Source organism: Oppia nitens, unplaced genomic scaffold (assembly GCF_028296485.1).
Source record: "Oppia nitens isolate AA-2021 unplaced genomic scaffold, nextdenovo-longstitch-racon4-pilon3 scaffold35_pilon_pilon_pilon, whole genome shotgun sequence".
Classification (NCBI taxonomy): domain Eukaryota; kingdom Metazoa; phylum Arthropoda; class Arachnida; order Sarcoptiformes; family Oppiidae; genus Oppia; species Oppia nitens.
In genome coordinates this window covers 391321-525000 of record NW_026533216.1, presented here as the reverse complement: position 1 = coordinate 525000, position 133680 = coordinate 391321, and the positions used below count along the sequence as shown (strand labels likewise).

Sequence of the window (133680 nt, the reverse complement as noted above, 5' to 3'; positions counted from 1 at the left end):
AAATTAAACTAAAATTTTTAAGAAATAAATTATTAAAAAATATCTATAAATAATAGTATAATAACTAAACTAAATATTTTTCAAGTGTAAAGATTAGATTCATAGATATTTTTAACTATTTATCATTATTATTATTATTATTTTATTAATTAAATGTTATAAATATATTATTGTTTTTATTATTAACTATATATATATATTTAAGTGAAAATAATTAATTAGCTATTTATCAAAGTAACAAATATATATATATATTGATATATATAACACAAAGTTTAATATAAAAAAATTTAAAATCGATAATTATTAATAATTATAATACCAAATAAACAAGTAATTATATAATAATAATATATCTATTATCAGATAATTAATAGAAATATTTTTGATAACATATCACACACACACACACACACATACATAACAAAACCAAAAAAAACAAATAAAAAACAATGACATTAATAAAACGGTTCATTTGGTTAACTAAACAACACAAACATATATATAAACTATATTTGAAAATAAAATAACATTTTTTATTATTAGTGCCAAACAAAACAAAAAAAATAAATAAAATCAAAAAATCATTATTTTATGTGTGTGTATGTAATTGACATAATTAAATGTCACTCAACAACACTTATAACCAACAAACAAACAAAAAACATAAAAAAACAAATGTAGTACAGGTGCACACAAATAATTTTTTTTCTCAATAGTTATATTAGGATATATATTAGTTAAAAAAAACATACCGGGCCTCCTGAAACAGTATCTCATCCGACCAATGTGGATTAACTTTGGACAGGGCACCGGCATGTTGATTATGTCGCCGATGCATAGCTATATGCAAGGAGTTGACCAGCGGGTTCTGGTTACTGCGGACACCGTCACCGCTATGAAAACATTGTTGCCACGGCCGCTCGGCTGGGGGTGTACACTGGGTCAGGTCGACAGTGTCCTGATCGCGGGGCAGCTGAGCTACTGGCAATATGATACCGCCTTTTTGATCCCTTTGGCCGCGTAGTCGACCTACAAGTGTGTGTGTGTGTGAGATATATAGTTAATTATAATGTCATGTATGGGTGGGTGGGTTGGTTGGGTGGACAGGTAGCTAATTGCTAACAACTTACCGCCTTTGAATTCGCGCAATACAAATGAATTGTTGATAAGATTGCCGCCGTAGACATGGGATAAGTCCAGTGTCGGTGTCGCAGCGTTTAACTGATTGCGCGGACCTATCAAACAAAATAAATAATAAAAAAATTAATTAATTAATTTAAAATTAAATTATTATTATTATTATTGATTTATAATATCTAAAAATATTGCAATAATTTCGTACACAAATATCTATATATATATATTAATAATTAATTAATAATAAATATAAATTTTATAAAAAAAATTATTTTGTTTTAATAAAAATTATATATTAAAAATAATTAATTTTTGTTGTTGTTGTTGTTGAATAAACTAAATTATTTTTAACTTAACTTTTAACTAATTTGTAAATAATTTAGTAAACCAAAAAACTATTTCTAATAAAAAACTTAAATAATTAAAATATTTTTGCATAAAAAATTTACTAAAAAAAATTTCATGTAATTCCTTATTTAGATTATAATCATATTTTTTTCAAACCAAAAAAAAATGTATTATATTTTTTAATTTTTTAATAATTTATCTAAAAGTTTATCTGACTGAATAAAATAAATAATTAAATAATTAAATTAAGATTATATCAACAACAACAAAAATATGTAATAATTATATTTCTGGTTATAGATTATTGAAATAAATAATAAAAATTAAGATAAGTTAGTAATTAAGTCAAAAAAAAACTAAATTAATTAATTATAACAATAATAACAAATAATTTTCAAAAAAAAATCGTTACCTAAATGACAGGTATTACATGAAGCCGATCGGACAAAATTGATACACCGCTGATTGAAACGGGCGGTCAACTTATCGGTAGGTATGTTATCAATCGGGAAACATTCGGGATGTGGACGACGTGAGCCGCCGCCGCCACGTGGGTTACAACAGTTGATGGCCAACCCGAGGGATTGTATGGTTTTGAACGTGTCGTGTACGACAAACTGTCCCCAAATCATATGCATTGACGTACGTTTCGGATCGTCCAACGGCAGGTCGGGCATCAATATGTTGGTCAACAGTCGCGGATTGGGTAGCTCTTTGCCGTCGATGGCCCGACGCGGTGCTTGTATACCGTCGGCGTAGTCGGGCGGCAACAATCGCCGATGACAGTGAAAATTTGATCCCCAATTGGCGTGCATCGGGTTATTGCAGCGGCCGTCCAGTCGCCGATATTTATCATTTGGATGACAATCAACGTAATCGCTGTCCGATCGTTGAATATCGCAGTATTTGTTGTCCGACCAGCCATTGGATGGTATGTCCATCTTAGACATGCCTACCGTTGACTTGTATTTGTCGTAACATTTTCTGTATAAATGATTAAAAAAACAAAATTATTTTTACATAAAATATACAACAAAAAAAAATATTAACCAAAAAAAATCAATTTTAGTTTTGATTTATTTTTGAATAATTTTTTTTAGAATTTTAATCAATTATACTATTTTGTTGTTATTTTTTGTAAAAATAGATAATTTAAAAGTTATTATTATTATTATTATTATTGTAAAATAGTAAATACTTTCTTAACTAATTGAGTCAAAAAAAAAAAAAAAATAAAATGCATTTTCCGATAAACAAAAAATTAATAATAATTTTCCCATAAAAAACAGTGAAAACAGCAAAAAATAACAAAAATTGCTTATAAAGCGGAAAAATTTTCAAAACTAAAAAAAATAAATTTATGGATAACAACATCAATAGTTTTAACTATTTCACAAAATATATATATATATTTAACTAAAATATAATAATAACTATAACTATTACCGTATTATTACTTATCTAATTAGCATATGTTTAATACCCCCAAAAAATAAGTCTATTATTATTATTACTGTATTTTATTGGCAATAAACAGTTATTGTGTTATAAGTTATAACTCAAAATAACTTTTTGTTAAAAAAAAATTACTAACTATTAGTTTACTATTATTTTAAACTAAAAAAGTTGTATTTTTTATTGTTGTTGTTATTTAGTTTTTTTTAAGGAAACCCTTATTTAAAAAAAATTGTTATTATTTATTATCAATTAACTGCTTAATGTGTGAGATTTTTTTGTAGTTTTCAATAAATAAATAAATTTACATTAATATTGAAATAAATTATTAACAAACAAACAAAAATCTCTCACAAATTGAATATACAGTATAATACTATACATATATATAAATTACTAAATTAATTAATTAAAATTTAACTCATTATATATTTATAAATTAAAATAAAATAAATAGAAAATAAATTAATTAATCAATCAATCAATTAAATAGGAAACACAAAATATTGTAATAAATAAATAAATAAATAAATATTTTGAATATACTTACGATTTGCTAATATAATCGGTTAGAAATTCATTATATTTAGCGTGAAGTGTGGCCACATAGATATAGGCACTGAAATTAAGGCCACGACTATCGCGGGCCAGGTATTCCTGGTTTGCCCGCTCGTAGTCCTTGATTTGGTCGTCGGCCACACGAAAAGCCGAATCAAAATCACCGAAACCGCTGCTAAATCCGTGTCGATGATGGTGGTCGTCATCATCATCGTCAACGGGACCATCATTAGAAAAGTGGTCACCGCCGCTGGTGGCCGACTCATCACAATGTTTACCGCCCGCACCGCCGCCGCCCTTGAGATACTGGGAATAGATATGATTGACTTTTGGCGACAATTCCCGCTGGTATTTAAATCGGCCGCCATCGGGTATGTCCGATAGTAGTTCGGGTGCTATACCGCCAAATGGCAACGATGATGATGATGATGGTGGCGATGACTTGGCTACAGGTGCCGCGTGTGTATAGCCTAAATGAGATGGTTTTAGCACTGAATGTAATGGGGAATATGGTGGTGGGGGGCTATGATGATCATGGATAATGGTATTATGATGGTTATGATGGATGTATGAGTGTGGGTGGTGTTGATGATGATGGTGTGGGTGCGGGTGCTGATGATCATGTGTAGGGTTATGATGATGGGTTGTTAGTATGGGCTCATTATTAGCTATTAGATTATAAAATGGATGAGCACCACCACCACTGGACATAGATTTCCAGTGTGCAGTCAATGGCTCAGCACTGGGACCTGGACCTGGATCAGGTCTATAGTGGTCGGGCACATATGATACAATTTTTGTTGTTGTTTGGCAATTGATTATCGATAATATTGATATCAATAATAATACTAATAATTGTTGACTAAAATTTCCAATATATACTAATAATAAAACTTTTGGATACTTTTTGCTAAAATTATTATTATTATTAGTCATTTTGTTGTGATTTTTTTTTTACTTTCAATCACTTTTATTTTAAAAACTTAAAATCATCAAAAAATAGTATAACATTTGAAAATGATATCACATTTACTATTATTATTGGTATTATAATAATAATAGTTTTAATAAATATTTTGAATTTAATATATAATTATCGAAATACATAATATTATATAATAATTTTTTTCAGAAATATTATTATTATTTTAATATTAAATGTTTTTTTTAAAGTTTAAACAATGTTTACCATCTGATCCAACATTTAGATAAAATTTTTTCAAATAAGTAAATATAATAATAATAATAATAATAATAACACAAAATAGTTTAGCTAAATGAATCAATTTTGGCAAATAAATTACTATTGTACTGATTGTTACCTATTATTTAAGGCACTATTAGTTTATTAGTAGTACATTAGTAGCGAAAGCTACCTGTGCTCACAATATAACAACAACAACATTATGACAAAAATGAAACGACAAATATTTTTTTCTGTATATCGTTTAAAAAAAAGTTTAGATAAAAAAATGTATTTTTTTTGATCGTTTAGTTTATTATGTGTGACATACAAAAACAATTGATAATAATTACTTAACTGTATTATAGATAATATGACACTTTCTATTGAGTCATATTATTTGGGAGGGAGTGTGTGATGGGGGCGAGAGGAGACACACACACACACACATACATACACACAGTCATGTTAAATGGAAAGGTAGGTTTGGGTAGGTTTTTTTTAAGGGGGGGGGAAGGGATAGGCATACAAAAAAAGTAGACCATATGCTTATTATATGCTACTAATAGGACTAGTAGTACTAATAGACAGATAATATAGTTTTATTTTTATTTTATTTTTTTTTGAAAAAAATAAAAGATGTTAAACATATATAAATATTTTTCCTAAAAATATCTCATAAATTGGTTTATCATTTTTTTATTTTGAAAAAAACTAAAACAACAACAACAACATTAAGTTAAAAAACTATTTGTTAATTGTCTACAAAAAAATATCTCTAATATGTTTCAAAAAAAACAATATTATTATTATTATTATGTTTTTTTTCTGAAATTTTTTTGTGAAACTCTTTTCGAGAAATATCACACTTTTCTTTGCAAATTCATTCATGTGTTATATATTTAGGAAAAATATTGGCAAACATTTTCTCTCACTTTTTTTAACAACAAAAAAATATTTATACATATTTGACGACAAAATTTTTTGTATATAATTATTGATTCATTAGTATTCATAATTATATGCCTCTCTCTCTCTCTCTCTCTCTCTCTCTCTCTCTCTCTCTCTCTCTCTCTCTCTCTCTCTCTCTCTCTCTCTCTMTCTCAACAATAAGGTTAATACAGTACATTAGCAAACTATATATATATATATATATATATCTTTATATGAGGTTTATTATACATATAATTTCACAACAACAAAAAAGTTATTAAGTTTATATATATATTTACAATAAAAAAAAGTTATTATTATTATTATATTGATATAACAATAATAATAAGTTTAATGTCTCTCTCTCTCTCTCTCTCTCTCTCTCTCTCTCTCTCTTTCTCTCTAAACTATAGGATAGTTCATGTCATACAAACAAACAAACAAAACAATTAAATGTTTTTAATATAATAATAATAATATTTTTAATATTATACAAAAAAGTGTCAAATAATTGTCTTTCCTGTTGTTGTTATTATTATTATTATTGTTGTCTAAGTAAGCAAAATGTTTATAAATATGTAAAGCAAATAATAATCAAATATACATAAATAAATATTTTATTATATTATTATTATTTTATTATATATATTAGTATATCACTGGGTTTACGGTTGAGTGTCAATGACACAGAAAAAAACACAAAGTTTTATATCAAATAATAATTTGTTTTTTATTTTTCACACTTTTTTCAAGTAATATTCAGACACTGTAAGAGACCCTGAACTTTGGTTTTTTATTTTTATTATTTTATTTTATATAAAATTTAAAAAAAAATCAAACTATAAAAGTGAAAACTATTTGTTATTTTTTTGTTGTTTAATATAAAATAATTTCACACAATATATATACTGTATATCTATTACACTAATAACAAGCAATTATAAGTGTCATTATTATTATTATTTCTAATTTATTTGTCAACTATTGTATACATCTATAATATATTATTATTATCATTATTATTGCTATTCAAAAATACAGACAAAAAAATATATGGGCTTTTTGTGTGTTATTTTATATATATATTTTTGTTGTTAATAATTATTATTATTTGACAAATAATAATAAATTGTTTGAAAACCACTTTTTTTGTCTCGAATTAATTTATTCAACAAAAAAACTTTTTATTTTTTTTTGGTTATTTCTAATTCAATTGAAATAAAATAATAATAATAATAATAATAATAATACAATAATAGGAGGAAACACATGGTTTCACATATAATATTTAAAATACATTTGTTTTTTTGTCTCAATTTTTTTTGCTAAATGTAAGGGATGTAAGGGTTGTCACGTTTTTTTTCTTTAGAGGAAAGGTAGCAATAGATAGACAGATATTTTTGCTGATGAAAAGCACCCATAGATTTATATCTGCTATTATTGTCATCGGGACAGGAATCAGACTATCGGTTCAATGGTTTTAATAAAAAATACATTTTCAAGCAAATAGAGGAGTGATATCTCAAATAATTTTATTATAATAATAATAATAATAGCAATTATTTCATAAAATAAATTCTGACAATCATTTCAATARAGAGAGAGAGAGAGAGAGAGAGAGAGAGAGAGAGAGAGAGAGAGAGAGAGAGATTATTATTATTATTATTATTAAGAAATTATATTTTATATATAAATTAATTTAGTATTTTTTATTTTAAAAAATCACTGAGCATTTAATAAGTCATCAAATAATAATAATAATGTATATTAAATAAAAAATTGCTACCAATTGTTGTTACAATTTTTTYCCTATAATCTATTGTCAAACAATGTTAATGTGTCACACATAGTGTGTGTGTGTGTGTGTGTGTGTGTGTGTGTGTGTGTGTGTGTGTGTGTGTGTGTGAAATACAATTATAAAATCATTAATGATATTTAATTATGGATAATAATAATAATAATAATGATAATAAAATAGATATTTAATAATAATAAAGTTTAGTAGTATTATAATAGTTAAATAAATAGTTTATCAGTTTAAACTATAGATATATTATTATATTCATTAGTACTGTATTATTATTATTAATAATGTTCAATAAATATAATGAAAAACCAATTTATTTCAATAATAATAGTAATAATAATAATTTTAACTATAGATTAGTTTTTTTATTTGAGGCAATAGTTTTTATTTTTTTAAAGTTGAATTTCCTAAACAAATATATACAGTTTATATTATAAATAATATCTATTATTATTATTATTATACATTATTATCGTTATTGTCATTAATAAATATCATTATTGAGATATATCTTTAAATATTTAATTTGGTTTACCTTTTAATAAAAATTATAAATTTTGTATATAATTTTTTTTCTTAACTACATTAACTGAAATAATTAATTAATTAAATATTTATTATTTTTAAATAAATATATAACATAAACGAAACGTAGACATTGAAAAAAATAGTTTTTAATTTTTATTATTTATTAAATATTGTTTGCTATCTAAATATTTAGCATAATTAGTATTTATTAGGGGGTAATAAAAATAATTATACAAAAAAACAATTACAGGATATAATTTACATTTTTTAAGATAAAAATTTAAATTATTATTACTATTAACATTGTAAATGATTATTTTAAAACATTGAATATGTAAACTAAATATAATTACTCTATATTTATATTAAAAATTATTTGCTATTTTTTAATATAATATAAAAATAATTGATAGTTTAATAAACTACTTTAATAGAAATAATTTATTTAATCTAATTTTGAAAATCTAATTTTAATTAATCAGTATTTTAATTTTTTTGTTGTTGATTTAAATGTTAAAATGTTAATTATAGTGTTGCGCAACAAATAATTAATAATACAATACCAGTAATTAAAACAATATATTATTATTAGTATTAGTACAGGTATTATAATTGACTAAACAAAAACAAAACATAAAAAAAAGTTTTATTTTTAAATCTATATATATATATATATACTATCTTTTTTTAAAACAAAATAAATGATTCATATCTTAACCAATAATATCTAATAATATAATAGTAATGAAAGTATATATTATACAGTAATAACTTATGCATTAGTATAATATAATAGCAATTATACAATAGTTAGCAATTAATATATTTTAAAAATAACTAAAGTGTATATAATGTATATATATATATATAATATTATTGTGTGAAATACATAACTAATAATGTATTGTTTTTTGTGTGTTGAATATAAGTTTAACATAATTAGCATTAATTAGATTTTGTTTTGTGTTTTAAAACAAAAGCTAATAAATAATAATAATAAAAAAATCCCATTTCAATTGACATATTATATTAGTAAACATATATATATATATATTGTAATAATGCACTGAAAAATAATTTATAAATATTTATGAATATTTTTTTTAATTTAAATATTTAAATTATTATCTAAACAAACGCGACATAACTATTGTATTAATTTATAAACGTTTTTAAAAAAAAAATTATATTAAGCTATTTTAATAATAAATAATAGAGCAATTAATTTTTGATACAATTGTATCTATTATTATTATTATTAATCATAATTTTAATTTATAATTATAACTATATTTTAATAACTTTTTTTTGCTGCCGCACCCGATACACAAACAAACAAACATTTATTAAAGATCTAAATTTAAATTAATAATAATTATTAAAATATATATATAATTAAACACTAAATTGTTTAATCATTTGTTGTTGAAAACATTTGTCTACATGTTATATAAAGATTATGTAAAAAAAAATAATTAATTAATAATTATTTACAAATTAAATTTTCAATAATTATTTTATATTTATATACATATACTGTATATATATATATATATATATATATATATATAAATTGACATTTCTCTTTTCATATAATATAATTATAATTATTATTATTTAAAAATAAAATAAAATTGTTTTCAAAATAATAGAGCAGTAAATTACTATAAATAATTTTATTTTTAAAAAAACTATATTAAAATTTAATAATTATTACAAACCTTAAAATAATTTTTTTAATGTTAAAATTATGCAATATTATACAACTCATTTAATAAAAACAATAATATACCGAAATAATTATAAATTGTTTTTTTGATAATAAAAAATTATATATATATATATTTAAAAGGGTTATTAATAAATTTAAAAATAATATATATATATATATATATATATATAGTTATAATTTAGTCTAACATTGTATTAATTATGTGACACTTGATTATTAATAGTATAATAAATTGATTTTTTTGCTGTTAAAAACATATTTAAATATAAAAAATTGATATTTTTTGTAGCCCTAAACAATATTCAAATTATTATTATTATTATTACTTTAAAAATATATATATATACAGTATATCTATAACATCATATTAAAAATTATAATAGCTTTTTATGATACAATTGTATGTATTTTTTTAGTATTATTATTATTATTATATAAGTCAAGCGTATAATAGACTCTCAATTATTCAACAAAATAAAAACAATGATAAATACTGTATATATTGTCTCTGAAAAACTATAAGTGATTTTATTGTTGTTATTGTAATAAAAAAAGTTATTTTCTTATATTTTTAAACTTTCATTACTTTCATAAAAAAATATTATAAATTTATTTAAATATTATTCAAAACAATTATATATATATACAGTGTGTAATTAAATAATTATTATGTTAATTTATGATGATATTTTTATTTTTCAAAAAAAAATAATAATTTTATCATCATCAATTATAAATAGTTTTTAAAGTGATTAACTAAATCAGTACAATATTTTTTTTTATTTAATTTCTAATTATTAATATAAAATATTTTCATTTAGAAATTCAATTAATTATATATATATATAAATTAATAAATAAATTTTTATACTTTGAAATTTATAAAATATATTATTTATAAAATAATTAATTAGTTATAGTTAATATATAGATATATCTAATTAAAATTATACTTAATTAATATTAGGAAATAATTAACTATAGTAAAAGTGTATTTAATACTGTAGTAAATATTAAATATAATAAAAATAATTAGATATTACTATAAGATAACATTATTATCAATAAATTTTATCTAAAAAAATTAAAAATCTAAGAGAAAAGTTTGTCTTATAAACTAAAGTATAGATTATTATATATATATATAATATTGATATTATACTGTATCTGATTAATGGCTTAATTTTTATTTGTTTTATTGTACTATTTATTAGTTATTAATATAACATTTTTTAAAAATAAATAATGAATTAATTTGAGAGAAAAAAAACAAAAATAGGAAATAATAAATCAATGAATTTTGAAATTATTATATAAGGTTTCAATCAAATTTTTGAATAACACTTAGCAAACTTAAAATAAACTTTTATTTTATAGATTATATCATAAAAAATTTGAATATTAAAAAATAAGATATTAGTATTAAATGTTTAATTTATTTTTTAAAACTATTATTTAATTTTAATTAAATAATTCAAAAAATTACTATTTTTTCGATCACATAAATTTAATAATTAATTTTATTATTATTAATATATTTATTTAAAAAAAATAGTTATTAGTATAACTATAAATAAATATTTAATTTTTGTTAAATAATTTATTATTATTAAATGATAAATAATTTAATTTAATTAATATTTTTTTTAAATAGAAAAATATCTTTAAAAATATAAGTTATAAATTTAATTCAAAACAAAAAAGTTTGAATAATTAATAATGTAAAAAAAATAATCACACGCGCAAAATAATTTTTGGTTTGCACGTGTTTGATTATCGAATAAAATAAATTAATAATAATACTAATAATCAAATCATCAAACAAACAAAAAACATTATAATATTATTATAATAATAACTTTAAATTATAAAACCGTTTTTTAATACAGTATATAAATAGTCTATTATATACAGTATAGAGACAGATATATAGTCATACAATATATAGTTATATCACATATCACTAAAATATTTAGGACCTAATTATTGTTTGTTTGTTTGGTTTGGACAGTTAGCCCATACCCACCCACACCCAAAAAAGTGATGGTCAAGTCGACAATTGTCAAACGAATCAAGAACCAGAAGCTACAGGTTGTCGAGTGGCGTCGGGAACGGCAGAAACTACAACAGATAACCCGATGCCTGTGTTTTAGTTTCTATCTGTTCAACAGTCTATCGTTGATGTTGGGCTGTCTGCTAACCGGTCTACTAATCTACTGGTCATTTGGTACGGAACCGGACACCCATACCCCTACAATTACCAGCACCCGAACCCGTACCCAATCAACCAGTCTGCTAATACAATGGTTTTGGCCGCCGCCCTATATCCGACTACAGGACCTACACTGGTCTCATATCGGGCTACTGGTAGCCATTGTTGTAGCCTTTCTGGTAGTACCCGTGCTGGCCATAAGCGGCGGCCAATACAGCCGCCATTATATACTAATGTTGTTGGCAGCCGCTTGTCTAATGTTCGGTAAATTTATACTACAGTTTATACTGTTTTTCGACATCAAAATCATACAGAAATTCAGCGATAAACAGGATTCGGTCTACAAGTCAACCGATCGCAAGCACCTGTATCTGTTGGCCATCAGCGTTATGCCGATGATCAGCGATCTGATACTGATGGCCAACATCTGGGACTATAGGGATCAGTTGGTTGCCATCAATACAAATATCAGACGACATGAACGGCGTAAGAAAACGCCGGATCTGTCTGTGGAATCGTTGGTTTTGAAGTCCGATCCGAAGTATGTCTCACAGATTATTTGAATTTGAAAAATAAGAGATTTTTTTTAGATAATTTTATTTTAATTTTATTTTAATTTTTTGTTGATTGAATAGTATTAAAAACAACTTATTTGTAATTTATTTGTAAAAAAATATATGAATTAATATTGTATTACAATATTTATGTATTTATTTATTATACTTTAGTTTTATAATTATTTAATTAATTATTTTTTTTGGATAATTTCAATTAAATTAAATTTTTATTTTTTGTTGATTGAATAGTATTGAAAACAAATTATTAGCAATTTATTTATAAAAAAATATATATGAATTAATATTGTATTAAAATATTTTATGTATTTATTTAATTATTATACTTTAGTTTTTTATAATTATTTATTTTTTTGAATAATTTTTTTAATATATTAAATATTTGATTTTTTTTCGCACAGTATTTATAAATAAATATAAAGATTTTTTTTGTAAATATATGACAAAACAATAGTTTGTTTTTAAATGTTTTGGGGGTTTTCGGTAATAATAACTATTATTATTATTATTATTATTAGTGATTTATTTAAACATTTAAATTAGTATTCAAATTATTATTGAGAAATAAAAAAAAAGTTTTATTTAAATAAAAATGTATTGATTTTTAAGTATATACAGTATAGTCATAATTTCATAACATTACTATATATGACTTATTTTTAAAAAAATAAAAAAATATATTAAAACCCATTAATAACAACATTATTTGATTTATAATAAAATATAGATTTATTTATTTATGCCTTTCATTGTCTGTTTTGTTTAGTGTCAACAAAACAAAACAAAACAAATGAAAATAAATAAATGAAATAAAATATTCATATTTTAAAAAAAAAAAGTTTTTTTTGAGAAACAAATAATAACATAAAAATTTCAAACACAACAACAAAAAATAATATATCAAAAAATGTGAAACTAATTTTTTGAAACACAAATATTTTACTAAAAATATTATATATATATATATATATATATATATATATATTATATGATATGTTCAAACAGTTTAATCAATTTAATAAACAAAACAAAATTTTCACCAAAAAAAATATATGTCAACTATAAGTGACAGTTACATCCATCAATGTTAACAACATTATAATCAGTTTAATATATATATATATATAAATATATATACTGTATAATATATAGGGGATGATTGATACTAGCTAATTTATCAAAAAATAAATAAATAACACCATCATCATCATCATCATAACACCATTACCATCAAATTAATTAAATGCATTTTTTTAAATTTTTAGTTAAAATGCTTATTTTACTAAAATATCATAATATATTTTTTTGGAGGGGGTGGGGGTAACAAATTATAATTAAATAAATTTTTAATATAAAAAATCGCTTACCATCGAAATGATAATGAAAATCATCATGGTCATCATCATCATAATTATCGTGGTCAATTTTGATTTTACAATCAGCAAACAAACATATCAATAGTATAACAGTCAATAATATTGCTAAATAGTCCAAAAATTTCATTTTTTTTAATTATTATTATTATTTTGAATAAATTATAAATAAATATTATTTTAATTATATAWAGTATATATATTATTAAACTTTCATCAATAGCAACCCACAAATTAAATAAATAAATAAATGATTATTTTTAAATAATATTATTTAAAATAAATTGATGATTTTATTATAACATATTAAGTTAATATTAATTTTTTAAATAAATTTATAATAATTATATACACAAACACAAAAAAAATCATTTTTAACCACTTTATTGAATAGACAACTAAAAATTGAAGCAAATGTTACATTTTATTAAAAACTATTAAAACATTTTATATTTATTAAGATTACAAGATTTTGTTTTTGTTATTGTTTTTAATAATAATAATTATTATTAAACATTAACTTATATATTAATCCATTTACATTTAATTTATTTTTTTTATTATAATTTTTTTATATACACTAATATATTTTGATATTAAAATTTATATACACATTAAAAAATAAAATTATTTATATTTATTTTTAATATAATAAAAGATAACTCGTTGAGAGTACAAGTTTTTTATATAATTATAAATATTATGATTATTAATGTTGTTGTTGTTGTTGAGGCTATAACTGTGTTAATAAAAGTTATATAACATTAAGAAAAAAATATATTTTAATTTATTTAAAAAAATAAAATAAATTATTTGTTTGTTTTGTTGTTTTGTGAAAAAAAAATTTAATACTAAAATAAACATTAAAAACCCGGAACAGTGTCACTCATTTAAAATACATTATATAATATTTATACATTATATATATATATATATATATACAGTATATATAAGTTATATATTTATAACTTACATATAGTTAAATATAAGATAACATTTAAAAAAACAATAAAAATTATTTTAATGCACATTAATTATTATTATTATTATTAACAGTATTATTATTGAAAGTAAAAATATTTAAGATATATATATTCACACAATAATAATAATACATAATACATGTTATCTATAATATAATATTAATTGCCTAATAATAAATGTATTTATTTTTTTGAGAGAAAAAAAATTGATTTTTATCTAAACTAACAGTTGTTTTGCAAACAAAAAAATTGATACATTATTATCATTATTGTGTTAATCAATCAATCATTTATTTAAATTACATTTTTTAGTGTTAGTATATTGTGTTGTATTGTTTTTTTTTTTAAAGTTTTTAGTTAATTAATAGTGAAATACAACAAAATATATACCATTAGATTGATTTAAATATAAGTTAATAAATTATATATTTATATATACAGTATATATATTTACCTATAAAAATATTTAATCAATGAAATTGTTTATAAAATTGTTAACAAAAATAAATTTTTTTGTATTCAATAAATAACACAATTTAAATTGTTAACAAAAATAAGTGTAACTTAATTTTATTATTAATTGTCATTTAAAAAAATAAATGTCAATAATAATTAGTGATTTTTTAAAAAAATAAATTTTTTAAATAACTTTGAACTTTGATGATCTCAATTTAGATTTTGATAACATTTTTTCTACAATAAATAAATAATTAATTAATTTAAGATAAAATTATTCAATCAAGTGTTACAATATTGTGTGATAATTGATGTAATTTTTGATTTTAGTAATTAACAAATAAAATATATATTTATTTTCAATATTGCTCATTGATTATAACAATTATCAACCGTAAAGTAAATAGTATATATATATATACAAAAAAATATATATTTGATATTATATTAACTTTCAATCAAATTAATAATATATTTTTGTTTAAACTATCTATATATCATATAATCTGAAACTTTAAAATAAATATTAGTAAATTTTAAATTATAATCAAGTTTTTTTTGTATAATAATTATTATTTAAAAAGTGATAATCATTTATTTAGTTTAGTATTATAATACATAAGTTATATATAATAGCAATAACAACAAACATTTATTATTTAATAAATTTACAAATAAATAAATAAAAATTGAAATAAATTTTCTCAAATAATATATATATGTAAAACAAAACTAAATTTTATTATTATTATTATTTTGATATATCTAAAAAATCATTGTGTTAAGTATATTACTATAAAAGATAATAATACATTTAGGCTCTTAATAATTAGTTATTCAATAAATAAAATAAATTACTTTAATAAAACAAAAATAAAACAAATCTATATATATATATAAATTAATGTAAACTATTTCCTCTATATGTTTAATCATAATAACAACAACAACAAATATTATTATAAATAAAATAAAAATTAATTAGAAAAGTAAAAGTTTTATTAAATTGACTATTTTTYTTAAAAAAAAATCATAGAAATAAATTCCCAATAATTTGATTAACATTTCCATGGATGGAAGTTCCCTTAAAAAAATTCCTGTAAAATATAATCGTTAGAAAGTTAAATATATATATTATATTAAATTTATTATTACAATATAAATAGTACAGAAACTTCAAATATTTTTTTTAAATCAAAAAAAATTATTGAAATAATAATAATAATATTCAAATTAATTTTAATTTAGTTATACTATTTATTAATATATACTGTATATACGGTATATATAACTTAAAAATACAGTTTAATATAATATTTTGTAATATATAATAATAATTAATCTATTATATAATTTTTATCTTAACAAACATAAGTCTATATAATCTATATAATAGATTATATAGACTCTAATGTATATTAATTTTTTATTTGTTAATATAAAATGACTAATTATATTATTTTTAAAATTATAATTATTTAACTACTCTATTGTAATTATCAATGATTTTGTAAATTTTTTTTTGTGAAAAGTATAAAAAGTATAATCTCATTATTAATATGATTATATAAAAAATTGATATATTAATTAATAAAATTTATAAACTTATATAATATAATTTATATATACTGTATATATGATATATAAACTAAATTGTATGTTAATTAAATAATTTTCACAATCATCATCAATATTATTAATTATTATATTTAGTTATCGTTAAATTAAACTTATTTATATTTTTTTAAACAAAACTTAATTTTAATTATTATTATAATAATAATTATTTTAATAAAGTGTTTTTTTGTTGTAGTTTTTCAATAACTTTGATGATCTCAATTTAGATTTTTAATAAAACTGTTTCCAATAATTAATTAATTAATTTAAGATAATATTGTTCAATGAAATGATGATAATAATTGTGTGATAATTAATGTAATTTTTTTTTGTAAAAATCTATTAATATTTATTTTCAATATTAATCATTTGATTATAACAATTATAAACAGTAAAGTCAATATACATTTATATTAATTAATACTAAATTATATAAATTTAATTTTAAATTTTATCAATCAAATTAATAATATGTTTGCTTATAAAAATATTTACATAAAATATTTAAATAAATAATAATCATTATAAAAATCAAATAAAAATTATAATGATTAAGTATTAATAATAATAATTATTATTATTTATTTAGTTAAGTTTTAGTAAATTATAATTATATACAAAAGTACAATAAAACAATAAAAATTTTATAATGTTTCAATAAATTTACAAAAAAAAAACAAATAAAAATTGGAAATAATTTTTTTCATATCATATATAATATATTTGTTAACAAAATTATCAAACAAATTTTTTTTATTATGATATTTTTATTTTTTAAAAATATGTTAAGTATATTACCATAAATGGTAAGTGTTTTTAGGCACTTAATAATTAGTCAAACAATAAATTTTAATAAATAAAAAATTAATAAATTACTGTAATAAATGTTTGCTTATACATAAAAAAATTAAAAATAAAAACTTTATATAAAAATTAATGTAAAATAAACTATTTCCTATGGTAATCTTAATAATAAAAAAAACAAAAAAATTATAAATAAAACAGTTATTTTTAAAAAAGTAAAAGTTTTATAGAGTTGACTACAACAACAATAATTAATCGCTTAGAGAGACTACAGAATCTAATACTTATACTCTCTCTCTCTCTCTCTCTCTCTCTCTCTCTCTCTCTCTCTCTCTCTCTCTCTCTCTCTTTCTCTCTTTCTCTCTCTCTCTCTCACACATATACATACTCTCTCTCATATATACAGACTCATACATACATATATACACACACATACATACATACACACACACATATACATATAAACACATACATAAACACACACATAGATACATATATATACATACACATACATACAAACACATACATACACACACATATATATATATACACATACATACACACATACATACATACATACATACACACACACATACATACACACATACATACACACATACATACATACACACATATATATATATATATATACAGACTCATTGAGCACTGAATCTGTTTATTAAAAAATTATATGTAATGTCATGTATGTGTAGTACAATATGTGTATGTTTTTACACAAACAAATATAATATATATATATACAGTATATAGACGTCATATGAAATTAAATAAAAACGAAATATTATAATAATAATAATAATTATTATTATTATTATTTAAAAATATTGAAATAGATTGTAAATGGTGTGCATACTGTTGCCAATGTCAAACAACATACCGGTGCCAGAGTATTATATATATATATATACTTTTTTTTAAAAAAAATATTATTTTACTCTACCGGTATATACCGTATTCGTATAGCAACAGTATGAATAGCATCCCTGTGCTCTCAACACACAATAATAAATATAATTAATATTATATAAACATAATATTATTTAATTTTTTTTATATAAAAATTATATATAAATATTAAATATCACGATTCTTGTTAATAATATACATATAATTATGTATATACTGTATTGTATTTTATATGTATTTGTATGATGATTGTAGAGCACCTATACTACTACTACTACTATTATTATTATTAATATTATGAGGACAACCAATGTCAGACATGTGGTGACCGATTTAGTGGGTGATTGGGGTCTATGGCAGCTAAATATTGTTATGTTTTCAATCAGTATATCCCTGTTTTCAGCACTGAACAACCTGTCCGTATCGTTTTATGCGCCCAATATTAAGTACTGGTGCACCGATAATGATACTACTACTACAACTACCAGTGCTAGCAATCAGGTAGTTTTTTGTTGTTGTTGTTGTGTTAAATTAATATTTATAAAAATAATAATAATTTTTTGTTTATATAAAAAAGACATTTAAATCAACTGATTATTATTGTCTGAATGGTTGTCATAACTGGACGTTTGATAAATCAGTGTTTAAATCGACAATCATTGATGAGGTAATTACGATATATATATACACTACTTAACAMACACACACACACACACACACACACACACACACACACATACATACATACATACACTAATACATACAAACATACATACATATACACACACACACACAAATACATACATACACACACACACACCTATTAATACATATACTGTATATATATAGAGGTAGTATAAAGTTTATAAATATCGTCAATTAGTAGTACTACTACTAAATAATTAATGTCAAACCAAACAAAAAAAAGTTATTTTTTATCGCATAATAATATATAATGAGATTTTTGTTTATTTTGTATTATAGTTATTAATATTACATTTTTGGAGCTTAAATGATAAATATATTTAAATTAATTTTTTTCATATAAATATGTTGTTAAAATTACTACCATTTTTTGAGGACACATCTATTTGCATAATAATTATGAGTTTTCAATAATTATTATTGTTTTTAACTCAATATTATTGCTAATTAGTCTATTAGCCATAAACTTTAAATAGTAATATTAATTGATATGCATATCAATTAATATTACCTATATATATATATRTWTGAGTTACTATTAATAATTATATTTTATTTATTTGTTATTAATTTAAAATAAATAAAACAAAACAATTTTTAAGTTTTTTTTCATTGGTAGAAATATATAAATTTAAAGTATTTTTATAATTAGTAATTATATAACTTTATAATTTATTTATAATATATAAATATATATAAATTTAACTATTTTTTAAACACATAATAAATACACATATAATAAAATAAATATTATTAAAACATTTTTGTAATAATAATAATCTCAATATTTTGTTTAATGTTTATTTTTTTATAAAAATAAATAAAATATTTTTGCGATAATTATAGTATTATACCATTTGATAAATATAGTTTAAAAAAATAATTTATATATATAWAAGTGATACACAAAAAATATTTAATTAAATGCATATATAAATTAATTATATAAAAATTTTAATCAATTTTTGTTTAAAAATAAACTTAACTAGATACTATATTTTTTGTTTATGTGAAAATTACTATAATAAAAATTTAATTAACTGTCCAATAAAAATAAATGGACTAGTTGAATTTTGTTTTACAATTATCAACTGTAGCATACAATTCAATTTTTATTCAACAAAAATAATAATTAAAATTTAAAATTATTATTATTTTAACACAATTTAAGTTTTTAATTTAATAAAATAAATAATTTACATACTGTGATTTTTTAGTAAACAGTAAATAAATTTTAAATATTATAATTTTATATATATATAWAAAATTATGATAATATTTTTGATGATAATTACTAATGCAATTTATTTGATTTTTTTTATATTATTAATATTTTCTTAATATAATTAATATAATATAATTTTTTAATTAATATACTTAAAATTTACCATCGTTAATAATTGTTAATTAACAGTTTGTAATAGTAAAGTTTATTTATTTTAATATCTCAATAAATAAATAAATAATTGATCTAGCAATTTATCTATCAATATAAATAATGTTACATTTAGTCATTTAATATTTTTTAAAAAAACTAATTAAATTTTTTTTAAATATACCAAGATACATCAGTGTTATTATAGCAGTTTGAAAAATCTAATTAATTTTTTTGTTGTTAATTTCAATCTTATAATTATTAATAAATAAAATAAAATAAAAATATTAAAAAATTTAAATAATATTTTTTAATTGATAATTTTCTATAAAATATAATAATTATTAATTATATATAAAAAATAAATTATTTTAAATTATGTTTAGTATAATTTTAAAAGTTGTGACTTTTTTTGTTTAACACTTAATATTAATTTTAAAAAATTTAGAAAAAAAACGTATCGATACTATTAATTGTTAATAATAATATAAAAAATATTTAAAATATAACAATAAATTGTTTGTTTCTATGATAAGCCATTTATTAAATTACATAAACAATAAATTGTGAAATAATTTTAGAAAATTTTCATACAATATTTAAAATTTTTCATTTTATTATTTGATTCATTTTTTTCTATAAAATATTTATATAATTTTTGATATATTTTGATTTAATAAATGAAAAAAATTTCATCATCAATTATCTTTTAGTAGTAAACAATTGTTTATAAAAAATTTGTGCCATTGTTTAGTAAATTATAGTAAATATTATTATTTTGTTTTAATTTATCGGAATTATATAAAAAATTAGTTTAAGTGTTAAACTAATAAATAATTAATGATATCATAAATATTATCAATAATTTTATATTAATTTTTTTATAAAACAATAATAGTGTATTATTTTTTTTATAAATATATAAAATTTTAAAAATTATTTTAAAAATTATAATAATTAATAGTTTATACGTTAAAAATTTATTGATTTAAAAAAATTATTTAACCGTTTATATTGTTTATCAATTTCTAATTCATAATCATAAAATTAATATTATCCAAAGTTGTTAATAAATTTATATATATTCAAAAAAAACAATATAAATTACCAGGGATAAAAAATATATCTAAACTATATATTGTAAAATAATTATCTAAATATTTTAGTAAAAATATTCAATTTTATCTGTTTTTAATTAACAAAAAGATTAATTAAAAAAAATAATTAATTTTAAAATATATAATTATGATTTAATTTCGTTTACCATATTTTTTATCATAAAAATAAAATTAAAAAAAATTTATATACAATTACCATTGTAGAACTAATTTTATTTAAAAACTATTTTATAGTTTAGACAAACAATTGTATTACAATGAAAGCAAACAATTTTTTTTAAATCCAAATTGTTTATTAAAATTTTATTAATTTATTATATTAATGTTGATTGTCCTATCATTTTCATTGTTTATTGTTTTAATTAGACTATAATAATAATAATATTGTCGAAACATTATTGTTATTAATATTAAATTATAATTTACATATAAATACAGATAATTTAAATAATAAATATTAATAAATCGTTTATCGATTGATAATTATCTATAAAAATATAATTATTAATTATATAAATTATTTTAATTTAAGTTTTGTATAATTTGAAAGATTGTGACTTTTTTGTTTAACATTTTATATAAATAATTAAAAAAAAAATAATATAAAAATATTTAGTTATATTTTTATTAAATAAATAAAACAAGATTTTCTTTGTTATTTCAATGTTTTTTATATAAAATATAAAAATTTTGATTTAATTTCATTTAATATAAAATTTTTATCATAATCTTATCTATTAGTACTAAACAATTGTCACAATTTGCCAAATCTTTAATAAATGTAAACATCAATGGTATTGGTTTTAACTTAAAATAACTATTTAATACTAAATTTTTTTTTGAACGATTGATATAATATTATTGTTCAAAAAAAACAGTCATATTATTATTAATAAAATTAAATAAATAATATTTAATTTTTTTAAAATGGAAAAGTTTGTTAATATATATAAATTACATCAATTTATTTAAATATAAGTTTTAATGTTCCACTACTGGAAGTAAATGCTAAAAATTTTAAAAAATTATTTTTTTTTTGTAAATCATGATCCATTTGTTTCAATTTGATATTTTCCCAAAATACAATTAGGATGTTTAATTTGCGTCAAAAAATATGTTTATGATAATTTAATAATTGAAAATTGAAAATATAATATATCTGTTTATTATTTTTTATACGAAAATATGAATTTAATAATAAACATAAATATGATTGCACTGTAACACACAGTTATGATAGGTAATGAATTATAAATAATATTAAATTATTTTTTGATTTATTTAAATTGATTGATTTATTGTTAAATTTATTTTTAAAAAACTAAAATCTAAAATTTCAAGATCATTAATCTTAATAAAAATAAATGAACCAAAGTTGCTAATAAATTATATATATGAAAAAAATATAATATGTTATTAAAATAAAATTCATTTAATACAAGTTTATAATCATAACAAAAATTAATCCAAAGTTGTTAATAAATTTTTCAATCAAATGAAGTTTAAAATTTAAATTACTCAAACTATATATTATTAAATAATTTGTATAATATTTAAAAAATATTCAGTTTTATCAGTTTTTTTTTAAATAATCAAATTGTGTTGTTTATTATTTCAAGAATTTTAAATTATTACTTAATTTCGATAACTATATTTTACATAAAAAATATTTATTTTTAATTTAAAATTATTTAGTAATTATAAAAATATTTGTATCTTTAATTTATATTGAAATTTATTATTAAAATTATTTTTTTTAAAAATAATTATTTTAATAAAAATAATTACTTTAGATTTTTAGTATTGTTTTACATCTAGTGTTTAATGATTTTCTAAGACAAATGCCGCTAATTTGTAATAATTGATTTTTTTTGATAACTTTACAGAAGTCAATAGTACAGATTGACCGCTAATTATTTGTTTAAATAAATATCGTTTTCTACTTATTATCAAATTTATATAAATTTTTGATAATTTAAATATTTTCTATTAAATAAATTAAATAAAAAATTTTACATAACCGAAAGATATTTAATATCTAAAATAACTTTTGATTTGACTAAACTAAAATATTAAAATTTTGATGATTGTCGACTAGATCATCAAAATGATTAATATATGATCTAGGTTGTTTAAAATATTCAGTTAGTTCACTTTTAAATAATTGTTAAAATAAAAAAAACATAAAATCAACCATAATGAAAACAATAATTTTGATACTGGTCCATTGATTAAATGATTGCTAATTGAAACTGGAGAGAAAAATAAAATAAATAAATACAATAATTTAAAAACTTAACCATGATATATATATATATATATTAATAAATTATAATCAATATAATATTCAATTATTTTTATATTGACCACTAAATATCAATAGTTTATGACCGCTAATTATTTGCTTTAAAACATTAACTACTATTACTAAATTTATATAGATTTTGATAATTCAAATTGGGGAAAATTTTTCTATTAAAATAAATATATATATATAGTTTTATTATTTTTTAATGTTTTTTCTAAAAAAATCAAACATACCGATTGATAATTATCAAATAAATAACTTGATTTATCGATTAATATTATTAAATTATTATGATTGATGATTATGTCATCAAATTTATCAATTTATGATTTTAGTTGTCTTGTTTACTCTTTTAATAATTCATTATTAAATAATTGAAGCCAGATAAAACTAATCATTAACCATAGTGTAGATAAATAATTAATTTTGCATATTTTTCATGTTTTATTTCCTAAATTATAATATTATAATTAACGAAAAATATATTTAAAAATATAATTTATTTTTTTTTGAACTAAATTATTGATTTTATAATTTTTTATGTAGACATCAATGTTATTTGGCTTTAACTTAAAATAACTATTTAAAATTTTTTTTGAACTATTGACAATATTGTTGCTCAAAAAAACAGTCATATAATTATTAATAATAAAACTAAATAAATATTTAATTTTTACTAAAAAAAGTTTGTTAATATATAAATTATACCAATTTATTTAAATATAAGTTTTCAATGTGCTACTACTGGAAATTAATGGTAAACATTTTTAAAAATTATTATGATTTATACGAAAATATGTATTTAATAATACACAAAATAAATATTATTGTATTAACACAGTTGCCGATAATAAAAAAATTTATCCAAAGTTGCTAATAAATTATATAAAAATAAAATATAATATGTTATAAAAATATTCAAGTTTATAATCATAAAAAAATAATTCAAAGTTAATAAATTTTTCAATCAAACGAAATTAAAATATTTATTATATTTTATATTATAATTATTTATTAAAAAATAACAAATTATTTACTGTATTATTAAATAATTTGTATATTTAATTGTCATCTAATCTGTCAATTGACAGCAATAAAACTTAGATATTTGATACAAAACAATAGTTGCCTTTATTATTCAAATTAAAAATTGAAAATCCAAACCAAATTCCAAATATACTAAATAGCATACATATAAATTCTATAAATTGAATTTTATTTTTTGATTTATCAATTAAAATGACTAAATTATTATGATTTATACGAAAATATAAATTTAATAATAAACAAACTAAATATGATTGTATTAACACAGTTGCCGATAATAACAAAAATTGATCCAAAGTTGTTAATAAATTTTTCAATCAAACGAAATTAAAATATTTATTATATTTTATATTATAATTATTTATTAAAAAAATATAACAAATTATATACTGTATTATTAAATAATTTGTATATTTAATTGTCATCTAATCTGTCAATTGACAGCAATAAAACTTAGATATTTTATAGAAAACTATAGTTTCCTTTGTTATTCAAATTAAAAATTGAAAATCCAAACCAAATACCAAATATACTAAATATCATACATATAAATTCTATAAATTGAATTTTATTTTTTGATTTATTAATTAATATGATTAAATTATTATGATTGTTGTTGTTGTTGAGCATATCATCAAATTTATCAATATATAATATTTGGTTGTCTTATATATTCTTTTAATAATTCACTATTAAATAATTGGAGCCAGATAAAACTAATCAATAACCATAGTGTAAATAAAAATAGCTATTTAATACTAATTTATTCCATATTGTTATTTCAAAACTGCCATATTATTATTAATAAAACTAAATAAATAATATTTAATTTTATTAAAATTAAAGTTATATTCATTGTATTTAAAAAAAATTTTAAATTTTATTTTACCTAATAGTTTATCATAAATTTTGCTATTATATAAATGATTAAATAATTTTATTATTTTTTAGCACAATTTGTCACAATTGTAGTCATTCAATGATTTTAATGGTTTTAATTTAAAATAATAATTTAATAATAAACCTTTTTAATGATTAAAAATAATATTATTACTATAAATATCGATATATTACTTTTATTTTTCATTTTATTATCACATAGAAGTTTATTTGTAATTTCATTTAATTGTAAAAATTAAATAAAATTGTAGACTAAAATTTATTTTTATTTTTGCATTTTTATATATTTTTTACATTTTTACCCATTTATTTTTAAAACATAAAATGATTCAAAGTTGTTAATTAATTCATCAAATGAATCTACAACTGTAAACATATCTAATATATAAACATTCCGATAGTTATTTTGTCGAAATAAATACCGGATAATACTTTTGATATTTGTATATAAATAATAAAAATTTAAAAATTTTTTCAATTTTATGCGATAATAATTGACTTAATTATGTTGATGTTGACCATAATGTTTGCGCAAACAATTGATAAAATTATATCAATGCCAACAAAAAATTTGTCTGTTATCTTTAACGTGAAATTCAATGATAAAATAATCCAAACAATTTTTTAAAAAAACGATTCAAAGTTGTTAATAAATTTATATATTTGAAAAAATTGTTTGTTAGCTTGGTAAAATTGAACGATAAATAATACAAACAAAAAACATTATAAGTACATTGTACTAGTCAAAACTAAAAATTAATTTTAAAAAATTGTAATATAAAATATAATATATTGTAATTAATTTAAAAAAGTTTAATAAATACCTTTAAACTAAACATTGAAATAAATGATAAATAATCATCAATTTCTCTAATTTTAATTGATGTCAATATTGTATATAAATGTTGTAGACTTTCAAATAAATAATCAACTTTTGTTAATAGCTTTGAATCTAATTCCATTGGTTGTAAAACTATTGATTTACTTAACTATTAAAATAATTTATATTTAATTAATATTTAAAAAAAATATATTTTAAAATATATTTTTTTAAAAAAAACAAATTTTAAAATATATTTTTTTTAAAAAAATAAAGTTAAATACTTAGCAATGTCGAATTAATGTTAAATAATGTTAATTTAATTTTACTATATATATAAGTATTGTAATTAATATAACAATTTGTAAAGTATTTAAATTCTAATTTTTTTTACAATTTTTAATAAAAACCGATATTTTGTTTTTTATTCAACTATTTTTATAATATTTTTTTACTTTTTTTACCCATTTAATTTAAGATCATAAAAATCAAAAAGTTGTTAATAAATTTTTCAAAAAGTTATATAAACAATTTACTAAACAAATTATCAAGATGAAATATTAGATAATAGTATAATAAAAATAACCAAAAAAAATATCATGGCTAACTATATGCCTGAATATATTTATTGTGATTAATCAAAATGTTTATAACAACTATTTAATAAATAATGTTTATTATACATAAAAAACTAATAAAAAATATTTGATTTTAATAAATTTAATAATGATTTTATATTAAGTGAACAATTAAAAGTTAATAGTTCATTCGATAAAATTATTAAATAAATTAAACGTGTACTGACTTTAATATATATATATACATAAAAAAAATTTATTAAATTTTGTTTTTTACTTTAATTTATTAATCAGACTTATGTAGACCGGGATTTTTATTCATTCATAGTATTAATTGTAAACGTTGTCTATTATTATCTATTTAGTCTTTAAAAATCCAGTATATAATTAATTAGATTTATCAGTTAAAAAAAATTAAATAATACATATTGTTTTTTCAATGATCAATATCAATAATTTAGATAAATTAGAATAAATTAGTTTAGAAATATATGTAATTGATTTCAATTGCAATTGATTCCAAAAATAATTGTCGAAATAATAAAACATATAAGCAACCTAATTGAAATATTAGTATGATTTAACTTGATATAAAAAACTAAAATTTCGAATATTATTATCAAAATAAAACATAAAAATTACATCTGAAGATTATCTATGTAAATTAGTATTTTTATTTAGTTTACTTTTTGGATATTAAATTTGTTTATATATGAAATATTTTTAGAAAGTCTAAAACATTTGTACACAATATTGACAGCAATATAAAAAAATTTTAAAAAAATGAATACTTTGCATTTGTTTTTATGTTTGATGTAAAGGTATAAAGATATATGATCTTGCTTGTTTTTCATATTCAGTTAGTTGTTCATTATTTCATTCAGTTATATCATCAAATTTATCAATAAATGATTTTGGTTGTCTTGTATATTCTGTTAATAGTTCATTATTAAATAATTGAAGCCAGATTAAACAAATCAATAACTATAGTGAAAATAAAAATAGCTATTTAATACTAATTTTTATTATCGATTGACAATAATATTGTTGCTCCAAAACTGCCATAGATAATATTTAATTTTATTAAAAATAAAATTTATAGTATTTAATTATAATTAAAATTAAAATCTACTTTTAAAAAAAATTAAAAGGTAGTTTATACAATATGTTTGATATTTTATTAAAATTATTATTTTAAAAAATGTTTTACATTTTTTTAGCCATTTTTTCTATGTTCCCCAAAACGATATTTAAATGCACAAATATTAGCTATAATAATTATTTAATTTAGTTATAATTATTATAAATTATAGATATTTAAAAAAACACATTTCTAGTTTAAAATCATATAAATGATCCAAAATTGTTAATAAATTTATAATAAAATAATTTAGTAAATCTCTAGTAATCACATAGAAATATGTTGTATAATATAGTACTACCACTACCTCCTTGAGGAGTACCTATAAAGTTTGAATCTATAAAATTTGAAAAAAAAAACATTATTATAATAAACTTGTTATTCTAATTAAAAATTGATAAATCAAACCAAATTCCTAATATACTAAATAGCATACAAAGATATTCTACTAATAACATAGACTACTGTATTGTACTTGAATTTTGTTTGTTTGTTGTGTTAATGAAATTGAAATTTTATTTATTTTTTAGATAAATTAGATTTAAATTTCTAAAATTTATTAAAAAATTAAATTGAGTTTGTAATGTTTATCGCATAAAAAACTAATAAAAACTATTGATTTGATTATGATAAATTTAATAATGATTAAACATTACATACAAACACATACAAACACATACACACACTTACAAAGACAATTTTTTTTACATTTTTACCCATTTACTTATGAAATAAATACAATAAAATGATCCAAACTTGTTAATTAATTTATCAAATGAATCGACAACTGAAGTTTTTTTTTCTAAAATTTTATTATTATAAATACCGAAAAATATATAGTATATAAGTAATTATCACTATCAATGATTTTGTTTGTTTTGCATAATCACTTAGTAGTTTACTTTTTGTATTAATTAAAAACAAAACATATAATCAACATAATTAAAATATATTAGTTTTGAATCTTATTTAATTTAATAATATTAAATCAAACATTTGAAATATAATTATCAAAAAAAATCTAAAAATTACAATCGAAAATTGTCTATGTCATATATGATGTTTATTTAGCTTATTTTTTGGTTATTCAATTTGTTTATTATCCGATAGATATTTTTTTATTATATTATTAATATAAATAATAAAAAGGATATATAGAATATATAAATAACTAGATTTTTCAACATAAATAATTAAATAACTAGTATATAAATAACATGATTTGTCAATTAAAATAATTAAACAATAATATCCTGAAATTTAATTGGAATTTGTTGGAAATTTTATGGGAAATTACTTAAATTTATTTTAATTTATTTCTGTTTTTAATAAAAACCGATTTTTTGTTTTCTATTCCACTATTTTCATAATATTTTACTTTTTTATCCATTTATTTTAAAAACAAAAATGATCCAAAGTTGTTAATTAATTTATCAAATGAATCGACAACTGGAAACACATTCAATATAAACATTAATATAATACTAGATAAAACTTTTGACATTAATATATAAATAATAAAAATTAAAAACGGCTAATATTTTTAATTTTTTTTTGCGTTAATATAATTGACTTAATTTTGTTGATGTTGACAATAATGTTTGCGCAAACTATGATAAAAATATATCAATGCCAAGAAAAAATTTGTCTGTTATAGAAACTGTCTGATTGTCTGTAATAGATCGGGATTTTGATTATTTATTATTAATTTTAACCGTTGTCTATTATTATCTATAGTTATATAAATCTTAATTATTTAAACTTGGATATTTAATACAAAACAATAGTTTCCTTTATTATTCAAATTAAAAGTTGAAAATCCAAACCAAATTCCAAATATACTAAATTTCATGCAAATAAATTCTATAAATTGAATTTTTATTTTTTTGTATATAAATTATATTTAAATTTTGAATAGGTCTAATATTTATAAAAATTGACTTGGGTTTATAACAACTAATGTTTGATAAAAATTTTTTATATTATAAAAAATTTGATTAAAATTTTAATTTATTTTCCAAAAAAAATATATTTAAAATAATTATTAGTTTGTTTATAGGTTAATCCTATAAATAATTAATATTTCTAATCAATCTGTATTATAATTAATCTTCCAACTTGTCATCGACATTTAAATCGTAATTTAAAAAATTGTATCTAGCGTAGTCAATGAATGAATTTAAAATAAATATAAATATTTAAATTTAAATGAAAAATAAATGATCTAAAGATGATAATAATTTGATTGATAAATGATTAAATAATTTTAATTACTAAAACAATTGTAAAAAATTGTAGTCATCAATGATAACGTTTTTAATTTAAAATAGCTATTTAATAATAAACTTTTAAATGATATTATCGCTATAAGTATCAAATATTTTGAATTTAATTTAATTTATTTAACAATACACGTTTTAGGATATTATTTATTTATTATTAGTTTAATTACTATACTAATTGAAATTAATGATATCATAAACAATATTCATTCCTCTATATTATTAAAATAATTTTTATTTAATTGTTTTTTATTTCATTTATTTTAGTAAAAAATATGATTTTGATTTAATTTTATTAACTAATAGTTTTTTATCATAAAATTTATGAGTATTTTGTGATGAACCACAAATATTATTTATATTTATATATTTAATTAATTAATTTATAAACATACTTACAAACACATACAAACACAATTTTTTTACATTTTTACCCATTTACTTTAAAAATCAATAAAATGATTCAAAGTTGTTAATTAATTTATCAAATGAATCGACAACTGGAAACATATCTAATATCTAAACAATCTGATAGTTATTTTGACGGAATAAATACTTGATAAAACTTTTGACATTAGTATATAAATAATCAAAATTAAAAACACGGCTAATTATTTAAAATATTTTTTTACGGTAATAATTGATTGGATAGTTTTGTTGATGCTGGCCATAATAATTGCCAAAATATATTAATGCAAGCAAAATATTTGTCTGTTATCTTGAACGTGAAATTAAACGATAAAATAATTCAAACAAACAGCATGATAAGTAAATTTTTTTATTAGATTTTAAATACTGAAAAACATATAGTATATAAGTAATTATCACTATCAACGATTTTTTATTTGTTTTGCATAATCACTTTGTAGTTTACTTTTTGTATTAAAAACAAAACATATAATCAACATAATTGAAATATAATAGTTTTGAATCTGATTTAATTTAATATAAAATTCATTCACTTGAAATATAATTATCAAAAAAAATCTAAAAATTACAATCAAAGATTATCTATGTCATCTATGATTTTTATTTAGCTTATTTTTCGGTTATTCAATTTGTTTATTATCCGAAACATATTTTTTTAATTATATTATTAATATAAATACCAAAAAGATATATAGTATATATAAATAACTAGATTTGTCAACATAAATAATTAAATACTAATAATAATAATTATCAATATCAAGTATCTTAGTTGGTTAGTTAATTAGGTTAGAAACATTTTTGTTTGGAAATATAATAAATAAAATTATTAGCCAAATTGTAAAAAATATTTTTAAAAGTTGCAAAATTGTAACCTAAGCTACTAACAAAAGTTGATTATATTTTTGAAAGTATACAACAATTGTACACAATATTTAAAGAATTAAAAATTAATAAAAAATGATGACTACATTGCAATTGTTACTATGTTTGATGTCAAACGTTTTTAATTTTATTTTAAAACATAAATATAAAGTCTAGAATATAATTTGACACAAAAAATACATTATTTAATGGCTTTAAGATATTTTATAGGCTTTTTAATTACATTAATATATAAAATAAAATTATAACTATAAATAAATTATATATGTATATTAATACTAAACATATTTTTTTTAAATTAAGGTTTATATTGGAAATTTTATTAATTTACTTTTTGTTTAAACTAATTTATCTATATTTTATTTTCCTGACATCTGAAAAATTATTATATAGGTCAAAACAATTTAACACCATTAGTTGGTCAATCATCTACTACCTAATTTTTCTAAACATTTTCTAGACAATATTTTTAGTTTTTATTATTATAAACTCAACTATAGTCATGTGGTGTATCAAAATGTTTCAGTATAACAATAAAAAACTAAAATATAATCATGTGAGGTCTCAAATGATTCATAATTTTTTTTATTTTCATAGTTATCATCAATGGAATAATTAATTTATTATTATTTAAATCATTAAATATTACAAACTGTGTTAAATAAGTATCTATTTTTTATAAAATATTTTGTTTTATTTTTGCTGTTATGAAATATTAATATTATTATCGTAAAACAAAATAAATAATATTTAATTTTATTATCAAAATTTATACTATAAATATGTTTGTAGGTTTATTTTTCTAAATTATATTATTATAAATACCGAAAAATAAATAATATATAAGTAATTATCACTCTCAATGATTTAGTTTGTTTAGTATATTCTGTTAAAAGTTTACTTTTTGTTTCTAATTGAAATATTATTTTTGAATCTGATTTAATTTAATATTAATATAAACAGTAAATATTATGATCAAAAATTTTTTTTAATCAAAATAACATTTGAAGAATATCTATGTCATATATGATCTTTATTTAAGTATATTTTTTGGATATTCAATTAGTTTAATTATTCGTATATAAATAACTAGATTTACCAATTAAAATAATTAAATTTTAATGATTGTTTTACATTAGAAAAATTAACAATATCAATTAACTTTGTTGGTTAGTTAATTAGGTTAGAAACATTTTATCAAACACAAAACAAATTATTAGCCAAATTGTAAATAATATTTTTAAAACGGATAATGAAAATCTTTTGACAACAATGGACAAATGTGTTGCCAAAAAAAACAATATGACAAATGATATAAAACAATAAATTAATAATATAAATATTTAAAATTATAAGCAATGTTTTACTTTAAAAAAAATATATTGATATAATTATTTTACAAAACGCAATTAGTTTATAATTTCGTATAAAAAATTAATTAATCATGATTGGAATTGTTCAAATAATATTGGTACGTACAGAGCACCGTAAGGGCTTAATCTTAACAATAGTAGGGTTTACATCACGGGTTAGTGAACTCATAGTGTTCACATATAAATTATACCCGGGATAACCCCACTTGCCTTAGACTATTATTAAATTTATATAAATTTTGATAATTTAAATCTGGAAATTTTTTCTGTTAAATAAAAAAAATCTTACATACTAAAAGATAGTTAATATTAAAATAACTTGATTTTTCAACTAAAATATTTTTATGATTGTTGTAGTTATAGAGTAAATCATCAAAATGATTAATATATGATCTTGGTTGTTTTTCATATTCAGTTAGTTGTTTACTTATAAATAATTGTAGCAATTAAAAACATAAAATCAACCATAGTGGAAACAATAATTTTGATACTGGTCCATTTATTAAATGATTGCTAACTGAAGCTGAAGAGAAAAATAAAATTAATAATTAATAAATACAAAAACTAAAAACTTGCTTAAACCTGATATATATATATATATTAATAAATTATAATCAATATAATATTCAATTATTTTTATATTGATAATAAATATCAATAGCTTATGACCGCTAATTATTTGCTTTAAAACTTTTATTACTATTACTAAATTTATATTGATTTTGAAAATTCAAATTTGGGAAAATTTTTCTATTGAAAATAAATATAGTTTTATTTTTTAATAATTTTTTTTCTGGAAAAAAATCAAACATACCGATAGATAATTATCAAATAAATAACTTGATTTATCGATTAATATTATTAAATTATTATGATTGTTGTTGTTGATTATATCATCAAATTTATCAATATATGATTTTGGTTGTCTTGTATAATCTTTTAATAATTTACTATTAAATAATTGAAGCCAGATAAAACTAATCATTAACCATAGTGTAGATAAATAATTAATTTTGCATATTTTTCATGTTTTATTTCCTAAATTATAATATTATAATTAACGAAAAATATATTTAAAAATATAATTTATTTTTTTGAACTAAATTATTGTTTTTATAATTTTTTATGTAGACATCAATGTTATTTGGCTTTAACTTAAAATAACTATTTAATATTTTTTTTGAACTATTGACAATATTGTTGCTCAAAAAACAGTCATATAATTATTAATAATAAAACTAAATAAATAATATTTAATTTTTACTAAAAAAAGTTTGTTAATATATAAATTATACCAATTTATTTAAATATAAGTTTTCAATGTGCTACTAATGGAAATTAATGGTAAACATTTTTAAAAATTATTATGATTTATACGAAAATATGTATTTAATAATACACAAAATAAATATGATTGTATTAACACAGTTGCCGATAATAAAAAAATTTATCCAAAGTTGCTAATAAATTATATAAAAATAAAATATAATATGTTATAAAAATATTCAAGTTTATAATCATAAAAAAATAATCCAAAGTTAATAAATTTTTCAATCAAACGAAATTAAAATATTTATTATATTTTATATTATAATTATTTATTAAAAAATAACAAATTATTTACTGTATTATTAAATAATTTGTATATTTAATTGTCATCTAATCTGTCAATTGACAGCAATAAAACTTAGATATTTGATACAAAACAATAGTTGCCTTTATTATTCAAATTAAAAATTGAAAATCCAAACCAAATTCCAAATATACTAAATAGCATACATATAAATTCTATAAATTGAATTTTATTTTTTGATTTATCAATTAAAATGACTAAATTATTATGATTTATACGAAAATATAAATTTAATAATAAACAAACTAAATATGATTGTATTAACACAGTTGCCGATAATAACAAAAATTGATCCAAAGTTGTTAATAAATTTTTCAATCAAACGAAATTAAAATATTTATTATATTTTATATTATAATTATTTATTAAAAAAATATAACAAATTATATACTGTATTATTAAATAATTTGTATATTTAATTGTCATCTAATCTGTCAATTGACAGCAATAAAACTTAGATATTTTATAGAAAACTATAGTTTCCTTTGTTATTCAAATTAAAAATTGAAAATCCAAACCAAATACCAAATATACTAAATATCATACATATAAATTCTATAAATTAAATTTTATTTTTTGATTTATTAATTAATATGATTAAATTATTATGATTGTTGTTGTTGTTGAGCATATCATCAAATTTATCAATATATGATATTTGGTTGTCTTATATATTCTTTTAATAATTCACTATTAAATAATTGGAGCCAGATAAAACTAATCAATAACCATAGTGTAAATAAAAATAGCTATTTAATACTAATTTATTCCATATTGTTATTTCAAAACTGCCATATTATTATTAATAAAACTAAATAAATAATATTTAATTTTATTAAAATTAAAGTTATATTCATTGTATTTAAAAAAAATTTTAAATTTTATTTTACCTAATAGTTTATCATAAATTTTGCTATTATATAAATGATTAAATAATTTTATTATTTTTTAGCACAATTTGTCACAATTGTAGTCATTCAATGATTTTAATGGTTTTAATTTAAAATAATAATTTAATAATAAACCTTTTTAATGATTAAAAATAATATTATTACTATAAATATCGATATATTACTTTTATTTTTCATTTTATTATCACATAGAAGTTTATTTGTAATTTCATTTAATTGTAAAAATTAAATAAAATTGTAGACTAAAATTTATTTTTATTTTTGCATTTTTATATATTTTTTACATTTTTACCCATTTATTTTTAAAACATAAAATGATTCAAAGTTGTTAATTAATTCATCAAATGAATCTACAACTGTAAACATATCTAATATATAAACATTCCGATAGTTATTTTGTCGAAATAAATACCGGATAATACTTTTGATATTTGTATATAAATAATAAAAATTTAAAAATTTTTTCAATTTTATGCGATAATAATTGACTTAATTATGTTGATGTTGACCATAATGTTTGCGCAAACAATTGATAAAATTATATCAATGCCAACAAAAAATTTGTCTGTTATCTTTAACGTGAAATTCAATGATAAAATAATCCAAACAATTTTTTAAAAAAACGATTCAAAGTTGTTAATAAATTTATATATTTGAAAAAATTGTTTGTTAGCTTGGTAAAATTGAACGATAAATAATACAAACAAAAAACATTATAAGTACATTGTACTAGTCAAAACTAAAAATTAATTTTAAAAAATTGTAATATAAAATATAATATATTGTAATTAATTTAAAAAAGTTTAATAAATACCTTTAAACTAAACATTGAAATAAATGATAAATAATCATCAATTTCTCTAATTTTAATTGATGTCAATATTGTATATAAATGTTGTAGACTTTCAAATAAATAATCAACTTTTGTTAATAGCTTTGAATCTAATTCCATTGGTTGTAAAACTATTGATTTACTTAACTATCAAAATAATTTATATTTAATTAATATTTTTAAAAAAAACAAATTTAAAAAATATTTTTTTTTAAAAATAAATTTAAATACTTGCCAATGTCGAATTAATGTTAAATAATGTTAATTTTATTTTAAAATATATATATAAGTATTGTAATTATTATAACAATTTGTAAAGTATTTAAATTCTAATTTTTTTTACAATTTTTAATAAAAACCGATATTTTGTTTTTTATTCAACTATTTTTATAATATTTTTTTACTTTTTTTACCCATTTAATTTAAGATCATAAAAATCAAAAAGTTGTTAATAAATTTTTCAAAAAGTTATATAAACAATTTACTAAATAAATTATCAAGATGAAATATTAGTTATTATAATACATTGTACAAATAACCACAAAAAATATCCTGGCTAACTATATGCCTGAATATATCTATTGTGATTAATCAAAATGTTTATAACAACTATTTAATAAATAGTTTATTATACATGTACATAAAAAACTAATAAAAAATATTTGATTTTAATAAATTTAATAATGATTTTATATTAAGTGAACAATTAAAAGTTAATAGTTCATTGGATAAAATTATTAAATTAATTAAAAGCGTACGGACATTAATATAAATATATAAAAAAATAATTTATCTTAAGTATATTATTATAATTACCGAAAAATCGAAATTATAAAATTAATTAGATTTATTAATTAGAATAATTAAATAATACAGATTGTTTTCTAGATGATCAAAATGATCAATATCAATAATTTAGTTTGGTTACAAACATTGTATCACCTTTAGTTAAATTTATTTCTAAAATTATAAATATTTTTATAAAACATTTAATAACATTAATACGATCATGATAATTATATATAAAATTTTATTTTTATTTGTCATTTGTTATATAACTTTGATTTAATAGTATTTATTTTATTTTTTAAAAATTATTATTATTTAAAATTTTGCAAATTATCCTACTATTTAAGTTATTTTATTTGACTTCATATATAGAAACATTTAGTAATATTATTAAAAGATAAATGTATAATAAAAAATTATATATTATAATAAAAAAATTTGTAAAAAAGGTCTACACATTTTTTCATCATAAGTTTGCGCAATCGCTATGGCCAGTTAAAAAATTAGGTCAACTATTACCTCAATTAAAATAATTAAACAATAATAACCAGAAATTTAGTGGGAATTTGTTGGAAATTTTATGGGAAATTTACTCAAATTTATTTTAATTTATATGTTTTAAATAAAAACCGATTTTTTGTTTTCTAATCCACTATTTTAAGAATATTTACTATTTTACTTTTTTACCCATTTATTTTAAAAACAAAAATGATTTTAAGTAAACAGAAGTTTTTAATTAAATCATCAAATGAATCGACAACTGGAAACATATCTAATATAAACATTAATATAATACTGGATAAAACTTTTGACATTAGTATATAAATAATAAAAATTAAAAACGGCTGTTTTTAAATTTTTTTGCGGTAATAATTGACTTAATTTTTTTGATGTTGACAATAATGTTTGCGCAAACAATGATGAAAGTATATCAATGCCAACAAAAAATTTGTCAGTTATCTTGGTGAAATTGAACGATAAAATAATCCAAACTAGCATGATTAGTAAATTTACTAGCCAAACCTAAAAATTAATTTTAAAAAATATATTTTATTTTACTATAGATATATAGGTATTATTGTATTTAATATAACAAATTGTAAAGTATTTAAATTTTTAGTTTTTTAGTGTATTTAATAAAAACCGATATTCTATTTTATTCCTCTATTTTTATAATATTTAATAATTTAGTTATTCAATTTAATAAAAATAATAAATTAACATCAAGATCATAATCTTTTTATTTAAAAAAACGATTAAAGTTGTTAATATATATATATATTTGAAAAAAATATAATATATTTATATAAAAAATATCGCATAATTGTTATAAATATGTATCTAATTTACAAACAACGAAATATAAAAAATATACAAATTAAAAAAAAGTTTTTAAAAAAACCATTTACTTCAAGTTAATAATTATAAAATTTATCTTATGTTGTTAATAAATTTTTCAAAAAGTTATATAAACAATTGACTAAACAATATTATCAAGGTGAAATATTAGATAATAATATAATACAAATAACCACAAAAAAATATTCTGGCTAACTATATGTCTTGATAAATCTATTGTGATTAATCAATAATGTTTATAACAGCTATTCAACAAATAATGTTTATTACATGATAATAAAAAATATTTTAATAATGATTTTTTTACATTTAGCTAACAAATAAAATATAATAGTTCATTGGATAAAATTAATAAATTAATTAAGCGTGTACGGACATTAATAGAAATATATAAAAAAAATTATTAAATTTTGATTTTACTCATTCAGTGATTAATCAGTGACTTATGCAGTAATAGACCAGGATTTTGATAATTCAAATTGGGGAAAATTTTTCTATTGAAAATAAATATATATAGATATAAACCGTTTTATTTTTTAATATTTTTTTTGGAAAAAAATCATACATACCGATAGATAATTATGAAATAAATTGTTGATTTATCGATTTATATTATTATTAAATTATTATGATTGTTTACTATTAAATAATTGGAGCCAGATAAAACCATAGTGTAAATAAAAATTTTGCCATAAAATCATTGATTAGATGATTGCTTATAATATCTAAATAATTTAAATATAAAAAAAATTTTTAAAAAATATTTATAATTTTTTATTAATATTTTTATAACAAATATAATTAATATAAAAAAAAATTCACTTACATTTACCAATAAATATCAATAGATGATCAAGTGATTAATTAAATGAAAAATTTTTAAAATCACATTTTTTCAGTATTACTATTATTAATGAACAATTTAACAATTTATGCATTTACCCAAGCTAATAGATTGAAAACAATAAACATGGTTATTATTATCTGATTTATGTTGTTTGATGAAACAATGGAAACAAATATTAATGTTTAGTTATACCCGTTTGATGTCCAGATAGTATAATAAGTTTTGATTTTTGCTTAATTCATATTATTAATTTTAAACGTTGTATACTATTTTCACATCATTATGATTTAGCATATACCAATAATTTTAAGTTGCATTTAACATTTTATTAATAAACAATAACAATTAAAATTATTGAACCAAACAGCCATATAATTATTATTTGATATAAAATTTTAATAAATAATATTTAGTTATATTATCAAAGTTTATACTATATAAATATGTTTATCATAAAATGATGTTCCAGTATTTAAAATTGTTGCCAACAATAAAATAATAATACTGAGAGAGTTTAGAAAATTTATTTATTATTAGTTTTTATATTAAGTAGTTTCTCTGTTTCCCAAAACGTTATTTATATTCACAATTATTAGCTATAATAATTATTTAATTTAGTTATAAATATTATAAATTATAGATTTTTTTATAAAAAACACATTTATTTTTAATTTAAAATCATATAAATGATGTATATAAAAAGTTGTTAATAAATTTATAATGAAATAATTACTATAATTTAGTAAATCTCTTATAAATAACTTAAAAAACAGTATAACAATTTTCTAATATATATTTAAATGTTATTGCATCAAATAAAAAATATTAGATTTATTTTATTGTTATAAATTTTGGTGATAAATCTATAATGATTAATAAAAAAATGTTTATAACAACAATTTAACAACTAATGCTTATCACATAAAAAACTAATAAAAAAATATTTGATATTGAAAAATTTAATAATAATTTAACATTAAACTAACAATTGAAAGTTAATTATTTACTAGATAAACTTATTAGATTAATTAATCGCGTAAGGACATTGATATAAATATTTATAAAAATAATGTTTTTTTAAATATTTTTTTTAGTTTTATAGCTTATGTAGGAATAGATTATAATTTTGATTAATTCTAATTATAAATTTTAAACATTGTCTATTATTATTATTAAATTTATAAAAATCTTAATAATTTTAACTTTAAGATATTTGTTACAATACAATAGTTTCATTTATTATTCAAATTAAAAATTGATAAATCAAACCAAATTCCTAATATACTAAATAGCATACAAAGATATTCTACTAATAACATAGACTACTGTATTGTACTTGAATTTTGTTTGTTTGTTGTGTTAATGAAATTGAAATTTTATTTATTTTTTAGATAAATTATATTTAAATTTCTAAAATTTATTAAAAAATTAAATTGAGTTTGTGATGTTTATCGCATAAAAAACTAATAAAAACTATTGTTTTGATTATGATAAATTTAATAATGCTTAAACATTACATACACACACACATACAAACACATATACACACTTACAAACACAATTTTTTTTACATTTTTACCCATTTACTTTAAAAAAATCAATAAAATGATCCAAATTTGTTAATTAATTTATCAAATGAATCGACAACTGGAAACATATCTAATATCTAAACATTCCGATAGTTATTTTGACGGAATAAATACTCGATAAAACTTTTGACATTAGTATATAAATAATCAAAATTAAAAATTTGTTTGATTTAATAACACTTGAAATATAATTATCAAAAATAAATCTTAAAATTACAATCAAAGATTATCTATGTCATTTATGATGTTTATTTAGCTTATTTTTTGGCTATTCAATTTGTTTATTATCCGAATATAAATACCAAAAAATATATATAGTATATATAAATAACTAGATTTGTCAACATAAATAATTAAATATTAATAATAATAATTATCAATATCAAGTATCTTAGTTGATTAGTTAATTAGGTTAGAAACATTTTATTTGGAAATATAATAAATCAAATTATTAGCCAAATTGTAAAAAATATTTTTAAAGTTGCAATCTTTTAACAACAATAGACAAATGTGTGTCCATTTAGTGGCCTGTGATTGGTTGCCAAAAAGCAATGTTACAAATGATTTAAAACAATAGATTAATTATATAAATATTTTAAATTATAAGCAATGCTTTACTCTCAAATAAATATATGGATATAATTAGTTCACAACACTATTAGTTTTCCGATCGTAGAATAATTTTCGTATAAAAAATTGTAATTGATCATGGTTGAAATTTTAAGGAATAATATTATTAGAAATTAAAACAATGTTAATAACATGAATATCAAAAAAATAATTATGTTTATTAAAGTTATTATGTTTAGACATTTAATAATTGAAAGTTTTGAATGATTGACGATAATATTGTTTATCGAAAACAGTCATATTATTAATAAAATTAAAAAAATAATATTTAATTTTAATTAAAAAATAATTTTTTTTAATTATCCTATCTTAGTTACTAATAGAAATTATGACCCATATTTAGTCATTTATTTATTTTAAAATAATTATGTATTAATTTAGTTAAAAATGTTAATTCTTAAAGAAATTTTTAAAATTTTTTATTTGAAACAAAAAATCTTAAAAAATGATCCACAGTTGTTAAATAATTTAAATATGATAAATCATATTTATAATTTTTAAAATAATTGTGAAAAAATTATATGAAAAAACTATGTTAGATGCAACTTAAAATTATTGGTATATTCTTAAGCATTAATAACATTAATTGGACCATGGTAATTATATATATATATAATTTTTGGTTTATTTTTCATTTAATTTAAAAAAAACTATTTTAAATAAATATATCATTACTTAAGTAAAGCAGTTGTATTACATCTGATTGAATTGTATCCTAAGTTAGTAACAAAAATTGATTATATTTTTGAAAGTCTACAACATTTGTACACAATATTGACAGAAATAAAATCTATTAATAAATAGAATAATTCATTCATATTTGCAAAATTTACATTCGAAGATTATCTATGTCAATTAGGATTTTATTTAGTTTATTTTTTGGTTATTCAATTTGTTTATTATCCGAAACATTTTTAAAAATGTTAAATTATTAAAATGAATTAAAATTAAACATATTTTATTTTTTATATATTTTTAATTTTTTTTCTAAATTATATTATTATAAATACCAAAAAAATAGATAGTACTAGTATATAAGTAACTATCACTATCAATGATTTAGTTTGTTTAGTGTAATCTGTTGGTAGTTTACTTTTTAAGTTTTAAAAATTGTAATTGAAATATTAGTTTTGAATCTGATTTAATTTATATTAAAACAAACACTTTAAATATTATGATCAAAAAAATCTAAAAATAACATTTGAAGAATATCTATGTCAATTAGGATTTTATTTAAGTATTCAATATATTTAAATTAGCTTATTATTTGAAAGATTTTTTATATATTATATTATTAAAATATTCTAAAAAATATTTATACAGTATATAAATAACTAGATTTGTCAATTTAAATAATTAAATTTTAATGATTGTTTTACATTAGAAAAATTATCAATATCAATAAACTTTAGTTGATTAGTTAATTAAGTTAGAAACATTTTATCAAACATAAAACAAATTATTAGCCAAATTATAAATAATATTTTTAAAACGGATAATGAAAATCTTTTGACAGTTATATAAAATAAAATAAAATATTAAGTGTTAAATAGTTAAGTATTTATTGTATTTTTACCAATAAACTATTGTCATTAATTACAATTTTAAAATATTTTATTTCAAATGTCTGGTGTGGTAAAATACCAAAATTATAATCTAGGGCGTATTTTTTACCTTTTTTTACCCCTTACTTAACCCTAAAATATATATATATATACTATATATCTAAGTGCTTTTTTAATATTAAAGAAACTTAATACTAAATAAATATTATTTATTTATTTTTAATTGTTGTGTTTACGGATTATTCTAATTATTAGTTTTAAGGTATTAGAAAAATAAAACAATAAACACAATTGTAGTAATCAATAAGTAAAGGTTAAATTAAATTTATAACTATTTAATAATAAACTTTTTATAAATGATTATTATGCTAGTTATGAAATTTTATTTTATTATTAAAAATTTTATTTTGACATTTTTATTACCTACAATATAGTAAATAGTAATTGTTTTATTAATTTGATTTATCAATAAAATTATCATATATACATATTTTATTTTTTCATTTAAGTGTAAAAATTTGTAACATTATAGATTTTGAACATTAATTTTACATTTTTAAAATTTAAAATTAATATATACTTTAGAATATGGTTGCAAACTTATAACAGCAAAAATTATATTTTGTGAATAAAAACTAAATATTTAATTTTAAAATGTTTTAATTGTTAATGTATTTGATATGTTAGTCACTAATGATAAACTAATATTTTATTTAATTATACTTGCATTTTAGTCATAATAAATTAAGTGATAATATTTTTTGATTTATTGTTGAAAATTATTACGAATTTAATAATAGATTTAAATATGATTTCAGACAAACACTGTTGCTTCAACTAGATATATAATATTATAATAATTAATGAAAATAAATAATATTGAGTTTTTGTAACAATATGAATTTTATTATCAAATTTTAGATTTGTTTAATTTTTTTTAATTGGTTAATAAAGTAAACAATATTACAAAAATAATGCTTATTAGATTTTCAGATTTAATTTTTAAATATTCAATAAGCTATAATAAGTTTTGAAAATTCATTAACTTCAAGTTTATAATCATAAAAATTATCCAAAGTTATTGATAAATTTTCAATAGTAATTATAATTAAAAAAAATTTAACATAAATTATGCTATAAATTATCAAAAATTTTGTATGCAATCTAAATATTCCTATTTTATTGGAAATATAACAAAATAAAACAATGTTATAATATGTTGAAAACTTAGAAAACACATTTTCTTCCGAGTTTATAATCATAAAAATGATCCAAAGTTGTTAATAAATCAAATTTATAATTTATATTGTATATATAATAAAAATTACCCAAATTATATATTAATAAATAAATTTTAAAATATTTAAAAATAATAGATTTTTTAAAGTTTTTATCATCAGTAATGTTGACATTATTGCATTGATGTTCTGAATTTTCTAATATATTACATAAAATTATTTACTCTGTTATTGTTGAATTTTGAAATTTTTTCTATTAGTTTTTATTAAAATTTTGATAATGTCAATAATTTATAAATATATAATACTATGCTTTTAATACGCTATATTAACATTGAAAATATATGGTCAACTTTTTCTATTGTATGAATTATTGTTAGTTTTTCAAAAATTTATCGACAAATATATAGATAATGTTTTAACAAATTCTAATAGTTTATAAGTCTATTAAATATCGTAAAACATAACATATCTTTATCAATTATTGTTTGAAATATTTTTTATAATTTTAAAACATTTATTTTGCATATTACCAGTTGTCTAACGGTTTAAATAAATCATTTTGTCTTTTTTAATGTTTTCAAACAAAAATCATTTGTTTCGATACATTTATATTGTTTTTTCAGATATTAGAAATATAATATTTTGATGTCATCATTTGTATCAGTTTTAGCTTAAAATAACTATTTAACAATATATATACTAATAAATAATTAGAATTGTTGAACTAAAAAGCCATATTATTATTTGATTTAAAATTAGATAAATAATATTTAATTTAATTATCGATGTTTATACTATAAATATTATTTCCTAGTATTTAAAATAGTAGCTAACAATGTAATAATAATAGTATGCGAATTTAGATTTATTTATTATTAGCAATATTACTAGACTAATAAAAAATTTAAAATATAAAAAATATCTGAACAATTATATTATCTATTAAATTAAAAAAAATTACAGAATTTAATCTTCATATTTAATTTCATTTCACATATTTGAGTTTTTTTTCTAAATTATATTATTACATAAATTTCTTTGTTTGATATTTTTTTAATGTTAATATTTTCAAACAAAATAAAAATTATAATAAATTCAACAATAAGATTGATATTAAATAATAAATTTAATTATACTTACATTTTATTCATATATATTAGTAGTTTTGCAAATTAAATAAAATACATAAGTTGTAAATAGTTTCAAAAATATTACAAAAAAATGTGTAGATTTATTACGATTTATTTCTAAATTATTTGACAGAAAATATTCATAAACATGGTTTTAGTCTTGTAACAAATTTATACAAATTTATATTTTACAATTATTTTTATTTAATTGTTTTTATTTTCATTTTTCATAAAAATATGATTTTGATTTTATTAAAATAACTAATAGATTGTTTTATCATAAAATGTATTATTATTTAAATGATTAAATAATTTTATTGTTATAAATATCCAATAATTTTTATTAAAAAAATAAATTTAAGTTTACGAAAAATGTTTAAATTACTTGGATTTTAAATAGTTTATCCGAATTCTATTGATTATTGATTTTTATTTTATAATCATAAAATAAATGATCCAAAGTTGTTAATTTATAGTGTAAATAAATTATATAAAAAACATAAATTTACTGTTTTTTAATTTTTAAAAAAGTCTTAATAATAAATATTAAATATGTTTCTTATATGATAATTAAAATATACATTAAAATACTAAAAGACACCTTTGTTAATATAAATATGGGCCTAAATTAACAAATTACTATTAAATGTATTTATCTAAATAGATATTGTATTACATATTTAATATTTATTATCAAATTATTATATCTAATATAAACATTTTCCGAAGTTATTTTGTCGGAATAAATGCTGATTAAATCGTTTCATATTAGTATATAAATTATAAAAATTAAAAAGCTAATTTTTAAAAAAAAAAATTTTGAGGTAATAATTGACTTAATTTTGTTGATGTTGACCATAATTATTCAAAAAAAATATATCAATGCCAACAAAAAATTTGTGAGTTATCTTGGTGAAATTGAACGATAAAATAATCCAAACAAACAACATGATAAGTATAAACTAGCCAAACATAAAAAATAATTTTTAAAATATATTTTATTTATATTATATTTTACTATATTTATATGGGTATTATTGTAATTAATATAATAATTTGTAAGGTATTTAATTTTTTTACTGCTTAGAATAATAATTTTTTTTATTCCACTATTTTAATATTTTTTTTATCTTTTACCCATTTACTTTAAAATAATAAAAATCCAAAGTTTTTCAATGAATGAAATTTATAATTTATATATAATAAAAATTAGCCAAACTATATATATATTGTTAAAAAAAAATTTGTAAAATATTTAAAAATAATCAGTTTATATTAAAAATAAAACTACAAGTGAATTATACAATTCAATCGATTGTAATACGACTGATTGATTTAACTATGATTTAACTATAGTTTTTAAAACAATGATTAAATAACAAACTAAACATATATTTTATTTATATAATTACCATGGTCGAATTAATGTTATTTAATGTTTTAGCATATACAAATTATTTTTAAGTTGCTTTTAACATAGTTGAATAAATCAGGATACCATGATTTAGAAATATAATATTTCTATATAGTTTGAAAATTTTTTATCAACAAATATATCAATATTATATTTATAATTTGTTTTAATAAATTCTAATAGTTTTAAAACATCTATTGAATAACGTAATACATAACATTTATCTATCGATTGCTAATAATGTATTGTTTAAGATATTTTTAAAAATTTTAAAACCTATTGGTCTCACATATAACCAGTTGTCTTTCGATTTTAAATTTGTTAAAATTTTTTGTAATATTATTGATATAAAAACAATACAATTATTTGAATAATAAAATTTTTTTCAGTCTTAAGATTATGAAAACAATGATAGATTGAGTAAAAAACTAAATTATATATATATTAAGCAAAAATAATATCTATCACAAATAACAAATAAAATAAATAATACATATTTAATACAATTCCGTTTTTAATAGAAATACGTTTTAAATTAATGAATATTTCAAATATAGTTATACCTAAACATTCAGTACATCAATCATTTCATGTGTCAGTGACTTTTGTAAACATAAAACCAGAATTTTGATTAATCTAATTATTAATTGCAAACTTTGACTATTATTAATATTAAATTTATGAAAATCTTAATAATTTAAACTTAGAAATTTATTTTGACATTTTTTTAAAAAATACTTACAATAAAGTATTGTTTTTATTAGTTTGACTTTTCATTTTATTATTACATATTAATATATTTGTTGTTTTATTTAATTGTAAAAATTATTTAAAAAAAATGTAAATTTATTATAATTTCTGTATTTTTATGTTTTTTTTACTTTTTTACCCATTTATTTTAAAAACATAAAAATTATCCAAAGTTGTTAATTGTTAATTCATCAAATTAAATATCAATTCCCCAAGTTTTTTTTTCTCGGAATAAATACTGGATAAAACTTTTGACATTTTTTAATTTACAATCAATATTCAATATCAATAATTTAGTTTGATTAGTTAATTAGGTTAGAATTTTACATTTTTTTACAAAAATGATAAATGTAAAAATAATAAAAAAAAATATATATATTCAATTAAATTGAAATATTAATTTTTTGCATCTGATAAAATTTGATAAAAAAAATTTTCGATTATTATTATCAAAAAAATCTAAAAAATTATCTATGTTAATTAGTTGAATATTTAGTTTGTTATTTGGTTATTCAATTTGTTTATTATATGAAACATATTTTTATATTATGATTATAAATACCAAAAAGATATATATTGTTTATAAATAATTAAATTTATCTATTAATATAATTAAATTATAATGATTGTTTTTCTTCAAGAAAAATTATAAATATCAATTATCTTGGTTAGTTAGATTTAATTAGGTTAGAAAAACATATATTTTTTCATTGAATTATACATACATTTTATGCATATATTTTAGTCGATTAGCAAATCTATAAATATATATTTAAAAAAAATATATGGTTGTCCTTAAAATTATCTATACTGACAATAGATATTAAAACTAATAATAAATTTAAATATGATTTCATCCCAAACACTGTTGAATTATATAATAACAGTTTTAGATTATTTAGATATTTTTTTAGTAATATACAGTATTGGACAAAACAATCTGTGAAAGGTTTGAGTCCTAATATCTTAAAAACTACTGGATCAATTTTGATACAGTTTAGTCGTAGATGTACATTATATAATCAAGATTTCATATAATTAATATTAATTTTTTAAAACTAGTCATTTAAAAGTTATAATAATATAAGTGAAAAGTTTTGTGTTTTTCATTAATATCGTTACCAGCATTAAGGGTTGCTTCCATACATTTTATCATTTTTTAATTAATTTTTAAAAATTACTTATATTATTTTTAAACAATTTTTTTAATTTTATATAAACTAGATTATATACTCTATCATTACCATAAACTTTATCAAAATTGATCCAGTAGTTTTTTAAGTTATTAGGTCTCAAACCTTTCACAGATTGTTTTGTCCATGAGTGTATATTGTTTAGAATTAATTGCTAGTTGTGTTTGATTTATAAATTTTTTTAGTTTTTTGAAAAATACTTATCAATCAAACCTTGCTTAACATATAATACTTTATTCAAGCATACAGTAAACGCTGATAATTGTAGAATATCTTGACGTTCGTCTAAAATTTCCGTAACTTTTTCGTATTTAAAATATAAATCAAATATTTCTGATAATTGATAGATAAATCCAGCGATGGTCTAACCCTCCCGACCAACCCTACCCAGACCGCCAAATCCGTGTATAAATGATTGTAAAAATTTCAACCGATCCGATCTATTCGCTAGCCATTCATCATAAGTTAGGGCACGTTTAGGCGGTTTGGGTATATAATGTTTGTACCGGTTTTCCCGATAGCATACTATATGTTTAATTGGTTGATAGTTGTTGTTGTTGAGCACCGGGTGATTATAATGATAGACAATACCACTACCACCTAATATTTCTTTCTAAACTGATAATTTTTAAAATAGATAATATACATGTATATTTTCTATTTTAATAAATTTACAAATTTACAGATTTTAATTTTACAATTTTTTAAAAATAAATTTAACTATATTGAAATATAGAAATTGTTTGTTTGATGTTATTCCAGTAATTAAATTTAAATAACAAATAATATTATTAAAAAAATGATCTATTGTTGTTTTTTACGATAAATTGTTGACTAAATTTACATCAAAATCGTAATCTTTTTTTTTTAAAAAAAAGTTGTTAATAAATTATTATATTTTATAAAACTGTAAATGTTAATAAAATAATGAAAAATTTGTTTTAAATAAAAAAATGTTAAATAAAAATTATTAATTGATTGAATAAAAAATTAAGTTATGTGTGTAAGTTAGTGAATGAGTGCCTTTGCTGACTGATTGTTAGGCACTACTAGTGCGGTAGTAGTGAGAGTAGTATTTATAAGCAGCTCAGTGTTGACAACAGTAAAACCGTTGTCAACACTGTGAGCTGTGATTGGCTATTATATGGTTGACGACAATGATTGGCGATATGATTGGTGATCAAGTGCTGAGACCCCAAAATATAATTCATCAGTAGTGTTGACATTATTGCATTGATGTACTGAATCTTCAGGTAAAACTATATTATGAATTTTTTTAAAAAATTTTGCCAATAATTATCTATGATAATAAAAATTTTTATTTACAATATAATTAACATTATATTTTAAAATTATTAAAACTAACAATTGTTTATAATAATTTTCAAAGATTTTTTTGCCAAAAATTTAAAATATTCTAGGTGATCATTATTTAATATATATGCAGATTTTCCATTTATTATGTCTTAAATTAATATTAATAACATTTTAGCATAAGTTCAGTTTTAACTTAAAATAACTATTTAACAATATATACTAATAAATAATTAAAATTGTTGAACTAAACAGTCATATAATTATTATTTGGATAAATAATTTTTATTAAATTTATTATCAAATTTTATACTATAAAAAGCTGTCCCAGTATTTAAAATGGTAGCTAACAATGAAATTATAATATTATGATTACTAAACTAATAAAAATTAATAATTTTTAAAATAGATAAAATACAATTTAAAAATTTTTTTTAAAAAATACAAATTTTAGTTTTACATTTTTTTCGAACAAATAAACTATATTAAAGTATTTAATTGTTTGTGGATCGAGTTAATCCCGTAATTAAATTTAAATAAATAAATAATATTAAAAAATGATCAATTGTTATGTTTTATACGATAAACCATTTGACTAAATTAACATCAAGATTGTAATATTTTTTTTTTTTTAAAAAACGATCCAAAGTTGTTAATAAATATTTTTATTTTATTATAAAATTACATAAACTGTAAAATGTTAAATAATTATCTAATTTTTTTATAAAATTATTTTTTATCATAAAAATTTGTGGCCATTGTTTTGTATTATTGTTAATATTTTTAATTTTAATTTTTTTTTGAATTATTTATAGAATTTGTTTTATTAGTTAAACTACTGGAAATAATTGCTTTAATAAAAAACAAGATATATATATATTTGTAAATATTAGCTATAATAATAAATTAATTTAGTTAAATAAATTTAAAAAAAAGTTTTAAAAAAATTTACTTTCCAGTTTATAATTATTAAATTTATCCAAAGTTGTTAATAACTATTTTTCGAAAAAAATTATATATAAAAAATTAACTAAACTATATATTGTTAAATAATTATTTTTTTTAATAAACACCTGAGTTTTTTTTGTTTGTTAAATATTTCACTAAATTTGTTTACTTTGAAATTTTTTTATCATTTAAATTATTATATTTAAATTTATTAGTCTATTAGTGCTAAACAATTGTTATCAATCATATCGGTTTTAATTAAAAAATAGTTTATAATAATCTATAATAAACTATTGAAGTAATATTGTTGTTAAAAATAAAAATATATTATTTTTATTATTTTAAGTTAAATAAATAATATATATTTAATTTTTATATAATACTAATAACTATTAAAAATGTTTTATTAAAAATTTTAATTCCTGTATTTAATATGTTTGCCATTAATGATATACTATGATTTTTTTCAAAATAAATAATATATAATTATTTCTGTCAAAAACTATGTTTTATAAAATTATTTTTTTTTATTATAAAAATTTGTTGCCATTGTTTAATTAATATTAGTTTTAGTGTTAAGTTAATAGAAATTAATTATATATATATATATTAATAAACATTATCAATTTGATGAAAAATAGATATTAATGGGAAAAAAACAAAAAAAAATTGTTATAAATATATTAATAATTTATTAAAAAAAATTGTTTATAATTACATTATTATATTTATGACATTAGCTATAATTAAAATTTATTAACAGTTTATTAAATTTTAATTTAGTTTTTTTTATTATTTTTCTAATAAATACTATCATTTGTTAATTTTTTTAACATGTATTATTTTTTTTATAAAAATTAGTTGGTGTTTTTTTAACTTTTTAATTACATATGATATTTATACGACTAAAAAAATATTAAATTTTAAAAAACTAATTATTAACTTACATTTGATTTTGTTTTATAAAAGTTTTCTAATATAATTGTAAAATTCAATGTGATATATAATTTAATATATTTTTTTATCATAAACTTTTCAGTTATTTTAATGATAAAATAATTGAGTTTCCAAATTTTAAATTAAGCTAAATTTGAGTAAATTCCTTATAAATTAACAGTAAATTCCCTATAAATTCATAATAAATTCCCAATTAATTCCCAATTAATTCCCTATAAATTCCCAATTAATTCCTATTAAATTCCCTATAAATTCCCAATTAATTTCCAATAAATTTCCAGTAAATTTCCAGTAAATTTCCAGTAAATTCCCAGTCAATTTCCTATAAATTCCCAATAAATTTTTAATAAAATCACTATAAATTACTAGTCAATTCCCTATAAATATTTAAATTATTTTAAATTTAAACTAAAACAAATTTCTATATTCTTTTTTAAAAAAAAGTTTAACTAAATTTATAAACTATTATTTAGTAATATAATTATTTTTACATTTAAGTGCTTATATATATATTTCTAATTTTTATTTCATTTATATTACATATAATTAATTAATTAATTTTATTAAACAAAATTTATTTATTTTTAAATATTTTTATAATTATTAAGTAATCATTAGATTATTAAAAATATATAACAATAATAATAATAATAATATTAAAATAAAAATATTTATAGATATTCAATGATTATATACTGTATATACTGTATGTATAATAATTGTTATCTTTAATCAATGGTAACAAACACTTGTCTATTATGTTGTACTGCCTGTTGATAACTGGGCGGCATTTCATAGACTGGCGGTTCAGCACCCGATGCTGGGGGTGTTGGTGTTGTTGCTAACTGTCCTATTGATGTTGTGAATGTGTTGTCGGTGGTGGTAGTAGTGGTGATTGTGGGGGTAGTCATAGATCTAGTGGTAGCCACCGATACTGTAGTTGTTGTTAGTGGTTGCACATCCCTGTGCTGTCGATGATGACGGCTATGATCTCCAGCAGCACCTGTACTATCGGTTATCCAATTAATCATTTGTCTGGAAATCCTATTATCATTGGGATGTCTTTGATTATTGATATCAAAGTCCAGACCAAGTATATGTAGTATACAATCGTTTACTAGACTATCATCACTACTAGTATTAGGATTATTAATAATACGAGTAGGGGTTGGTTTTAGCCAACTAAGCGCTGGTAATACTAATATGGGAAACAATATTAGTAATATTATCAATAAAATATTACTATATGGATAACTATTATTATTGTCGATTAAATAGTTGGACCATGGTAGTTTTGTGCTGTCAATTACTAGTATAATATAACCGATGATAATTACTGGTGGCAGTAGCCAACATTGGACGGGTCGTATAATAAATATATTGGCCAAATGTGGCCACGGGTTGTTAGTGGGCACCTGTATTAGTCTAAACTTGTCGCGTACCCGACCCACAATCAATAGCGATTGGGTCATAATGGCCAGTGAGCTGGCTAATAGATACCAGTCCATTAGCATCTGGGTCAAACCACCCGGGTAGCGGCGACTAGTGTGCAATATTAGTATAGCACGTACGACAATATAATTGGTACCGATAAATAATGTTAGCAAATTGAGCATGATAGTTAGTTCGGCGCAACAATCTAGCAGGGTCATTTTTCTTATTTAATTCATTAAAAATTATCAAAAATTTACCACGTACATTTTTTTATATCTTATATACTGTATATATATATGTAAACAATTAGTATATGTTTATCACTGTTTTCTAACTGTGTTGTAAACATTACAGTATATACTGTATATATGGTGTATATAAATGTATAAAATTTATTATATTGATGCGGTTACCATAGCAATGTTGTTGTTGCATCATGTACGATCTGTTGGATATTTTTTTCAATAATTAAAAAAATATTTACACATTTTTCAACAACAACAAAAAATGCCTAAAAAATAATAATCTAAACAACTACTGATAAAATAAGATAATTAACTTTTAAAAAAACAAAATATTGATTTTAAGTTTTTTTTAAAACATATAACAAATTTTTATATATATGTAACATTTAATTATTAAATTAAATAGTTAATCAACAAATATTAATAAAAAAAATTAATACATATAGTTGATTTAATATTTTTATTAAAAATTATTTTTAAAAATAAAACATATTACTTGTACATATTAGTCACAAAATAAATACATCAATAAATAATACAATATTTAAATATATCTAATATTATATCAGTAAAATTTGCTAAAATAAATAATTATAAAAAATAATTAATTATGTATAAAAAAATATATAATCAAATTAAATAATAAATGTTTTTAAATCTACTATCAAATAGTAATGATAAACATTTATTATTATTAATATTACATTAATATTTAATTAAATAGTTTTTTTTGATTAAAAAACATAGATGATAATTTTTTAATTTGATATTTATAATTTATATTTTCCATAATATAAATTAGTACAGTAACAGTAAATGATATGATATTATTATTAATATTGAAATATACAGTAAACTAGATAAAAAAATACATTACTTTTTTTGTTTGATTTAATTGAAGTTAACATAATTACAAAAATAAATAAATTTTAATCAATCAAATCAATCATATGTAACAAACACTTGTCTATTATGTTCAACCGCTTGTTGATAACTGGGCGGCATTTCATACACTGGTGGTGGCTGTTCAGCATCTGATGATGCTAACTGTCCTACTAGTGGTGCTGTTGGCGCTGTGGGTACATCCCTGTGCTGGCGATGATGATGATGCTGATAATGGTGATGATCTATTGGCACATTACCAGTACTATAGCTAATACTATTATCAATTGATGTACTATTAGATGATAGTATAGCTAACAATTGTTGTGTTGCTGGCGGTGCTGATGGCTCGGGTGGCATCAAAACTATATGTCTATTATTAATAGTATTACTAATACTATTCATATTGTTTGTCGATACACTACCACCCGTTCCATTATGTAATACCTGACCACCACTATTGGTAGTATCGGTAGTACTACTAGTATTAGTAGGTTTTAGCCAACAAACCGAGTGCCACATAAGTTTCAAATAGATAACCAACAAACAGGTCAATTCAAACAGGCCAATATACCAGGACCATTTAATTAATATGACAATAATCATTGTGATAATCAAGGGCCCGGTTAGCCAATATTGGATAGGCCTAATTTTGAATATTATGGCCAAATTATTACCAATCAATTTAGTTGGTAGGGGTGTATGTATAGTGTATATACCATTCAATACTAGTTGCTGTCTAAATTGATCCAGTATCTCTCTGAGACTAATTGTTGCTGTAACCATTATGAACAATGTACAACCAAGCAAGGTAATCGTAATGATCATGGTAAAATAGTAATTTAGTTTTCTACTATCATCGTGTAGATATCGTATCAAGGTACCTATGACAATGTAACTGGTACCGATAAATAGACCTAGTAGATTCAGCGTGATCAATAATCCAGCACACAAATTTTTAATAAGCCGGCACATTTTATTTGTTTAATGATAATATTTATGATATATTATTATTATTTTATTATTGATTATACTGGTTATAGTAGTAGTAGTTAATTAATTTGATTATTAAATTTTTTATTTTTGTTTGAAAATACTAATCAACAAAATAATAATAATAATAATAATTAAAATTGTCTATATCAATTTGATTATTTTTGTTGAAATAATAACTCATTTTACTTTATTATTATTATTATTATAAATATTTTTGTTTATTTATTTAGAAAATTATATTATGAAAACAATTTATTTATAAAACAAACAATTTGTTTTAATTATTATATTGTAATTAGTTTTATCATTATTATTATTAGTAGTGTGTTTTATTTTTAAAAAATAAATAAATACAATTAATAAATTGTTGCTGGATGGGGGTGGGGTTGCCATAACAATTTTTTTAAATATGATTATAAATATATTTATATTGATATAATATGAAACTAGACTCCATCTATTAGTTTTCATCACTATATATATATTGATGATGCGGTTGCTATGGCAATATTGCATCATATTACTGAAATGATAATAATTTTTTGTTTATATAAAAATATATGATTATTATTATTACAAATTTTTTTAGGCAATATTAATCGAATATATAAACAGGGTATTTTATAATACATATTTTACACTGATTTAAAAAAAAATAATTAATTTCTAATAAATTATAATACATTATATAATTTTCAATAATTAATATATAATACACAATAGAGTAGGAATTGATTAAAATTAAATATAAAACTTTAATAAAATTATTTATTTTTTAATGATTAAGTGTTTAAATATATCTATAAAATGTATTTAAAACACATTGATAAAAAACATTTAATAGCACATTATGGTTTAATTAAATATATTTTATTTATTTAAAAAAAACTACTGTATATGATAATTTTTATTTGACATTGATAAAATATTTCCTAATATAAATTAGTACAAATTTTTTTTAGCTTACATGAAAAATAAATAAATAAATTTATTTTTTTAATTATCTATATTATAACTTAACAAACATTTGCATATCTAATAGTTGTACCGCTTGTTGATAACTGGGCGGCATTTCATAGACTGGCGGTTCAGTATCTAATCTATCAGTAGTATTATTATTAGTTGATAGTATATCTAACAATTGTGTTGGTGGTGGTGCTGTTGGCTCAGGTGGTGGTGATGATGGTGCCATAAATACTATATTATGGCAATTATTATTATAACTATTAATACTATTGTTTGTCCATATATTACTACCACCACCACTGGTTCCACTATGTAATACCTGACTATATCCACCACCACCATCACCATAGTTGATAGTGGTGACGGTAGTATTAGTAGTAGGTTTTAGCCAACAAACCGATTGCCATAAAATGGTCAAATAGATAATCATCAACAGTGTCAGCTCTAGTTGATGGTTATTAAACCGGGACCGCAACAATTTTAACGTAACTATAAACACTGAAACAATCAATGGACTGGTTAACCAATATTTGATGGGTAGTATTTTGAATACCAGTCCCAAATTAACATATATGGTATAGGTATGGGTGTGTTGGTGTTGTTGTTGATTTAGTAGTTTGAATTGATCCAGCACCTGTATTAGCCTAATAGCTGACATAATCATTAGGACGACAGTAACGGCTAGTATGATAAGCTTAATGATTATGATTAGGATAAAATTGTTGTTGTTAAATTGATAGAGTATCCAGGTTGTTTGGACAATGTAGCTGGTACCAATAAACAGGACAAGCACATTTATCACTAACAATATTACGGTTGAAATATTTATTATAATCAGCCGGCACAGTGATGATGATGACATTAAGATAATAAATTATAATATTATTATCAATATATATTTTTTATTATAAAAAAAATAATTATTTATAACTACAGTATATTTTTCACAAATAAGTTATAGTTGTAATAACAATAGTAGTAAAAATAATAATAACAGATAACTAATAGTTAGTTAAGTTGATAAAAATATTATTAACAAATAAAATAATAATAAAATTATCTATAGATTAAATTTTGTTTTGTTGTTGAAAAAATATAACATTTTTTTAGTTAATTTAATTAACAAAATTTTAAAAAAACAAATTATTTAACAAACACACAAATTTCCAAATACTAATAGTTTGTATTATTATTATTAGTGTTGATAAATAAATAAATTGATGCTGTGTTGCCATAACAACGGTTGCATCTTTCAATTGCAATGTGTTTACTATTGAATAAAACTTAAAATAATAATAATAATAATCACATATTTATATAATTATTCAGACTTTATATTAATCACTTCAACAACAAAAAAATTATTTAAACAAGTTTTAAAACATTAACTTTAAATGAATTAATTTTATTTAGGAATATATATTTAATATTATTATTTTTAGAAGTATTTAATATTATATAAAGTATAATATAATTTTTTATTTTTGATACTTACAAAAAAATAATTAAAGATAATTGATTAAAAAATAATTACAGTTACAAACAAATATTTTGATATTATTATATAACTATGAAATTAGTTTATAATTAATAAAATTATTTTTTTTAATTAAATATTGATCTCCAGTGGGACCTAACCTGCGATAAACATGGATTGGCATCGCTATCTCAATCACTATATATGGTTGGCTATGTATTGGGAGCCTTAATATTTGGCTGTCTATCAGATCGTTTCGGTAGACAACCGATACTATGGTTAACAGTTATACTAGAAATAATGGCCGGCCTATCCAGTGCACTGGCCGTCAATATTATACAGTTTATTATATCGCGTATGATATTGGCATTTGCATCAAACGGCCGATTGTTGACCACATTTATGTTAGGTATCAGTATATATAAAATATTTTTATAAAAAAATTAATATTAAAAAACATATTAATTACTATTTAGTTAACGAATGTGTGGGCACTAAATACAGGGCCACATTTGGTATGGCTGTCCAAATTGGTTGGGCACTCGGCTACTGTCTACTACCAGGTATTAGCTATATGTTGCCAAACTTTAGGCACCTGTTGTTAGCTACGTCTATACCTGAGACCATATGGTTGGTTTGGTTGATAGTCATACCCGAATCGCCCCGTTGGCTGTTAGCCAATGGACAGTTAGGACGGGCTGAGCGGGAAATAAAACGGGCGCTTAGATTGAATAAATTGTCTGACAATTGTCTAGATAGTCAACCATCAATTGAATTGTCCAAAATTGATGTAACCAACAGTGATGATGATAATAGTGATGAGATAACCATAAAATCAAATAATGATAATAATAATAATAGACATAAACCCCGATTTTACGATATATTTATGCTACCAAACCTCCGTAGGACAACCCTAATCATGTACTTCACATGGTTTGTCAACTCGTTTGTCTATTACGGCATATCATTAAACATCGGCGACTTCGGTGGCAATTTGTTTATCAATTTTTTCGTTGCCGGTCTGATTGAATTTCCCAGTTATCTGTTTCCGTTGATGGCTTTCCCCTATATTGGACGTCGACCCCTGACCTCAGGACTTATGTATCTGAGCGGACTGTCGTGTTTGGCTGTCATACCTCTACTAACAGTGCCGAGTGTCTGGCCCCGACTAACCGTGGCCTTGATTGGCAAATTTTTTATAACCAGTTCCTACGGTGTTATCTATGTCTATGCGGCGGAAGTCTATCCGACTGTTGTCCGACAAGTGGGTGTCGGTTCGTGTTCAGTGGCCGCCCGTTTCGGCTCTATATTAGCCCCGTTTGTCAAAGAGCTGGTATGTCTGTGCAAAACATTTTTATTTATTTTATTATATATTGATATAAATCTAACTTAATAATTATATTCAATTCAATTATTATTATTATTTTTTGTTTGTTTGTACAGAATATCTATACCGGTATGAGTGTCGTAATGTCCATTTTCGGTGGTCTGTCCATTGCCGACGGTGTGTCAGCACATTTTCTACCCGAAACTCGTGGCCAACAAATTGCCGATACTATTGATGAAGCGGAACAACTCAATAGGTTTGGATAATAATAATAATAATATATAATATATATATATATATATAATATTTTATATAATAGTTTTGAATTACAAAAATTATAAATAAAACAAAAAATATTATTCAATAGTTATATACACCTGTACTACAGTATATAAGTTTATAATTTATATATAAGATTATATAATACTGTATATCAATCAATAATATTGTATACTATTGTATGATACTGTATATACTACTGTATATAATACCTGTATATAGTATTGAATAAATATAAAGTATATTATAATATCATTATATCGTATAATTAAGTTTATATTTATTTTTATTTTTATTTAATCAATATTATTTTTAATCCAAAATCTTATAGGAGGCGCACAATAAATATAAAACAAACAAACAATGGTGCCTACAATTTACATGTAACTAATTTGATAGAAAAAACATAGTATTATAACTAACTTTTATTTTATTTTTCTAAAAAACTAATTTAATTAAATTTAAAATTTAAATAACAAACTAATTTAATTGTATATTTTATAATAATAATAATAATAAATTTTAATTAATTAAAGTAGTTTTCTTATTAAAACTAATTATTTTTATTTTATCATATACAATACTTTACTAAAAATATTTTATTTTTTTTGTATGAAAACAACAAATATTTATTTTTTTTAAATTTATCAACAATCATTTTAATATTATAATGATTGATAAAATGATAGTGCTAAATTGTAAGTGTGAATATTTTATATACACTATTACATTTACATTTTTTAAAATAATATTAAGATAACTTTAAATTTCTAAATAACATTAATATTATTATTATTATTATTATTATTAATATTATTTGTCATTGGAAACTACTATAGTATTACTAAATAGTAATTTTCATATTAAATATTGAGATAATTTAGTTATTTAGAAAAATAGTTATTTATTTATTTTTGACATTATTATAAAGTACTTTATTTTGATTAAATTATTTTTTTAGTATTAATACTTACTTAATACTAATAAATAAACATATAATAACTTTTATAATAAACATGCATCCTGTTTAATATAACATTTATATATATATATATATATATATATATATATATATATAATATCATTATAAACTTAGTTGATAGTAGTATACAGTATATAATGGTAACCCTGAATTAAATTGAAATTTATATTTCAATTATGAAAATGATATAGCTAAAAAAATAATAAATTTTCAATAAATTTTATTTTTTAAATGATTGTCATATTTGACATAAATATCTGAAATTTTTTTCTTCACTATCATAATTATATATATATATATATATATTGATATCTATTGTTTATATCTATTCAAACTAAAAATTTTCAATTAACTATAATTGACAAAAAAATAATAATAATTAAAACTAAATAACTACTGTTTGCTTAATATAGTAAAAAAAAATTTTTTTTAATTTATTATATTAGTGTGAAAAAGTTTGTTTATTTATCAATCAATATATTTATATTGAATTTTATAATACACAACATATTTTTTATTTAAATATATATATATATTATTACTACTACTGCTACTACTGTATTATTATTATTATTATTATTATTATAACTGTTGGTTATCTAATAAAACATATTTTTTGATTGCTATTAGTAGTCATCTATAATACCATAGAGTATGTAATTACATAACAATAATACAGTATACAAGTGTATTGTCAGCTAAAATAACATAAATATTTTTATAGTGTGTGTGTATTCAATAAATAAAAAAAAATATTTATCATATTTTTACATAACTTTATTTATCATTAATAATAATCATAATAATAATATTTTTTGTTATTTCTATTAAAATTATTTTTTTTGTATATAAAAAATATAACTATTAATCAAATTTGATATACTATACCACACACACACACACCTACTGTACCGGTATATACGGTTACAAACTCGACAGCAAATATTAATGAAGAGCCGTAGCACCGGTAGTAGTAGTAGTCCTCCTGTAGGTGTTGTTGTCCGACATGTGACCGATATAGTGGGTGAATGGGGTCGTTGGCAGCTAAATATAGCACTGTTTTCAATCAGTATATCACTGTTTTCATCGTTAAACAATTTGGCCGTAACTTTCTATGCACCCAAAGTTGACTACTGGTGCGGTGATGACGGTGCTACTACTAGTGCTAACAATCAGGTAGTAGTTTAGTTTTTAATTAAATTAATTAATTAAATTAATTTAATCATTTTTTTAAAAAAATTATTTAAAAGTCACAATCAATTGATTATTGTCTAACTGGTTGTCAAAACTGGACGTTTGATAAATCAGTGTTCAAAAGGACAATCATCGATGAGGTAATCATACTATTATTATTAGATAAACTTTTTTTTTAATTATTAATTATTATACTAATTAATAGTAATAATAATAATAATAATAATAATAAAAATATAAATAAATACCCGTTTACTATAATTTATTATTATTATTATTATAAGATAAACTTTTTTTTAAAATTATTAATTAATTAATTATTAGTTATTATCCTAACTAATAGTAATAATAATAATACTAATAAAAATAAATTCCCGGTTACTGTAATTTAATATTATTATTATTAGATAAACTATTTTTTTTAATTATTAATTAAATATAATAACTAATAATAACTAATAGTTAAAATAATAATACTGATAAAAATAAATACCCGGTTACTATAATTTATTATTATTAGATAAACTTTTTTTAAAAATTAATTAATTAAGTATTAGTTATTATACTAACTAATAGTTAAAATAATAATACTGATAAAATAAATACCCGGTTACTGTAATTTATTATTTTATATATATATATAGTATATTATTAATCTCCCGTTTCCTCATATATATATATAGTGGCACCTTATATGCGATTGGCGGGGTATGGCCTCACTATCCGAATCGCTCTATATGTTGGGCTTTGCACTGGGAGGTGTCATATTTGGTGGATTATCCGACCGATTCGGCCGAATACCCATACTATGGGCGTCGCTAATACTGGAAATAGCTGCCGGACTTTCAAGTGCATTGGCCGTCAATATTACACATTTTATGATATCGCGTTTCATACTGGGAATGGTATGCAACGGTCGCTATTTGACTACATTTATGTTAGGTATGTATAAAAACAGTATCATATATGACATACCATTTTATTAATTAATTTTTTTCATTTAAAAATAATATTAGTTACCGAATGTGTTGGGCCTAAACATAGAGCCTCGTTGGGCATGTATTTCCAGTTGGGTTGGGCACTGGGCTACTGTCTATTGCCGGGTATTGCCTACCTGTTGCCAAACTTCCGGCACCTGTTGCTGACCACTTCGCTGATTGAACTGCCGTGGCTGGTCTGGCTTATATTCATACCCGAATCGCTTCGATGGCTGACCACACACGGCCGCTGGACACAGGCTGAACGGGTATTCAAACGGGCCGTCCAAATGAACTCATTGGCCGACGATAGCGGACTACTCGAGCGTCAGTTGGAACAGTTGAAAATGTCGACCACCGATGAGGAACAGCAGTCAAGCGGTGGTGGCGGTGGACAACAAAAGCCGAAATCTAAGTCCAATTTGACATATATTTGGGAGATAATGAAATCACCGAACCTGAGGAGGACAACCCTAATCATGTACTTTACGTGGTTTGTCAATGCATTTGTCTATTACGGTATATCGTTGAACATCGGCGACTTTGGCGGCGATTTGTTTATCAACTTTTTGATTGCCGGTCTACTGGAGTTTCCCAGTATTGTGTTTCCGGTAGTGGCCTTCAAATTTGTCGGCCGTCGACCACTCAGTTCGGCACTAATGTATTTGAGTGGACTGTCGTGTTTCGGTGTACTACCGTTTCTATCGATGACAGCCATCTGGCCTCGGGTTACTGTGGCATTGATTGGCAAGTTTTTCATTACCAGTTCGTTTGTTGTCATCTATGTCTATGCAGCGGAAGTCTATCCGACTGTTGTCCGACAAGTAGGTGTCGGTTCGTGTTCAGTGGCCGCACGTGTCGGCTCTATATTAGCCCCGTTTGTCAAAGAGCTGGTATGTCTCTCTCTCTCTCTTTCTCTCTCTTTCTCTCTCTTTCTCTCTCTTTCTCTCTCTTTCTCTCTCTTTCTCTCTCTTTCTCTCTCTTTCTCTCTCTTTCTCTCTGTCTCTCTGTCTCTCTGTCTCTCTGATCAATACATATATATATAWAGTTATATTTCATATCTAATATTATTATTTTGTTTGTATTTGTTTGTGTGTGTGTTTTATACCAGAATATCTATACAGGTATGAGTGTCGTACTGTCCATTTACGGTGGTCTGTCCATTGCCGACGGTGTGTCCATACATTTTCTACCCGAAACTCGTGGCCAACAAATTGCCGATACTGTCGAAGAGGCTGAACAACTCAATAGGTTTGTTATATTAATATTAGTTATATTATATTATTAGTTAGTTAAACATTAGATCAATCATTAAAAAAAATTTAAAAACACCGCAAATTAATTGCACGATATTTTATATATTAAATATTTATAAATTTATATCTAGTTTATCAATAGATATGAATTTATTTTTTGTTTATAAAATTATTAGACTGTTTACTAATTAAAACAAAAACAACAAATACAATATATCATGCAATAAATAATTTAATGATATTAAAAAAAATTATTATTTATAAAAAAAATAATATTTATTATGAATTAGCATTTAATATATTATTTATTGATAGTAATTAATTAGTAAATAAAATATGATTTTTTGGCAAAAAAAAAAAATTTATTTATTTAAAAATGAGTCCTTAAAATTTATAATAATAAGTTTTTTTATGTAATTTTAATTTGTGACTAACGAATACATTAATAATATAAATATAATTTTTTTAAAATTTTTAATAAATAAATAATTTTTTTATAGGAGGAAACGCAAAAATAAAAATCATAATCAAATTAAAAACAACGATGATGATGATGCTAATAATGATTTTAAAGTGTATTTTAATAATAAATCCTAACTAATCAATATATTATATAAATTTAATAGTTTATAATATATAAATAATAATAATAATAATACTAAATTAAATGTTAATTTTATTAATTGATATTTTTTGTAAAAAATAAAATTTTATCATTAATTTTGTTATTATTATGATAAAAATTAGTAATTATAATTTTTTTTAAAATAAATAAATAAATAAAACTTTTATAATTAATTAGTTGTGGAAAATAATTCAAGTAATATTTAATTTGTTATTTATTTTTAAAAAAATGCATTCAATATTATCTCTAAAAAATAAATGACTACCAAGTGTTATTAACTATTAATATGTGATAAATAGGATATTAAAAATTAAAAAATATATATATATACAGTATATTAATAGATAACATTTTATTAAAGAAATAAAATAATAATAATAATAATAATCAAATTTAGTGTACTTAAAAAAATAATGGAAAATTTTTATAAATGATATTTAATTTTATTTAATTTTTTCAGCACATGTTGTATACATAAGTTTTAATAAAGATAACCACACATTAAAAAAAGTATTAATATTTATATATMTTAAAAAATAAATTATTATTAAAAATTACATAGAATTGAAAAACATTTATTTTATTTTTGAAAAAATAATTTAATGAGTATTTATATAAAATTTATATATATATATATAAAAAACAAGTTTTCCCCCAAAAAAATATAATAATATTAGACTAATTGTTAAATGTTTTCCTTGAAAAAAATATTAAAAACTATTAATAATAAATAATTTTTTTAAGTGTTTAAAAAAATATTATTTTGAAAACACCATTACTATCAATATTATTAAGCACTGGTATTATTCAATATTATTATTATTATTATTATTATTGTTGTAATGAAGTCGGCGCCGATAAAAACAAGTGTCCAACAAGTGTCCGATATTATCGGTGATTGGGGTCTATGGCAGCTAAATATTGTCGTATTTTCAATTAGTATACAATTGTTTTTGGCTTTTCATACACTAGCCGTATCGTTTTATGCACCCACCATTGACTACAAGTGCACCGATAATGACATTACCAGTACTACCACTACTACTACTAGTGCTAACAATGAGGTAACAAAAAAATAGTTAATAAAAATAATTTATTAATAAATAATATTTTAATAAAAAAATAATTTACTAATAAAATAATATTTAAATTAAAATAGTTTACTAATAAAATAATATTTTAAATTAAAATAATTTACTAATAAAATAATATTAAAATAAAAATAATTTACTAATAAAATAATATTTTAAACTAAAATAATTTACTAATAAAATAATATTTTAATAAATAAATAATTTACTAATAAAATTTTAATTAAAATATTATTTGTTTTTTTTATCTGAAAGACAAATGATTATTATTGTCTAAATGGATGCAAAAATTGGACATTTGATAGATCAGTGTTTAAGTCGACAATCATTGATGAGGTAATTATTATTATTATTGTTTTTTAATTGTTGTTAACTAACTGTTTAAATATTTATAAATTAATTTATAATTAAATACTAATAATTAAATAAATATTTAGCATTTTTATATAAATTAGTAAACAAACAAACAAACAAAAAGTTATAAAATAATAGTATATAAAAAATAGCATAATATTTAAATACTGTATAATATGTAATYTCTCTCTCTCTCTCTCTCTCTCTCTCTCTCTCTCTCTCTCTCTCTCTCTCTCTCTCTCTCTCTCTCTCAAWACAGTGGCAATTAGTATGCGATAGACAGGGATTGGCATCCCTATCACAATCGCTATTTATGTTAGGCTTTGCATTGGGAGCCGTCATATTTAGCTACCTGTCCGACCGATTCGGTCGACTACCTATACTATGGATTACAGTCATACTGGAAATACTGGCCGGCCTATCCAGTGGACTGGCCATGAATGTAACACAGTTTAATATATCGCGCGTAATATTGGGAATGGTATCTAACGGCAACTATTTGACAACATTTATGATGGGTATGATTATAACCACAAATGAAAATTTTATTATTAATCTAATTATATATATATATATACCGGTAGTTAACGAGTGTGTGGCACCTAAATATAGGTCTACATTCAGTGTATGCATACAAATGGGTTGGACGGCCGGCTACTGTCTATTGCCGGGTATTGCCTACTTGTTGCCTGACTTTCGCCAACTGATATTAGCCACAACTATACCGCAGATCGTATGGCTTGTATGGTTATATTGGATACCCGAGTCGCCCCGTTGGCTGATTGCCCATCAGAAATGGGATCGCTTGGAACTGGTAGTCAAACAGGCTGTCCATATGAATTCATTGCCGATAAATGATTTTGACAATCAATTTGAATCGTTGAAGAAGTCTATAGTTAACAACAATGAGGAATGTGTTAATAAACAACTGTTAACTAACGATAATAATAATAATATAAATACCAATAATAATAATAATAAAACTAAGTCCAGCCTATGGTCAGTAATGCAGTCACCGAACCTCCGTAGGACAACCCTAATCATGTACTTTACATGGTTTGTCAACTCGTTTGTCTATTTCGGTATATCCTTAAACATCGGCGACTTAGGCGGCAATTTGTTTATCAATTTTCTGGTCGCCGGACTCATCGAGTTTCCCAGTTTTATATTTCCTATCGTTGCCTTTAAATATATCGGTCGCCGACCACTGATCGGCGGATATATGCTACTCAATGGACTGTCGTGTTTTGCTGTCATACCATGTCTGGCGATGACCGCTATCTGGCCACGGGTTACCATTGCTATGATTGGCAAATCGTTTATTACCAGTTCTTTTTCGGTTATCTATGTCTATGCAGCGGAAGTCTATCCGACAGTTGTCCGACAAGTAGGTGTCGGTTCGTGTTCAGTGGCCGCCCGGGTAGGGTCTATGTTAGCACCGTTTGTCAAAGATCTGGTATGTCTACATAACATATATACAACAACAACAAAATTTTTATATATCTAACTAAATTATTTTTTTATTTATGTGATATACACAGAATATCTATACGGGTATGAGTGTCGTACTGTCCATTTACGGTAGTCTATCGATTGCCGATGCAGTGGCAGCTTATTTTCTGCCCGAAACCCGTGGCCAACCAATTGCCGACACTATTGACGAAGCGGAACAACTCAATAGGTTTTTTTTAATAGACATATATATACTAATAATTAATAAATTAATTAAAAAAATATTAATAAATTTAATTTTTTTTAATAATTTCTATAATAGGAGGCATAATAGTAAAGTTGCTAAAATAAATGACAAAAATAAATGTGATTACAAACTACATGTAATAACTGATAATAAAGTATGATAATAATAATAATAATAATAATTGTTTATATTATTTTTGTTGTTGTTAATAATTATATTTATATATATATATTTGTTAATTATATTGATTTTTTTGTATTACTTTATGTCAATATGATATTTAAAAATAATATTAAATAAAATGGAAATATTCTATAAATAAAAACAGTATAAATGTTTTATTATTTTTTAAAATCTAATTTTAATAATTATTATATGATATATATTTATTCAAACTAATGTATATATATATATTGATATATCGATATATAATATTATTGATATTGATTTTTCTTTGAACTACTGTTTTATACTAAATTATATATATTATTTATATATTAACTAATATTTTATTAATAAAACAATTAACAATAATAATCAAAATAAATACTTATATATTATTTATTSTATAATTATAACAATATTATTTTGATAATGATTTCACTAATTAAAATATAGTATATATTAGTTTTGTATTAATATTATTATAACTAAAATAATTGTTTTATTAATAATTACAATAGAGTATATTACTCTTATTAATATTATTATTATACTGTAATTACATATAAGCAGCTAATACTTTATGATTAAATAAAAATTAACATTAATCAATGTTAATCTATTCAATATATATATATATAATTTATACTGTATATAYCGGTACAGTTTTATACATATACAGTATATAATATATATATAATATCAATATATATAACGACAATTTACTCGTGTTTATAATAACTATTATATATTATATTTTTAACGATATTAATAATGATTAAGCTAATTATTTTAGTATGATTTTAGTATTATTATTATTACTATTATTTATGTTTAATCATTATTTGATATCCCCTTTTTTAATAATAATTTTTGAAGGTACAGATATTATAGATATATACTTTTATTTTTATTGTATTTAATACTATTCAATATATAGCTAAATAAAATAATATAATAATAATTAAGTAATAATTTTCAGTATACAAAAAATTTAATAATAATACTGTACTAATATAATATACTGTATTTTGTTTTTATATTGTGTATTTAGTATTAATAGTATTTTTATATTAATTAATTAATTAGTGTGTATATCGCATATAAATTAATTAAAATTAAATATTTTATTTTTTTAAAAAATAATTATTCTATATATATAATACTAATAATTAATTATATAAATATAATATAAGTAATTATTATTATTATTATTATTAAACCAATAGTTTTTATACTTATTATATATTAATGAGTTATACATAAAATTTATAAAAATTAATTTTTATTGCAATCAACAAACAATAGCACCGATACTATGAAACAGACACCAAATGTCCGACAGGTTACCGATATTATCGGTGAATGGGGTCTATGGCAGCTAAATGTGGTTATGTTTTCAATTACTATACAAATATTTTTGGCATTTCAAACATTGGCCGTATCGTTTTATGCGCCAACTATTAGCTACCGGTGCACCGATAATATTAGTAACTATACTACCGGTAATGACAATCAGGTATTATATAAAAAATATATATATATAAAATTAATTATAAATAATTATTACTAAAATTATTATTATTATTACTTTATTATTATTTTTATTTTACTTTTATTATTATTATTAGTTTTATTATTTCTATTATTATTATTATTAACAAAAAAATATTTCTAAAGACATCATATGATTATTGTCTGAATGGTTGTCAAAACTGGACGTTTGATAAATCAGTGTTTAAATCGACAATCATTGATGAGGTAATTATTTTTTTAAATATATTGTCTAAATATAATATATTAAAATTATATTCACACACACACACACACACACACACACACATACATACAYACATACAYACATACAYACATACACACATACACACATACACACATACACACATACACACATACACACATACACACATACACACATACACACATACACACATACACACACATACACACATACACACATACACACATACACACATACACACATACACACATACACACATACACACATACACATACATACACACACACACACACACACACACACACACACACACACACACACACATACACACATACACACATACACACATACACACATACACACATACACACATACACACATACACACATACACACATACACACATACACACATACACACATACACACATACACACATACACACATACACACATACACACATACACACATACACACATACACACATACACACATACACACACACATACACACATACACACATACACACATACACACATACACACACACAAAATATATATATATAGTGGCACCTGATATGCGATAGACAGGGATTGGCATCACTGACCCAATCGTTGTTTATGATAGGCTGGGCATTAGGTGGCATCATATTTGGCATACTATCCGATCGATTCGGCCGTAAACCGATACTATGGGTTACGATAATACTGGAAATAATGGCCGGTCTGTCCAGTGCACTGGCCGTCAATATTACACATTTTATGATATCGCGTACAGTATTGGGAATGTTAGCTAATGGTCGCTATTTGACTGCATTTATGTTAGGTATGCTAATCAACAACAAAACAAAACATTTGCTATAATAATAATAATAATTTAAATAATAATTAGTTACCGAATGTGTGGGTAGCAAATATAGGGCCACTTTAGGTGTAATTTTTCAGTTAGGTTGGGCACTGGGCTACTGTCTATTGCCAGGTGTGGCCTACTTGTTGCCAAACTTTCGCCATATGATATTAGCGACAACTATACCGGAAGTTTTATGGCTGGTATGGTTGATAGTCATACCGGAATCGCCCCGTTGGCTGATTGCCCACCGAAAATGGGATCAATTAGAACTGGTGGTCAAACGTGCCGTCAAAATCAATTCATTGTCGATGAATCAGATCAATAGTCAGATGCAATCGTTGATTAAATCAAATACAAGTTGTTGTGATGAAACTATTGAAACAAATTCAAGTAAATCCAATTTATTGGCTGTATTTAGGTCACCAAACCTGAGGAGGACAACCCTAATCATGTTTTTTACGTGGTTTGTCAACTCATTTGTCTATTACGGCATATCGTTAAACATCGGCGACTTTGGCGGCAATTTGTTTATCAACTTTTTGATTGCCGGTCTGATTGAATTTCCCAGTAGTTCACTACCGCTGATTGCAATCAAATATATCGGTCGCCGACCACTCGTTGCCGGACTTATGTACGCGAGTGGACTGTCGTGTTTGGCTGTCATACCTTTCGGATCGATGACCACTACTACCACTACTGTATGGCCGAGGATTACCATTGCATTGATCGGCAAGTTTTTCATTGGCTGTTCGTTCAATATTATCTATGTCTATACGGCCGAAGTCTATCCGACTGTTGTCCGACAAGTGGGTGTCGGCACGTGTTCAATGGCATCACGTGTTGGCTCAATGATAGCTCCGTTTATCAAAGATCTGGTACTGTCCTAACATATTACTACTATACATGTATTATATACAGTGTATATACAGTATATTAAACTAAATTTAATTACAATTAATTATTATTTATTTTATTTTTTTTTTGTTGAACAGAATGTATACACCGGTATGAGTGTCGTACTGACCATTTTCGGTGGTCTGTCCATTGCCGACGGTGTGTCCGTACATTTTCTACCCGAAACCCGTGGCCAACAAATTGCCGATACTATCGATGAAGCGGAACAACTTAATAGGTTTGTATAATTTTTTTTTTAAATCAAAATTAACTATTAGTTTAATTAATTGTCTATTTTTTGTATATTTTATTTTTTTTCCATTAATTTACAGGAGAAATAAAAAATGAAAACTTACTGTAATTTTTGTTTGTTATTTAATATATTTTTTTCAATAACAAAAAAATGTTAAAACATTTAATTAAAAATAAATGTATTCAAAAAAAAAATTTAGTTACATTTTTTTAAAATGTATATTTTTTATAATTTAATAAACATTTCAAACATTTTCTAATACATATTGTGTTAATTGAATTTATTATTTAAAAAAACATTATTAAAATATAATTTTTTTTTAAAATAGTACATAAATTGATTTTGTATTACCAACTATGATATTAAATATTTTATAGTAAATATTAATATTATTATTATTAGTTGAAATTGATTTTATATATATATGTTTAATCATATTTTTGTTTTATTAAGCAACAGTAGTTATTTATTTAAATATATATATATATATTAGTTATTTTATATTATTTTTATTTCTAGTACAGCTATTTACATATAACTTGAATACATATACTATTATATTATTAATATTAACAATTGATTTGTTACTAAATGTTATAAATAAAAAAATTAATAATAATAATAATAATAAATACATTAATTTATAATACATGCATAATTTATTTATCAATAAAAAAAATTTAAATTACTAATTCATAAAACTAAATAATAAAATAAATTATTTATATTAAAAATATTTTATGATATTGAAAATGATTAAGCTAATTATTATACATTATATATATTATTAGTTTAAATTTATTAAGTTTTATATATTTAATTATAGTTTTCTAAACTACCAGTAGTTTTATTATATATAAAAACTTATTCTTCAAAAAATAGTCACATTTATAGCAATTATTAAGTTTAAAAAAAATTAAATAAAATTAAATTTAACATTTTGTTTTTAGATACTATATATATACCGGTATATAATTTTTATATTTCCTTAATGTTATAAATTATATAAATATTTATATATTTTTTTGTGTATTTGTTATTAAAATAAAATAAAATTTTAAAATAATATATATTCTCTATAATTACTATTGATTTTGTTTTTATGCCAATCAGTTTAAAACTGTTTAAGCACCGGTACTAATGAAACAGCAAACTGTCCGACATGTCCTGACCGATATTATCGGTGAATGGGGTCTATGGCAGCTAAATATTGTCGTATTTGCAATTAGTTTACATATATTTATGGCTATAAACTCACTTAGCGTAGCATTTTATGCGCCAACCATTAAGTACTGGTGCGCCGATAATAATAATAATACAATTATCGGTGACGTTGTTAATAATCAAGTAATTGTTTTTTTAACTTATTGTGAAAAAAATCTATATATTTATTTGTTAATTAATTTATTTTTGTTAAAAAAAGACACTTAAATCAAATGATTATTATTGTCTGAATGGTTGTCAAAACTGGACGTTTGATAAATCAGTATTTAAATCGACAATCATTGATGAGGTAATCATAATAATAATAATAATAATAATAATATCTATTATAAAAATTTTTAACTGTATTTAAAATAATATGTTTACTATTATATTTAATTGCATAAACATATATATATCTAATTTTTAATTTATATATATATATATATATATACAAACAATTATCAGTTTCATCTAATATGCGATAGACAAGGATTGGCATCACTCAGCCAATCGTTGTATATGTTTGGCCGAGCACTGGGTGGTGTCATATTTGGCTGTCTGTCCGATCGATTCGGTCGGATACCTATACTAGGACTAACACTTCTATTGGAAATAATGGCCGGCCTATCCAGTGCACTGGCCATCAATATACTACAGTTTACTATAGCGCGTACAGTACTCGGGTTTGTAGCCAATGGTCGCTATTTGTGTACAATTATGTTAGGTATTTGATAGATAGCATATCATATACTATTATGTAATAATAATAATAATAATTACATTTATTTATCATTTAAAAAAACAGTTACCGAATGTTTGGATAGTAAATATAGAGTCCATTTGGGTATAGTTTTATCGTTTGGTCTATCTATGGGTTACTGTCTATTGCCGGGTATTGCCTATTTGTTGCCAAACTTTCGACATATGATATTAGCTACAATAATACCCGAATTTGTATGGCTTCTGTGGTTATTATGGATACCGGAGTCGCCCCGTTGGCTAATAGCCAATCGTCAGTGGAATCGTTTGGAACGGCTGGTCAGACAGGCTGTCCAAATGAATTCAGTGTCGATCAATGATTGGCAAAATCAGATAAAATTGTTGATTAGTCAACAAAGTAGTGATGAAAATCAATTAACTGAAATCAATGATAACAATAATCCTATTATTAATAATAATACTGATAATAATAATGAAAATAAACGGTCATATATTTGGGACGTTTTGAAGTCACCAAACCTCCGGAGGACAACCCTAATCATGTTTTTTACGTGGTTTGTCAATGCATTTGTCTATTACGGTATATCGTTAAATATCGGCGATTTCGGGGGCAATTTGTTTATCAATTTTCTGGTCGCCGGTCTGATTGAATTTCCCAGTATTTTGCTGGCTTTAGTTGCACTGAAATATATTGGTCGCCGACCACTCGTTGCCGGACTTATGTACGCGAGTGGACTGTCGTGTTTGGCTGTCATACCGTTCATATCGACGACCACTACTACTACCACTACTACTGTATGGCCGAGGATTACCATTGCATTGATCGGCAAGTTTTTCATTGGCTGTTCGTTCAATATTATCTATCCATACACTGCCGAAGTCTATCCAACAGTGGTCAGACAGGTCGGTGTGGCCACGTGTTCAGTGGCTGCACGTGTTGGGTCAATGATAGCACCGTTTGTCAAAGAGCTGGTATGTCCTAACATATTTGCTACTATACATGTATAATATATAAAGTATATTAAACTTAATTTAATTACAATTAATTATTTTATTTTTGTTTGAACAGAATGTATACACCGGTATGAGTGTTGTACTGACCATTTTCGGTAGTCTGTCCATTGCCGACGGTGTGTCCGTACATTTTCTACCCGAAACTCGTGGCCAACAAATTGCCGATACTATCGATGAAGCGGAACAACTCAATAGGTTTTTATTGTTAAAAAAAATTAAAAATAAATTATTATTAATGTTTACTTTAGTTATCGCTAGTTTTCATATATTAATATAACTTTTATTTTTTTATTTACAGGAGAAATAAAAAATAATAATAATAACTTAAAAATAATTTTGGATTTATATATAATTTTTATTATTATTATTAAATATACTGTTATTAAATAAATATATAAATATATAGTTAATAAAAATAATTTATAGTTATTCACTTTACAGAATAATACAATGTATTGTAATACAGTATATTGTTAAACAAAATTATTTATTTTTTTATTAATAATACAAATATTATATTTTAATACTTAATATTAAAATTAATTATAAATATTTTTTAGTAAAATTAAAATTATTATTAAAAGTTAAATATGTACTGTACATGTACTAACATTTAGATTGTATATATAAATTAATTATATTAAAAGCATCATTGTGGAAAATTACTAAAACATTTATTAAATAATTTTTTTTTACAATTTTATTTATATAAGATAAAAAATTATACATAGTATTAAATGTTATAATAATAATAAACATTATATATACAGTATATATATATGCTTACATTTGATTTAATTAAGTATATATATATACTGTAATTTGTAATGATTGTTTGTTATACAACTTTTAATTAAATATTTATTTTTAATTTAATAATATTGTATTTAATGAAAAAAAATTATTTAAAAAATCTGCACAATATAACATTTAAACTTATCAAATTATATTTTATATGATACCCTTATAATTATAAGTACAATTATATACATATAATATTATAAATTATTATCCGCAATTATATAAACATAAAATTAATTAATTTTTATTTTAAAACTAAATATTTATATTAAAAATGTTTTTAAAAAAAAATTATTTATTATTTATAATTTCTATGATAGTTAATAGATTAATAGTGGAAAATTACTACAACACGGTTGAAAACAAATATATATATATATATATATATATATATATATATATATATATATACTGATATATATTTATATTATATAAATACTTTTTTTAAATTTTTATATACAAACGTGTTGTAAAATGTAGAATATATACATATAAATATTTTTTTTTTGGTGTATATTTTGATAGTTTTTAATAATTAATAATATTTAATTTGATACTTGAATTTAATTTATTTGTATTTTAAAGTAAAATTTTTAAATAATAATTATTATCATTTTTTTTCGAAAATAAAAATAAAATAAATTATGCAATATTTAAAATTATAATTGTATTTTTTTTAATTGTATTGTGAATTAAAGTAATATAACAATAATATACAATATATAATAGTGTGCAATAATTAATGTTTTTTAATGATGTTGTTTAATTAAGCTGTATTTTAAATACATAAATTTTTACTACTATTATTATCATCATTAGTATTATTAGTATTAGTATTATACTGTAATTATTTCTATTAATTACAATTAGATTATTTTGTTTTAACTATTATTATTATTAATTACTTTTCTGATAAAATAAATAAAATTGAAATTAAATAATAATGATATATATATATAAATAAACAAATCAAAAGTTATTTTTGTATATATGTATTGAAAGTACCGATACTACTACTACTACTAATACTACTACTACTACTACTTCTAATATTATTATCATTACTACTACTACTACTACTACTACAATGAAATCGCCGCCGAAACCGATACATAATGTCCGACACGTTACCGATATTATCGGTGAATGGGGTCTATGGCAGCTAAATGTGGTTATGTTTGCATTAAGTTGTAATATATTTCTGGCATTTCATACATTGTCGGTATCTTTTTATGCACCAACTACTAGCTACTGGTGCTCAGATAATAATAATAATAATAATGATGATGATGATGGTACAGGTGCTGCTAATATTGGCAATCAAGTAATATAGTGTATAAAATAATTATTGATTATTTGAATTATTGAATTATTGAATATTTATAATAATAATAATAATATTTTTTTATGTAAAAAAGACATTGAAATCAACTGATTATTATTGTCTGAATGGATGTCAAAACTGGACGTTTGATAAGTCAGTATTCAAATCGACAATCATTGATGAGGTAATCATAATAATAATTAGTATTATATTAAAATAATTATAAGTTATTAACAAAAAATATAGTAAAAAAAATAAAATATTTATACAAAACACTTTAAAAAAAACTATTGATATTTAGTGGCACCTAATCTGCGGCCATCAGGAACTGTCATCAGTTAGCCAATCGTTACATATGTTAGGTCACGGTCTGGGAGCCATCATATTTGGCTATCTGTCTGCACGTTTTGGCCGCAAACCAGTACTATGGGTGACAATCATATTGGAAATGCTGGCCGGCCTATCCAGTGCACTGTCAGTCAATGTAATACATTTTACATTATCCCGACTCGTACTGGGAATGGCAACAAACGGTCGTTATCTAACATCGTTTATATTAGGTATTACCACATAATATATAAACTGTATATAAATACATGACATTCAGGACTAATTTAATTATTTTAGTTACCGAAAGTGTTGGACCTAAATATAGGGCCACATTAGGTCTATGTTTTCATTTGGGTTGGGCACTCGGTTATTGTCTATTACCGGGCATAGCCTACTTGTTGCCTAACTTTCGCCATATGATATTAGTAACATCAATACCGGAAATCTTATGGATTGTATGGCTGTATTGGATACCGGAGTCGCCCCGTTGGCTGATAACTGAATGTAAATGGGATCGCTTGGAACCGGTACTCAAACGGGCTGTCCATATGAATTCATTGCCAATCAGTGACTTTCCGGGTCAGTTTCAATCGTTGAAAAAGTATTATATAGGCGATGATAAAAAACAAATAAAAAGTGATAATAATAATAATAACAAAAAGAAATCATATATTTGGGATGTATTGAAGTCACCCAACTTGAGGAGGACAACCCTAATCATGTACTTTACGTGGTTTGTCAATGCATTTGTCTATTTCGGTATATCGTTAAATATTGGCGACTTTGGCTTCAATTTGTTTATCAACTTTTTGATTGCCGGCCTATTGGAAATACCCAGCAGTTTGTTGCCGATAATAGCTATCAATTATATGGGTCGCCGGCCACTTACAGCTGGGCTTATGTACTCGAGTGGACTGTCGTGTTTGGCTATCATACCGTTGCTGATGATGTCCACGGAATGGCCCCGAGTAACCATTGCATTGATTGGCAAGTTTTTTATAACCAGTTCCTATGCTGTTATCTATCCATACGCTGCCGAAATCTATCCAACTGTAGTCAGACAAGTGGGTCTCGGGTCGTGTTCGGTGGCTTCGAGTCTCGGCTGTATAATAGCGCCGTTTGTTAAGGATGTGGTAATATATATAAAACTAATTTATATATATATATTTATTTATATACTGTATATTCAATTCAACTTAATATATATATATAGAGTTTAAGCACCGGTATGAATGTTGTACTATATATTTTGGGTGGTCTATCCATTGTCGACGGTGTGTCCATACATTTTCTACCCGAAACTCGTGGCAAACAAATTGCCGACACTATTGCCGAAGCGGAACAATTCAATATGTATATTGAATTTTATTTAAATGTTTTTTTTTTAAATAATTAATTAATTAATTTCTAATTTGTTTTATAGGCGGCCTATTATTATTACTATTACTACTACTACCTCTACCTCTACTACTACTACTAATACTAAAACATTTAACAATAATAACCCTAATTCTAATAATTATAGCTATGATAACACTAGTTATGATAATAATAATGTTTTAGATACTAAATATTAATTAATTAAAATTTTTTTTATAAATTATTATTATTACTATCTCTGTTAAATTTTATGAAAATTTTAACTTTATACATAAATATATATATATAATATTTAATTTATTTAACACTAATCTAATTAAAACATATACTATATTTATTTTGATTATTATAAATTTTTTAATTTTATTATATATTTAATGCTATTGAAAACAATGATTAAGCTAATTATTATTATATTTTATTAGTTTAAATTTATTTAATTTTAATGTTTAATCATAATTTTTTTAACAACTATTAGTAGTTTTATTATATAAATACTTAGTTTTCTAAAATAGTTACATTTATAAAAAAAATAAATTAAATATAACATTTTATTTTTTTAAAAAAACATAACTGTGTATATATACTGGTATATAATATTTATATTTCATGAATGTTATAAATTATATAAATATTTATAAATTATTTTTTTTATGTATTTGTTATTAAAATAAAATTTCAATTTTGAAAAATACAATATTATTTTTGAAATCACAATTAATTTTGTTTGCAAATCAAAGTTATAACGTAAGCACCGGTACTATGAAACAACAACAGACAACACAATGTGTCCGACAATGTGTCCGACAATGTGTCCGACAATGTGTCTCACAATGTGTCCGACAATATGTCCGACAATGTGTCCGACAATGTGTCTCACAATGTGTCCGACAATATGCCCAACAATGTGTCCGACAATGTGTCCGACAATGTGTCCGACAGTGTCCGTACTGACCATTTTTTTGGGTGGACTGTCTATTGCCGACGGGAGGGGTGTGGGGGGGGGGGTGTTTCAGCACTTTTTTTTGGTGCCTGAAACTCGTGGCCCGAAAAAAATTGCCGACACTATCAATGAAGTGGACCAACTCAATAGGTTTTTTATTATTATTATTATTATTATTAATAATGTTTAATTTAAATCATTACTTAATAATGTTTAATTTAAATCATTACTTAATATTGTATAATAATATAACTTTTAATTTTTTTATTTACAGGAGAAATAAAAATAATAATAATAATATTATAGTTAATTTTTTATTATTTTTAAATATACTGTATATTAAAATATTGTTAAAAAAAGTAAATTTCATTTATTAAAAACAAAATTATTATTTTTTATTTATTAATAATACAAGTATTATACTAATACTTAATATTAAAAATTAATTATACTTTTAGTAACATTAAAATTATTATAAAATAGTTAATAAGTATTATATTTTTTATAATTTTTATTGATTTTGTATTATCATTAGATTGTATATAAAGTAATTGATTTTATCTTAAAAAAAATTAATTAAATAAATAAAAATCATTGTGAAAATTTACTCCAACATATATTAAATATTTATTTACAACTTTTGTTTAATATTTAGTTTAGATAAAAAAAATTAATACATAGTATTCAATGTTAATATTATAATAATAATAATACTGTAATCATTGTAAACTACGTTAATTAAATGAATTATTAACATATTGTTTATATATATTTATATATGTATAAAATAAATTGTAATGTTTGTGATTTATACAATTTTTGATTAAATATTTATTTTATTTTTTGATTCAATAATATATAAAGTTATTTAATTGAAAATAATAATAATAATGAATCTGCACAATTTAACATTAAATTTATCAAATAAATCAATCAAAAAAATTAATAATAATAATAATAATATTTTATATGAAACCCTTATTTTTATATACTATTATAGATTATTATCAGTGATTATATAAACATAAAATTAATTAATTTTTAGTTTTAAAACTAAATATTTATATTAAAAAAAATGTTTTTTATTTTAAAATTAATTTATAATTTATATATTTCTATGATAGTTAATAACTAATTGTGGAAAATTACTACAAAACGGTTTGTAAATATTTAAATAAAATACTATTTTTTAAAAAAAAATAAATTATATACAAACGTGTTTTATTTTTCTAGTTTATTAAATTAATATTTGAATTTAATTTATTTTATTTTTTATTTGAATTTTTTAAAAAGTTAAATATGGAAATAATAATAATAATTAATATCATTTTTTAAACAAAAAAAAATTGTTTTAATAGATTAAAATAAATCATGTAATAATTATTACATTGCATTTATAAAAAAAAAAATTATAATTGTTTTTATATCTATTGTGAATTAAAGTATTAAAACAATAATATATATACTGTATATATATATACATCTATACATATACATCTATACATATATATATATGTGCAATAATTGACTGTTTTAATCATATTGTTTAATTAAGCTGCATCTTGAATACATAAATTTTACTATTATTATTATCATCATTATTATTATTATTAAGTTAATAGTATTATTAAACTATAATTAGTTTATTGAAATAAAAAACAATTATATTTAAATTTTTGTTTACATTATTATAATTAGTTTTCTGATAAAATAAACAAGATTGAAATTAATTATTTTATTTTTTTTAAAAAATATTTTATATATATAAATAAATATAAGTTATATATACTGTATTGAAAGCACCGATACTACTACTACTACAATGAAATCGCTGCCGAAACCCATACAAAATGTCCGACACGTTACCGATATTATCGGTGAATGGGGTCTATGGCAGCTAAATGTGGTTATGTTTGCATTAAGTTGTAATATATTTCTAGCATTTCATACATTGACCGTATCGTTTTATGCACCAACTACTAGCTACTGGTGCTCAGACAATGATGATTATGAAGCTACAGGTGCCCCTGATATTGGCAATCAAGTAATATAAAATTATTATTATTATTGGTTTTAATATATATTATATATTATAATAATTTTTACCTAAAAAAAGACATTTAAATCAAATGATTATTATTGTCTCAATGGTTGTCAAAACTGGACGTTTGATAAATCAGTGTTTAAATCGACAATCATTGATGAGGTAATACACTATTAATACAATTATAGATTTTTTTTTATAAATTACTTAAGAAATTCAGTTAATTTATACACTAATAATACAACAACAAAATTATTGTTAATATTTTTTGTTGTTTAATATTTAACTAATAAAAGTTAGTATAATAATAAAATATACACACAAAAATTAATATTCAAATCGACAATCATTAATGAGATAATCATAATAATAATATACAGATTTTTTAAACACTTTTAAACCATACATTTTTAATTAAATCAATACTTTATATATAAATAAATAAATAATAATAATATAAAATTGTATTATTGCTAATAAATTAGTTATTAATTGTATTTTTTGTGATTTTATAATACTAATAAAAAAAACATAATTTATATTTTCATAAAACTATTTAATTATTATTATGACTAAAATTAAATATTATTTAAATTAATAGTTGATTGATAATCTATCTTAAATAATCTATAGTTAAACTTATATATATTTAGTTATTTAAATAATATCTATAATTATTATTATTATTATTATTATTAGTGGCATCTAATCTGCGGCCGACAGGAACTGTCATCAGTTAGCCAATCGTTACATATGTTAGGCCAAGGACTGGGAGCCATCATATTTGGCTATCTGTCGTCACGTTTTGGCCGTAAACCAGTACTATGGATGACAATCGCATTGGAACTGTTGGCCGGCCTATCGAGTGCACTGTCCGTCAATATAATACATTTTTCAATATCCCGTTTCCTATTGGGAATGGCAACAAACGGTCGTTATCTGACAGCATTTATATTAGGTATATAACCCATAACACCACATACAGGACATGATATTCAATATTTATATCATTTTTTAAATATATTTTTTTTAAAAAATAATTTATTATTAGTTACCGAAAGTGTTGGACCTAAATATAGGGCCACATTAGGTCTATGTTTTCATTTGGGTTGGGCACTCGGCTATTGTCTATTACCGGGTATTGCCTATCTATTGGCAAACTTTCGACATTTGATATTAGTAATAACAATACCGGAAATCTTATGGCTTGTATGGCTATATTGGATACCGGAGTCGCCCCGTTGGCTGATGATCAATGAAAAATGGGATCACTTGGAACAGGAGCTCAAACGGGCTGTCCATATGAATAATTTATTATCCAAAAGTGACTTTCAATGGCAATTTGAATCGTTGAAAAATTATTATATAGGTAATAATGATGATAATAATGATGATGTTAATGTTGATAATGATGGTAAACAAAAAAATAAAAGTGATAATAATAATAATAATAACGAAAATAAACGGTCATATATTTGGGAGGTATTAAAGTCGCCCAACTTGAGGAGGACAACCCTAATCATGTACTTTACGTGGTTTGTCAATGCATTTGTCTATTACGGCATATCGTTAAATATCGGCGATTTTGGTTTCAATTTGTTTATTAACTTTTTGATTGCCGGCCTACTGGAAATTCCGGCCACTTTGTTGCCGATGGTAGCCATCAATTATATGGGTCGCCGGCCACTGACTGCTGGACTTATGTACTCAAGTGGACTGTCGTGTTTGGCTATCGTACCATTGCTGGCACTGTTGGCTGACTGGCCCCGAGTAACCATTGCATTGATCGGCAAATTTTTCATTACCAGTTCGTTCGCTGTTATCTATCCATACGCTGCCGAAATCTATCCAACTGTGGTCAGACAAGTGGGTCTCGGGTCGTGTTCAGTGGCCTCCTGTCTCGGCTGTATGTTAGCACCGTTTGTCAAAGATCTGGTAATAACTATCTATTTGATAATATTAATATAATTATAAAAAAAAATTTAATAAATATTATACATATCTATTATAGAGTTTAAGCACCGGTATGAATGTTGTCCTTTATATTTTGAGTGGTCTATCCATTGTCGACGGTGTGTCCATACATTTTCTGCCCGAAACTCGTGGCAAACAAATTGCCGACACTATTGCCGAAGCCGAACAATTTAATATGTATATTGACTTTATTTTTTAATTAATTAAATAATTATTAATTATAATTTGTTTTTTTAGGCGGACTATTACTAATACTACTACCACTACTACTACTTTAACTAATAATAATAATAATCATCATATTTCTAATAATTATAGTTATGATAATAATAGTTATGATAATGATATTAAATTTTAATTTATTTAGTCATTAAACTTTATATACAGTATATAATATTATATATATATATATTATAATTTAATTATATATCTTTTTTCTTTAGTTAATACATTAAGTTTATATTTATTTAGTTTTCCTACAATTTATTTATTTTATTATAATTTCAATTTTTATTAATGAGTATTTAGTTAGAAGTATTATCACTAGTTTTTTTAATTAGAAAAAAATATTTTTATAATTAATTAATTATTTTTTTAGAAAATTACTTCAATACGGTTGTAAATATCATATAAAATACTGTACATAATCTATTAATTAATTAATTAATGATATAAATAATTTAATATTGACTTTTCTAACGTAAAATATTATCTAATTTTTAACTATATATATTAATAATAATTTTTTACAATATGTTGCATAGTAAAGTGTATTTATATTAAATAATTTATATTTAAAAAACATAAATTACAATTATTATTATTATTATTATTATTATTGTATTATTATTTCAATCAAATTTTATACAACTATTTGAAAAAGAATATTGAAAAAAATTAAATATAAAATATTTTTTATAAATAAATAATAATTTTATATAAATATATATTATATATATTATAAATGATATTAATATTATCATAGATATTATTTGTAAGGCTCAATTGATTTATAAGCTATTGTGTGTTTAGCGCACCGGTACCTAATAATATACTGTACCTATAATATTGATGAACTTGCCTAATAAGCCGACACGTGTCCAACACGTTACCGATATTATCGGTGAATGGGGTCTATGGCAGCTAAATGTGGTCATGTTTTCGGTTAGTTGTGCTATGTTTTTGGGATTTCATACACTTAGCGTATCGTTTTATGCACCAACCATTAACTACTGGTGCTCAGACAACAACAACAACAATGATACCGGTGCTGATAATATTGGCAGCAATAATAAAGTAAGCATCTATTGTCAATAATTTATAACAAAAAAATTGTTTTTTATTATTATTATTTAATATTTGTTTTTTTTCAAAAGACATTATTTAAATCAAATGATTATTATTGTCTGAATGGTTGTCAAAACTGGACGTTTGATAAATCAGTGTTTAAATCGACAATCATTGATGAGGTAATACACACATCAATATTTAAAAATAATTAAAAATATATATATTTATTTATTTTTTAAATAAAAATTATATCTAAAAATAATGTTTAAATATAATTTATAATCATAATAATAATAATATACAGATTTTTTTTTTTAAAAAACACTTTTAAATTATACATTTTTAATTAAATCAATACTTTATATATAWATATAATTAAATTAATAAAATATAAAATTGTATAATTGCAAATAAAAATTAGTAATAAGTTATTAATTGTAATTATTTTAGTGATCTTATAATAATAATAATAATAAATATGTCATAAAACATATATTTATTTTCATAAAACTATTTTAATCATTATGACTAAAACTAAATATTTTAATTAATATTAATTGATAATCTATCTTAAATTAGACACTTTTATTTAATTATCACAAATTTAAAAAACACAATTATACATTATTTTATTTTAATTAAGTAATTTTTTATTTTTAACACTAAAAAACATCAATGTATATAAATAATTATCATTTAAAAATAAACAATATTTGTTAATCATATGATAAATAATATTGATTATCTATTTATACTAATATATAATAATATATATATATGAAATATTTTTTATATAAAAAAAATATTAATTAGTGGCACCTAATCTGCGATCGTCGGGAACTATCATCACTGACTCAATCGCTACTGATGCTCGGCTACGCACTGGGAGCCATCGGTTGTGGCTATCTATCCGGACGTTTCGGTCGTAAACCGGTACTATGGTTGACAATCCTGTTGGAAATTATGGCCGGCCTATCCAGTGCACTGTCAGTCAATATAATACATTTTTCCCTATCCCGACTTGTACTGGGTATGGCAACATACGGTCGGGCACTGACAGCATTTATATTAGGTATATATATATATATATATGGATAGACACCACCTAAAAATTAGGACTAACCCTAAAAAATTATCAAAAAAACAAATTATTAAAATTAAAAACAAACTTAATTATCAATATATATATATATATAATTAGTTACCGAATGTTTTGGACCCAAATACAGGGCTACAGTCAGCCTATCCATACATTTTGGTTGGGCACTGGGCTATTGTCTATTGCCTGGTATAGCCTATTTGTTGCCAAATTTTCGTCAAATGATATTTGCGACATCAATACCCGAAATACTATGGGTTGTATGGCTCTACTGGATACCCGAGTCGCCCCGTTGGCTGATAGCCAACCGTCAGTGGTATCGCTTAGAACCGGTACTCAAACAGGCTGTCCATATGAATTCATTACCACTAAGTGATTTTCAATGGCAATTTCAATCGCTGAAAACTAGCTATATTGTTGCCAATGATAAACAACAAAACATAAACAGTAATGATAATACTAAATCATTTATTTGGGAGGTATTAAAGTCACCCAACCTGTCGAGGACAACCCTAATCATGTACTTTACATGGTTTGTCAATGCACTAGTCTATTACGGTATATCGTTAAATATCGGTGAATTTGGTTACAACCTGTTTATCAACTTTTTTATTGCCGGCCTACTGGAAGTACCGGCCACTTTGGTCCCGATAGTAGCTATCAATTATATGGGTCGCCGGCCACTTACTGCTGGACTTATGTACGCGAGTGGACTGTCGTGTTTGGCTATCGTACCGTTGCTGATGATGTCGGCTGACTGGCCCCGAGTAACCATTGCATTGATTGGCAAGTTTTTCATAACCAGTTCCTATGCTGTTATCTATGCATACGGTGCCGAAGTCTATCCAACTGTTATCAGACAAGCGGGTCTCGGGTCGTGTTCGGTGGCCTCAAGTGTCGGCAGTATATTAGCGCCGTTTGTCAAAGATATGGTAATAATAATAATAACAATAACTGTTATCTAATAATATTCATTTTAAAATAATTAAAACTTAATTTTTTAATATAAAACATATATATACTGTTATATACGGTAGAGTTTAAGCACTGGTATGAATGTTGTACTATACATATTGAGCGGCCTATCCATTGTCGACGCTGTGTCCGTACATTTTCTACCCGAAACTAGTGGCCAACAAATTGCCGACACTGTAGCCGAAGCCGAACAAATCAATAAGTATTAGTTTTATTATTATTATTTAATTTATTATTAATGATTTAACTTTGTATTACAGGAGGATGACTACTATTACTACTAATTAATACTACACTTAATATAATAATAATTTTTGCTTAAGATATCAATTTAATATCAAATTAATATCAATTTAATATCAATTTAATATCAATTTAATATCAAATTAATATCAATTTAATATCAAATTAATATCTATTTAATATCAAATTAATATCAAATTAATATCAAATTAATATCAAATTAATTAGACTTTAGACTAGAGTTTTAGCACAATTTTATATGTTTTTAATCTTAGTATTAGTTTTAAAAATAATTAATAGTTATAATGTATTATTATTACACTTATTATTATTATTTTAATTTATTATTAATAACTAATTCAACTTTGTTTTACATGAGGACTACTATTACTAATAATTAATATTAAGTTACACTTAATAATAATTTGTTGCTTAAGATATCATTATATTATATATTATAATACAAATTAATTAGACTATTTTTAGCACAATTTTATATTACAATATGTAATTGTAATACAAGTTAATATTAATTTTTTTTAAATTTTAAAATACAGATACTTTTATAATATTATAGTTACTAAATTAGTTTGTTTTTTAAAAACTTAATATTGATATTATTGTTTTTTTTGTTAATATTTGATTTATTTATTTTTTATAAAGTTCTAATAAAATGTAAAAATAATAAACAAAATTTAATAATAAGACCAATATATAAACTAGTGTAATATAAATTTCATGATTTATAATTAACTAATAAATAAATTGTTGTTTTTTGATTTTATAAACGTTTTTTTCCTATTAATATCCTTTTAAAAAATTTGACATTTATTTTAATTTTTACACCAAATAGATATTATTACCAATAGAAAAATTTCGATACTGATAATAATAATAATAATAATTATGTAATATTAAATATTAATTTATTTAGTTATAAAGTTGGTATATATTTTTTTTCTAATTTAATTACATATTTTGTTGTTTGTTTTTTGTTTTTATATATATTTATGTAAGTAATTTTAATTTTATCATAAAGTTTATGTATATTTAATAATTGATCTACAATTTAGTTATTTATTTATTAGATAATAATTTCATTATATAAGTTAAACACATTTTAATTATACGATTAATTAATTATTTTTGGAAAATTACTTCAATACGGTTTTTTTAAATAACTTTACATTTATATAATTTACATATAAAATACTGCACATAATTTTTATTTTTGTTATTATTGTTGAAAATCAGATATTATTTTTTTAAGCACTTAATAGTTAGTTATATAGCTATATTGTGTTTAGAGCACCGGTACTACTACTACTACCTGTTCAATGAACTCACCGAAACCGACACCAAATATCAGACAAGTGTCCGATATTATCGGTGAATGGGGTCTATGGCAGCTAAATATAGTTATGTTTTCATTAAGTTGCAATATATTTCTGGCATTAAATACACTTAGTCTACCGTTTTATGCACCAACCATTAACTACTGGTGCTCAGATAACAACAACACTAATAATATTGCTACCGGTGCTGCAGCTGCTGATGATATTGACATCAATAATCAAGTAATAGTATTCAAATAATTGTCAATAATTAATATAAAAAATTATTATTATTATTATTATAATTACTTATAGTATTAATATTTTATTTCAAAAGACACAATCTATTGATTATTATTGTCTGAATGGTTGTCAAAACTGGACGTTTGATAAATCAGTATTTAAATCGACAATCATTGATGAGGTTATTAAACTTATATACAGTATATACTTATATTATTAACTATCTATTATTATTATTATTACTGTATCAATAATAACTAATATTATAGCTATAAAATAATTTTTGCTAATATTTCACCCAAAAATTATAAGTTTTATAATACATATCACAATAATAATCTAATTTCAATCTATTCATACAATCAATTATATTATTTATTTTTATTTGTTTTTCAGTGGCACCTAATCTGCAATCGTCGGGAACTATCATCGCTAACCCAATCGTTACATATGTTGGGCTACGGTCTGGGAGCCATCATATTTGGCTATCTATCGGGACGTTTTGGCCGCAAACCAGTACTATGGATGACAGTTACATTGGAACTGCTGGCCGGCCTATCCAGTGGACTGGCCATCAATGTAATACATTTTACACTATCCCGACTCGTATTGGGAATGGCAGTAAACGGTCGTTATTTGATATCATTTATATTGGGTATTATAATGCAAACCTAACAATTGACACCTCAAACATAACACAACTAATCCTAAAATTTAGTTACCGAAAGTATTGGACCTAAATATAGGGCATCAATGAGTCTATGTTTTCATTTGGGTTGGGCACTCGGTTATTGTCTATTACCGGGTATTGCCTATTTGTTGCCAAACTTTCGCCATATGATATTAGTAACATCTATACCGGAAATTTTATGGCTCGTATGGCTCTATTGGATACCCGAGTCGCCCCGTTGGCTGATAACACAAACTAAATGGGATCGCTTGGAACCGGTACTCAAACGGGCTGTCCATATGAATTCATTGCCAATAAGTGACTTTCAGTGTCAGTTTCAATCGTTGAAAAAGTATTATATAGGCGATGATAAAAAACTAATAAAAAGTTATAATAATAATAACGAAAATAAACGGTCATATATTTGGGAGGTATTAAAGTTGCCCAACTTGAGGAGGACAACCATAATCATGTACTTTACGTGGTTTGTCAATGCATTTGTCTATTACGGCATATCGTTAAATATCGGTGACTTTGGCTACAATTTGTTTATCAACTTTTTGATTGCCGGCCTACTGGAGATTCCGGCCACATTGTTGCCGATAGTTGCCATCAATTATATGGGTCGCCGGCCACTTACAGCAGGACTTATGTACGCGAGTGGAATGTCGTGTTTAGCTATAGTACCGTTGCTGACGCTGTCGTCTGACTGGCCCCGAGTAACCATTGCATTGATTGGCAAATTTTTCATTACCAGTTCGTTTGCTGTTATCTTTCCATACGCTGCCGAAGTCTATCCAACTGTGGCCAGAGATGCCGGTGTCGGCTCGTGTTCGGTGGCCTCAAGTGTCGGCAGTATATTAGCGCCGTTTATCAAAGATATGGTAACTAACAATAACTGTTATCTAATAATATTAATTATATTAATTAAAACTTAATTATTAATATAAAACATAATAACTATATATATCCGGTAGAGTTTAAGCACCGGTATGAATGTTGTGCTATACATTTTGGGTGGTCTGTCCATTGCTGACGGTTTGACCGTACATTTTCTGCCCGAAACTCGTGGCCAACAAATTGCCGATACTGTAGCCGAAGCCGAACAAATCAATAAGTATTAGTTTTATCTTAATTAATAGTTTTATTACATTTATTATTTTAATTTAATATTAATAACTAATTCAATTTTGTTTTTACAGGCGGACTACTATTACTAATCATTAATATTAAGTTACACTTAATAATAATTTTTTTTTCTTAAGATATTATTTAATACAAAATAATTAGTTTTTAGACACTATTTTTAGCACAATTTTATATAATATTACATATATGTAATTGTAGTACAAGTTATATTAATTTGTTATTTTTATAAATTTATTAATAACTCATTCACCTTTTTTTTTTACTGGAAAACTACTATTACTACTAATTAATACTACATTTAATAATAATTTTTTGATTAAGATATCAATATAATAGAAATTAATTAGATTTTTATTAACAATTATGTAAATGTAGTTAAAGTTATATTAATTTGTTTAAAAAAAAAATTTAAAATGCAAATACTTTTATTATAGTTAATAAATTAGTTTGTTTTTTTAAACTTAATATTGATTTTGTTTTTTTTGTTTTATTTTTTGTATTATAGTAAGTTCTAGTAAAATATAAAAATATAAATAATTGACGTAAATATAAAAAAAAATTATAATAAGCTAACTAACTTTTTAAATAATATATATACACTATATATATATATATATATATATATATATATATATATATATATCTGAACTTTTATACTATAGATAAAAGTAAATATATGATTTATGTTTTTATTTAGTTTAATAATATTATATAATAGTTTCATGTACTAAGTATAGTATATTCAACCCTCTTTTTTTTGTTTACACGTGTTTGTCAAATATTATAACAAATTATATTTACAATTATAATTTATATACATAGTATAATCTGCAATAACAATAATTTAATATATATTTTTTTTATTGTTTAATCATCTAAACAATAGGAATTTATTTTTATAATAGTAATAGTAATAATTTTCATTACAATGATTTTGTATTTTAATATACGCAATGTTTCCATGTGATTTAAATTAATAAAAATAAACATAAATTATATTATTAATAATATCAACATTATTATTACTACTGTATTTCAATTAACAATAAAAAAAAGTTTTTTTTTTATTTTATCGATTAGAAATAATTATTATATTATTATTTTGTTTTTTAAAACAAAATTAAATATTAAATACATTGTATAATAAGTATAACTATAATAAAATAAAAATATACTAATAACCTATTATACATATGTACTGTATATATAATATATATATATATATCTATAAATATTCAATAATTACATAAAATATATAACTATATAAACTTATGAAAAAAATTATTATTATAATAATAATAATAATAATATTTATATAATAGAAATTTAATATATAGTTTTAAAATATAAAATTTTATTATTAGAAAAAATATTAAGTATTTTATTTTTGTTGAAAACTTGATATTATTTTTTAAGCACTTAATAGCTTAAAAGCTATTGTTTAGAGCACCTGTACTACTAGTACTACTACTACTACTACCTGTTCAATGAACTCACCGACACCGACACCAAATGTCCGACAAGTAACCGATATTATCGGTGAATGGGGTCTATGGCAGCTTAATATTGTATTGTTTTCAATTAGTTGTAATATATTTCTGGCATTAAATACACTAAGCGTATCGTTTTATGCGCCAACTATTAAATACTGGTGCTCTGATAACAACAATAACTACACTAATTATGTTGATACCGGTGCTGACTATAATCAAGTAAGTGTTAATATATATACAATTTAGTAATTTTTTAAAAAAATTATTATTATTACTATTACTATAATAATTAAATATTTGATTTTTAAAAGACACAATCAATTGATTTTTGTAGCATTGGTTGTCAAAACTGGACGTTTGATAAATCAGTGTTTAAATCGACAATCATTGATGAGGTAATAATAATACTAAAAGTATTAATATTTTATGTATAATTATTTGTCAATTAATAAGCTAATAATAAGTTAATAATATATATATATATAGCTAAATTATTTTACTAAATATAATAATAATCACTATATCCATCGATTAAGTTTTTTTGTGCTAATTATGTATAATTGCTAATAAATACTATTATAGTTATTAATTGTATTTATTTTGATGAACTTATAATACTACTAAAAATGTCATAATTTTTTAATATTTTCATAAAACTATTTAATCATTATGATAATAAAACTAAATATTATTTAAATAATTGATTAATAATCTATATTAAATAATCTATAGTTAGACTTATATCTAATATCTATAATAATAATAATAATTATTATTATTATTATTATAATAATAATTAGTGGCACCTAATCTGCAATCGCCGGGAACTATCATCGCTAACTGAATCGCTACATATGTTGGGCTACGGTATGGGAGCCATCATATTTGGCTATCTGTCCGGTCGGTTTGGCCGCAAACCAGTACTATGGATAGCAATCATATTGGAAGTATTGGCCGGCCTATCGAGTGCACTGAGCGTCAATATTATACATTTTTCAATATCACGACTCGTACTGGGAATGGCAGTTAACGGCCGTTATTTGACATCATTTATATTGGGTATTATATATAATACACACCCCCAAAACAATTGACACCACCAAACATGATAACGACAACTTAATCTTTTAATTTAGTTACCGAAAGTATTGGACATAAATATAGGGCCACATTGGGTCTATGTTTTCATTTGGGTTGGGCACTCGGCTATTGTCTATTACCGGGTATTGCCTACTTGTTGCGAAACTTTCGCGAAATACTATTAGTAACGTCTTTACCGGAAATTTTGTGGCTCGTATGGCTCTATTGGATACCCGAGTCGCCCCGTTGGCTGATAACACAATCTAAATGGGATCGCTTGGAACCGGTAGTCAAACGGGCTGTCCGTATGAATTCGTTGCCAATAAGTGACTTTCAATATCAGTTTCAAACGTTGAAAAAGTGTTATACAAACGATGAACAACAACTAAATAATAATAATAATAACGAAAATAAACGGTCATATATTTGGGAGGTATTAAAGTCACCGAACCTGAGGAGGACAACCCTAATCATGTACTTTACGTGGTTTGTCAATGCATTTGTCTATTACGGTATATCGTTAAATATCGGCAGTTTTGGCTTCAATTTGTTTGTCAACTTTTTGATTGCCGGCCTACTGGAGATTCCGGCCACTTTGTTGCCGATGATAGCCATCAATTATATGGGTCGCCGGCCACTCACTTACGGACTTATGTATTTAAGTGGACTGTCATGTTTGGCTATCGTACCGTTGCTGGCCCTGTCAGTTGACTGGCCCCGAGTAACCATTGCATTGATCGGCAAATTTTTCATTACCAGTTCGTTCGCTGTTATCTATCCATACGCTGCCGAAGTCTATCCAACTGTGGCCAGAGATGCCGGTGTCGGGTCGTGTTCGGTGGCCTCTAGTATTGGCAGTATATTAGCCCCGTTTGTCAAAGATCTGGTAATAACTATCTATTAATATCAATAATATTAATATAACAAAAACATAATATACATTATATATAGAGTTTAAGCACCGGTATGAATGTTGTGCTATACATTTTGGGTGGTCTGTCCATTGCTGACGGTTTGACCGTACATTTTCTGCCCGAAACTCGTGGCCAACAAATTGCCGACACTGTTGCCGAAGCCGAACAAATTAATAAGTATTTTTAATAATTAATTTTTTATTTAATTTTTTTTATTGATTTAATTAATTAATTAATTTTTTTACAGACGCACTACTAATGCTATTATTTTTACTACAACTACTAATAGTAATACTAATAATAATAATAATAATAATAATTATGATAATAATATTATTAATAATACTAGTAATTTGGATAATAGATATTAATTTTTTTATTTAATTTTTAGAAAACAATTTTTATATTTATTATTTATAGATATTATAAATTGTTAATTTTTATTATATTAATAAATTAAATCAATTTTTTTTATACTAAACAATTCAATTTACAACAGTATTATATTACATTAGTTTTAATTAAATTAATTAATTGTTATATTTATTTATTTTATATAATAGAAAATATTATTAACATATATTTTTTGTTTGTTATATCTATTAATATTATTGTATATAAAAAAAACATATGAATAAATATTAGTACATAAGTTTACAAAATTAATAATAATAAAATAAAAATATAATAATAAATATTTTTACATTTGTATGATAATCATATGATATATACATGTATATATTTATTTTTAATATTTATTTGTTTGTTTATATTTAATATCACCAACAAAAAATTTATGTCATTGAAATTTTATTATTTTTAATTAAAAAAATTGTCAATTGATAAAATTAAATTTTTATTTATTAAACATAGTTAATACATACATACATCCTGATTAATATTTAATTACTTAATATTTATATATATATCTAATAAAAACTTTAGATTTATATTTCCAAAAAAAATAATATATATATTAATATTGTATAAATAAAATAAAATGTTTTTTTATAATTGACATATTTATATAAATAAAATACATGTACAAATAAAAATTATTTATTATTTAGTATATATTTTATTAATATTAATAATCTTATCTTAATAGTAAAAATTTATATATTTTTTAATACTTAAAAAATAAATATTTTTGTTTTTCTAAAAAAATTAAATTAAACATTTATTTTTTTATTTCAAAAATTATTATAAATATTATATTATATATGCTTTATTTATATAATTAATTAATGATGACGACGAGCACCGGTAGTGCAAAATCGGTCGGACAACAACAAACTGTCCGACACGTTACCGATATTATCGGTGAATGGGGTCTATGGCAGCTAAATATTGTTGTGTTTTCAATTAGTTTGCAATTGTTTTTGATTTGGCATACGCTTAGCGTATCGTTTTATGCACCCACCATTAGCTACTGGTGCTCAGACAATAGTACTGATGCTGGTCTAGGCAACAATCAGGTAGGTATTTATTTATTTGTAAAAATAATTATGCTATTATTATTAATAGTTATTAAAATTATGAATAGTTATTAAAATTATGAATAGTTATTAAAATTATGAATAGTTATTAAAATTGTGAATAGTTATTAAAATTGTGAATAGTTATTAAAATTATAAATAGTTATTAAAATTATAAATAGTTATTAAAATTATGAATAGTTATTAAAATTATGAATAGTTATTAAAATTGTGAATAGTTATTAAAATTATAAATAGTTATTAAAATTATGAATAGTTATTAAAATTATGAATAGTTATTAAAATTGTGAATAGTTATTAAAATTATAAATAGTTATTAAAATTATAAATAGTTATTAAAATTATAAATAGTTATTTAAATTATGAATAGTTATTAAAATTATGAATAGTTATTATAATTATAAATAGTTATTATAATTATGAATAGTTATTATAATTTTTTAATAGTTATTATAATTATGAATAGTTATTAGAATTAATTAATTGATTAAATAAATAACTAAATTATTTTATCATAAAAGACACTAACATTAGATGATTATTGTCTGAATGGTTGCCAAAACTGGACGTTTGATAAATCAGTATTCAAATCGACAATCATTGATGAGGTAATCATAATATTAATATTTAGATTAATTAAAATTTTTTTATTTTTTTTAATAAAAATTATATCTAAAAAATTGTTTAAATATAATTATAATTGTTTTTTTAATTCATATCCACACATAAAAAACAACTACAGTTTCATCTGATATGCGATAGACAAGGATTGGCATCACTCAGCCAATCGATGTATATGTTAGGCTGGGCACTGGGAGGTATTATATTTGGTATACTATCCGACCGATTCGGCCGAATACCGGTACTATGGATAACAGTTATATTGGAGATAATGGCCGCCACTTCCAGTGCACTGGCCGTTAATGTTACACATTTTATGATATCCCGTTTTGTATTGGGAATGGCTACTGAGGGCAGTTATTTGACGGCATTTATTTTGGGTAATACATCCATACATACCGTTATATAAACTTATTATTTAAAAAAAATCCATTATTTACTAATTAGTTGCCGAATGTGTTGGACCTAAATATAGGGCCGCATTGGGTATGATCTTCCAGTTTGGTTGGGCTGTCGGCTATTGTCTATTACCGGCCATTTCCTATATGCTGCCAAACTTTCGACATATGATATTAGCCAAAACTTTGCCGCAAATCTTATGGCTAGTTTGGCTGATATTCATACCCGAATCGCCCCGTTGGCTGTTAACACACGAAAAATGGGATCGATTGGACAGGCAGTTGAAACAGGCCGTCCAAATGAATTCATTGCCGGCCAATGATTTGGATAGTCAGTTGAAATCGTTGAAAAATTCATATATAATTGAACAACAAATTACTGGCCAAAACAATAACGGCAACAATAGTAGCAATAATAAGACAAACTATTGGGATCTATTTAGATGGCCTAACCTCCGGAGGACAACCCTAATCATGTACTTTACATGGTTTGTCAATGCATTTGTCTATTACGGTATATCGCTGAACATCGGCGACTTTGGCGGCAATCTGTTCATCAATTTTCTGATCGCCGGTTTGCTAGAGTTTCCCAGTTTTCTATTGCCGACACTAGCCTTCAAATTTCTAGGCCGTCGGCCACTGAATGCTACGCTAATGTATTTGAGTGGACTGTCCTGTTTGGCAGTCATACCGTTTATGACCATCGATAGTGTCTGGCCGCGTGTGACCATTGCTATGATCGGCAAATTTTTTATTACCTGCTCGTATAATATTGTCTACGTTTATGCGGCCGAAGTCTATCCGACTGTCCTCCGGCAGATGGGTGTCGGCACGTGTTCAGTGGTCGCACGTGTGGGCTCTATGTTAGCACCGTTTGTCAAAGATGTGGTAAAAATATTAATTATATTATCTATATATTTATTATAATTAACTATTTATATATATTTATTATTTCTATTTAATTAATCAATTTTATTGCTACACATATATATACACACACACATACACACACACATACACACATATATATATATATATACATACATATATACACATATATACATACACACACACATACATACATACATACACACATACATACACATATACATACATACACATAAACAGAATATCTATACGGGTATGAGTGTAGTACTGGCCGTTTTCGGTGGTCTGTCCATTGCCGACGGTGTGGCCATACATTTTCTGCCCGAAACTCGGGGCAAACAAATTGCCGATACTATCCAAGAAGCCGAACAACTTAATAGGTTTTGTTATATAATATTTAGATATTTATAATTATTTTTATAGATAATGTAATTATTTATTTATAAAAATTATAAATAATTTTTTTTTGCAATTAATTATTAATTATCTAAAATTATTGTTATTTTATTTTTTTTATAGATGGACTAAAAACAAAAATAATAATAAAGATAACTTAAAAGTTAATAATAATAATAATTTAGACCATTAAATATAAATTGTTAATCAAGTTATATAAATTTTTTATTATTATAAATATTTAGACATTAAGACAAATGTAAATATTTTATATTAATTAAATATTGAATTTTTTGAACTAAATTTATCAATAATAATAAATTAATTTATAATTAGATATTTTTTCACAATGATTTTTATTTTATTAATTAATTTTTTTTTATAAAATTAATTAATTTATATACAGTACAATCTAATGCTAATATAAAATCAATAAAATTAAAAATACTTAACTTATTAAAATTTAATAATAATTTTAATGTTGCTAAAGTAAAGTATATTAATTATAATTTTAAGTATTAATGTATTATTAATAAAAATAATTTTGTTTTTAATAAATATGATTTACTTTTTAATAATATTTTAATATATAAATAAATATACAGTATATTTAAAATTAAAATTATTAAAGATATTATTATTTTTATTTCTTCTATAAATAAAAATATTTAAAGTTATATTAATTTATGAATTAATGATTAAATTAAATATTAATAATTATAATTAATAATAATAATAATAATAATTAATAATAATAATAATAATAATTAATAATAATAATAATAATAATAATAATAATAATAATTAATAATAATAATAATAATAATAATAATTAATAATAATAATATTAATAATTAATAATTTTCGGTGATGTCTATCCATTCCCGACAGTGTGTCCGTACATTTTCTAGCCCGAAACTAGTGGCCAACAAATTGCCGATATTATCGTAGTTTTTTTTATTTATATTTATGTTTTTTATAAATAAAAAACAATTATAGTTTATTTTTTTAAATACTTATTATCTATTATAAATTGACTAAATACTGTATATAGATAATAAAAATTATTTAAAAATTATTAGTAATTTTGACCATTAAATAAAAATAATTTTTTATAAATATATAATTTTTTAATTATTAATCTAATAATATATAATTTTATTTTAACTTTAAGATAGATGTAAATATGATATTTAAATTTAAATATTAATTTTTTTATCTAATTAACAATTTTTTCAATAATAAAAAATTATTTTAAAATTAGTTGTTTTGCAATAGTAATTTTGTTTAATTGAAAATAAAATAAACATTTTAGTGTAAAATAAATAAAAAAAAATTTATAGATAAAAACCATACAATTTTACAATTAATCTATAATAATAAATATGTTTATAAATATATATATATATATTATAAACAATTTGTCAATCATATAGAGTATGAATCATAATGTTTTGAAAAAAATTTAGTTATTTATATAAATATTTAAAAATTGATATCAATTTTTCAAACATATAATTTTGACAAATAATTACTCATTTAATATAATGTATTTTTTTAGCAATTATTTGCCAAATATTTAATTTTATAATTAAATCAACTAAAATCAATATTTTTAATTAGATTTTTATTGTAAATAATAAAAATAATTTAATAATGACTATTAATGACTATATAATGATTATATATAATTACAATTATCATTGTCAGACTAATATACAGTACAGTATAATATTTAAGTTATACATAACAAACAAATTAAAAAAAAATATTTGGTATATAATTATGCTTTTTTTAAAAAAATGTAAATATTATATATATGAGTATACATTAAATAATATATATATATAACATATGTGTAAAATATATAATTTATATTATGAATCCACAATAAATATTATTTTTTATTATATAATAATGCAATAATATTTTATTGTTTTGTTAGTTATTGATTGATTGATTGATTTATATTTTTTTGGCACAATTGAAATAACCCGTCAATTAATTTATTAATTTGTAAATATTGTATATATATTAGGGTTTGGGTTGCATCGGGTCTCGGGTCGGGTCGACTCACTCACACACTCACACACACACACACAACTACACCCACCCGTCCGTCCTCTTTAATATTTCGGTCTAATTTTCATTTGTGCCGCTTTCAGGTGCTGCGAGTGTTTCCACGAGTGCCACTGTATGCCCTGCCAGACATGCTGGCGCCCAGTGCGGCCATAGTAGGGTGCAGTCAACAGTGCACTCTGGCAATTATGATACCACCAGCCGGCCTGCAATTTCAGGGCACAGTTATCCCGACTGATCAGATTGTTGTTGCGATCGTGTGTGGAAAATAGCGAACCATTGTGTGCCAGCAATGACTGGCCGACGGTAGTGTTGGCCGATATTGACTGACCTAACTGTTGTCCGCATTAATAGACACCAATCCAATCCAAGTGTTACAATCAATAGGTTTAGTATTATAGTATAACACTTACGTGCAGCCGATAGTTGTCCGATTCGCCGCCGACCCGAAAGCCGTCGTATACTATGGATACATAGTCGCCGTCAAACGATTCCAATTCGACCAGCAATTGATGATTGCCGACGGCCGTCATCTGATGGACAGATTCCAAGCCCAGCCAAAATTCGCCGGTATCGCGATCGCCGAAACCGTCCCGATAGCCGGTCCACGATTGCTCGAAACTGATCCGATAGCGCGATCGGCCAAAATCGCCGCGTCTCAGTATAACCTGATTTGGTAATAATAATAATAATAATAATGGGGTTTATTAGGGCACCGGTAGTAACTAATGCTGACTAATTATAGATATTAACAAACATACCGTCCAACCGCCGCCGTTGTCGCTCATATCGCAATAGACGCGCAACAGTCGCGAGTTGGCCACCGATATAACATAAACGCCGTCACAGTTGGCGCCACTAGTGTACAGTTCACCGCAGCTTTTCGGTGCCAATAAGTGTGACGATCGTTGGCAACTGGAAGCGCCCAGTGGCCGATTGGCCAGTCGTATGGTTTTGCGTTGACTACTGGCGGTAAACTCTACATTACCGCTGCTGCTGCTGGCGTTGTGGACAATCACCGGCGGTGTGTTATCCGGCAAAATACTTCGGGCCTTCAGATTTGGATGACTACCCGCTGCCGACGTCGCAGCCGTACATTGACTGACATATTCCTCCAGTTTGCTGCCGATGATAGACATTTCGTTTTCAATGCGGACACCAATCTGTTCCAAATGGACGTCCATTTCGTGTTTAATGGCCGTCATATTGACGCCATTGGTTGGTCCACATTGTTGTTGCTGTTGTTGTTGTTGTTGATCAGTATATATACTATCAAACACTTTGTCGCTGATCTGCTGCTGTTGTTGTGGACGATTAGCCTGTTTTTTATCTGAACACTCGGCCCGTATATCAAGCATTTCCTGATTGAACGTATCCAACGTTCCCAATATATCTTTACCGATTTGGCCGACACCGGACACATCGCCCCGGATCCTGGCCTCCATAATACTCATCTGTTCCAATACTTTCTTCTTCAACTCGTCAATCTGATCTGAACCTTCACCGTCGCCATCATCACCGTTACCGATATAGCCGCCACCGACGGTACCTGACCTCGATCTGACCCCTTTCAGCAAACCGTTAGCGTCTTTACTTAGATCATAGGTATCGAAGACAACATTCATCAGCTTCCGTAGTTTGGCATCGCTATCGTTGCCCACTTTGATCACATTGTCGGCCACATGATTGATCCGATTGTTGATCGTAGTCTCGGCTGAATCCATCTTCAGTTCCATGGCTTGCAGCCGATCGACCAACAACTGGTTGGCCAGTCGATGATTGTCCATTGAGTCGACAATTTTATCGACTTTAGTGGCCAGAGTCATCAATCGCATCTCCATTACCGTAGTTCGCTGGTCAAACTTATCAATTGCTTGCCATATCTGGTTTACCGTTTTCTGGGTGTCCTCCATAATGTCACGTTTGCGGCCTTTTTGGCCATCAATTGACGTAACAATTGTCGCAACTATTAGCAGATAATGGTAACAGAGTTTTGCCATTTCTTTTTGTCGATTGATTGGTTAGTTGTATGGTTTAAATGGTTGATCAGGTAATCAAAAAATAATTGGTTTTAAATTGAAGTAAAAAAATATAACTTCCGTTTCTCTTAGAGGTCAAAAAAAATAATGATTTATTTTATTAGTAGTCAATATATATATCATTATTATTACTAGTAGTAGTATTTAGTAGTACTTTCTAGTAATAGTTAATAATTTTTTAGTCATATATATATTTATTAGTATTATTAGTATCATTTAGGTGTATGTCTATTAAAATGTGAGAAAATTTATATTATTATTAATAAAAATAATGTTATTAATAATGAATGATGAAAACATAAATTTTTCTCAACTCAAGTGTTAATAACATTTAGATAATATAATAATTATCTTAAATATAATAATACAGTAGTTATAAGTTAAAACTCTATATCAAATTATTGGTAATAATATCATTATTAAAAGTCAACTAAAACTTTATATATTAAACTTAATATGCGATAAATGCGATAAACATTTCAAGTTTGGGGAAATGTATGTGTGTTTGGGAAGTAACCAAATTTTGTGATTAACTGATTACTACTACCACTACTACTAATAATAATTAGTAAAATCAATAAATATTTAATTTATATTAATACTACTGGTGCTTACATTTCAAAAATTAAATTGTTAAAATAGTACAGTAAACTATACAGTTTACTGTACTATTTTATTAATCAATTTATTATCAATCAGTTAGTTTTCAGGTCCCCCCCCCCTTAACTAATCATATTATAAATTATAATACAATATACTGTATGATTCATATATTTTTATAAACTTAGATTTGTATATACTGTATATATAAGTTTAAGTTAATATATATTTATATAAAAATTTATATATATATATATACTAAACACTTTCTCTTCCCAATTAGTAATTGAATTTATTATTTAAAAAAATATATTATGTTTAACTGATTTTAGTTTTCTCATCATTACTGATACTAACCAACAACAAAAAACATATACCGTATAAGTCAGCAAAAAAATTTGGTTTTTTTTGGTTGGGTTCAAAAATCAATTTTTATAAATAATCGTTAATTTATATATAAATCTAAACTGTATATACAGTTTAGATTGCATACATGTCACAACAGTCATGTCAATCAATACCATTCAATATAATCAATTAATTAATAAATAAATAAATTTTTATTAAAAAAATACACATTCAAGATATTGTCACAATTGATAATATTTGTGAACACTATTTAAGATAATTTAATATAAATATATATATATAACTGTCTAATTTTAATCATGGATTTTATATATAGGTATGCTTAGTAACACCATCACAATTGGCCGGTTAGATTATCGATATATATAGAGAGAGAGAGAGGGGGGTTCGGTGAGGGGGGCTAGTAGTTTTTTACCAATCACTTTGAATGATATTTTTTATTAATCAATTCAATTAAACGACTAAATTGATTGATAATTACGCCAAAAAAAATAATTAATACTATCAATACATGATGTATATCACACACACACACACACACACATAAAACTATTTAAATAAATTATCAGTTAAATAGATGATAAAATTTAAATGTTTAAACACAAAAAAGTCAATAATAGTAATTAAATATTTTTTTCCCATCAAAATAATTTTTTAATAATATGTAGTTATACGATATACTTATACCTTAATATTAAGGATCAATTAAATTAAATAAAATAAAAATTATTGACACAAAACAAAAGTAAAACTTTCCATATTTTTTTGGTAAACCATCAGTTGATATGATTATTATTATTATTACTAAACTTATTATTGAATTTTTATGTTTGATTTATTGAGTCTCTCTCTCTCTCTCTCTCTCTCTCTCTCTCTCTCTCTCTCTCTCTCTCTCTCTCTCTCTCAATGTCAATGTTTTTTCAAAAATCATATAAATAAATATATATATATATATATATATATCACATAATACTTGATATATTGATATAAATCGATAGAAAAAGTTTGGTTCAATTATTTTATAACGATATATATTGTTTTACATACAAACAATAGTACAAACAATATAACAATATTATTATTACAATTATTATTAGTATTAATATCAATGAAGCCTTTATTTCCGATACTAATTATTTGGCAAAAAAAAATTTTTTTGTTGTATATTAATAGCATTTTTTGTTTGTTTGGTTGTTTCATATACTATACTTATATTTTATTTGTATATTTTTTTAATTAGTTAGCACTGGTATGTACTACTAAAGTATTGTAGTATAATTGTTATCATAGAGGAACTGTATGCCAGAAACAGAACACAGGGATGTATTAAATATATGAGTGACCTCTCACTCTCTCTCTCTCTCTCTCTCTCTCTCTCTCTCTCTCTCTCTCTCTCTCTTATCAAACATCAAAAAAAGGAAAGGCTTATAATAATAATAATAATTTTTATTTATTTATTTATTATTCAAAATGCATTATTAATTTACAAATTAATAATATCAATAGTAGTATACATGTATAATAATAATAATAATAATACATTTTAATAGCAAACAATCATCTGATTTGTAATTGAGTGAAACAAATGATAAGAAATAATATTAATATAATATATTGAATATAATAATAATTATTATTATAAAAAAATTGAAATTATAAAAAAGCGCCAAAAAATAATATATATATATATATATTGTTTGGTGTGGAGAGAGAGACAGGGAGGGAGGGGTGGGTGTGTTGGGAAGTCATAGTTTTACGATACACTCTCAAAGTCTTGCATTTTTGCCTGTATTTGAGCCAACTTTTCGCCCTTTTTCAGTCCAATGGCAAACGCATAGACACGACTGTCCACAACAATACCACGTTTGCTATATTCATTTAAACGATCGAGTAGGCCGTTAATCGGTACCTGGTGTACCTCGATTTCGGTATGTTTCTCATTATGATGGCCATTGATAAAACCGTTTTTAATCGGATCGTCGCCGTCGACCACCAACGATACCAATCGGACCTTTCCGTCGCACAGCTCTGTTATATATAGTCAGGTCATCCACAAAAAAAATTAGGGATCAGTTAGTTATCAGTAGATCAGGTTAAACATCAAATCAAAATTTATGTATAATATATACAAACCGGGATCTAATGCCGTTTCGGGACTAATATGATGAATATCTGTCGACTTATAGCCGGTATTGTTCTCAATGTCTTCGATGGCCACTTCGCCAGTCTCTTCATCGCTTTCTTCGTCGCTTTTTTCGTCAATAGCCGTATGTTCGACAATCTTTGCCGGAAACTCCAGGGCATAGGCCTTGAGTGTCGGCCGATATTGTTTGATTAGTAGCAAACAATCGCATCGGATGTGTTGCCTAAGTATGGCTATACTCAGGACACTGACTGTATCTTCAGTCGACTGTTGATTGTTACCGATTGTATACTTTTTTCGTATAATTTCGGCCGATTTCCGATTACCCGAATCGTCTTCAAACGTATATTTACTTAATTGCAGGGATTTGCCAGTAAATAGTAGTTTTTCGGACAACGGTTTGAATAGACTGGTGTCCCAACAGCGGTCATCGATGGATATGTCACTCATTTTGCGCATTGTTGGCATATGGAGAAGCACTTCTGTCATATTAGTCGTTGATGTCGGTGCTGGTGTTGGTGTCGGTGCTGCTGCTGATGATGATTTCTTATTGTTGTTGTCGATATCACTACTGTCGACCACTATTGACTGGGAACTGGTATTTATAATAGACATTTCGGTATAGTAGTAGTAGTAGTAGTAGTTGGGTGTTGTAGAAGTAGGAGGAGGAGTAGGACAAGTAGGTCTGGTTTGGGGTTAATTTTTTTTTATGGTGGGTTTCGTGTGTTAGATACGACACCGTCAAATGGGTTAATATACACACACACTTTATTGGTCTACAAAAATAAATTAATTAAATTTATACAAACAATCAAAATATATAAATAAAACCTAATTGTAAATAATATATATATATATATATATATATACTGTATATTTGAAACCAAACAAACAAATGATTCAATAAACTTATTTGATTTCAATGGCAATCAAAAAATTTCTATTAAAAGATATTATTATTAATAATAATAAGCTTATAATTTATATAAAGTCTTGCACTTTATATATTTATATATTTATATATTTTATGCGATTAAATCAAAATAAGTTTTTCAAATCAAAAATCAAAATCAACAACAAAAAAATGTTTATTGAATCGCACACTCGTTTAGCAGTGTATATATTATAAAAATTGTTTTTTAATATTAATATTAATTATACAGTAATATAAATAATATTTAAAAATATCGATTAGAAAAAAATTATTATTATTAATGCATTTAATTTTAAGTATTAGTTTACGTAATAAATTTTTTTTTCTACTATTGATAAGCCATTCAATCAAATGTATATCAATATGGATAGTCCAGTGGGTTGTTGTTGTTAACTGTTAACAGCGACTGCACGTGAAGGTTACCTATTGGGTATGGTTAGGGGGTTGGGGGGTATCGGTATATATATACATATATATGATATCGATTATGGAAAGTTATTGGGATAGGGAGGCGATGGGGGGGAGGGGAATGGTAGGCTAAAATAGATAGCAATGACTGAAAATGATGTTTTTTTATGTATATATAAATTACTTATAAAACGATAAGATTTTTTTTTTGGTAGTTGTCGTCGCCGTTTAGAAAGCAATACAAAAAAAATTAATAGTTAATCAATAGATATATATATATATTTATTTCAATACATTTATACTGTACATTGAGATATAAATATATATATAAATATATTAATTGATTACACATTTTTAAAAAAATAAGTTATCACTTATTTACCCAGTGATCACTGGTTTACATTATGGTTTTTGAAAGTTAATTATAGTTTTTTTTTATAGTTGTATATATTATAAACTTGGTTAATATAATATGATAATTATCTATTTGGATATTTCAACAGTTAGTTAGTTAGTACAGTATTTTTTTTTTATTAAATAAATACTAATTTGTATATTAATAATAATTATGGTGTCAACGGCACCGGCAATAAAAATTGTTGTCTCAATGAAAATATATAACAAAACAATATCTTATATTTGACTTTAACTTTAACTTAAAGTATTTTTTTTAAATTTTTTTGTATAACATGTGCCAAACACATGTTATTCATTGGCAAAAATACAATAAATCAATTAATTAAGTTTTTTTTTAAATAAAAAAAACCTCAATATTTGTTATGCAATATTACTAAATTATAAATGAAACTTATTATTATTATTACTACTACTACTACTAAATATAATTTTATTTTAGTGATATAAAAAAATGTTAAATTAATAAAAATTCACAATAGATAAGAAATAAATATTGTTTATTAGCATTAAATTGTGTTGTTTTTGTTGTAAATTATGGTTTAATTTTAGGAAAATTTTTATATTTATGCAAAATATATAAATTATATATTGATATATATATGCAATATTATAAAATTGTTTCACTAGTATACTAGTATTCAGGATATAGCTGTTATGATAACATACATGTATATTATAATATTAAATAAATTATTCAATTATGTAATATAAATATTTAAAGCTATTGCTTAGATATTACTTAAATCGGTCAATAAACCACATATTGTATATATATATTAATACTAATATAAATTTATATTAATATAGTATATATATATATATTTAGATATTATAATTCAGTATAAAATATATTAATAGCTAATCAATAGATTCTCTGGTATTTAATAAAAATAAATGATATTAGAAATTAATAACCTTATGAAATAAAACTCATATATTTTATATAAAAGTTTTTATTATTTACTGTATATTTACTGTAAGTATTATATCATTTTTAAGGCAAATATTTATTACAATTATGTCCATCAAACCCAATATAAAAATTATTATATATAAAAATCGATTTGCTATATTTATATGTTATATCTAAATATTATTATCTATCTATTTATATAAACTTGTCTAGTATAGTTTAAATATTTAATTAAAATAACAAAATTGTCATCAATAGACATGTTAAATATATATATATATATATATATTAAACCAAAGGTTATTCAAGTATTTTGAACTGTATTTACTGTTTATTACTATAGAGTTATATAATAATTATATACAATTAATTCAAAGTATTAAATATTTTTTTATTTTAGATTTTTTTTACTTATATTTAATTATTTCAATTATTCAATGCAAATATTATTTTCTCTATAAATTATATACCCTAATATTGCATATATTATTCAAACAATTTTTATATAATTTTGACTAAAAATTAATTTATAATAATAATTATTATAATAAAAATTACTAATATATTTTAAATTGAATAATTAAAACTAATATATATAATCTACAGTATATATTGGATGTTAATTATGAGATAATATCTAAATTAAAATTAAAAGTCCAAATTGAGTGCATTATTTTTTTTTAAATTAATTATTTAGTCTATTAATTATATATATCACATATTTTAACCAGTTAAGAATGCTAGAAAGCATTATCAGAAAAAAAACTTGACGGTATAAAATATTATGTTCGCAAATTAATTGTCATTTATAAGAAATAAACCACATTTATATAAAATTTTAATTTTATTTTAAACATCAAATATTAAATACAAAAGTATATTTAAAATAAGGATATAATAAATGTTATATATAGATTTATGGTTTACAATACATCGTAAATATCTTGATTTGGTTCAACACATTTTGTGCAAACAAAAGTGCTTTGTGTTGTGTTATTATCCTGCTGACAATTTTGATGAAATCTTTCACCACATTGTGTACAGCGAATCATATTATTATTAAATGTTTTCGAACACAAACAATGTAGAGTTGGTATTGTTATGTATTTGGATTTGGCTTCGGTATTTCGTGTAATTGGCAATGAAATTTGTCCTGATTCATACCATCTTTGTAATCTTTGACGCAAATTGAAACTATTTTCAGTTAGTCTTATTGAACTTGGATTAATACCAGAAATATTTAATGCCATATTCATTAAAGCATAAACACCACAATCATTAGAATTTGGCTGTTTTGTTACTCGCCAAAATTGATATTTTAATTGAGGTGTTATGTCGAGTTGTCTTATATGTGCACTTGCGACGCGTACAATTAATTCGCTAACAGATAATGCGTTAACCGAATCATAAACATTACATGTAATTGTTGTTGATGATGTATATTGAATATTGATGTAAATCCAATGATTACCAGTGTTAACAATATGGTGTAATTCTTGTCCAACATTAGTGAAATAATACTTAGGTTTTAAATATAGATAATTTTGTTGAAAACGATAAGAAGTTTGAAAATTAAGTAAGTTATTATTATTTGCTTGATTGCTAAAAATGACAGCCATTCCATTTGTAATTAGAGAATCGTTTAGCCATCCACTGTTTTCTGATCCATCAAGTAATCCTAAATCACTTGTTACAAGATCTTCATGTAAATAAGTATTTTTTGCCTTTGAAAGCCAAATATTATTTGGTAATTGATGATCTTGTAATTGCGTGTGCTTTTCTATATCTTCTTGTGATAGTCTTAAAGCAGTTATTTTAGAATCTTTCACTTTTAAATAATCTTCAATTGTTTCTTGAGATAATTTAGTTAGTACAACTGAAGATTCTTTAATATCATCTAATCGGTTGTCTTTAAATGTAGCAGCAAAATGACTTTGTTGTGATATTGGTTTTAATGTATTATTAAGATCGTTTTCTTCATTATTTGATGAGTAACTTGATTGAGAACTAACGTCAGTAACACATTCGCTATCGCAAACATCAATCCAAAATGGTATGTGATAGCTTCCATAAAAGTCATACTGATAAATTTTATCATTTTTATTACTTGTAAAAATATAATCAATTTGATTTCTATAATTAGTTGTAACTATATCATCTGATATTAAATATGTCCAATTATATGTTTTATTAGTTAAATTAACTAATGTTTGTCCGCTTTTAGTAGAATAATCAACATTGAAATCGCCACATATTATAATATGTTGAAAATTTGATGTCTTATTAGAAATGTTATTAAGTATATTTTTGAGAGTATCAAATGGAAGACCAGATGATAAATACACACCAACAACTGCAATGTTATAAAATTTGACAAAAGAGATTTCATAATGCCAAGTGGGTTTGTCATTACTATCCATGACAGAGCAAACAAATGCTGCATTAATAGACTTCTTAGCATATATAGCAACGCCTCCATTTGCAATTGTAGAATTTTCTAAGTAAACATGGCTTATAGCTGACAGTTCACCAATATTAGGTAATAAATTGTATTGACTTTTTATTCTTGTTTCTACTAAAATTAGCAAATCAGATGCCAATATGTTGTCATCACTTTGTAAATCTAAATGATTTTTTCTAAATGACTGAACATTTAAGTAAGTAATTGAATAATCATTTTGTACTGATAGAGATAAAGGTTTAATTAATAATTGAAGTTTTGCTTCTGTTTGTAATCTTTGTATTTCATTGAAGATTTCTCTATCACTTTGTTTTGGCTTCAAATTTTCAATTAATTTAAAATCTCCATCCAAGTATAATCCATTAATTGATGTTACTCGAGAACATGCAGTATAAATTAATTCTCGAGGCAAATGTTTAGTTAAATTAACAATAACTCGTTCAAATGTTGACCCCTGACTTTTATGTATTGTCATAGCTTCACAACACACTAATGGAAACTGTGTACGAGTTACGTTTACATTAAGAAATCCACCAATTTGAAAATCTTTCTTTATTGGTACAATCGGTGTCCAAGTCTCTGGAATAAAATTTAGTTTAATATATTCTTTGTACTTTCGGCGAATTTCAAATCCAGAATTTTTTGGAAATTGTATCCATATTGTTTTAATATTTGCAGTATATTTATCTTTATCTATTCTCATTAAAGTACCATAAGCTCCATTAAATAAACCATCAGAGACATCAACATTGCATGTAATCATATATTTTAATCCAATTTTAAAATTTATATTACTCATTAACCCATTTGTATCTTGATATGTCATTTTTTCAATTTTTTCAATAATTTTTTGTCTGTCACTTATATTTTTATATCCTTTTATATCATCAATAGCTTTATTATCAATTAATTCGCCAACTTTTTCTTCGACTGCTTTTGAATTATGTAATGCTACCTCATTATTAGTATAATATAAACAAACTGATTCATTTTTGAAAGAATCTTTAACATTATAGCGAGATTTAAGTAAATTGATGTCACTTTCAGTTAAGGCAGATTTTGCAAGTCTATTCAAACAATCAACAAAATCAATGTCATTTTTTTGTCTCATCACTATTGATAATTCATATGATCTGAATTCTCTCCATAAATAAGGACCGATTATTGCGTTATATCCATCTTTTGATTCTTTAAATGGCCACCCACCACCAACTGGTTTTGCTTGATGAAGATCTCCAATCAACAGTATTGAAATTCCACCAAATGGCAATGTATTTTGAAATATTTCTTTTAGTCTTTTGTCGATCCAATTAAATATTTTATTACTGCAAAGACTTATTTCGTCTATAACTAATAGTTTTAAATCTTTTAGTTTACAGCGCATTGTATTTGATGTATCGGCAGACAATTTATTCAAATTTCCACCAGATATCTGTTGATGGGGAAAAGCTAACGCAGCATGTAATGTTATTCCATCAACATTCCATGCTGCTTTTCCAGTGTATGCTGTTATCAATATTTTAATTGAATCCAAATCTGTTCCAGGTATAGTGTTTATAAAACGAAGTAATGATTGATAAATACATTTGAGCACATGGCTTTTACCAACTCCAGCGGATCCCATTAATATTATATTAAATGGAATTTTTCCCGTTTTAAAGCGATGTAGAATATCCATAGTAATGTTGCGTTGTTCTATATTTAATGATCTCATCATTTTTCTATATTCTTCTTCATCAATTATTTTTGGAACAGATATCCTTTCAATATAAGATTTGGATGTGTTTTCATTTGACTTGTCAGATTCATCAAAAATGTTAGCAATAGGAGATCTAATATTTAAAATTTCATGTTCTTTAGAAATTTCTTCTTCCTTAGAATTTTCATTTATATCGTTTTCATCATTTTCTTTTTCATTATCATTGATGGCGTCAAATAATTCTGTTTCTAATAATTGTGGATCAAATAGTTTTAAATTTTCTTTTATTATTTCGATATTGGATTCGTATAATTCTTTGCATTTGTCTTCTTGAAGATCATTTTCTTCATCATTCCAATGAAAAAACAACATTACCATTGAACGATAATAATTAATTGGATCATTTTGTTTATTATATTTTTTGTAGCGAATGATTTTCATTTTTTGTCTTTTTTTCATAAATCCCATTTTATTATCAAGGACTATAATATTTGGCAATGAACTTTTGACATCACTTTCATCGTTAGATTCATCATCGTCAAAGTCAATTTTATCTGATTCGAGAATTTTTGAAGATATTGACTTGCAATAGTTATATGATGCTGCAAATTCAGCTAAACACAAATTATTAACTCGATCAATAATAACTGGTCTTGCCATATAATGATCTATAAGTCCTTTTATTGATATATCTTTCGAACCACTTGGCAATTCTTCTAAATCTTTTCGGGATTTCAATATTTGAAATCTTTCATTTGGGGGGCCATTATTAATAAATATTGTAACTCTTGACATTCGAGAAATATCCATACTCAATGCGTGATAAACAGCTTCTTGAGCCGATATTTCTGTTCCATTAACTAAAGTGTTGGCTAAATGACGTACTTGTTCTTGAATTGTTTTGTTTCCTTTCTTTGCTTCTTCTGATGCTTGTTTTAATAATAGCGACATTCCACGCATAGATTTACTTATATAGGCACATAGATATTTAACACACGCATATGGATGAAGGCAATATTGTATATCAATATTAGCACGCCATAATTTAAACCAAATTAGATTGTATGCGTTAATATTAACCGCATTTGGTTGACGTTTTAAAAATATCTCTTCGCGTTTGATAGAAGATCTGATGGCATCAATATAATCTGAATGTGACAATTTGGTCATTTTAAGAAAATCGTCAAATGACATATAATTAACAATATTTTTGTTTTCTTTTTCATCAAATGAATTTAACAATTTTTGAATAGAATAAAAGTTGTCTTTATGTTTCTTTTTGTCTTTATCTAAAACATTTTCATCCAATGGTTTCAATATTTTTGTTTTATTCATTGGCGGCATAGGAAATCGATAACGACACGTATTCTTTACTTTAAGACAATTTTCTTTATGTCGATGTATTTGCAACGAATTAATAAGATTTGTTGTGTCTTCATCAACACATTGTGTATCTTCTTCGTCATCTGTATCATAATATGCTGTTGTTGATGTCGATGTGATTTCATCAATAAAGTTTATTACATCTACTTCGCTGTTAACATTATTTTTATCATATTTTGGGGCATCAGATAACCAAAGAAGTCCGTGAATGTGTGGCGAACCTCTATGTTGAAATTCAACACGATAATAACTTTCGATAACACGTTTATTTCCAAAAGCTACTCCAGGTTTTATTATTAGATTGAAAAAATTTCGATATCTGTGTTCAAAATATCTGCTTGAAGTCACTGGATCTCGCCTTATTAATAATAACTTTTCTTCTCTTTGAAGATTGTTAGCTTCTTCTAATGTTAATGACATATTATTTAAAACTTTGCTTAAAATAACCAGTAGTTCATCCCAAGATGATTCAGCAGCGGATAAAGTAAAAAATAAAGTAGGCAATCCAAGTTGTCGTATCATTGCTATGGTTTCGTCACGTTTTTGTTCCCAATAAGATGGACTTGTTCTAAGTTTCGACATGCTTTTAAATGCCTTGTCTGATGCAATAGCTTGATTAACTTTAGTGCTGTCTAGCGCATCATTAACTGACCATTCAGATTGTCCTTTTATTTTTCGTTTAAAAATATTTGTTGCACTTATAGCCTCATTCCATTGTTTTCGTTTAAATGTAAAAAAAAGATATGGAATATTTTCAGCACATCGGCGATCATATCTTCTTAATTCTGATTTTGCGAAATCTGCGACTGAAAATCGCATAGTTTTGGTAATTAATGGGCGTTCTTGTCCGGCAAATAGTTTAGGAAATGCCAATGAAGCTGCATTAATATCAATCAAAATATTTAAAGGCTTTTTTCCTTCCCCAGGAGCGTATGCTACTCCAACTTGTGGATCTTCACTATCCCAAAGAGTATCTAAGCATCCAACATTATCAGATTCGTCATCATTAATGATAGCAGTCTTTGTGTCTTCTTCTAATTCATTTATTTGAGAAAAGTCTTTGGGAAATCGTTTATACCAGTCTTGTTTTAGTTTAACACCAGCATTTATATAGGCACTTTGTTTAATCAAAAAATTAAGTGCTATCTTTAACTCGTGAGGTCTAACAGTTTTATACAAGTCTTTGTTATCTAATCGTGAAGGATCACTTATTCGTCTTTTTAATTGTACTCTTATAATGTGCAATTCATCGTCAATTCTTGGCAATAATGGAAGCATTGAATTTGGATCTACTGGAACGTTTACAACGTTTCCTTTCATTTTATACTGACCACCTCTTGGTAAATGTAATATTGTTTCGAATATTATTCGTGCGGACACCATCCTTTCTTCTAAGTCATTAAGACTATTAAGACATTCTGGTATTTCTGGAAACATCAATCCATGAGATAAAGATAATCGAGGAATTTTTGCTTTTAATATGTCTTGATAACAGGTATTGCAAAATTGACAATTTTCTTTTAAATTAAAGAAATCGATTTGTGTTTTCTCATTGTCATTCAATTTTATGAAATTAATAATGTTAATAGGACGAATTTGAGTTTTAAACCATAAACATCCACAACAAGAACAGATTTCTGTCGGACCATATAACTTTGCTTCTTCAAATTTTTTGATATTTGAATGATTTTGTTTTATTTCTTTAATTTGTTTTTTAACATCTTTTTCACGATCACGTGTCTCTTTATCTTTAAAACGTTTATCAGCCATTCTTTGTTTATTGGCTTCTCTTTCACGATCACGTGTTTCTTTATCTTTTAGACGTTTTTCAGCCATCCTTAATTTATTTGCTTCTTTTTCACGATCACGTCTTTCTTTATCTTTAAGACGTTTTTCAGCCATCCTTACTTTATTTGCTTCTTTTTCACGATCACGTGATTTTTTATCTTTAAGACGTTTTTCAGCAATTCTTTTTTATCTGCCGAATTTTTTCGCTTTTTTTTAACGACATCTTCGTTTCCTGAATCAGACATGATTTTTTATCTAAAAAATATTTATTTGAAATTAATTGTTTTAATGTGACCAAATATTTAATGTTGACGCAATTAATAATTTAGCACAAAAAACAAAAATTAAATATTTATTTAAATATTATTTTATTAGCACTAATTCACTGTAATTATAAAATTAATTAGACTTACATGTTGTCTCTTCGATGTCTCGACTCGAACTGAAAATTGAAATTAATTTTTCTCTATTTATAGTGATATTAAATGTTGACGCAATATTTAACGTTGACCCAATATTTAATGTTGACCAAATATTTAATGTTGACGTAATTAATTATTTAACAAACAAAACAAAAATTAAATATTTAAATATTATTATATTAGCACTTATTCACTGTAATTATAAAATAAATTAGACTTACATGTTGTCTCTTCGGTGTCTCGACTCGAACTGAAAATTGAAATTAATTTTTGCCTCTATTTATAGTGATATTAAATGTTGACGCAATATTTAACGTTGACCCAATATTTAATGTTGACGTAATTAATTATTTAACACAAAACAAAAATTAAATATTTATTTAAATATTATTATATTAGCACTTATTCACTGTAATTATAAAATAAATTAGACTTACATGTTGTCTCTTCGGTGTCTCGACTCGAACTGAAAATTGAAATTAATTTTTGTCTATTTATAGTGATATTAAATGTTGACGCAATATTTAACGTTGACCCAATATTTAATGTTGACGTAATTAATTATTTAACACAAAACAAAAATTAAATATTTATTTAAATATTATTATATTAGCACTTATTCACTGTAATTATAAAATAAATTAGACTTACATGTTGTCTCTTCGGTGTCTCGACTCGAACTGAAAATTGAAATTAATTTTTGTCTATTTATAGTGATATTAAATGTTGACGCAATATTTAATGTTGACGTAATATTAATGTTGACGTAATTAATTATTTAACACAAAACAAAAATTAAATATTCATTTAAATATTATTATATTAGCACTTATTCACTGTAATTATAAAATAAATTAGACTTACATGTTGTCTCTTCGATGTCTCGACTCGAACTGAAAATTGAAATTAATTTTTGTCTCTATTTATAGTGATATTAAATGTTGACGCAATATTTAACGTTGACCCAATATTTAATGTTGACCAAATATTTAATGTTGACGTAATTAATTATTTAACACAAAACAAAAATTAAATATTTATTTAAATATTATTATATTAGCACTTATTCACTGTAATTATAAAATAAATTAGACTTACATGTTGACTCAATAATTATTTATATAATATAAATGTTGACTCAATAATTATTTATATAATATAAATGTTGACAATAATTATTTATATAATATAAATATTGACTCAATAATTATTTATATATTATAAATGTTGACTCAATAATTATTTATATAATATAAATGTTGACTCAATAATTTATATAATATAAATATTGACTCAATAATTATTTATATAATATAAATGTTGACTCAATAATTTATATAATATAAATGTTGACTCAATAATTATTTATATATTATAAATGTTGACTCAATAATTATTTATATAATATAAATGTTGACTCAATAATTTATATAATATAAATGTTGACTCAATAATTATTTATATATTATAAATGTTGACTCAATAATTATTTATATAATATAAATGTTCTCAATAATTATTTATATAATATAAATGTTGACTCAATAATTATTTATATAATATAAATGTTCTCAATAATTATTTATATAATATAAATGTTGACTCAATAATTATTTATATATTATAAATGTTGACTCAATAATTATTTATATATTATAAATGTTGACTCAATAATTATTTATATAATATAAATATTGACTCAATAATTATTTATATAATATAAATATTGACTCAATAATTATTTATATATTATAAATGTTGACTCAATAATTATTTATATATTATAAATGTTGACTCAATAATTATTTATATAATATAAATGTTGACTCAATAATTATTTATATAATATAAATGTTGACTCAATAATTATTTATATAATATAAATGTTGACTCAATAATTATTTATATAATATAAATGTTGACTCAATAATTTATATAATATAAATATTGACTTAATAATTATTTATATATTATAAATGTTGACTCAATAATTATTTATATAATATAAATATTGACTCAATAATTATTTATATATTATAAATGTTGACTCAATAATTATTTATATAATATAAATATTGACTCAATAATTATTTATATATTATAAATATTGACTCAATAATTATTTATATATTATAAATATTGACTCAATAATTATTTATATAATATAAATATTGACTCAATAATTATTTATATAATATAAATATTAACTCAATAATTATTTATATATTATAAATATTGACTCAATAATTATTTATATATTATAAATATTGACTCAATAATTATTTATATATTATAAATATTGACTCAATAATTATTTATATATTATAAATATTGACTCAATAATTATTTATATATTATAAATATTGACTCAATAATTATTTATATAATATAAATATTGACTCAATAATTATTTATATATTATAAATATTGACTCAATAATTATTTATATAATATAAATGTTGACTCAATAATTTATATAATATAAATGTTGACTCAATAATTTATATAATATAAATATTGACTCAATAAATATTTATATAATATAAATATTGACTCAATAATTATTTATATATTATAAATATTGACTCAATAATTATTTATATAATATAAATATTGACTCAATAATTATTTATATATTATAAATATTGACTCAATAATTATTTATATATTATAAATATTGACTCAATAATTATTTATATATTATAAATATTGACTCAATAATTATTTATATAATATAAATATTGACTCAATAATTATTTATATATTATAAATATTGACTCAATAATTATTTATATAATATAAATGTTGACTCAATAATTTATATAATATAAATATTGACTCAATAAATATTTATAAAATATAAATATTGACTCAATAATTATTTATATATTATAAATATTGACTCAATAATTATTTATATAATATAAATATTGACTCAATAATTATTTATATATTATAAATATTGACTCAATAATTATTTATATATTATAAATATTAAGTATAACAAAATGAACAGGTAAAATCATACTTTTGCCGCCATTATTATTTAAAATAAAATAATAATTTTGATCTATTATATCTTATTTTTGATGCTCTTCTTTGATAGAATTCTAAACGTTAAAATTTTTACCTAAAATTTTTTACTTTGGCCGCCATTTTCTCTATGTTCCCGAAGAGATATCAAAATTTTAATGCATATTTTTATGCTTACTTTTGATGCTCTATTCAAATCTATACTTAAAAAAATTTTCTTAAAATTTTCTTTACTTTGGTCGCCATTTTGTCTATGTTCCCGAAGAGATATCAAAATTTTAATGCAACTTTTCAATACATTATTAGTAGTCCTCTAACCGAATCTGAAGTCAGAATTTCAAAATTCGCAAAAAAAATGCTACACACACACACACACACACACAAAAAAGGCTCGTATAGATTTCAGAAAACAAAACTTTTCAAGTTTTTTTTGAATATATGTTTATATATATATATTCAATAAATATTTTTTAAGTACATTATTACGACAATATGCCATTGATTTATCATATTTTTTATATAAAAAAATTAAAAATACGTTAATTTATCGAAATTATTTAGTTATTTCATTGCTATTACAGGGAGGATATCGATGCCCAACACGTGAATTACTACACGTATTATTATTATTATTTTTTAAAAAAATTTTGTACTAAAAGATAATGTACTCAACTGTACACATGTTCTCCAAAATTGATGATTAAATTGAATTAAACTTTTTTATAAAAAAAATTTTTTTTGCTCAACAAAGTCATTGATTGATTGAGAAAAAAAATTTACTTAAAATTTCAAGTTTAATATATTTAAAAACAATATTTTTAATAAAACAACCAATGTCATTTCATTATAGAAAATATATATAAAATTTTCCATTTTTATTATTAAATAAATATTGATACATATTTATAAATTACTAGTAATATTTTTAAATATTAGATATAGATAATGCATCCTATATATTAGATATATATATATACTGAAAATTAGTTAATAATTTATTTTTTAATCAATTAAGTTATATTTTTCATTTTTTTAACAGTAATTATCTATCAATAAATGATAGTTCACTTAATTTGCACATGTGTTTCATGCAAAATATTAATGAAATATATTTTTTTCAAATATATAGCTTTAATATATATATTTTATAAATTTATAAATTATATTAAATTCTAATTAATTTAATAATAAAAAATATATATAGTTATTAATACAGACAAAAAAAATAATATATTTTAATAATTTTAAAGCTATTATTAATATCTATTGGAAATAATATTCAGTTAAAAGATTTATTTCTATAAAAAAATTGTTTACTAATAATTAGTGTATTGATTAATAATTTTTTATACTCTATTAAATAGTTGTTATAATAGTTGCTAAAAAACGTCAAATAGTTGTTAAAATAGTTATTTAAACTGTATTAAATAGTTGTATATAATTGCCAAAAAAGCCAAATAGTTATTGAAATAGTTATTTATTTTCTTATAAATATTTCAACTGATATATAATTTACTTGTTTTCAGCATATTTACAAAAATGATTTATATAAATAAACTAAATATTTCTATTGTTAAAAAAGTAATATGAGTTGATAACAGTTTACACATTTTATATAATTTATATAACTATTACTTTTTGTTTTTACATATATTTGAGCAATATTTTAAAATTTAATGCTTATATTTTTCAAAATAAATGAAATAGTTATTTATAAGTTTTTATAGTTGCTAACCTAACAAATAGTTATTTATAGTTATAATAAAATTTCGGAAATAGCGTCCACTGGTCAACTTCGGTGGACATACTAAGTCCCAGTTATAAGCGTTAAACCGACAAAATAATTTTTTTAGTTGGAAATCAAGACACTACTAATAATTGATTAAAATGTAATAAAAATGTTTGTTTCGATATATGTTTTTTAAATAATATATTAATAACTAAATTATTTATATATCTACAAAAAATAAATTAATATTAGCTAAATATAGTTTACATTATAAAACTTATGTTCAAAAAAAAATCTTATGATAATTTTTTTCATAAGCAAATATTTTTCAATCAACATAAGCAATATATTTGTCTTTATTTTTAAATAAATTGATAAAATTATATTTCATCTAAAAATATAATATAATTTTTCCATTAAAATGTTGATCACATGAATATATATATATATATACATTTATTTGAGTTTTATATCAAAAATAATGGTTAATATAATATATATATATATATAAATATTGAATTATGTTTTTTTGTTTGTTTGCCAATAATATAGAAATTATGTTTTTATTATTATATGCAATAATTTACTAATAAATTTGAATTAAAATATTATATTATTAAAATAATTTTAATGATAAAATATTATGTTACATATTTTATTGCCAACAAAATTCAATGTAAATGTTTGTTTTTTTATATATTTTTCAAATAAACTTTTTTTTAATGATAATAAAAGTAACTTAAATTTATTATTAGTTTAATAGTAATAATTGTTATATTATTAATAGTAGTTTTGTGAAATATTGTATATATTAAAAAAAAAACATATTTCAATTTAATAATAAATAAATTATTGCAATATTGTTGCTATAATTTTTTTGATAAACAGTATATATCTATATTGTTATACTATTTTTACTATTAATTATTATTATTATTTTATAGTCATAAATAAAATCAAAAAAACTTATGTGTTTTTTTCTATCCATTAAATGACAAATGAATTTTTACGTTTTGTTAATAATTTAATGATAATAATAATAATAATTATTATTATTATTATTATATGTTTGTCATTGTTTTGTTGGTAAATGTTATATAAATAAATAATTATTTAGTTTTTTTTGTGTTTTGTATTTTGTTTGTCCCATTAATTTAGCCATATTTTTTCCGCTACACATTTTTTTTATCAATGCATCACTAATTTTAATGATTGATTCAAACAACAAAAATATATCTATATATATATAATTTTTATCATTAAATTTTTATTTATTTTTTTGTGTCTCAAAACTATTATGTAATACCATATAAATTAAAATTTTTATACCATAAATGTCTATGAACTTTGCCTGTCATTTATAATAATATTAATATAAATAAATAAAAAGTAGACAATAATCTATTAAATATAATAATTTATTTTAAATACTCTCTCTCTCTCTCTCTCTCTCTCTCTCTCTCTCTCTCTCTCTCTCTCTATACTGTATAAACATATTGTATGATATTGTTGTTTAAGTTTTATTTGAATATATATAATAATTTATATATATATATATATACTGTATATATACTGTATATTATTTATTTATACATATTATTTATTATACAACAAAATTTTTGTTTATTCTAGACAACAACAACAACAACAACAAACTAAGTGAGCACAGGTAGCTAAAAAAAATTTTAGAGTATTAATGTTTTTATAATCCTATATACCTGAGCTCTCAAATATGTATTATATGGTATTTAAGTATGTATTACATAATTACCAGTAAGTGAGTGTGTGTGTGTGTGTGTTATAAAATATATATTATAGTTGTCTTACATGTATATATATATATACTGTATATATAGGGTATAATAATATTTGACAAACAAAATTGTTTTTTAAATGTCTTATTTTTTGGTTTTTATTTTATTTTTTGGTTTGTTGTAATCATTAAATGTATTAAAACATAATAATTAAAGTCTATATAAACATATAGTATCTATAATTATAATAAATATTAATAATTTTGTTGTTGTATATACTATGCATTTAACATAACTATACTAATACAGTATATATTTACACAACAACACATATACAGTACTATTACATGACTTCATATAATATAAAAAATAATAATTAATTGCTATAAAATTATTTATACAGTACATACCAGTATAGTTAATATATGCAATTAGACATTTGAAAAAAATTAAATATATATAAGCAATTAAGTATTAATAGTTTACAAGCAAATAATAATAATTTAAGACACACTATACTATTAGTATATAAATATACTGTATTTATTATACAGGTATTTCATGGCAATACTGTATTTGTTTAATAATATTGTAAACAATTTAATTTAATTACTAACAAGCACTGGTACTTTTTTTTAGCTCCGATATGTTGTTTTTTAACATGTTTTTTGTGTATAAATAGTAATACAAACATTTTATTTTGCTATATCTTAATTAACCTACCTGTGCAGTGTCATAATTTTTTAAAAACACTATTTATAATTATTATTATTAAACAATACCTTGATTACCTTGATATCAATTAGTAATTATATTTTAAAAATTAATTTATTTATACAAAACAATATAATCATTTAGATTAGTTACAGTAAAATATTTTTTGAATATTTATATAAATTATATTTTTAATTGAATAGTCATATAATAAACCATAATCATAATTTACATTAAATTATAGCTATATTTTATTATTTATATATAATATTTAGAAAATATATTTTTGTTTAAAAATATATAAAAAGCTTTGAAAAATGTTTTATTTTGTTTTTATAAATATATAAAAAAAATTAATTCATAAAATTATTTTAGTTTGCAATAACCATATATAAACAATAAACAATATATTTTAGTCATTAATTATTTAAAGAGAAAATATTTTTTCTAACTGTTAATTATTGCTAAAAATACTTTATTTTTATTTTGATGTTTTTATTTAATTTATCCAATAAAATGTTATTTACATAAATGTATTTTTCAATGTATTTTCAATTTATAATTTATAAACATATTATTATCCAGTTTAGACTTGTCTATTAGTGTCATTGAAATACAATATATTAATACTTTAATTAAAATGTATTATAATATACTATATATATAATATATATATTACTTGTATTATATGATAAATTTAGTCAACAACTAAAAATCTATAAATCATAACAAACTAATCATATTTCACATTCAAATTTATTTTTGTTCAAAAATAATATCATATTATTTATAAACTATAATTTAAATATTTAAAAATTAATAATTATTAACAATATTAATAAAAAAATTATTTACATTTATATTTAAATATCAAAAATTATTGTAGATATCATTTGTGCTGTTAAATCACATGAAATTAAATATTTATATTTCAAAATAATGTTTTTTGATTATATTTTATTTTACATTAAACTATAAAACTTTGCACTTTATTATTGTGCAAATAATTTTATGGAGATATATGTGTTTAATTAGAGCATAAATAGTGGTATTTTTGTTTGTTTTTTTTTAAATTTTTTTTGTTATAAAAAAATCAATTGTTTTTGATTACCCACATAATAATCTACCAGTGCACTAATAGTCAATAACTAACAAACACATAATATAATATATTTTATTAAAAAAAATTATTTATTACTTCATTAAACATTAATAATTATAAAAAATAATAAATAGTAGGAAAAATAATTGCAATTAATTTTGTTTTATAAATTAAAACTTAGTTTTTTTATTGCATTTAAAAGTTATTTTTAAAATTTCTTTTACAACTACTTTATATATTATATATATTTTAAATCAATTATATTATTATTAATAATAATAAACTCCTTATGTGTTTAAAAAAATTAAATTTTTACAATTTTTTTAGTTATTTTTTAATTTATTATATTATTTATTTTTATTTATATATATATAAATATAAAATTACAAATTTATTTTTTTTAATTTATATACTATAATAAAGTAATAGTAATATTTTTTTTCCTTATAATTGTATAGTATTTTTATACTGCATTACAAATAGTTTTTTTTTAATTTTATTAATTTAGTTGTACATCACATTTATGAAATATTGTTTGTTTTTTTTGTAAACTAAAATAATAATTAAAAATTAAAGTTAAAAATTAATCCAGGAGAGATTCGCCGTATATTTTTACAGTATATTATATATATATAAATTTATATAATAATAATAATAATAATAATCTATAATCATATCCAACATATGCACACACACACACACAGATCCAGTGGTTGATAGGACAGTGAGATAATTTAAAAATACCGGTGCTTGACTTGTAATAGTAAAGTATACAAATAATAACATTTTGTAACAATAATTGTTATAATGATAATAATAATAATAAATTTTATATATATATCTTAATAAAATCTAAATATGTTAAACACGTTTCAATCTCTCTCTCTCTCTCTCTCTCTCTCTCTGTGCTGTAATAATTATTAACAAAATTAAAAATAAAATTTTATAAAACTTTTTTTCAAACTAATTACACAATAATAATAGTGAATTGTTTTGTGACATCAATTTTCAAGCACCGGTATCTCTTCCTTTAAAAAAAATAAAAACATTAGAGAGAAAAATAAATCTTAAGTGTATTTTTCAATATATATAAAATAATTATATATATATATATAACTTATAAATTCAGTGCACATTTTTTTGTTTGTCAATTAAAAAAAATTATTTTGTGTATATAAAATAGATATTTTAAAAAAACAATTTGTGTATAAAAAAAAATAAAAACATTTATAAAAACATTTTATTTTTGGTGTCTGTGTTTTGTTGTCTAAACTAAAATTTTTGTATTAAAAAAAACCGCTATTAATCGCTAACAATCAAAAATAAAACAATTAGGTATATACTGTATATATATAATATTAATAAAACAAAAAATATTATACTATATTTTATCAATGATTTGATTCAATTTATTATTTTCACACACAACTAATATTAATAATTTTTATAAAAAAATGTTATTTTATATTATTATTAATTAATTAATAACTTAATATTATTTAAACGATTATTATTATTAGATATTATGATGTATTTGAAGTCAGATCCGTTGATTGATTTTTTTCTTTAAATTATAAAATTATATTAAAGTTTTAAAATAAGCACTTTTTTTCCTGAAAAACAACTTATATATTGTAAATATATTTGTAATTAAAGTTATTTTTTTATAATTATTTGTGAGATATTTGTTTTAAAGAGATTTGCACTCATTTTTTGTTTAACTTTTTTGTTTATCCATAAAAAACAATAACAACTTTTTTTTATATTAAAAAACATTATTAATAATAATAATAACTTTTACTCTCCAAAAAAAAATTATTAATAATAATAATTATTAAACAATTGATCACTTAATGGACGGTTATGTGTAAAGTATGTGTCACTGACGGACGGACAGGTAGTATATATATAAGTACTGCTAAACCGGTGCTGTCGACGGTGTACTCCTAGACGTTGTATGCGATCGCTGGGCTGGCGACGGCTGTCCATTGGGATTATAGCAGGCCATCGGTATTGTATTGTTGTGACCACTACTAGTTCGCGGTGACGGCTGTATTGAATAGCTGGCTGCCGACGATGTTGAGCTGCGCGGTTCACGGCCTCCGCCGAGACCACTATGACCTCCTGGTTGGTGATGATGTTGTTGCTGATGATGATGATGCATATGATGCGGATAGATCTGCGGCGATGGTTGCGAGCTAACCGAACCGCCCGCACCGATCTTGTACTGGCCGGTCGAGTCTAGACTGTGCCGGGACAGCGATCGCGAAGCGTTCAGACTGGACAGTGTAGACATCTTGAGTTTGGCCATATCTTCCAGACGGGTAATGTCGCTGAGCTCCTGGTAGTTGGCGTAGACTATCATCCAGACAAATACGTTGACACCGATTAGCAAAAACCAGATGATAAGCATTGCCTGATGATAGCCGAAGTACAGGTCGTTGACCAGCGACTGGAATATTATGGTTAGCGTACGCCAGGCGGTAAATACGGCCATTGCCCGCAACCAGTGGACAAACTTGATTTCATGCTCTTTGCGTAGGGCTGTCATCAGTATGAGCGACGATACCAGGAGATAGACAGCGCCGATAAACAGTATGACCGCAATGACCATCAGTGTCCGGCGTATGTGTTGATTGCCAGAGTAGACAAACAAGAAGCTGATACCAAAACTACGGAAATGTGTCGTACCGGGAGCTGCTTCGGCCAGACAGTAGGTGTCGAAGATGGCCAAACTGATCTGAAATAGACTTTCAATCAGCGTATAGATGGCGGCCAGGTAGCTGCCCTTTTGGAGATCGGTAAATATAGCGTTCCGGATGATCGGTCGACGCTCCCACCATTTAAGTTTTACTTTACGACTGCCGGCCATTGTCCGCGATCGGGTTGTCGCTATGGAGGTCGTACTGCGACCGCCGTACGAGTGTATAGATGACGGCATTTTTTTTGGTGGTTATGTCGGGTATAGCTGACGGGTTATATGTGTCGGGCAGTTACGGATGGGTGAGGAGGATGGTTGGGATGTTAGAGCCGTGTGAGTGTGTTTGTGTGGATCAGCTCTCTATTGATGAGACACACGCGTATCATATATTTGAGACAATCATTGTTATGATGTTGTGGTCAATAGTTTTTTTAAAACTGTTGTTCATCTGATGAGCGCTCAGGTAGGGTCTCAACAAAAAATTCAACATAAAAACTACTATTCAATGGTTGGATAGTTTTAAAAAAGTTGTATTGTTTTATACATATATTTTCAATTTATCCGATATGATGATGATGATGGGTTCATGGGTAACTGTGCAGCAATGATGCTTATGAGGGTATGATGCTGATGATGCTGGTGATGGTATCACCTGATGATGATGTAGTAGTAGTAGTAGTAGTAGTAGTAGTAGTAGTAGTTTTAGAAGTAGTAGTAGTAGTAGTAGTGACCATATGTGACACGACACGACACAACCAGTTGACACAACATATATATATATATATATAATTATATCTACTGTATAGACTATATATCTATTCAAACAGACAACTCCTTCATATAAATAACAACATATACATTGAGAAAAATGGCGTGAATTGGTTTAGGGCGAGGCATATATACAGAACAAACAGGTATACCGTATACCTGTCCCGCGTCACGTGACTCATCCATGCATAGGTGTGTGTGTGTGTGTGTATGTGTGTGTGTGTCTGTATTTGTATGTATGTGTGTGTCTGTATGTGTATGTATGTATGTGTGTCTGTATGTATATATGTGTGTGTGTGTGTGTGTGTGTGTGTATATGTGTGTRTGTGTGTGTATGCATTGCACAGGTGTTTGACGCACAGGTAGCACACACTGAGAGAGAGAGAGCAGACATTCATAGCCCCCCTCTGACACTACATACAGGTAACGTCACTGTATATGACTGCTTGTTTGTCTGTCTATATATATATAATATAGTAGACTATTTATGTGCTTATGTATATGTCTGGTGGTGTCACCACCATAATTATTATTTTGGTGACACAACCAAAATATCAGTGGCGGACACACACACACACACACACACATCATAGCATATAACTTACCCACAAAAACACACCTGTGTTTAGGTGTTTTCAAAACAAAACAAAAAAAAGTTTTTTTTTCTCTCTCTCTCTATAACTAACTAACTATATCTTTCACTTTTATAGTTTATTTTTTTTATATAAATATGATTTATATATTTAATTGTCTCACAATATAAGTTATATAAATTTTTTTGATAAATAAAAATAAAAACTTTTGTCACAAACAATAAATGGGAATTTGAAAACAATTTCAAACGACAAATACAATTGACTTTTAACACGAAAATTGTTTTTTTTAAAATAATGTTTTTTTACAAGACTAGACTTTTTTAAACTTATTGGTTGTTTGCGACACAAAAAAATAAAAAGTTTTTTGTTTTGTTTTTTTATTTATAATTTTCTGGTGAAACTTTATAATATATTATTTTATACAATATTTTAGACATAAATCAATTCTTTTTGTTTTTTGTTATATTTTTTGTGATACCATTTACTGATAGAAAACTAGTGCCAACTATTTTGGATAGTTTTTTAAGTATATATATATAAAGTATTGTATATAAAAATATTGAAAATTAAATTTACAAAACATTTATACAAACAAAAATAAAAAAAGTTTTCTATACTTTATTTTGTGTATGTATTTTTAAATTTCATAGTAAAGGTATTTAAACACTAAAAACCAAAATTATACATAATAATGAAAAATTGTATTTATTTTTTTTTTGTGACTATATAGGTATAAATTATACAGTATAATAATAATACTTTTTTAACAGTAAAAATACAATATTGTTTTTTTAGTATTGAAAAAATAAGGTTATCTATATGTGTTGTGTGTGGCTGTCATTTAGGTTTAACATTGATTATGATTTATATATATATATATGTGTGTTATATTACACACACACACACACACACACACACACACACACACACACACACACATACACACACACACATTATTGACAAAAAATATGTTTATATAGTTATGGTGTGTAATAATTTATAATAAAATATTATCACTAAATAAAAAATAAAATAATTCATGCATTTTTTATTGCACACACAATTCATTACTATTATTATTATAAATATAAAAATATTTCATTTGAAAATAAAAATGCATTTTAATTTAACATTAATCACATACACACACACATATATATAATATAAAAATTAAATACCATAAAATGTTTTTGTTTATAATTGATTAATAAATAATAATTATTTATTTTTTGAATAAAAAATATGTGTTTTATATATATTGTCAATAATTTTTTTGTGTGATTTTTTTTATTGTTGCTGTGATTGTAGTAATTAATAATTTTTTTTATTAAAATGTTGGCCGAAACTGAATCGGCCGACAGTCCACATATGGCCAACAATAATGATAATAATAATAATAATAATAAAAGTAATAATAATACTAATCATAATAATAGGAAAGGCCTATTGGAAACGGTTATCTGGGTATTGGTTCTCTTTCTAACCGTTTCCGTACCGTTTATGATGACATTAATAGGTGGGTAGTAATAGTAATAATAATAATACTTTTCAATTAATACTAACGGTTAAATACATGTAGTTATCCATATCATTCTGATCAGGTACTTAAACATACCTGTGCTTATATATGACTATCGTTACACACATATTTCAATTTGTAGATATATATGTGTGTACATATTTATGTGTGTGTATGTGTGTGTGTGTGTGTGTGTGTGWGTGTGAGTGTGTGTGTGTTTATGTGTGTGTTTATGTGTGTGTGTGTGTGTGTGTGTGTGTGAGTGTGTGTGTGTTTATGTGTGTGTGTGTGTGTGTGTGTGTGTGTGTGTGTGTGTGTGTGTGTGTGTGTGTGTGTGTGTGTGTGTGTGTGTGTGTGTTTGTCAATCAATTGTAACTATTGACAAATTTCTTAATAAAATTATACTATAAATTTCAATTTGTGATATATATGTGTGTGTGTGTGTGTGTGTGTGTGTGTGTGTGTGTGTGTGTGTGTGTGTGTGTGTGTGTGTGTGTGTGTGTGTGTGTGTGTGTGTGTGTGTGTGACTGTGTGTGTGACTGTGTTTTTGTCAATCAATTGCAATAACTATTGACAAATTTCTTAATAAAATTATACTATAAAAACTAATTGTAAATAATAATAATAATATTTATAAGTAATTATTTATATTAATTACTTTAGTAAAGTTTCTTTTATAAATAAAATTTAAAAAAACATGTTATTCAAGAAAATTATTATTAAAAATTAATGAATCATAATATAAATTCAAATTTGTTTTTTATCAATTTTTTTAATCTAATAAAAATAAAAATAGTTAAAACTAATAATATTATCATAAATATTTATATTTTCAATTATATTGCATACAAAATAAACCTGTATGAATAATTAATTTTTTTAAAATTATTATTTAATTAATTTTTTTTAAAATTATTATTTAATTAATTTAGTTAAATATAGAAACTTATATATATATATATATATATTACAAAATAATATTAAATTTAAAAAAAAAAAATTATTATCACATTTAAAATTAATTAATAAAAAAATTACATAATTATTAATACCTAGATAATTTATCTATCCCAAATATTTTATGATAAATTTTTAAAAACTTAAATCTATTATAATTATTAAATTTATAATTATTATTTATTATGAACCATTGACACACCCACACCTACACATACAGGACTGTTACATATAGACGACTGTCCCCATCAGTCATACATACCGATAGTTATGCTGTTGGCCGGCCTATCCATGAGTCTAAACAATATAATCAATTCGATTGATAAGTATTCGCCGCCCAAACAATCGACATATAAGCGCCGTAAGCATATGGTATCGGTGCTCAACACAGTGACCAACTGTGCCGCTATGGCATCATTTATTGCCGGTACGTTTGCTATACCATATCAATTAGATAATAAAAACCATAACTTATTTTTTTAAATTGATTATCTCTACCCCCCCCCCAAAAAAAGGTGGTATAGGAGTCTATGGTTCGGGTAAGCCATCATACGACCGGCTTTCCCGTGACTACTGTAATCCAATACTCTATTTGTTTGCCTTTTGGTCGCTAAACTTGTCGTTCATATTCATGACATTAATTGGTTGCATACTAACCGTCGGGTTTGCCATTAAATTCATTAGAACTCCATAGTAAAGATACCTAACCAACAACAAAAAAACTACCTGTCCTTCAATTGTGTCAACAACAAAAAACAAACAAAAACAAATGGACAGTCATATCATCAGTTATATATTGTTTCATCTATATCTCTAGTCATATACAGTATATATATAGCGTATGGACAGCTATGTTGTCGTTAATTAAACCACAAAAAAAACTTTTTCATAAAAAAATATTTATTAAATAAGTTTTCAAAAAACTTTTTTTTTTAATAAATTTTATTTTCTAGTGATTCATACATTTTTAAAAGTTAATATTGATTTGTTATGTGTGTGTGCGCCCCCACACACACACATAGAAAAAACAACCTAACAGTGCAACAAAAAAATTTATTATTATGTAATATATATCCATATTTATCAATACATTATTATTATTTTTTAATAAAAAAAAATCATAATAAAATAAATTTTAATAAATCAAAAAAAAAATCTTTAAAAAATTTATTTTCTATCAATTATATGTCATAATATTTTTTTTATTGTGTATGCAAATAGATTATGTAATCATAATTTCTAAAAATAAAATTTCATAGTAATTTTCTTGGGGAGGGAATTTCCCTTAAATAAATTTTTTTTTTAAATGTACATACTACGTTTTTCCCCCCAATATTTTTATTTTATTTTAATTTGTCATTGATATCATTACTTTCAATCTACACACACACACAGGTATTAAAATAAACATATAAACTTTTTAAAAATTTCAAAATACCATGTTACATTAATGGCAATAAAAATACTACCCCACTAAAACTTTTATTTTTTTTTCATGATAACCCCTTTACACTTGAATTTATAACTAACTGTAATTCAATTCAATAGGAGTATTCAAAATAAATAAATTGTAATTGAACTATACACATTGACATTAATTGTGTAACGTTATTTATGAATATTTAAAAATTTTGTACTATGATAAAAACATATTTGAAATCCTCTCTCTCTTTCTATGGGGAAATTCTTGACATTCCAACTGATTTTTTTATATATATATATATATATACATAACTTCCCCCACATAGGGGGGAGGAGGAGAAACAAGCAAGTTTTATATATATATATATATATATATATATATATATATATATAGTTAAATTTGTTTATTTTTACCTAGAACATTCTATATATATATATATATATATATAAACATAATTAAATAAAACAAAATTTTTTCACATCATACAATATTAAATTATTGGTGAGTTCCCCCACCCCCCGTATGTTGCCCCACCCCTTTTCAGTATAAAACAAATTTGTTTGTGCGCCCTATAGTTACCAAATAATCTATTGTAAAGGTTATATATATATATATATATATATATATCAATATATTTATACACTGTATATATACAATCGGGGAAAAATCCGGCACCTGGTTATGCTAAAAATATAACATTACTAGTAACTAATATGCACTACATATACACTAAAAATGCACTATAGGATTGCCAGATGATAAAAAACCCTAGATTTTTCCAAATTGTAAATATCCCTTAAATAATAAAACTAATGTACAAAATGTACGTTAATATTGCACTCAACAGTATTTACTGTATATATATTGCCTGCAATGCCTCACCCATTGTATAGCATTAAACATATAGCTATAGCTCTCTCTCTCTCTCTCTCTCAATGAAACACACTATCAATGCTATTATACATACACACAGTTTTGTATGACTCATAGGCTCGTATAGAAGGGGACCAATAGTATGGCATTAGAGAGTTATAATGAGATAACCATTTTATATGATGAGAGTTATAGTGTGTGAGAGAGAGAGAGAGAGAGCTATAGTGTGTATATGTATTGTATGAGAGAGAGAGAGAGACTATGACTCTCACTGACTGTGACTGTAGTGTCAAGTGTTGAGTGGACTGAATGACTGACTGTTATTGTCTGCATATATATCACTGACTACTGACTACTACTATAGTGTGTCTGTAATAAACACCCGCCGATAAACAACTACTGGTCACCCGATTGTTATCGAAGGTCCCGAAC

At 22.3% G+C, this 133680-nt stretch overlaps 17 protein-coding genes across 17 annotated transcripts in view; 13 read left to right on the top strand and 4 right to left on the bottom strand.

Annotated features, from left to right (window-relative positions):
- The window catches only part of LOC128957043 (peroxidase-like), an 8153-nt gene extending 3888 nt beyond the window's left edge, over positions 1–4265 (bottom strand). The window contains exons 1-4 of the mRNA XM_054302760.1: positions 3494–4265; positions 1901–2472; positions 1134–1238; positions 756–1032 (exon numbers count right to left, since the gene is read on the bottom strand). Coding sequence (XP_054158735.1) covers positions 756–1032; positions 1134–1238; positions 1901–2472; positions 3494–4212 — 1673 coding nt within the window. The 5' untranslated portion in view covers positions 4213–4265. The remainder of the gene's footprint in view (positions 1–755; positions 1033–1133; positions 1239–1900; positions 2473–3493) is intronic.
- A 14663-nt stretch (positions 4266–18928) lies between these two features.
- LOC128957042 (organic cation transporter protein-like) lies at positions 18929–60713 on the top strand. Its single transcript, XM_054302758.1, has 6 exons — positions 18929–19132; positions 19209–19298; positions 58845–59103; positions 59171–60030; positions 60141–60280; positions 60635–60713. The coding sequence occupies exons 1-6, from the start codon at positions 18929–18931 to the stop codon at positions 60711–60713; spliced, it is 1632 nt and encodes a 543-aa protein (XP_054158733.1).
- A 1449-nt stretch (positions 60714–62162) lies between these two features.
- Positions 62163–65822, top strand: LOC128957041 (organic cation transporter protein-like). The gene is made up of 7 exons (XM_054302757.1): positions 62163–62461; positions 62536–62619; positions 63163–63421; positions 63496–64349; positions 64568–64707; positions 65213–65290; positions 65798–65822. The coding sequence occupies exons 1-7, from the start codon at positions 62234–62236 to the stop codon at positions 65820–65822; spliced, it is 1668 nt and encodes a 555-aa protein (XP_054158732.1). The 5' UTR covers positions 62163–62233.
- A 273-nt stretch (positions 65823–66095) lies between these two features.
- Positions 66096–68653, top strand: LOC128957010 (organic cation transporter protein-like). Its single transcript, XM_054302725.1, has 6 exons — positions 66096–66401; positions 66684–66764; positions 67042–67300; positions 67367–68238; positions 68324–68463; positions 68557–68653. Exons 1-6 carry the CDS (start codon positions 66180–66182, stop codon positions 68639–68641), a joined length of 1659 nt encoding a protein of 552 aa, XP_054158700.1. The 5' UTR covers positions 66096–66179; the 3' UTR covers positions 68642–68653.
- A 1308-nt stretch (positions 68654–69961) lies between these two features.
- On the top strand, positions 69962–72491 carry LOC128957040 (organic cation transporter protein-like). The gene is made up of 6 exons (XM_054302756.1): positions 69962–70162; positions 70324–70404; positions 70967–71225; positions 71292–72124; positions 72242–72381; positions 72476–72491. The coding sequence occupies exons 1-6, from the start codon at positions 69962–69964 to the stop codon at positions 72489–72491; spliced, it is 1530 nt and encodes a 509-aa protein (XP_054158731.1).
- Positions 72492–73536: 1045 nt separating this feature from the next.
- On the top strand, positions 73537–75594 carry LOC128957038 (organic cation transporter protein-like). Its single transcript, XM_054302755.1, has 6 exons — positions 73537–73743; positions 74068–74326; positions 74408–74719; positions 74792–75294; positions 75392–75531; positions 75585–75594. Exons 1-6 carry the CDS (start codon positions 73537–73539, stop codon positions 75592–75594), a joined length of 1431 nt encoding a protein of 476 aa, XP_054158730.1.
- A 1596-nt stretch (positions 75595–77190) lies between these two features.
- On the top strand, positions 77191–79260 carry LOC128957053 (organic cation transporter protein-like; the record flags this gene model as incomplete). Its single annotated transcript, XM_054302770.1, has 6 exons — positions 77191–77461; positions 77556–77645; positions 77763–78021; positions 78089–78924; positions 79005–79144; positions 79215–79260. Coding segments are annotated over exons 1-6 (1608 nt in total), but the record flags the coding sequence as incomplete, so codon positions are not given.
- Positions 79261–82864: 3604 nt separating this feature from the next.
- Positions 82865–84579, top strand: LOC128957037 (organic cation transporter protein-like). Its single transcript, XM_054302753.1, has 6 exons — positions 82865–83116; positions 83210–83482; positions 83534–84093; positions 84170–84309; positions 84370–84396; positions 84576–84579. Exons 1-6 carry the CDS (start codon positions 82912–82914, stop codon positions 84577–84579), a joined length of 1209 nt encoding a protein of 402 aa, XP_054158728.1. The 5' UTR covers positions 82865–82911.
- Positions 84580–85203: 624 nt separating this feature from the next.
- Positions 85204–87705, top strand: LOC128957036 (organic cation transporter protein-like). The gene is made up of 5 exons (XM_054302752.1): positions 85204–85428; positions 85509–85601; positions 86236–86494; positions 86624–87453; positions 87559–87705. Exons 1-5 carry the CDS (start codon positions 85204–85206, stop codon positions 87703–87705), a joined length of 1554 nt encoding a protein of 517 aa, XP_054158727.1.
- Positions 87706–89076: 1371 nt separating this feature from the next.
- On the top strand, positions 89077–91110 carry LOC128957035 (organic cation transporter protein-like). The gene is made up of 5 exons (XM_054302751.1): positions 89077–89316; positions 89432–89497; positions 89713–89971; positions 90035–90870; positions 90964–91110. The coding sequence occupies exons 1-5, from the start codon at positions 89077–89079 to the stop codon at positions 91108–91110; spliced, it is 1548 nt and encodes a 515-aa protein (XP_054158726.1).
- Positions 91111–92622: 1512 nt separating this feature from the next.
- On the top strand, positions 92623–94809 carry LOC128957034 (organic cation transporter protein-like). Its single transcript, XM_054302750.1, has 4 exons — positions 92623–92847; positions 93429–93687; positions 93765–94594; positions 94660–94809. Exons 1-4 carry the CDS (start codon positions 92623–92625, stop codon positions 94807–94809), a joined length of 1464 nt encoding a protein of 487 aa, XP_054158725.1.
- A 1063-nt stretch (positions 94810–95872) lies between these two features.
- Positions 95873–98605, top strand: LOC128957033 (organic cation transporter protein-like; the record flags this gene model as incomplete). Its single annotated transcript, XM_054302749.1, has 6 exons — positions 95873–96100; positions 96643–96729; positions 96864–97122; positions 97190–98028; positions 98269–98408; positions 98548–98605. Coding segments are annotated over exons 1-6 (1611 nt in total), but the record flags the coding sequence as incomplete, so codon positions are not given.
- Positions 98606–100286: 1681 nt separating this feature from the next.
- On the bottom strand, positions 100287–102657 carry LOC128957076 (angiopoietin-related protein 6-like). Its single transcript, XM_054302792.1, has 3 exons — positions 101265–102657; positions 100917–101171; positions 100287–100838 (listed from the first exon to the last, which is right to left on the bottom strand). The coding sequence occupies exons 1-3, from the start codon at positions 102501–102503 to the stop codon at positions 100551–100553; spliced, it is 1782 nt and encodes a 593-aa protein (XP_054158767.1). The 5' UTR covers positions 102504–102657; the 3' UTR covers positions 100287–100550.
- Positions 102658–104948: 2291 nt separating this feature from the next.
- Positions 104949–106422, bottom strand: LOC128957077 (ADP-sugar pyrophosphatase-like). Its single transcript, XM_054302793.1, has 2 exons — positions 105645–106422; positions 104949–105539 (listed from the first exon to the last, which is right to left on the bottom strand). The coding sequence occupies exons 1-2, from the start codon at positions 106267–106269 to the stop codon at positions 105265–105267; spliced, it is 900 nt and encodes a 299-aa protein (XP_054158768.1). The 5' UTR covers positions 106270–106422; the 3' UTR covers positions 104949–105264.
- Positions 106423–126216: 19794 nt separating this feature from the next.
- Positions 126217–127885, bottom strand: LOC128957004 (uncharacterized). The gene has a single exon (XM_054302721.1). The coding sequence runs from the start codon at positions 127350–127352 to the stop codon at positions 126330–126332; it is 1023 nt and encodes a 340-aa protein (XP_054158696.1). The 5' UTR covers positions 127353–127885; the 3' UTR covers positions 126217–126329.
- A 3337-nt stretch (positions 127886–131222) lies between these two features.
- On the top strand, positions 131223–131722 carry LOC128957069 (uncharacterized). The gene is made up of 2 exons (XM_054302785.1): positions 131223–131379; positions 131468–131722. Exons 1-2 carry the CDS (start codon positions 131223–131225, stop codon positions 131644–131646), a joined length of 336 nt encoding a protein of 111 aa, XP_054158760.1. The 3' UTR covers positions 131647–131722.
- Positions 131723–133288: 1566 nt separating this feature from the next.
- LOC128957079 (ras-like GTP-binding protein Rho1) overlaps positions 133289–133680 on the top strand; it is a 1748-nt gene continuing 1356 nt past the window's right edge. Inside the window, exon 1 of the mRNA XM_054302795.1 lies at positions 133289–133680. This exon is cut by the window's right edge and continues 349 nt beyond it. The gene's annotated coding sequence lies outside the window, so the exon portion shown is untranslated.

What these genes read in the sequence shown, in the direction of transcription:
- LOC128957042 (XM_054302758.1), top strand. Translation starts at nt 18,929, where the DNA reads ATGAGGACAACCAATGTCAGACATGTGGTGACCGATTTAGTGGGTGAT. An exon ending in GTTGACCACATTTATGTTAG is followed by an intron (nt 59,104 to 59,170) that starts GTATCAGTATAT and finishes ATTACTATTTAG; the next exon opens with TTAACGAATGTGTGGGCACT. An exon ending in GAAGCGGAACAACTCAATAG is followed by an intron (nt 60,281 to 60,634) that starts GTTTGGATAATA and finishes AAAATCTTATAG; the next exon opens with GAGGCGCACAATAAATATAA.
- LOC128957041 (XM_054302757.1), top strand. Translation starts at nt 62,234, where the DNA reads ATGAAGAGCCGTAGCACCGGTAGTAGTAGTAGTCCTCCTGTAGGTGTT. An exon ending in CTACTAGTGCTAACAATCAG is followed by an intron (nt 62,462 to 62,535) that starts GTAGTAGTTTAG and finishes ATTATTTAAAAG; the next exon opens with TCACAATCAATTGATTATTG. An exon ending in AAAGGACAATCATCGATGAG is followed by an intron (nt 62,620 to 63,162) that starts GTAATCATACTA and finishes ATATATATATAG; the next exon opens with TGGCACCTTATATGCGATTG.
- LOC128957010 (XM_054302725.1), top strand. Translation starts at nt 66,180, where the DNA reads ATGAAGTCGGCGCCGATAAAAACAAGTGTCCAACAAGTGTCCGATATT. An exon ending in CACCGTTTGTCAAAGATCTG is followed by an intron (nt 68,239 to 68,323) that starts GTATGTCTACAT and finishes TGATATACACAG; the next exon opens with AATATCTATACGGGTATGAG. An exon ending in GAAGCGGAACAACTCAATAG is followed by an intron (nt 68,464 to 68,556) that starts GTTTTTTTTAAT and finishes TTTCTATAATAG; the next exon opens with GAGGCATAATAGTAAAGTTG.
- LOC128957040 (XM_054302756.1), top strand. Translation starts at nt 69,962, where the DNA reads ATGAAACAGACACCAAATGTCCGACAGGTTACCGATATTATCGGTGAA. An exon ending in CTACCGGTAATGACAATCAG is followed by an intron (nt 70,163 to 70,323) that starts GTATTATATAAA and finishes ATATTTCTAAAG; the next exon opens with ACATCATATGATTATTGTCT. An exon ending in CTCCGTTTATCAAAGATCTG is followed by an intron (nt 72,125 to 72,241) that starts GTACTGTCCTAA and finishes TTTGTTGAACAG; the next exon opens with AATGTATACACCGGTATGAG.
- LOC128957038 (XM_054302755.1), top strand. Translation starts at nt 73,537, where the DNA reads ATGAAACAGCAAACTGTCCGACATGTCCTGACCGATATTATCGGTGAA. An exon ending in GTGACGTTGTTAATAATCAA is followed by an intron (nt 73,744 to 74,067) that starts GTAATTGTTTTT and finishes AACAATTATCAG; the next exon opens with TTTCATCTAATATGCGATAG. An exon ending in CACCGTTTGTCAAAGAGCTG is followed by an intron (nt 75,295 to 75,391) that starts GTATGTCCTAAC and finishes TTGTTTGAACAG; the next exon opens with AATGTATACACCGGTATGAG.
- LOC128957037 (XM_054302753.1), top strand. Translation starts at nt 82,912, where the DNA reads ATGTTAGGCCAAGGACTGGGAGCCATCATATTTGGCTATCTGTCGTCA. An exon ending in TCTGACAGCATTTATATTAG is followed by an intron (nt 83,117 to 83,209) that starts GTATATAACCCA and finishes ATTTATTATTAG; the next exon opens with TTACCGAAAGTGTTGGACCT. An exon ending in GAATAATTTATTATCCAAAA is followed by an intron (nt 83,483 to 83,533) that starts GTGACTTTCAAT and finishes ATATAGGTAATA; the next exon opens with ATGATGATAATAATGATGAT.
- LOC128957036 (XM_054302752.1), top strand. Translation starts at nt 85,204, where the DNA reads ATGAACTTGCCTAATAAGCCGACACGTGTCCAACACGTTACCGATATT. An exon ending in ATATTGGCAGCAATAATAAA is followed by an intron (nt 85,429 to 85,508) that starts GTAAGCATCTAT and finishes TTTTTTCAAAAG; the next exon opens with ACATTATTTAAATCAAATGA. An exon ending in AATCGACAATCATTGATGAG is followed by an intron (nt 85,602 to 86,235) that starts GTAATACACACA and finishes AATATTAATTAG; the next exon opens with TGGCACCTAATCTGCGATCG.
- LOC128957035 (XM_054302751.1), top strand. Translation starts at nt 89,077, where the DNA reads ATGAACTCACCGAAACCGACACCAAATATCAGACAAGTGTCCGATATT. An exon ending in TTTGATATCATTTATATTGG is followed by an intron (nt 89,972 to 90,034) that starts GTATTATAATGC and finishes CCTAAAATTTAG; the next exon opens with TTACCGAAAGTATTGGACCT. An exon ending in CGCCGTTTATCAAAGATATG is followed by an intron (nt 90,871 to 90,963) that starts GTAACTAACAAT and finishes TATATCCGGTAG; the next exon opens with AGTTTAAGCACCGGTATGAA.
- LOC128957034 (XM_054302750.1), top strand. Translation starts at nt 92,623, where the DNA reads ATGAACTCACCGACACCGACACCAAATGTCCGACAAGTAACCGATATT. An exon ending in CCGGTGCTGACTATAATCAA is followed by an intron (nt 92,848 to 93,428) that starts GTAAGTGTTAAT and finishes AATAATAATTAG; the next exon opens with TGGCACCTAATCTGCAATCG. An exon ending in TTTGACATCATTTATATTGG is followed by an intron (nt 93,688 to 93,764) that starts GTATTATATATA and finishes CTTTTAATTTAG; the next exon opens with TTACCGAAAGTATTGGACAT.
- LOC128957076 (XM_054302792.1), bottom strand. Translation starts at nt 102,503, where the DNA reads ATGGCAAAACTCTGTTACCATTATCTGCTAATAGTTGCGACAATTGTT. An exon ending in ACAACGGCGGCGGTTGGACG is followed by an intron (nt 101,172 to 101,264) that starts GTATGTTTGTTA and finishes TTACCAAATCAG; the next exon opens with GTTATACTGAGACGCGGCGA. An exon ending in CGGACAACTATCGGCTGCAC is followed by an intron (nt 100,839 to 100,916) that starts GTAAGTGTTATA and finishes TGCGGACAACAG; the next exon opens with TTAGGTCAGTCAATATCGGC.
- LOC128957077 (XM_054302793.1), bottom strand. Translation starts at nt 106,269, where the DNA reads ATGTCTATTATAAATACCAGTTCCCAGTCAATAGTGGTCGACAGTAGT. An exon ending in CGAAACGGCATTAGATCCCG is followed by an intron (nt 105,540 to 105,644) that starts GTTTGTATATAT and finishes TATATATAACAG; the next exon opens with AGCTGTGCGACGGAAAGGTC.
- LOC128957004 (XM_054302721.1), bottom strand. Translation starts at nt 127,352, where the DNA reads ATGCCGTCATCTATACACTCGTACGGCGGTCGCAGTACGACCTCCATA.
- LOC128957069 (XM_054302785.1), top strand. Translation starts at nt 131,223, where the DNA reads ATGCTGTTGGCCGGCCTATCCATGAGTCTAAACAATATAATCAATTCG. An exon ending in TATGGCATCATTTATTGCCG is followed by an intron (nt 131,380 to 131,467) that starts GTACGTTTGCTA and finishes CCCCAAAAAAAG; the next exon opens with GTGGTATAGGAGTCTATGGT.